Genomic DNA, 144,179 nt, shown 5'->3' on the forward strand with positions numbered 1-144,179 from the left:
CTCCAAAGTGATCGAGACGCAAGAAAGCAAAGTATGTGGCAAGGCCCTGTATGACTTGGTTTCGGAAGTCTTACACTGTCCATTCCACCCCATTCTCTCTGTTAGAAGTGAGTCACTATTTTGCAGCCCACATTTCAGGGGAGGAAATTTGTCCTTCACCATGAGAAGGGAGGAATAGCAAAGAACTTGTGGATGCATTTTTAAAAGTACCACCTTGACTATGATAAGAGGCCAGTTGAAGCAGAACTTAGGGCTTTGTTATAAGGCTGCAGGGGGAGTTCCTGGAACCCTAGGGAAGTGAAGCAGAGCATCAGCCAGAGATGAGCTCAAGGGTTGGAACGCCCTGTTCACTTCATTCCCCTTTCTCTTCAGATTGGCTTTCAGGCTTCCGTTGTCCACAAGGTAGCACGTAACATGCACTTCCCACAGACCAACTAAGTGCTCAGGCTGAGTTCCAAATTCCTGGGCCAGAGATCTGGATTGGCTTGACTTTGGTTAGATGCTCCTCTCAGGCCCAAGCAGCTGTGACAGATAGTGGGAAACTTGTAGTATAAACATGGCTGCCAGTACTCAGCTCCGTGAAAGGGGTTGAAGAAGTCTCCTGAGAGAGGGAGAGCTGGGTGGCACCCTAGAAGTGTGAAACCTCAGCCTTTCAGTCTGTCATGTCATCCCATACAGGCAGTAGATTTTCTACAGATGGTGTTTCCTTCAACTGGAGCCTTCTAAAAGTACATGAGTTTGATCACAAGAATTTTGAAAAGTATAATAGCTCTTGCTCATTAAAAAGGCCCCCCCAAAAGGACTCATGAGGCATTTTATTGGATACTTTTGGAGAATGTTAAATAAAATGGTTTAGTCATAAAACAGTTGGAGTTAATCAGTTGAATAAAAAATGTAAGAGGGCTGTTTCAGTGAGCTAGCTAGTATAAGTCTTATTAAAATTGGAAATGCAAGCCAATGCCAGCAGCCACACAGCACATGAACAAAGATCGTAATAGATGTATTAAAGTGGTTCCCAGGGCAACCTATCAGTGAAAGGCAGGAGCTTTTATTTTGGAATAGCTGCTGTGGAAAATGAGGGCACCAAAGACTCAACCTGAATGCTGTCACTGGGCTGTTTTCAGGCAGGAACTTCCATTCTTTCAGCAGGGAAGTGAGGATGGTGGGCAGTTTCATTGGCTATACCAGAGTTGCAAAAGGTAACTTGACATCAGATTTCAGAAGCTATGTGACTTCACCCTGATTGAGGTACTTTAAGATTGGGAGAGAATCTTTTATTCACTCCCTAGAAGTACATTTTACAGGACAATTATCACTAGTAAAGATAACACAGGGCCTGGCACCAGAGACGATCATAAAAGCAAGCTTTGCTCAGATGTGCACTGAATGTATAAAGGTGAGAGGAGTGGGAAGGCAGGAAAGAAAGTGAATGGGACTGAAAGCAAGCTTTGAATCCCTAACACTTCAACCCAGAGCCGGTTTTGAATGAGAAAAATGTTTTCCTGCATAAAAAAATGTCTGGGAACAAAATTAACTGTTGAGCATAGGGAACTATATTCAATATCTTATAACAACCTATCATGGGAAATAATCTAAAAAAGAATAAATATATATGTGTATGCTGGTAAGTCGTTTCAGTCGTGTCCAACTCTGTGCGACTCCATAGACGGCAGCCCAGCAGGCTCCCCCATCCCTGGTATTCTCCAGGCAAGAACACTGGAATGGGTTACCATTTCCTTCTCCAATGCATGAAAGTGAAAAGTCAAAGTGAAGTCACTCAGTCATGTCCGACTCTTCGCGACCCCATGGACTGCAGCCTACCAGGCTCCTCCACCCATGGGATTTTCCAGGCAAGAGTACTGGAGTGGGGTGCCATTGCCTTCTCCGATATATGTTACTGAGTTACTGAGTCCTTTGGTTGTACATATGAAATACTGTAAATCAGCTACATATCAACCAAAAAATAGAAAAAACATATACAATAAAAATATCTGCAAATAAACAATGGGGAAAGTCTACTACAGCCTAGTTTTAAAAAAGAGAAAACAGAGGAAAAATACTGGTTTTGGGTACTTACAAGCTGAAAATCTTTTAATGGGCTTCACCTATAGAAAGTCAGGATTTTCTGAGATGTGGGCCATAGTAATACATTCCAGTCCAGATCAGATGACTGAAAGGAAATGGTGGTAGGTGTGGGCACCGTATTCAAGGAGCTGGGAAGGGAGGATAGAGCCAGGTTTGTTTCAGGTGAGGTAAGGGGACCTGACTCATTAACTGAGTCTTGGTGGCCTATTGTGCTTTCACACGATAAACAAAATCTCAGAAATCTTCCCTTTAATTTCACTGATTGTCTAATGCCATTCACGAGTCAAGGCAATGGATCTAATTAAGTGTACTTGTAAAGGCAGGTGTTCCCATTAGAGAAATAAAGAACAATGGGAGAGTGTGTTAATTTTCACAGCCAACAATATTGGCCCACATTATTGGACTGTTATTATAGTTTGCTATCTATTTATGTGTTGGTTACTTTTTTTTTTAAATGACACCATCAAGCATAATTATCAAGTAATCTTCAGGGCATAAAAGGAGCTTCATTCAACTTCTCAGTAATAACAGTCATTACTGTACTCTTTAAAAACAATTGGCTAGTTACTTTCAGCTTCCAAAAGGCTCCCAAATCTGAAAACTGCAAATTACATCATAATGATTACTGAGGTTCCGTGGTAACTTCCGTCATAATTTCAGTGTAATTGGTAGAGCATAAATGACTATGAATTATGTCACACATACAACCTATTTACAGGGAATTCACATAGTTATTTGTGGAATGAATAAAGGAGAGATTAAACTGAACGTTAATTTTAATAAAAATCACTTTTAAACTTCATTTTCATTTGAATGGATCCATCTGTTTCAAGGTACTAGCAGGGAGCAAAGTAAAAATGAACTTCAAAACTCCAACTATTTGTTGTTTCCCACCTTCTCAAACCTCATGCTGAAAGTCCATGAATGAAACAAGACACATTGATCCAGTATCATTTTCCAGGGCAGGGGATTATCAAAGACATCAACAGATGTCCACTTAGAATATTAGGACAACAACAACAAAAAAACCCAATCACAAAACAGGCAGAAGGTCTTAAGAGACATTTCTCCAAAGCAGACACACAGATGGCCAGTAGGCACATGAAAAGATGTTCAACATCATGATTATTAGAGAAACGCAGATCAAAGCTACAGCGAGGTACCACCTCACACCGGTCAGAATGGCCACCATTAACATCTATAGATAATAAATGCTGCAGAGGGTGTGGAGAAAAGGGATCTCACCTGCACTGTTGGTGGGAATATAAATTTGGGCAGCCACGATGGAAGACAGTGTGGAGGTTCCTCAGAAAACTAAAAGCAGGATGACCATATGGTCCAGCAATCCCACTACTGGGAATACAGCTGGGCAAACTATTATAAAGAATACAAGCACCTGTACGAGAGTTCCAGAAGAAACATCTGTTTCTGCTTTATTGACTATGCCAAAGCCTCTGACTGTGTGGGTTACCACAAACTGTGGAAAATTCTGAAAGAGGTGGGAATACCAGACTACCTGACCTGCCTCTTGAGAAACCTATATGCAGGTCAGGAAGCAACAGTTAGAACTGGACATGGAACAACAGACTGGTTCCAAATAGGAAAAGGAGTACATCAAGGCTGTATATTGTCACCCTGCTTATTTAGCTTATACATGAGAAACGCCAGGCTGGATGAAGCACAAGCTGGAATCAAGATTTCTGGGAGAAATATCAATAACTTCAGATATGCAGATGACACCACCCTTATGGCAGAAAGTGAAGAGGAACTAAAAAGCCTCTTGATGAAAGTGAAAAAGGAGAGTAAAAAAGTTGGCTTAAAACTTAACATTCAGAAAACTAAGATCATGGCATCTGGTCCCATCACTTCATGGGAAATAGATAGGGAAACAGTGGCAGATTTTATTTTTTGGGGGTCCAAAATCACTGCAGATGGTGATTGCAGCCATGAAATTAAAAGACACTTGCTCCTTAGAAGAAAAGCAATGACCAGCCTAGATAGCATATTAAAAAGCAGAGATATTACTTTGCCAACAAAAGTCCATCTAGTCAAGGCTATGGTTTTCCAGTAGTTATGTATGGGTGTGAGAGTTGGACTATAAAGAAAGCTGAGCACCGAAGAATTGATGCTTTTGAACTGTGGTGTTGAAAAAGACTCTTGAGAGTCCCTTGGACTGCAACCAGTCTATCCTAAAGGAGATCAGTCCTGGGTGTTCACTGGAAGGACTGATGTTGAAGCTAAAACTCCAACTGGCCACCTGATGTGAAGAACTGACTCATTTGAAAAGACCCTGATGCTGTGAAAGATTGAAGGCGGGAGGAGAAGGGGACGACAGAGGATGAGATGGTTGGATGGCATCACTGACTCAATGGACATGAGTCTGAGTGAACTCCGGGAGTAGTGGTGATGGACAGGGAGGCCTGGGATGCTGCAGTCCATGGGGTCGCAAAGAGTCGGACACGACTGAGCAACTGAACTGAACTGAATGTTCATAGCATCACTACTCACAAAGCCAAAACATAAGAACAACCTAAATGTCCGTCAACAGATGAATGGATAATGAAGATGAGGTACGCATATACAACAGAACACTACTCAGCCATAAAGAACAAAAAAATGTCATTTGCAGCAACATGGATGCAACTAGAGATTATCATACTGATGAAATAAGTCAGAAAAACACAAATACTACACGATATCACTTCTATGTGGAACCTAAAACATTGCACAAATGAACCAACTACAGAACGAAGGGGTGGGAAAGGGAGAGTCTGGGAGTTAGGGATTAGCAGATGCAAACTGTTACATATAAGATGGATAAACAATGAGGTCCTACTGTAATTGCCTTGGGAGACTGAACAAGTCCTAATATTCTATTTTTTGAGGTATAATAGACTTACCAGTGTTGTGCCAATTTCTGCTGTATAGCAAAGTGACTCAGTTATATACATATATTCTTTTTTTAATATTTTTTTCCATTATGGTTTAAGACAGGATACTTAATACAGTCTCCTGTGCTATACAATAGGATAGTTAATTAAATATCCTGTGATAAACCACAATGGTAAAGAATATTAAAAAAGAATGTCTATATGTCTATAACTGAGTCACTCTGGTATACAACAGAGATTGGCAAATGTAAATCAAGTATACTTGAAAAAAAAAAAAGAATATTAAGACTTGTTCAGTCTCCCAAGGCAAAATAAGTAAAAACAAAAATATACAAACGGCACCTAACAAACTTACAAGGTTTTGCACAGTAAAGGAAACCATAAAACAAAACAAAAAAAAACCCAAAATGAAAGATCAGCCTATAAAATGGGGGAACATACTTGCAAACGATGTGTACAAGGGTTTAATTTCCAAAATATACAAACAGCATACACAAGTCAACAACAGAAAAACAAATAACCAAACTGAAAAATGGGCAGAAGACCTAAATAGACATTTCTCCAAAGAAGAAATACAAATGGCTAATAAGCACAAGAAAAGATGCTCAACATCACTATTATGATCCAGCAACCCCACTCCTTTTTCCTGTGAACCAGTTAGAGGAGAACTCTGAGGCTACCAGAGGGTAATTATATGGAAGGAGACTGGGATTCTGAGTTACCATGTAGAAAGCTGCCTACTACACATCAGGTAGAAAGCTGCCTACTACACATCATGTAGAATTGTAATATGAAAGAAATAATTAACAGCACTGTAAGTCAGCCACACATCAATAAATTTTTTTTAAAGAAAGAGGAATAAGTATTCTTTGTGTTAAGCAACTGAAAGTGAGTTATCTGTTACAGCAATTAGCAATACCTTGTGTATGCTTAGACACTCAGTTGTGTCTGACTCTTTGCGATCCCATGGACTGTAGCCCACCATGGACAGGCTCCTCTGTCCATACGGATTCTCCAGGCAAAAATACTGGAGTGGGTTGCCATGCCCTCTTCCAGGGGATCTTCCCAACCCAGGGACGGAGCCCAGGCCTCCCGCGTTGCAGATTCTTTACTGTCTGAGCCACCGGGGAAAGCTGTACATCAGGGTCCCCCTTCCTGACTCTGGACTGGCTGCCTGTGGGTAGACTATACCACTGTTTAGCAATATCTGGTTTCCTTCCCCAAGGAAGGATTATACTTCCCACTCCCTTGATTCCAGACTTGGCCATGTGACCTGCTTTGGCCACTGAAATGCAAATAGAACTGATAACACTTAATACGCAGATGGAAACTTTTTAAAAATCAAAGCATGATTTATCACCACAAAGGAAAAGATTACCAGCTGGCCTGAATCTATTCTCCTTTTGGGGATACCAACATGTAGCAGGGGCAATTCAAAGAAATTATTCCTTATTAGTGTGCTATACACACCTCCTGATGGCAGATAATGGAGAGTCTTCATGTATTGAATGTTATTAACAAGAGGTACTTGGTCTGTTTGGTTGCTTATCGTCAACAAATCTGGAATATATGCATTCATGGGGCATGGCCCAATGGAAAACTGTCAATCAGCTATGTCATGACTGGAGTATAAGTTGGAGATATTTCTTAGTTGAAAGGCTCCTTTTTCCCAAGTGGTGACCTTCTTAAAACCTAGATTTAGATTTTAAATCTAAACAAGAATATCCTCTAACCCAGAAAGAAAGGGAGAACTATACTGATAGTCCCAAATTCCTCCATGTTCACTTATATCTTGGAATTGCCTATATCTTTTGAACTATTAATACCTTTTAGTATCAGGATCAAGGATCCCTGTACGTGTGATCTGACAATTCAGTCCCTTGTATTATCTCAGCCATTTTTTTGTTTTTTGTTTCATTTTTTGTTTTGCAGTGACCAGCAATGCTCTGAAATAAGTGACTGCCCCTCCAGCCTCTCCTGGATGGAGGATAACATAACATGGCATGTTGTGGACAGGGAGTGTGATCAGGAAATCAGCCCATGTTCCTCCCTCTGTTCCATGTTCCTCCCTCTGTTCCATGTTCCTTTAAGCCACTAATAATGTGAGTGTTATTCCTTAAGGCAGCATAACCTAACCTATCTTGACTGTATCCTAGGATCAAGCACCTGCTCCTGGCCAAGTGCAAGGTTGGAACGACATGCTTAGATCCCCATCTTCATCAAGATAGTCTAGACAGGACTGTCCCCGAGAAGGGGATGCGGGCAGGTAGATATAGATCATGTTTACTGCCTTACTGCCACTTTATTTATGACCACAGGCCCTCTCCAGAGTCCTCTGCGATAGGACTGAGTAGATGTATTAGTTAGGATTCTTTTGACTGCAAGCACCAGAAACTCAATTCAAATGAAACTGGACTACTATCTTAGACCATACCCAAAAATTAACTCAAAATGGAATCAATACTCAAATATAAGACCAGAAACCATAAAGCTCCTGGATGGAAATATAGGTGCCAAACTCTTTGACATTGGTTTGGTGAGGATATTTGGGGTTTAACACCAAAAGCAAAGGCAACAAATGCGAAAATAAGCAAATGGGACTATATCAAACTAAAAGCTTCTGTGCAATAAAGGGAACCATCAACAAAGTGAACAAGAACCCTACTGAGTGGGAGAAACTATTTGCAAATCATACATCTGATAAGGAATTAATATCCAAAAAATATAAAGAAGGCATACAACTCAACAGCAGAAAAGCAAGCAATTCAATTAAAAAATGGACAGAAAATCTGAATAGACATTTTTCCAAAGAAGATACACAGATGATCAATAAACACATGAAAATACCCTTAACATCACTCATCATCAGGGAAATGCAAATCAAGATCACAATGAGATATTACCTCATACCTGTTAGAATGGTTTTCATCAGAGATAAGAAGTAACAAGTATTGGTGGGGAAATGACAAAAAGGGAACTCTTGTGTACCATTGGTGGGAATGTAAACAAAATGTAAATAGTGGCTGTACGCCACTATGGAAGGCAGTATGGAGGTTCCTCAAAAATTTAAAAATACAACTACCATATGATCCAGCAATTCCACTTCTGAGTATTATCTGAAGAAAATAAAACTAACTCAAAAAGATAAATACACTCCCATGTTCACTGCAGCATTACGACAGCCAAGACATGGAAGCAACTCACATGTCCATTGATGGACTAGCGGATAAAGAAAATGTGATGTATATACGTATATACATATATATATAATAGACTATTATTTAGCAATAAAACAGAAAATCTTGCCATCTGCAACAACATGGATGGACATTACGCAACATGAGGGCACTATGCTAAGTGAAGTAAGTTAGAGAAAGACAAACATCATATTATCTCACTTATATGTGGACTCTAAAAAGCAAAAACAAAAATTCCTAACCTCACAGCTGCAGAGGACAGATTGGTGGTTGCTAGAGTTGGGGGTTGGGGAGTGAGAAAAATGGGTAAATGGGGTCCAATGTACAAACTTCCAGTTCTAAAAAAGTCATGAGGATGTAATGTACAACAGGGCAACTATAGTTAATAATACTGTGCTGCCTATTTGCAAGTTGCTAAGAGAGTAGATCTTAAAAGTCCTTATCAATTTCTTTATCTATGATGATGCAAGTTAACTAACCTTAGTGCAGTGATCATTTCACAATAAATCCAAATTTGGAATCATTACATTGTACACCTGAAACTAATATGTCATATGTCAACTATAACTCGGGAAAAAGACACCTCAATTCACATTGGCTGAAACATTCCTTAAGCCCATGCTCCTACGGGCCCCAGGAGTTCTCTCCAGGTCCAGAATGCACCCGCAGTGGTATAAACTACAGAACGGGCCAGAGGAATGACGGTCCCTGGCTAGAATGAATCTCTCTACTATATTTCTGCTGGCTGGTGCCACTGCCTTGAATTACAATGACCTTCTAAATGTCGTATCTCTGTCTTGAGGACCAGTGAGTTCCAGCCTGCCTCAGCAGGCACCCCAGGTTCCGGACCCTCAGCTTCCTGCTGCCCACAGCTAGCTGCAAGCCCTGGCCAGTCTTCAACCTCTCTGGTTCCCAAGTCCTGTCTAGAGTCTGGCAGCCACCGAGGCCCCCATGTCTACCCCAGCTCTCAGGGCTCTCTGGCTCTCTTGGGCCACTTTCCGCTAGCCTGAATCATCTGCTGCCTCTACCCCCGAAGTGAGGGGCAGCTTTTGAGAGGCGAACACACCATTTACACCTCTGGATTTTGTAGGTGAAGCAAGGTAAACAGGAAATACCAAACCTGGGCTGGCCACGGTTGCCGGCTGAGTGCGAGTCTGCCAGTTGCCCACTAGGTGGCGTCTACTGAGCTTGAGGCGAGGAGAGCTTTTCTGTTAAAACAGCACAAAGGAAGTGTTCTTTTGCTTTTCTTTTTTTCCACCACCACCATCACCACCTCCAACCCTAAAAACAACATTAACACAAGGCACCTTTCTACATCTGCCTCCCGGGAGGACTCAGCTTCTCTGACTGCCCGGACTAGATTAACGCAAGAAGGCTGTTCTTTTATTAAGCCTGAAACGACTGCCCAATCTGTTTCGTTCTCTATTAGGTTGTAATTGGAGCCAGCTGAGCACCGGTACCCCTCACTCCGTTCCATTCCTTCCTTTCATCTTATTTTCTCCAAGGCTCACAACTAAGTTTAGCCACAGATGTTACTTTTTAAATCTCTTCTCTCCCTCCGCCCTCTCTCCCCGCTCCCACCCTTCCCCCTTCTTTCTTCTTGTCCCTTCTTTCCAGATATTTGTTGTTTTCCTTCCAGGAAAGGGCAGGGCAGCTTGCCTACTTTCAGGAGAAAATGCGATTCTTGGTGCTTATTCTGCCATTATTGTAAATTCGTTGTGAACATTTTTGACAATCTTAACTCTGGGGTAAAACACGAACCCGCTTTACTTGTCTTCCAATCTCTAGCCCCACACACTGAAACTTTCCATGTAGGGGGTCCTTGGCAAGAGCTTAGATTCTGTTACTTCCTTGTCATTCTAGAGTATTAAGACAATCCAGTTTTTCAAAGCTGTTCTCTGCCCACGTTGGTGGCCCATCTGGAGGCTCACCGACCTGAGTGGGAGGGGCAGAGCAGAGAACCGCTTGTTCCTCTTCCTTTTGCCCTCTCCTCGGGTTCCATCCCTGGGTCTGGAAGATCTCCTGGGGGAGGAAATGGCAACCCACTCCAGTGTTCTTGCCTGGGAACTCCCATGGACAGAGAACCCTGGCGGGTTACAGTCCATAGCGTCTCAAGAGTCAGACACGAGTGAGTGACTGGCAGCAGCAGCAGTGTGGAGGAGCTTGCATCTCCTCTGGAAGGCCTCCTCCCCGTCAACCTCCAGGCTCCTACTGCTCTGGGGTCTTGGGTCTCAGCTCACAACCCTGCATCCCTTCCTCTCTGGAAAGGTGGTGGGCTTGGATGAACATAGTCTAAGCTTTCATATGGAGCCTCTGTTCCCTCTGTTGTGTCAAGGCCAAGACTGCTTAGACTTCTCACATGTTACTTTGCTGGTAGAGTTCTTGTTGACTAGAGCTTCATCACCTCACCTGTCAGCCTGTCCTGGGTCAAGAGTCCATCCCTGTGGCCAGGAGTGTGCACTGATTGGCCACACTTAACTCAGATGACCAGCTCTGGAATCAGAGGGTGGGCTTATTTCTCCAATTACCTGGGGCAAGAATGAAGAAAGGATATTCTCTCAAAGCAAAGTTGGAGTGTTATGATCAGAAGAAGCAAGATTAGATGTCCGACAGGTAAAAAACACAGATGTCCACTATGGACACTGAGGGAATCAGGAGTTTTGAGGTGGTTTTATTGGAATATTAAAGCAAACTTTGTATTATAAGAAATTCTAACCTTCAACCCCAAATAAAGTGAGATTCCCTTTGTTAAATTGCTTTGCATCATTTGGTCAGATTAAAGGATTTTAAGATTCTTGCAGGTAAATTTGATGCATGTATCTAGTTTCTTTTATCTGTAAGAGACAACAGAATCCCCATCATGCCTAGAAGCAGGGTCCCTTGATGTGATGGGAACATTTCCTATTTAACAAAGTCTGCCTTATCTAAGAGTTACCTTTTTCAGCTTCAAGGCAGTAAATAGCTTAAATAACTGTGCTTTCAAACTAGCCTCACAAATGATGTCCAGGAACCAAAGTTAGAGAGTCTATTCTCAGAGAGGGGTTATTAATAAGGTTCAATAAAGAAAAGTTCAAACACATGCAGATCAAGGAAAAAGAAAATGACACAAATGGAAGGTCTGAGATGTAAAAAGGAATCATGCACAGGGGACTGGTAAATATGCAGGTATATCTAAGCAAAAATCAATTGAATAAAACTTTAATAATGTATAAATTATAGTTAAAAAAGAGATCTGAAATATTGGATAACAATGGCATATGTATCAGGAAGAGGGTGATCAGAGCAAAAGTATCTAAGGTTCTTCTGCAATTCATGAGAAGGGTAAAATTAACTTTTGAAATGACATGCATGCCAATATCTTTAGGGTGGACATAGGGAGTATAGTTTATGAGCAGTTATACTCTCATAAGTTAAAACTGAAAAACAACAAACAAAAACCAAACCTCAATCCAAATCTTTTACAAGAGAAAAAAGAACAGAAAAAGTGGAACAAATGGATAGCACAAAATAGGGTGGCAGAATTAAATCCAAATATATCACTGATCACAATCAATAACATCTTTCAGTTAAAAGACAAAGCTGGTCAGATGGAAAAGGTGTTGAAACCTAGCTGTTTATATCAGACACACCTAAAACATAAGGACACAGAAATATTATAGTTCAAAGAAGAGAAAATACATATTAGGCAGACTAAAGAGTGTGGTGTATCTGTATTAATATCAGACAAATAGACAAGAAGGTAAAAAAAAAGTGGGTCACTGCATAATAATAAAAGTTTTAGATCACCAGAAAAATATGCCAATCAGAAATTTGTTTATATCCAATAACAGAGAAAAAGTGAAACTACAAGGAAAAAATAAACAAATACAATATATTTAGAATTGAATGATAACACATTATTGTGTGTCAAAGCTTATAGTATATAGACAGAGAGAGGACGCTTGTGGGAAAATATATATCCTTAGAGGCTTCCATTAGAAAAGAAAAGCACAGAATTTGAGAAGTTAGAAAAACAAACAGCAGATAAACCCTAAAAAAGTAGAAGAAAGAAAATAATAAACATAGAAGCAGAAATTAATGATATAAAAAGCAGTTAAATGATTGAGAGTATTGACTAAAACAAATATTTTTCTGAACAGCTTAATGAAACTGACAAACTTCTGCTAAGATTGATCAATTGAAAAACAAAGAAGATTCAAATTACTCCTCTAGGGGAAAAATGGAGACTATAAGTACAGATGCAACAGTTTTTTAAAAAATAAAATATCATGGACAACTTTATAATAACTTGAAAACTTCAAAATATGTATAAATTTCCGGAAAAATGCAATTTGCAAAAATAGACACAAGAAGATATGGAAAACTTTAGTATTTTATGAATAATAACACGAATTGACTATTCATTTATTACAGAAACTCTTAGCAAACTAGGAATAAAAGGAAACTTCTTTAACCCAGTAAAGTGTATCTTAAACTTCTTTAACCCAATAAACAAAGCTCTCATTATCCATAGATGGTATATTCCTGTATTTGGAAAACACTGAAGAGCCAAAATTATGTTTCAATAAAGAAACATAAAACTACATGGTGTCTGCTGAAAACATTCCCTCCGACATCTGGAATAAGGCACGATGCCTGCTACCACCCCTTCATTTCCTCATTGTATGAGATATTCTGGCAGCGTAGTATACCAAAGGAAAGGAGGGAAAGGTATGAGGGTCAAAAGGATCAAAAGGTATAAGGATCAAAAAGGAATAAGCAGTCAGAAAGAGGAAGACAATATTATATATTTACACATGTGTACGGAATCTAGAAAGTTGGGTACTGATGAGCTTATTTCTGCAGGGCAACAGTGGAGACACGAACAGAGAGAACAGACTGGGGACACAGTGGGGGAAGGACAGAGTGGGAGGAATTGAGAGAATAGCGTGAAAACATGTACACTGCCATATGTAAAAGAGATAGCAAGTGGGAATTTGCTATGTGACAGGGGAAGTTCAACCCAGTGCTCTGTGACAAGCTAGAGGGGTGGGATGGAGTGGGAGATGGGAGGGAGACTCGGGAGGAAGGGGGCACGTGGACACCTGTTGCTGATTCATGTTGATATATGGCAGAGGCCGACACAACATTGTAAAGCAGTTATCCTCCAATAAATAAAAAGAGAGAAGGGGGAATAAAAGGAATAAGCAAAGCTCTCATTATCCATAGATGGTATATTTCTGTATATGGAAAACACTGAAGAACCAAAATTAATTGAGTTTTAGAAAGTTTTCTGGAAGCAAAATCATTACTGAGAAGTTAGATTTCTACACATCAGTAACAGTGAGTTTGAAAATGTAATTTTAAAAAGATGCCATTAAAATAACTATAATATAAAGCACATAGGAATAAATCTATCGAAAGCTGTGCATGTCCATTATGAAACTTCACTGAAAGACATTTAAGCTGACCTAGTTAAATGGAGATATAAACTTTGTTTAAGGTTATTATATTCAATATTGAAAATATGTTAATATTCTTAAAATTGATTCACAGATTCAATGAAACTCCAATGAAAATTCCAACAAGATATTTTGGTGGAACTTGATGAATTAATTCTAAATTTATATGGAAGAGAAAAGGGCTAATAATAGCTCTTTCATTCTTGAGGAAGAGCCAAATACAAAAATCAATTCTAGGTGGATTGAAGACTTAAATGTGAAAGGTATAAAGCCATAAAACTTAGAAGTCAATATATACATGACAATGTCTTTATGACTTTGGTATAGGGAAGAATTTCTTAGAGAAGACAGACAAAAAAACCAAAAACTGTAACGAAATATGCTGCTAAAATCCAACTACATTAAATGCGTGTTTTCAAAAAAAGACCATTAGTTAAATGAAAAGTCAAGCCCCAAATTAGGAGAAGATATTTATTAAACATACAATCAAAAGGAATTAGTGACCGGAACATATAGAGAGCTTCTAAAGACTATACGAGAAAGGCAAACATTTAAATTTAAAATCGGACAAAGAGTGTGATTTACGCATTTCAAAGAAGAGAGAACACAAATGGTTCATAAAATGTGAAAAGATACCCAACCTCATTTGTAATTAGGGAAAGACAAAACCACAATGAGATACAATTTCAACCCACTAGACTAGCAAAAAATTTAGGCAAGTGATGGTGAGGTATGGAAAATGCACACTGCTGGCGAAAGTGCAACTTGGTTTGCCCACTCTGCTTTACTCAGTTAAGTTCAACAGGTATTCTATGATCCAGCAATTTCACTTATAAGCATTAAGCCTTAGAAAAAATTTTGCACATGAACACCAGGAAACAAGTGCAAAGAATGCTCATTGTGGAAAATAGTATGGCGGGTCCTCAGAAAACTAAAAGTAGAGTTGCCATATGATCCTTCAATCTTACTCTTGGGCTATATCCAGAGAAAACTATAATTCAAAAAGATACATGCTCCTCAGTGTTCACAGCAGCACTATTCACACCAGCCAAGACATGGAAACCACCTAAACATCCATAAACAGATGGATGGATAAAAAAAATATATCAAAGTCTATATATAAATAAAGTATATACAACAAACAAAGTATATCTATATCTATATGTATATATACCATATTTTATGTATAAGTAATATATATACACGCACACTATAGAATATTACTCTCCCATAAAAAGAATGAAAAAATGCCATTTGCTAACATGGATGGACCTAGAGATAAGCATACTAAGTGAAGTCAGAAAGAAAAAGACAAATGGCATAAAATACCACTTACATGTGGAATCTAATATGACACAAAAGAACTCATGTATAAAACAGAAACAGCCTCACAGAAAACAGATTTGTGTTGCGAAGGGGAAGGAGATTGAGGGGAGTGTGGAGTGGGAGGTTGAGGTTGGCAGATACAAACTATTAGATATAAAATGGATAAATGACAAGGTCCTACTGTGTAGCATAGGGAACTATATTCAATATCCTATGATAAGCCATAATGATAAAGAATGTGCATATATATATATGTGTATATACATATATATAACTGAATCACTTTGCTGTACAGTAGAAATTAATACAACATTGTAAATCAACTATTCATCAATAATTTTTTAAAAAACTGAAGAAAAAACAAAAACAAGACTACCCGTAGCAACATTATCACTAAAGGCAAAAACTGGGAGGAAAATCATATATCTACCCTCCTAGAAGAAATAAACCAACTTAAGTATATTCATACCAATGAAATGGGATTACAACCATAAAAATGAATGGATTATAGTATCACCAAAAGTGAATCTCAAAAACACGAGGCTGCCACATAAGGCTGTGCTTGCAGGTTGTGGGAGTAGGCTCAGTAGGTGCTAGAATCTATTACGTGCGTCACATGCCAAGCTGAAAACGCTTGCACAGGGATGTCTATCCCTGAAGGAAGGGGTGCCTTTAGGCTCTTTATAGGTTAGCATTGGTCCTACAAAATCAAAATGTTGAACAGATGGCTAAGTCATAAGTGTATATATTCTGTAATATTTCATTTACATAGAGTGCAAAGCCAAGTAAAACTAAACAATAATGATTCATATATATGTATTAAAACTATATAGAAAAACAAGAGAGTGATTAACACAGAATTCAGAATAATGAATCTAGTTCTTGGGGAAAGGAGAGCATCTAGTTATGGAAGAGTTCATTATGAAGTTGGGGAGCTCTTAAGATACTGATGATGTTCTACTTCCTGGGCTGAGCAGTGGGTACTCAAGTATTCTGTGATAGTCGTTCTTTACCCTGAACGTGTATATTTTTAAAGCCCTCCTTATGTAACCCACATCATTGATTTTAAATAAAAGAGATTCCACCCAAAAGTACTATCTAGAGAAAGGGTACCAATATAAGGTCTGGACAGGGTGGATGGCCAAGGGCCCAGGGCTGAGGGGCTGAGTCCTAAGTGGTTACGGGAGGAGAGACTTTGATGCCTCATGTGCGATGAGATGGAAGGACTCAGTGGGATCTTTCAAAAGTGCCCCATAAAAAAAGCAAATTAAAACCAAAGCAAGATACCACTATTAGTGTAAAACAATACAAAACATAATGTCAGTACAAAAACTTGTACACAAATATTCATAGTGAAAGTGAAGTCACTTAGTCATGTCTGACTCTTTGTGACCCCATGGACTGTAGCCTGCCAGGCTCTTCTGTCCATGGGATTTTTCAGGCAAGAGTACTAGAGTGGGTTGCCATTTCCTTCTCCCGGGGATCTCCCCAACCCAAGGATTGAACCCGGGTCTCCCGCATTGCAGGCAGATGCTTTACCGTCTGAGACAAACGGCAAAGCCTAGTATTATTTATAATAGTCAAAAAGTGGAAACAACCCTAATGTCCATTAACTGATGAAGAGATTAAAGAAAAAAAAGTAGTGTATCTGTGTGATAGGATATTACTCAGCAATAAAAAGAATGAAGTAATGATGCATACTATATCATGGATAAACCTTGAAAACATCCGAAGTCACATTTGATCACAAAAGATTACATACTGTGTGATCTCATTTATATGTGATGTCTAGAATAGACAAAAAGCCCTGTAGTGGCTTCCAATGGCTGGAGAGGATATGTATATGGGAATGAGGAATGTCTCCTGATGGGTATGAGGTTTCTTTGCGGGATGATTAAAATGTTCTAAATTTGACTGGAGTGATAGCTTTAGAGCTGTGTGAATAGTTTACAAGCCAGGGAATTATATACTTTAAAATGAGTGAGTTACATGGCATATGAATTATATTTCAATAAAGCTATAGCAACAACAAAAGAATTGTTAAAATTTTAAAAAATCAACAACACCAGATGCCAGCAAAATATAGAGCAACTAGAAAATTTCTACAATGCTAGTGAGAATACAAAATGGTACAGCCACTTTGGAACTAGTTACCTCATAGATAAACATACTCTTGCCATAGGATTAAGCAATCCTACACCTAGTTATTTACCTAGGTTAAATGATAACCTATGTTCACACAAAAATCTGTACCCTACTGTTTATAGTGGCTTCATTTTAATTGCCCCAGGCTGCAAACAACCCAAATTTCCTTATATGAGAGAACAGATAAACTGTACCTTCATACAAATGGAATACTATGCAGTACTAAAAGGAATGAACAAATGATACGGACAGCAACATGGATGAATTCCAAATGCATGGTGTTAAGAGAAAGCAGCCAGACTCAAAAGGTTACATGTGATTCTATTTACAAAATGGGAGAAACAAAACTCTGCTGTTGCTGCTGCTAAGTCGCTTCAGTCGTGTCCCACTCTGTGCGACAACATAGACAGCAGCCCACCAGGCTCCCCCATCCCTGGGATTCTCAGGCAAGAACACTGGAGTGGGTTGCCATTTCCTTCTCCAATGCATGAAAGTGAAAAGTGAAAATGAAGCTGCTCAGCTGTGTCCGACTCTTAGCGACCCCATGGACTGCAGCCTACCAGGCTCCTCCATCCATGGGATTTTCCAGGCAAGAGCACTGGAGTGGGGTGCCATGGCCTTCTCCAAAACAAAACTCTAGACACAGACAAATCAGAGGTTGCCAAGAATTAGGGGTTGGAGAAGGTGCTACTCACAAAGGGATGAGGGACAATTTATGGGTGTGATGGAACTGTTCTAGGTATTGTGATGGTTACATTACTGAATGGGTTTGTCAAAATTCATATTATACTATAAAGAGTGAATCTTACTGTACCTTAATTATACCTTAATTTAAAAATTTTTTCTCAAAATATTATCCCATGAGAAAAAAAATCTCATAGACCAGGAGCCCGGAGGCCAACTGACAATTTAACAGTTATCTAAAACTGTGCCTTTGTTACTCTGACCCCTTCTCTCCCTAAATCTGACTGTAGATGGGAAAATATAGTAGCTGAAAAGAGTAAAAAAAAAAAAAGAAGTTGACTGTATCTCGACCATCAGCCTTGCCACCCTGGACACACACTGCCCCCCACCCCCCCAGCCCCTACAGCAATGGATTTCAGCGTGAAAGGGTACCAGCAGGGTCAAGGGTAGGGACTCTATACTGGATACAAATTTGAGGTCCTGCTTATTACACAGAGCTGGACATTCAGTTTCTAAAATGAGACTGTTCTGTGCCCGAGAGGCCAGGAAAGCTATGGGATTAGCCTGAATTCAAATAGAGGCGTGGAAACGATCAACCCCTCCTTCACAGGGGATCTGAAGGAACAGTTAGAGGGAAAAAGTGACTTTAAGATCACTTTCCTATGGAGTCTAGTTTGTTTAATACAATGGTTACTTGTGCAATTGATATGCTATTAAAAATGACTCATTTAATCCCTGCAAGTGCCAAATAGGGAATTCCTTGTATTCCAAATGAGTGAGATGGTATTATCCTGGCTTAACAGAATATTCATAGAGAATGGTCTCTATTTCATAATGACTCAGCACCAAAATATATTTCTTGAGGAGGTGAACTGGGCCCACTGTACAAGCATAAGCAGCTGGAAGGTACAATTCTATGCTCTTAGAGGTATTCAGATACTGTAGATACCAAGTGGTGGAAGATGCCTATGAGAAGCAAAATTTTTCAGCCATGCACACTCTGCTATCCTAGTTCTAGAACAGTGCCTGTAACAGAAAAACAAAAATTTGTTGAATGGATGACTGGAACTCCAAGATACAGATAGGAAAATGAAAAATAGGAATGATTTTTTTTTTCCAAGTGTGAACCGCAAATTTTATTTAATTAGAATCCCAATGATTTTTAGATATGGGGCTTGGGAATCTTAAGACTGTGGATTGAGTCCCAACCTAATAAAGGTATTGAGCATCACCTAAAGTCAGCTGGTGAGCATGAATGGGCTATGGTGATCCCAACAATCATAACTGGAAACCTCTCTTTTCTGCATGAAACACATACTGAAAGAAAATTTTGTTCAAATTCTCCACAGAGAATATTTTTATTTATTTATAGTCTTCTTGCATACTCTAAAATGCACAGTGTGAATTTCCTTTCTTCAAAAACAGTTGTGAGCCTGGTCAGTTTGAGATCTTCAGAAAGTCTTCGGAAACATTGCCTTAGGTTTGCGCTAAGGGAGTCACAGAGATTGGTCATGAACTACTACAAAATTACAGAAGACCTAGTTATTATCCAACAGTTACTAGAAAAGCATAGAGAACACCCAACATACAGCCAGACAGGGTAATAGAGCAGACGCTATGTAAGTCACGGGATTTCCATATATAGGATGTTATGTACAGTATCAGAATTCTTTTATAGATGGTAAAGTTATGCTTAAATCATTATTTTAAGGGCACTCTAATATAATATAAGTCTTACTAATTTCAGTCTTTTCTCTTTGGCTCACAAGTGCACGAAAATACCATAAACAATTTTCAGAACTTACTGCATTAATATATAAATAAGATACATTACAAATGGGAAGAAAATACAAGACACCTCTTTAACATGGTAAATCTCTGAGTATAAATAAGCAAATATTTCATTTACCTACAAACAGTCATTGAGATCATTACATATATTCTTCCCCTCCCCCTCCTAAGGACAAACAACAGAAATGTGCACAACCTACACAAATTAAACTCTAAATATACAGCAATAGGGCACCTGAAACAATGACTCTGCTACTGCTTTCCCCTAACAGGATCCTAATAGGGAAGGCGGGACTCTTGCCACCCAGTGGCACTTTTTCTCATCCATCATGACTTCAGATGGGAGAAATACTGACAGTGAGGTCAATGCCTGCCAACAGCATTTTCCTTGGTCCCCAACACACAGCATTTTGAAAAAACATCTTTTCTGGGGTGGCTGGGCAAGCTGGTTTGTGGCATGTTTGGCCCCTCAGTAACTGAGGAAGAAGGAGCGGGAGACATGCTGTGATCTAGTACCACACTCACTATACAGACGTGTATTTATAGAGAGAGGTATATATAACTGTACATATATACTGTGTTCCTAATGTGCAACTTTTGAAAAAGAACATTATTTCCAGCTAACTCTAATAAGCTTTAGGAAGGTTTTAACAGTATTCTTCAAGATATTATGTGTCCCCTCAATGAAATGGCCTATGTGTTTCAGCAACATATAGAGGTTTGTTCTAGAGTGCGGAGGGGACAGGGAAGTCCCAGAAACTGATGCACTGTGGGTGGCAGTTACAGATCCTGGCCCAGCCTCTCTATCTCCTCAATCAGGAAGTCAATATCAGATTGGGTAGCGGCTGGGTTGGAGATGACCATCCGGAAGAAGTTGGCCTTGTCCCCCTGAGGCTGGTAGCCAACCATGGTTGTGCCAGATTCCATCATCAGGGCTTTGATTTTCGGGGCCACCTTGAAAGGGAAAACAAGACAAAACTCAAGATTGATACTAACACCATGCTCTTTTTCATAATACAACCCATTTCTTAGGTGGAAAAAAAGAGCAATCTGCTTTTCATTATGTATTTACACTGACACAAAGGCAAAGAAGTATTTTATACCCAAGTTTCTTCAGTGGCTAATATCTAATGACTAATTTTTAAATTGACATAAAGTTGATTTTTAATACTGTGATAGTTTCAGGTGGACAGAAAAGTGATTCAGTTATACACACATATATGTTATTTTTCAGACTCTTTTTCATTATAGATCATTACACAATACTGAATATAGCTCCCTGTACTATACAGTAGGATCTTGTGATTATTTTATATATAGTAGTGTGTATCTGCTAATCCTAAACTCCTCATTTGTCCTTCCTGCCTACCCTCTTTCCTCTTTGGTAACCATAAGTTTGTTTTTTATGCTTGTGAGTCTGCTTCTATTTTGTAAATAATTTCATTCATAAAATTTTTTAGATTCCACATATAAGTGATATCATGGGATATTTGTCTTTCTCTGTTTCACTTTCCTCACTTATTATGATAATCTCTAGGTTCATCCATGCGGCTGCAAACGGCATTATTTCATTCTTTTTATAGCTAACTTCCATACTGTTCTCCATAGTGGCTGCACCAATTTACATTTCCACAAACAGTTTAGGAAGATTCCCTTTTGTCCGCACCCTTATTATTTGTCCAGCACTTATTATTTGTAGGTTTTTTTGATGATGGCCACTAATGACTATTTAAGTCTACCCAATCATACATTCCTATAGAAAGTATTGTGCAACTGAATTTCGAAAGTCAGACACAGGACAGTGATAATAAAGTCAAAAACAAAAATGAAAAATTCACATGGGCAACAATACAAATTAAGACTTCCATACAATCCAGCACCTGGGATACTGTCTGGCACATGAACTCTGCTCACCAAATATCTGTTGAATGATTAGATGAGTGAATATTATATAAGTTAAATAAAAACAACTATAAGTAACATATAAACTAGATATAGAAACCAGTAACTAAAATGAATCAGCATTAGAGTTGACTCAAACTTAGTAAAAGATATTTTAACAGACATGGTTTGGTACGGACGTTCCAAGGAATATGTATACTATTCAACTGTACAGCGCATGACCCCCCTGATGACAAACACCCACCTAATGCAGGAATGCATTCCCTAGAAATTCCTGCTGCATCTGAACCACAGTGGGGACAATTCAGACCCCAGGAGAAGAATATAACAGGATGTCTCTGTATCACCCCAAACCTTTAGCTTTCATTTCTTCCTGTTCAGACAGATCCCTAGAGTGAGGATGTTCTGACCAGCCAGAGAAACTGCAGAGGGTTAGAAGAGACAAGGAGAGATTCCATACCCTGTGTAGCTTTTCCCGTCGTTCAGGGCTATCCGGAACACCCCTGAGGCTTTGTGGAATATACCAGAAACAGACGTTCGTATGCTCAGGCTGCAGCGATTTTCACAAACAAGCACGCAAAGAACAAATCAGAAAATTAACAGAACTTGAGAGAAAGCTGTTCTAACTCCCCACCCCATCCCTCAAAAAGGTTTCATGTTACTTCTATACTTGGGAGAACAAAGCCTGGTTTATCCCATCATATCTGGGAAGAGAGCTATTTCCCATAACCAATTTTCTAGATGATTAAAGTTACCCACCTTTGAACACTGAAATGTTAAAAAAAAAACTACATTTGGGTCATTTCAATAAACGGTATTATCCATCTGGCCATTTGGTAGTGCCTCATATATAGAAGATGATCAAAGCATTGTTAATTTTTTTGGTACTGAATGTTTTGACTTTATTCTATCAATACTAAACCTTCTCCTGATAACTCAGGATTATCGTAATGAACATTGATACTGGTTCTAAACTTTAAGACAGGGCTTATTGAGATGTACTGAATTGTTTAGTGATCCTTCTCTAAGGACTCTCATGCTTCTTGAGTCCTTCTGTATTCTTGCAGTAGTTTTTCAGTTTCCTTCCTAGTTGCTGTCTGCCATCACTGTGCCTACCTTTCATGGGTTGGAGACATCACATTCATCTTAACCTGCTAGTGGAACACGTAAAATAGTGTAAATGATGAGCGTGAGGCACCAGAGGTGAAACGCAGGAGCACTATATGATGGATTTGAACTGCTTAGGGCTTTCTTGTTCATTTGGTGACTCTCCAGAGTGTTACTAGTAGTTTAGGTGGCTGATAAATAGACTGAGTTGAATGCAGGCAGTGTTTTATTACACTGGATTATGAGTGTAATTCCTTCTATTCAGCACTGGCTCTTATTCCAGCTTTCTTTATTCAGCTGTGAGCTCCAATAGGGGAGAGATGGTACCTGTTTTGGTCACTACTCTACCACCAAGCTCCCAGTCTGGGGCAAGACACACAGCAGGCACTCAGCCAACACCAGAATAACAAGCACCTTACTGTGCGCAGTGTGGATCTGAACTCAGGGCACAGACAATTTTATCTTGCTCTCCTCATAATGAATCTATGTAAAGTACAACTTCATTTTAGGACCAGTCTTGGGAGACAAGGGTATGGGATTGGTATACCCATCCATGAGCTTCTTGGAACTGAAGAACACTTTCTCATGGAGATACAACACCACAATAAGTTCCAAGAATGATACAGGAATGATACAGGATTCAGACCTGCCAAGGAAAGACCTCTGGTCTATGAAGGGCTGGCTGAGAACTACACCTTTCCGGAAGAGGCGAAGGGGAAAAGCTGTCCCAATGCTACTGGAAGAAACATTTGTGAACACAGAGGGAAGTTAACGAGGAATGCATAGAATGAAAATTCAGAAGCAGTTTCTGGTAATGCGGGACACTACAGCTTCAGAAGCTTCCCTCAATAAACTTCCCTCAATAGATACTCGATATATCTAGTCCAGACAGCTTACCTCACCATCAAAAACCATCTCAAATTCTTCTCTGTTTTTAATCTTGGCATAGAGGTATTCAGCCAGTTCCAAGCATTTGTTGATCTGATTTTCAAAGCCCACTGTACCCTGTTTTTTTTTATTTAAAAAAAAAAAAAAAAGAAAGAAAGAACGTCATATTTGTTGGCGAGAAGTTGCATTTCCCTGTGATGGCATTGAGAGGGTTTTGCTGTCTTTATCTATCAGAAATATACAGAAGAGTATTCTTGGAGATGGTTAGCAAGAACCATCTCATTGAACGTGTATGGCTTTCTCACAGCTCTGTATGTGATAATATGTGCCAAATCTCTTTTGAAGGCATTCTAGTCTCTGGGCAGTTATCCTCAACAGGGCTTTTAGATTCTTGCTAGTAATTCACAGCCTGAGCCTGAAGCCCATTTTTGGTTTGCTTTAGGCTACTGCCACCCAAACTGTCATCTACGGACACACACCGTAACCAGTCCATGATGAGATGAGTTGAGAAACTGAGATTAAGCAATAAGAAACTTCTATGGCCATTTGACAGAGTAATTTTATGTCTACTGAATCTCATTTTTTAAATTGATGTTTATATTTCTTATGGCTTTCTATTTCATTTTTCTAGCAATTCATCTTTATTGTATTGGTCTATGACAGATTAAAGAAAACCCCAACTGGTTCTTCAGAGAGTTGGAGAAATAGTACTTTGGAACCTACCTTCCCCAGAAGGAAGTCCTGACCAAACACATCCCCCTCACTCCCAGGCAGGCTACCCTCCACATAACATCATATTACCCCTTTGTGGTGACAGGCAGGCAGGCAGAAGGGGAAGCACTGGTCTTAGGGCATGCCCTGAGACAGCAGTAGCTCCAAGTATTGGCAAACTGACTGAGCATGAGTTTCCAAAGCCAGCATGGCTGACTAGTGACAGCAGCGCGGGGGGTGTCGAGTGGGTCGGCGTCAACAAGGAGAGCAGATGCGCAAGGCTTGCGGGTTGCTAATGCACCTGGGCCAAGTCCAACACTGGCAGAGCAGCACTCATTGCTGAGCACGTGCCTGGGCCGGTCTGCCTTCCTCTTGAGAATGAAGCCCACACCAGGATCCCACCTTGGTAACCAATTCACTGTGAGCCAAACTTCCGGCAGATGCTTTAAGGGGTTATTGTTAGGCAGAACGAAGGCACAAATTACTGAGACAGGCCATGTGGTTATTATACTTCTGAATCATAGGGCTCTTTCTTTTCCTACAATTCATGGCTATTTATATGCTTAAAATACCTGTGATTACTTTGTGGTAGAAATCAGACTATTTCTATATTAAGACAAAATGACTTAGCAAGGGAAAACACTAATAATCCATCAAATTCTTCCTACAGAAGAACATTTGACTAGATGTTTGGCTGGAAAACCTTGTTGTTTTGGTATTAGCAGACCTAATCTTGAAACTTATTAAAATTAATTTACAATAGATAAAGAAAAATGATGGTGGTGATCTAAAGCTGTGAAATCAAAATTGCCTTTACTTGACTGCATAAAAATACTTTTGAAACAAATAGTCACATAGTATTCCTTTTCCTCATCCAAAATTTGAGGGAAATTCCAAATAGCTTGCTTTTTTTCTTCTAGACATAGAAAAGCAGCTTTAAAGACTGATGAATACAGACACAGCATGCCTTGGTTTAGGATTTCTTAGAATCAAGTATGCATTTTCTAGAAGAGGGTATGAAAGAGGCCATTATTTACATAGAACTTAAAACTGATATATACATCCCATAATTCAAGACCTCATAAAAGAACTCAGGATTCTGCACAGAAAAATGCAGTAATTTTATCTTTATCTCTTTCTCGACATCTGCACTAAATAATTTCAGTATCCCTAAGAACTGCCATGGAAGCCCTTGGCAAAATTTTTAGTGCTTAAAAGAGAAAGTTAAAGACAATGTCATGCTAATTCAAATTGAGACTGAATGGAAAGAGAGAGAATTTGACATAAGGGATAAAGTTATTTCATTCACAAGCAAAGAAAATAGTTCATTATCTAGATATTGATTACACACATAATGAATTATCTGTGATACAGCTCTGCCTCTCTTTTGCCAGCCAGCCTGTGCAAATTACACTTCTGCTCTATTTCCTGAAGACCATTCTTCATACCTTTGCTTTCCACATCAGCCAGAACTTGAAGATGTCTACGTGGCGGCCGCACTGAATGGCCTTGTCCCCAGTGTCATAGGAGACATCATACTGCTTGTCCGGCTGGAAGAGGTATCCCGCACACATCTGGTTGCATCCTTGGAGGATACCCTGCCATGGAAATCAACACATGGAAATCTGTGCTCTCTGGACAGAAGTGTGGATGGCTTGGAAACAAGGCACGCTGGACTTGGGGTCACATGTAACCTTTCATCTAGTATCTCATGAGGACTTGCACTTGTCCTGATGTCCTCTAAAACCACCCTTGGAAAAACCTTTGCCCCTTCTCCTCTCTCACTCTACTTGGAAAATTATCTTTTGTCTCAGATGCCAACCATGAGGGCCCACCCTATTGTCCCTCTAAGGGGCATTTGGAAATGTGTATGACTATTTTGGGTTATTTCACAGACTGGAAAGCACTATGGCATTCAGTTGGCAAGAGTTGGGGATATAAACTTCCTATAGAGGGTGGAAGTCTCATGTGTAGAAGAATTTTCCTCCCCAAAGTGCCCCCTAAAAGGTGTTCCAGTCCATTCCCAGGTCATCTATGAAGTTGACAGGCACTCTGCTTAGGAGTGGAGTAAGGAGCACCTGCATTTGCAGCTGCCACAGGACAGACAGGCTTTTGTGCATGCTTCAGCACGCAAAGGAACAAAGCTCTCCAGGGCAGGGTTCCATGATCAGATTCTTAAAGAGAGTAGGCTGCTAACTCACAGCTTTTTGGCCAACATTCCTTGTTGCCCTGAGTTGACATTTGTAGTTGTGGTTCTGAGTAATTTGTTTCAGCTCTTGGGGCCACAGACTCATGCTCAGAACCTGAAGTATGTTCCCGCCACCTCTTTTCATCCTAAGGTGAGAGGTGGCAGCTCAGCCAGTCACTCTCGCTTTTGAGAGAAGGAATGTGGAATGAAATAATGCCCTTGTAGTTTCCTCCACTGGCAGGGCCTTGAGCACTGAACAAGGAAGAAGGAATAGCAAGAGCCTGGGAAGAGCAGAGCAAGAGCCAAGGGAAGGTGCTGGGTTAGCTGAAGTCTAACAGACACAGGAGGGAAACAATAGCTGTGGCAGGCCTAGCCAGGCTGTCAGCCTCGTGAGTTCCTCAACAAGTACTGTAAGAAGACCTCCAAGCTTTCCCCTTCTCATGCCTTCTAAAAGGTGTGCAGGCCACTAGCTCATCTCTAGGGGAAGGACAGACCTTTTCTTTTACAAGAATGGCAGAGCACTGCAGCAGCACACCCATCATCTTGTGAGGGTTCCAGGTGACAGAGTTGGCCCTGAAAGAAGCATATGATACTCTGAGGAGAAGGTGCAGGGGTCAACAAGCGGCAACTGTCCGCTTGAGGAAACCATCACCCCCCGCAACTCAAGTCAATGCACGTTTTCAATGCCTAGTCCCCTAAACTGACCTAATACTGGAGTGACCTTTCCCTCCTCCAGGAGGATCTTCCCAACCCAGCGATCAAACCCAGGTCTCCTGCATTGCAGGCAGATTCTTTACCAGCTGAGCCACAAGGGAAGCCCCCTAAACTGATCAATAAGTGGTAAATAAATACTTTGTGGGCAGTCTCAGAGTACTAAGTAGCAGATTGCCTCTTCTAAAAAACTGCTATTAATACTAGCTAACATTTATGAAGAGCATTTATTACGTTTCCTAGTATTCCAAGAGCGTTACAGGCATTTTATCAGTGTGGTGTCATGGTTATGAACTCAAGCTTTGAAGCCAAGTCTGAAACCTGGCTCTGACATTTGCTGGTTTGGGAGTTACACAACTCCTTTGTGCCTCAGTTTTCCTGACTGTCAAGTGGGGAGAATAATATCTACCTCAAGGAATTGAATAAAGTTAGTAAACTGAGTTAGTAAATATAATGCTAATAATCATGCCTGAAATACTTAATTCTTACAACAACCCTATCATATAGAGACTATTGTTACCTCTATTTTAGATGGAAAGTGAGGGACAAGAGGGTTCAATACATCACCCAAAGTCACACAGCTGGGAAGTGTTGGAGTCAAGATTCAAATTCAGGGAGTCTAACTGTCAATCTACTGTTCATAACCTCTCTACTAGACTGCCTCCCTCTAGGCAACAGACTCAGGTTCTTTCTGCCTTCCTTTTCTTATAAAAAAGGACTGGTGATGCTGACCTACTTGCTTATAAGGTAGTATGAAGACTGACACACAAAAGCAAGGATCAGTTGGGCAGTTCTAGACTTTGACTACTTAGTAGCATTGTTTAAATGCTAAATAAACATAATCTTGCCTGTTTAGTCTGCAATGGTAGTTTAACAAGCATCGTCTCCTAGCAACCGCATCACTCCGTCAGACACAATTAAATGGTTAAGGAGCGCACTAGCTAGGACATTATAGAAACAAACAAGTGTAATGTATGATGATTAAAACTTGGGTAACTCCTTCCCAATGGCCTAGCCCACAGCTGGGTTCTGTGCTTTAATACCTGTGAAGAATGTTTTCCCCAGACATAGCAATTGGCTTGGAATTATACTGCCTCTGCTCTCCCTGGAGCTAAATTCCTGCTGTGAATTTTTAACCTCTTCATCTTGCTTTGGTCCAATAGAGAGAAAACAATTTAGTGTATACTTGACTATAGAGTCTATACTGTTGTTCAAAGAGAAGAAAGGCTTGAAGTACCTTCCACCACATGAATAAAGAAAATCTTTATGAAAGAGATTCATGAAAAGTTGTAAGTTGACTCAATGTTATCTCATTAAAAAGCATCACTGTCAAGTCATATTTTACAAGGTAGTGAATTTAATCCATTTTCTCACAGTTATCATGCACTGAGCCATTAAACAATCATACACAGATCTCAACAAAATATCTGAACAATTTTTTGAATGTCCTAAAGGACTGAAGAAAATCATTCTTTGGCGCTACAAGTGGAAAGTAGCAACATATGATATAGATTCAGTTTCTTTCAGAAGACATATGCGCTTTAAAATGTTAGAAAAGAAAAAGTCTAGTGCAAAATGTTTCAAGTTTCCCCTTGACTCACAGATGGAAAATGGAAATTGCCTGAGAAATTTAAAGTACAGTTGGACTGATCCATCTACATATAAGATCTTGTCCTCCGAGTTAAGGCCCATATAACTATGCCTCAGCAAGTTATGCTTCACCCACTCACTCAGATACTGGCCTCTCCAAGCTGAAAGGCAGGGGGACAGGCACAGGAGAGGTTCAGAACACTTGGCCCCCTGGAGCGCCTCCCTGACGTCTGCTGCTGGTCCACCCTCCACCCTCATCTGCTCTTGCTGCTCTCTCACTGCTCCAGCCACAGCAGCCTCCATAGCGGTCCTTCCTCCAGCTTGCCATGAACATCCTTCTTCAGGGCCTTTGCATTTGCCCTTCCCACCACCTGGAACATTCTTCCTTGTATCTGTCTTTCTACCTCCGTTTATCCCAGCATCTGCTGAAACGCTACCACCCTAGAAAGGCCTCTGACTATCCTGTCTAAAATAGCACACCTTGGCAGATGAAACATCTCTTTGTTTATGAACATCTATCTAGTCCACGGGACAGTAAGACTCGGGAGGGGAAATCTTTTCGTTGATACCACCTTCCATATATTGCCTTATTATTATTTTTTTAATGTGCCAGGTACACATTTTTGGAAGAGTGCCTGGTGGTTGGGCTGAAGACAGGTACCTGGTTCATGTCAGGTGCTCGGTAAATAGTTGCTGAATGAATCAATGAATCTATGTGAGTTCATTTCAGATCAATATTTAGGAGTTAGGTCAAAATCATATTTGGCTTAGAACACCCACTGAATGTGAATGGTAAACAAGAAAATAAGTAAGTAAGGCATGCTGAGTGTCCTGCCCTTTCAGTTTAGTGGGAAATGTAAGCTTAGTGAGAAAGAATGAACTAAATCAGCACCCCTTCATGTGCCCTTGACGAACTCTCATTTAGCCTCCAAATGCCCACCCTGGTAAGTCTCTCTTCTCTCCTGCTCAGGCACCTTGCAACCAATCTATTGTTGAGCTTATCACAGGGTGTAGTAACTGTTTGTCTTTCTCTTTTACTAAACTGTGAGCTCATTGAGGCGAAAACTCAGTTGACTAGGAAATCTATCATCTTTCATTTCCCAGTGCCTGGCACACAGTAAGTGCTCAATCAGTGCCTGCTGAACAAAAGTGAGCTTAAATTGAATAAGATGTTGGGAATCAGTGCAGACACATCAGTGGACTCAGCATACCATGTGTTGCATGGCCTGGATGGAGGAGGCCCTGTGTTCAGCCCTTACCTCTCGATGCCACTGAGTTTATGGCGGTGCTTCTGGGACATGAGCAGCCCGCCGCCCCAGGCAGCCTGTGAGGACAGAGAAAAGAGAGGGAAAGGGACCCTGAGCAACACTGATGAGTCTGAGCCCGGTCACACCACACCTTTAGCAAAACATGACGAGAATGTAAATGGTGAAAATCATGAGCTCCTCTGACAAACAGAACCCACACAGATTGTTCCACCAAGGGCAGTTGTAATTATTCATCATTTATCACATCTTCTTCAAAAGTTCCTCTAGGTTAATGTCAGGGTCGCTGTGCAAGTAATACAGATAAATGGGGCTGAGCCTGTGGAGCTGAGACCCAGGACCTGAAGGGCTCTAGAAAGCCAGGGACACTTGAGATGACCTCCTGGGGGGGCTCTGGGAGCAGGAACACACAGGACTAGAGGTTGCCATTTGAGTCTACCCAGAGTAGAACTCTAAGGGCTTCTGAAAACCTCTGAAGGCAGCAGCCCTGGTGGGCTTGGATTTTCCGCAACTGCTCCTTCAAGAGCAGGACATTTTTGCGGGTTCCCTGGTGCATGTTGATCAAATAGCTTGGGACACCATGTGACATAAGAACAGACTTTGTAATCACTTGTCCAGTATCAGGGCAGGTAATTCCATTGTCCACGTGTGAGAAGTTAAACCCATGAGAGAAAGGAGAGAGAAAGAGAAAAAAACACACCCAATCACACATGTGAAAATGTACCTCTTATGTTCCTAGGAAATGGAACAAAATCTCTTAATTGATAATACCTTCCATCTACAGCCTTATTTTTCCTCCATGTGCCAGATATGCTTGTCTTTTCTTTTCATTCCTTCCTTCCTTTTTAAGAAAAGTGTCACAGATGGTTGGACTGAAGGCAGATACCTGGGTGTCCATATTCAGATAAATGGCCAATTTCTACACATTGTATCTTACTTTTTTTTCCCCCTTTGAAATCAGTTGTATTTTACTCTATAGCCATTTGTTCAGAAGCTTTCTGGGATAGTGATAGAGCTGAACTTGTAGGTTGAACCATAGAAGACAGCAACTGGCCAGGAAGGACTGAATAAGCCCCAGGGCACAGTCAGGCCTGGGTGTACACCTGTCACAGATTGCTGGGGACAAAAGAAATGTGGTGGGGAGAGAGGCTACGAGAGAAGCTGGAGGAAAATCATAAAGCAGAGCTGCTTCCACCCCTCGAAGCGCCCAGGCCACTCTGAGTTACAGCACTTACATCGACATGCAGCCAAAGGTTGTATTTCTCACATATATCTGCAATCTCCTGTATTGGATCAAAAGCGCCATAAACAGTGGTGCCAGCAGTTGCATTGACGTACAGAGGGACGTAACCCTATAAGAAGGACAGGCTGATTAGTCTTTCTAACCTCCCTCCTTTCCACACAACGAACCACCGTAGCATTCATCTCCAACAGAGATCAGCTAAGCTGGGGTGTATCTGATACTATATGTGGGACTACTCTCCGCTGGTGCATTCACTCATTCCTTCATTTATTCAACCAATATTTTTAGTGACATTCATGTGCCAGGCCCTGTTGAGGATGTTGGGAACACAGCAGTGAGCACAAAAGACAAAGACTTCTGTCTTCATGGAGTCTGCACTCTAATGGTGAGTGACTGACAATCAACAAATTTAAATAAGAAAAATAAATAGTATGTTTAAGAGTGACATGTTCTATGGCAAACAATAAAGCAAGAAAAAGTAATAACTGTCTGGAGTGATGGCGGGTATCTGAATGCCATCTGGACAATACTACCTTTTAGAACCTGTACTGTTCTAAGTGTACTGATGTAATAATAATATGGAAGCATTGTTTGGTTATTGAAAACAGATCTATGCACTATTTCCCTAAGGACAGAAACAGTAAAATTTTGGTGTGAACAAGAATAAATGAGAAAGCAGAGTAATAGAGCTCAGGCAGGCTTGACAAAGTCTACGAATCCTAGGAGAGCCTTCTCTCCCTTTGCTCAGTCCTCGCGACATTTCTATTTCCTCTGCTGCTGCTGCTAAGTCGCTTCAGTCGCGTCCGACTCTGTGCGACCCCATAGACGGCAGCCCAGCAGGCTCCCCCGTCCCTGGGATTCTCCAGGCAAGAACACTGGAGTGGGTTGCCATTTTCTTCTCCAATGCATGAAAGTGAAAAGTGAAAGTGAAGTTGCTCAGTCCGTCCAACTCTTTGCGACCCCATGGACTGCAGCCTACCAGGTTCCTCCCTCCATGGGATTTTCCAGGCAAGAGTACTGGAGTGGGGTGCCATCACCTTCTCTGAATGCCTCTGCTGAGACCCAGGCAAACAACCACAGTTAGGGAAACAGGTACAAGAATGTAACCAAAACAACTAAGAGTTGGTAAATGGCCTGACAGCTGCCTGGCAGTGCCTTGTGATATATCTGTTCTGTGCAATTTTTCTATTTAATAGAATTTATTGAGGCTGAATTCACCAAGTATCATGGGCCATCTGCCAGAGCATGGAAGCAATTTGCTAAATAGAATCCTAATCTTAAATAATATTTGTTAAAATGAGATTACACCTAACAAGTAGCAAGTGAAAAAAAAATCTCAATTAGGCCGTATCTTTGTGAGACTTGGATAATGGATTTATTGAAATACATCAAACTAACCATTTGCACAATGAATATAGAACCAGTGGATTAATGACTGAATTTTTCATTTTTCAAAATAAAAAATTATACTTTGTAGACACAGCTTTAAAGCCAAGTCATCACACAAGCTAAAAATAAGCAAACATCTGAGAAAAGAATTTTAGAAACACAATAAAATTATTATCTCATATCATCAATGACTTTTATTGTTGGAGGCAGACAGAAGATTATTTTAAAAAATCTGTATTCACCAGAATTTAGATACATCATAGAGTACATACCTTTTGCTTGGCTTCAAGAATTTTTGTCTCTAAATCAGCTGGAATTATCTTCCCCCTGTAATTATAATAAAAGGAGAGAAATTAAAGTGAAGAATCAATGAGATTGCACATGGAAAAAAACTTAAGCAGCAGCAAAAAGTAATTTAATCGGATATTTTCAACAGACCATTAGCAGCTTGGCACACTGTACTGAGTCAGTTCTTAAGCACAATAAAACAAATTTAACAGATGAGCACATTTAATACATCAAGAAGCTAATATTCACTCTCCCCTGCCTACCTTTCATTGCACTTTATCAAAATCACATTGTCAGTTCCAAAGCCAAGGGCAGCCCCAGCTTTCTTTATGGAATAGTGACTCTGCAACAAACAGAAGCTGGACATTAGATGTGAGAGAGTTCCTTGGAAAACACCACAGTCCATGAGCAAGTGCACCCAACTCACGTGTTCTGAGGTGAAGAGGACAAGCTTGGGAACAGCCGCCATACCCTTGGTCTTAACTTCTGGGAAGTACTTGAAGCGAGCAGCCATGATGCTGTACATGTTGGATATGGCTCCCCCTATCGTCAAGAAGACACAGTAGGAGCTGTTGGGACGCCCTCGTTACTGTTTTTAGCAACAAAGGCTGATGCGGTATCTTAAGAGAGTAGGGAGGTCAGAAAGGGGAAGGAAAATATCCTGATAGGTTTTGCTGGCTTCCCTATTGCCAGAGCTTCCCTCTGGTCCCTTTGCCTGGAAATACAAATAATCACACTCATTAACAAAGCCGTGAAGGCAATTTGGCTGGAGATGATTCACTTACTCTGGTGCCCATCCCACCTGAAACCTAGACAGCAATGTAAGAGGTGGTGGCAGCAGCGGCTGCAGAGATAGGTGAGTTACAACCTTTCTGCTCCTACATTCTGCTCAGTCTATTTACTGGACAAAGACGAATCTTTTATCTGAGCCAGAAAGACAGAGAAAGAGAGAGTAACAGAGCCTATGGAAGCAAACAGTGACACTGCCTGGTACGGTCCTGAAAGAACAGCCCAACTGAGTTATTGAGTCATTTAGGAGAACTCCAAGTGTATTAAAATAAGACCAAACTCATATTTACTTAAGTCAAGACGCAAGGAGAACTGAGGTCACCAGGTATGTCTGGACAGCGAAAATGAGTCATGTTTGCATTAGTTACCTATTGTTAAACGGCAAATTCTGTGGATGAATTGCCTGGACAATTGCAATTTTTATTTCTTTTCTTTCCCTCATAGTGGCTCAGATGGTAGAGAATCTGCCTGCAATGCAGGAGACCCAGGTTCAGTTCCTGAGTCAGGAAGATTCCCCTGGAGAAGGGAATGGCAATCCACTCCAGTATTCTTGCCTGGAAAATTCCATGGATAGAGGAGCCTGGCGGGCTACAGTCCATAGGGTCGCAAACAGTCGGACACGACTGACTGACTAAGCACAAGCACAGCATATACAATCACGCTGTCTCTGACACCACTCCAAACTCCCTCCCACTTATAAGATTATTTGTCCTTGTTTTAAAGATTCTGATTGTATCTACACTGAACTACAGATTTACAGCAAATATACTATTTTGGCCAAAATGGATCAATCCACTGATAATCTTGATTCCCTAATCCCCAGCTTAATCAAACTGCTGTCATCAGACCAGAGTTGTTTAGCATGGTTTAGACACAGCCTTTGTCAGTTTGTACAGGTTTAGAACAGTCTTTGGTTGTTTAGAACACAAAGAATGTAGCATTCTTGCTAGCCTTTGCTCTGACAAAGAAGGCAGAACTATTGAAAAATCATATTTTTCAGGTCATTGTTCTCCTACAAACTCACTTTGTGTTTAGTGTTCTCCAAGATCCTAAGGATCCGTACTGCAAACCTTGAGGAGAGTCTGGAAAAGAGAACAGAAACCTACCAGGAGAAAATATCCCATCACCATCTTTACTTGACCATCCAACTATCTCTCTCATCTTCTTAAGTGTTATTTGCTCCATGAGGACAAACACTGGTGCAATTTCATATGTAAACCTGGAAAGGCGGTGAAAAAAAAAAAAGAAAATAAAGAAGTCAAATCACTTATTTGGAGAACACAGATCACTGGTTTAGTTTTGCACTTGGGTTTGAAAAAAAAAAAAAAAGATGTTCAAAATCACTAAAACAATTCATTTCCTAGAAGGGTATTGAGTCACTAATCACAGAATATCAGAAACCAGCCTGGGTTACTGAGAGAGGTGGTGGAGATACCTGCTCTGTGATTCTTCAGCAACAAAACAGACTCTCATCTGAAAGAAATGTCTTAGGTGTGGTCCACCCAGAGAAACAGAAGGAAATAAAATGACTTTTCTGGGTTCCTTTCACTTCTAAGAGTATAGGAAGATGAAAATGCTAATTGAAAAAAAATTCTAAGTTCTATATAAAATGTTTGCAACATTTTTAAAAAAGAGACTGCCAATTTCACACTTGTAGAATCTATAAAACCCAGAACCAAAGTTTATCTTTTAAGAACAATGTAAACATCTGAAAGCTAACCATGAAGATAATTGGAAATATTGACCATATTTTAAAGATCTGAATATAATTATCTACATAGTTTTTTACTGATGATCCCTAAGGACAGTTAGGTTTCTATAACTCTCTGAAGTCAATACCTGTCAAGAATAATTATAAGTGATGATTTCTAATGACCAATTACAAAAAAACCAAGAAGAATGTCAACTGGCACACAGCTGACTGAGGGCATCAGATATACTGGTAGGTTAGCTTTGACTTCTTATTTAAAAGTAGAAAGCCATGCTCTTCTCAAAGCAATTCAAACACAAGCACGGTGTAGTGAGTAGTCATTGAAACAAGATCATGGTACCAAGGCATAGGGTTTAAAAGAAATCAAAGAAGGTCAGTCTATAGAAAATTAAGCCAGAAAACAAAAAGATATTTACTGTAAGGCTTTTTGTCTTTCTTCTTTTTGCTTGGCCTTCTTAAGCTTTGGAGTTTGTGGGCTCGGCTCAGACCATGCTCCCTGAAGAGAGATTCCTAGATTGACTCAGCCAAATGATAAGGGGAGATTTTATCCCTGGTTAGGATATTCAGGCTGAATGCCAATGCTGAGGACTAATGGGAATTTTTGCTAGCTTAATGATTTAGAAAAGCTTTTTGCAAGAATGAGATAATAATGGTTGTACAAAGACACAGGTGAAGATACTAAGTTTAAAACATGGAGAAAAATTAAACAATCCAATTAATCACATGGTGGTAAAAAGAGGACAAAAAGTCTTGCAGGATCCTCAGGGTATAATCTCTTGGTGGAAGAATTCTGTTTTCAAAAAGAATATGTCTGTTTTCCTTGGGAGGACCCTTGAAATTTAGGAGGAAGACCCTTGGAAATCATGTGTTCAGTTACCATCACCTCTGGAGGTCACAATCATGCTTTGGTTCTGCTCTGAGCCCCATCACCGTAGCAACCAACACTCCCTCATGTCTGATGGCCTGATAAAGGAAGAAGAAGAGAAGGATTCCTGGTTTAGCCTGTGCTGCTGAGTGTACCAAGGGGCAAACTCATGATGTGGTTCTATCCGTTCTTGAACAAATGCATTATAAACAGTGCCACCGATTGTTGGCAAAAATGTATGCATGGTAAAGAGGTACTGGTGGCCGGCTGTGTGCTGGAGTCTCAGAGTACCAAATGAGAAAGCTCTCTAGGGTAAGGCAAGGAATCAATGGAATCATACACCATAATATCAGAACCTTGTCAAGGACTGGATGAAAGCTGGACCAGAATCAAGTCAGTGCAGGAACCACAAGGGGAAGGGAGAAAGGATGGTGTGGAAGGCCAGAGGGTTGGTCCACTTCATGATTTGAATCAATTTAGGCCCCAGATTTGCATGAACTAGTCTTACCAGGAATATGACCATTACTCTCAGGATCAGAAGGAAGAATCTAGAGAGTCTGATCATGAGACCATCTGATCTTATCAACCTCAGGTTCCTTATTTATGCCAGGTTCATGATTCCAAAAGCCTTAGTTCTGTTCAATAAACAGTTAATGAATGACTATTCTCTGCCAAGTGGCTTTTTATATACCGAGGAGACAAAGTTGTCACAAGACACCATTCCCAGTCTTGAGGAAGAAGTTTACTAGGATGAATCCAGCATCTTGGCCTTAGCTGCATCCTATTTGACAGTCCTTGCCTGGGTCTGAAGGACTAGTTTAACCCCACAGCTAACACTGAAACTTACTCTGATTCATGACCTTAGTCCTGACATCCTCTCCTGGAAGCTGGTAGTTTGCCCCATGGTTGTTGATCCTCAGCCAGGCCTGTCACATGGGCTGACATGGCATCCCCATTCCTGACACTCCCTCTGAACTTGCTTTCTCATCCGGGCCATGTTTACAACTGGGAGTCTACTTGCACCCAAAGCCTCAGAGAAGACTGTGAAGCTCACCCTAGAGCAGTGGTTCTTAACTGAGATCATGGATATCCTTAGGACTTCCAGGAAAGCTACAGTTCCTCTCTCCAGGAAGGCAACGAGGATACGCACATCATTGTGTATACTCTTGGAAGAGACTCTTCTCTTGCAGCCAGGACTCCATGTTTGGTACTCCTTCCGTAAATGACAGATGAAAGTGGATAAAGTCAAGAGATCAAAGGTCAACTATGGATTCAGAAGAAGCTGGTCAGGTGCCAAAGGCACAGTACAGGATGATATTTCAGAATCAGAGGATAAGAAGCTAAACCTGCCAAAAGCTCTAGGTTGAAGCATAAGAACACAGGACACAGGATTCAAAGTAAGGATTTAAAAACAGTATGATTTTGACATTCAGGGAGTGACACTAAAGGAGGGTTTCTATATTCTGAGTAGGGGAGTGAGTCAGCCTATTTTAGTAGTTCAACTCACCTTCCCAGTGGGTTTAACTCTGAACCAAGGCAAACTGATTGTTAAGCTGATTTTCTCTGGTGGCAGAATCTGCCAGTTGCTAACCAATATAAAAATTTCCTTTACTTCACTCAATTTTATTTGGGGTTGCAATTCATTCAGATCAAAGACTATTTTCTATCTTCTCTAGGTGTGACCATGGGATTAAGTTCTGGCTAAAGAGATGCTATGAGAAATGTCATATGGAGCTTCTGAGAAGATTCTTGGAAGGAAAGAGTGTGCTTCCCTTTTGCCCTTCCTCCCTCTTTTCTTTCTTTCCTTCCTTTGTCCTTCCTTCCTCTGCCTGCACTCCTTTCTGAGATCTAGAACATATAAGTGATGGCTAGAACTCCACTAGCTAGCTTGCACCATGAAGATGCAGATACTGAAGAAGAGAGCCACATGCCTCAATATGGATCAGAAAGGCACAAGGACCCTGCGTCTTGGTGACTGCTAAAACAGTAACTATTTTAATGAGAGGAAGAAATAATTTTTTATGTTGACTTACTAACTTGACACTCCTCTTAGATTTTATCCTCCTTTTGGATAGAGTGGTTACCTTAAAAGATAACACACCTGAGGCGGAGCTTAGTGAACTCCTCTGATGTCCAGAGATGATGGGAGACAGGAACAAAAGAGCTGGAAGGTTGAAGGGAGGAGGGGTTGCAGATGGGGAACAGTGACCTGTGGGGTGGCTGCCTTTCCTGGGTGTGTGCATTGTACCTTGTATGCACTGGGCACTTAACCCTGGTACCCTGGTTAGTCTTCAGAACTACTCTGTAAGATGGATGTAATTCTTCATTTTTTTTTTTTCTGAAGAAGAAACTGATGTTCAGAGAAATTCAGTAAGTTGTTCCAAGATCTCATATTTAGGGTGTTTTCCAGCCTGAATTCCAAGTCCTTTACATCAGAGCTGCTTTTCTATGACAAACGAGAACTACGCACTACAGCCTCCTTTGTAACAACCTGCCTACTAGTATAAAGTGATGGATAACCCACAAAGAAAATTCCTTCTGTGTAATTTTTATGAAAATAAAGTGGTAGATACTTGAAATGATAACCTCATAACAAAGGGCTGTGATAGATCTTGCCACTGGGATTACATATTGTCATCAAGTCCTTGAAGGCACGTTGTTGTTTATACCCGGGCACTGCTCAACCCACACAGTTGTGATCAGTGGCCATGTTTTGGAAGAAAAGAGCTGTATATGCTGTGGCCAACTACACACTGGTGATGTTTTCTTTGAATCTTCAGAGTCCTTTGCTTGGAAGAATGTATCTCCAAGCTGAATGCACAGGCAGGTGTGAAAGCATAAACATGAATGTTCCTTCTATTCTAACCATCAGGTGCCTTATACTTTGTCACTTGGATGGAAACATTAGATAGTTCTTTTAAAGAGACTAGACTGAGGACTGTAGTTATTATTCTGCATTACCAGTGCCACCCAAACTCAATGAATATTACAGATCAAAAAATGAGTATATCACTAATTAAATGCTACTCAGCCAGAAAAGACCTTTTTGCCATTCTTTTCTAAACTTATTTTGAACACTGTTCCCAATTGGAGAAGGTACTGTCACAAGGGAGCAAATTTCTACATAAGCTCCTGACAGTCCTGCCACATTTTATGATCTTCCAGGGGAACTGGCTTAGAACAATTTCGAGATAATAGTTATTACTTCTTCAGACAATGCCTTGTCTTGAGAACTGACAGAAACTATTTCACAATTGTAAATAACCTTTGCGATCGATCTGTTGGAATCGGATCATATTTTATAAATATCCACTGTTCAGTACAGCTGCAATTACTATGTGCCATTTAGTTGGACTGGCCTTGACCTCAGATGGCTGGACAATATTTTAGCATTTCATGGCTGAGCTAAGGGAAGAGTAAGACTTTGATTTTATGAACACATACCAAAAACAGAGGAGAATTTGTGAGATCTCCTTGGTTAAAGGAAAGCCTTTTAGGAGAATATGTGGTCCTAAATGGTTCAACAGGGTGAATTTCTTTTATTTACCTTGAGATTGAGATATATATATATATATATATATATATATGGAGATCACAGCCAAGAGGCCTACAGAATACACATTTAAAGACATTCAGTGAATTCAGTGCCTATATATAATTAAGGGTCCTTGGGCCTTAATGTGTATATACCTTTTACTCTATTTTTCTCATTTATTTTCTAAATACTTGTTTCTTTTAAAAAGCTAAACTTTCTAATTAAAATAATTCCTTAGTGTGAGATGTTCAATTAAGCATTAGCATCTTTTTCAAGTTATAATTAATATATTATGATGTCTATGTTTGCTGATATATTTTTTTATCTCACAAACCACAAAGATTATAAAGACTGGAAGAGGAGGTTTTGTTGACGAGATCATACAGGTGATTGTATCTTTGACCCGAATTCCTCCCAGTTCTTCAGAGCCTCAGTGAGCCAACATGGACAATCCATGAAGTTAACTTTGATTTACAAGCAGGGAGCAGGAAAACCATTTTGCTTTTCAATCAATTTACTCTTTCATGCCTTTTAGCACTAATGGCCTTGGTTATCACATTTGCTTTTTAAATTTTGTCATTGTTTTAAGTTAATAAACAAAGAAGGAATCCTTAATTAATAGAAAATTTTCTGAATGTAGTTAAGTATTTTGAGTCACAGCATTAAACAGCTTTGGAACACACGCAAATCAATATAAGTTTAAAATGACCTTTCAGGCTTTGTGGCTGGTAGTAGTTTATTTAAGAAAAATAGAATACCTAGAACTTTAATAACTTACATTCTATCTTGATGTCAAATGAAATTTCTCTTTTTAAATAATACCACTCTTTAAGCTAAATTTATTTTTCAAGCCTACTTTCAGTTCAGTCGCTCAGTCGTGTCCGACTCTTTGCGACCCCATGAATCGCAGCACGCCAGGCCTCCCTGTCCATCACCAACTCCCTACTTTACCACAACAAGCCTACTTTACCACGAACTTAAAAAGTAGATAGTTATTTTCCAAATATTTCTAGTGACTAAAATCCATATAACTCTTATAAAGTCACTTAAAAATTATTGCAATAACCATATTATTTCCCTCTGGATACTTTCATAGAATGTGGTACCATTGTCTGGATATACAGAGAGTGGTAAACATTATCATAAAGTTAAAGAAAAGGCAGTACTCAGTAGGTTATGATGACTTTCCATCAACCTGCAATCTGTCCTTGTCTCCAGAGAGGGCATGTGCATGTGGAATAAACTGTGGGGTGATTACCAGAAGAGTACCCAAATATTACTTGCACACACCCTCCTCCTTCCCACCAGGATTTTAGAGTCAGTTTCAAATAAATTTACAAGAACTTAGAAACAAACAAAGACTTTGGAAGACTTTGGCTTTGCCTACTCAAATAAATATGAAAAAAATTTCACATTCAGAAAAACAATCAATTATTTTGAAAGGAACATATAATTTCTTTCAAAGCAATATATAATTCCTTTCAAATGAATACGTAATTCCTTTCAAAGGACTATCACTACATGAATTGTTTTAGAAGTTTTAGTTGAGCATAGGCTGATCAAATTGGTTTGTGGCTGGCTTTACAGTCCCCTTTAGTTTTGAAGAAAATATGACCTAAATGATAAGGAGCAATATGCTTGGGTGGAAAAATGGACCAAGATCATACCCCAAAACATGGCTTCTTTAAACATCTCATTAAGAAATGCTAAGTCTTTTAACATGAAGTTTCACACTAAACTTTAAAAGTTAGAGTTATTACTTCTTATGACCATGTTCTTATTAAACTGCACTATTCAATTAAAATATAGTTTATCAACCATCCACCATTAATTCAGAACTGTGATAAACCTAAAAGATTTTAAGAGAAAAGACGACTAAGGTAAATGTAATAAAATTTTTATAGAACCATTGGAATTGGACTTTTACCCCAATAACCCATACTCAGACAGAATGGTTGCTTATATGAAAATAATATGTGGGACTTACATATTGGTATTGGCAGTTGATGTCAGCCACTCGCCAGCTAAACCAATGATATCCAATCCTGTGGAGAGCTGGTTGAAAAATCGAGGATGACCTAAAGAGGCGAGTAACAGAGAAGTATCAAGGCATAATCAGATTTTTCAAGCTGTCTTCAATTCAAAAGTTCCACTCCACTAGGCCACAGTGATGGGACCTCCATCCCAATGGCCTAATAGGGCTGCCCAAGAATACTGAAGGAAGGGCAGGTTGACCCACCCTTTATCAACATTTAGCACTGAAGATGTCTCTCAAACTCATGTTTCTAAAGCATAATACTTTTAAATTAAAAATCCAATGTCATAAAAAGAAAAATCTGTCCAGTATCTTATTTGTTGATTTCCAGATGAGCTCTGCTGCTGTGTTTTTTTTTTTTTAAAGTACAAATCTGGATGTGGTGGTCGTATTTCTCTCCATAAATATTTCAATTTTTAATTTAACATCTCAAGCTTTTGATCCCCAAGTCAAGGTATACTCATGGAGAAGAAGAGGCTGAAGGCCTCAGAGGGGGCCTGTGCCTGTGCAGAGCTGATGCCAGCTCTGTGGCTGGTGCCTAGGCATACCATCACTCTCTGGGCCTCTGTGTCAGTCCAAAATGATGTCAAGCACTGGTGTGTTTTGCCCACATATAGTCGGGTGACTGTTAAACTACATATGTTGCTGAGGTGACCTGGCATCTGCTCTGTGAAACAGGGGCAGACACAGCCTCATTCATTCAGAGTTGTTGGTAGAATAATTTATATTATTATATAACTCAAAAGCCCTTTTCAGCCCACTGCATGCTTTATCAGGCTTTGTTCTTGGCAATGGCAAATTCAGGATTATTGCCAAATTTTGGCCAATTTGGCCAATTTGGCGTTCAAGGGAAAGCTTAACCCCACACAGCAGGTTAGGCTGTCATGCAGGAACCGTCGCGATAGATTACCTAGGGGTGTCTGACAGAGAACTGGTGTTAGAAAGATGTGCTGACTGCTGTGTTTCCAGCGGAAACTGCTGGTGCTTCTGCAATAACTGTCAGAGAGCTAATGTTGGAATGTTCCTGATCTAAGTCCTTCTCTTTGAAAGTCTGCCCTTCCCTCCATGTGACAAGGACTCATTCAGAACATCTGGACTAGGACTTCCTATAGCAGAATATACCAATCTCTGCACTCCAAGAGTCCTTGAAAAATAATACTGATCTTTAGAGAAAATAAAAGCAGCAGAAATAGTAAGCTTAGTGTAAGTTCACGGCCAGATTCCAGACATTCATGTAGATCACTCTAAATAGCTTAAACTAGCTCATTTTGTTCTACTGTGTTTGTATCTCCTACAACATAACTAATTTTGTTGAAGTCCATTTAAATAAGTGTGTATTTACCTATGTATATCTTTAATACTCACTTGAAAATAAATATTTCATTTTAATACAGGTTTGAATCATAAATAAAGGCAATCACACCAGTTGACAATATATCCAAATCATGTTGCATAGCAAAGACAAAAGATGGACATAGACTAACAAATGCCTTCAGACAAAAGTGAAACAATAGCCAGGAACAGATTAGCCATCAGACCAAGGTGAGATATAACAGGACTGACGAGCACACTTTTCTTTAAAAATCAGACGCAGACTATGATTGAGTCTTGGCCATCTTTCAGTTATTCAAGGAAGCTACCCTTATACCAGTAGTGTTGGCAGACTTCAAAAGCTGTTTGGGATTCTTTGGCAAGCCTTGTTATTTCATCATAACCCTTGTTTCTAACATCCAGTAGTCTTAGCTCTATTACCACACCCTCTCCAGTCATATCTTCAAACGACTAGGAAGAGTGAGCAAGATAATAAAGGAGAGAGAGAGAAAGAGAGAGAGACAGCACAAGACACTACCAGTCATGGCCCCGGGGGCTTCCCTGTGGTGACAACTGTGCCAAGGACTGCCAATTCCTGTCCATCTGCTTGCCCAAGAGCTCAGGAAAGCCAGGATGCAGCGGGGAAAGATGGTAGGAAGAAGAAACCACTGCTTGATCCCTAGGCTTAGAAAGAGCCAGACAGAGATCCCCAAAGTCTTTGAACTTGAGGCACTTTGGCTAGGATTACCAAGTAGAGAGAGCTCCTATAACACAGAAAGGAGGAAAGAGGGTATTACCCCTCCAGGGCTCCCCACTGGAGACAGTATTTGGTGCCTCAGAACCTCTAAACTCCACAGGATGGAACAGAATGAGAAGAGTGTATACGTGTGTGACCATGGGGCCTGGAAAATAGAAGGTACAGTGGGTTCAACCATGTCCCGTAAAAGACACGTTCAAGTGTTAACCCCTGATTCCTGTGATTTCATTTGGAAATAGGGTCTTTGTGGATGTACACAAGTTAAGATGGGGCCACACTGGATTGGGGCAGCCAATAATCCAAAGAAGAGAGAAATCTGGACACACACACGTGAAAAATGTCATCTGAAGGTGAAAGCAAAGATTGAGTGATACATCTGCAAGATAAGGGATCCCAGGGAATTTCCACAGCAACTAGATGCTGGAAGAGGTAAGGGTGATCCCACTCAAGAGTCTTCAGGGACAGCATGGCCCTGCAGACACCTGGATCCTGAACTTCTAGCCTTCGGAACTGTGAGAGAATATAAATTTCTGTTGTCTTAAGTTACCCAGTTTGTAGCAGCCATAGGAAACTAGTATAGAAAGAAAAGGAAGTGGGCCCAATTCTCCCCAGTTTCAGGGACAGGCAAGCATAGGATTCATCAGAAATGAGGCAGGGATGAAAATGGAAGAGAGAAAAGAAGTGAGGGATGGACCATTCTGCTCTCTTTAGGTTGTGAATAACCTAAAATCAGCAATGAAACTCTATATAGAACTTGACACAGCACCATGCATCTGTATCCTTTAAGTCTATTTTTACAACAATAAATAATAATAAGGCCAGGGTTGGGCCTTCCACCAACTGCCGGTGCCTCTGGAGGTTCTGTGGTCAGGGAGTACTTTGCTGCTTCCTTCACCAGGGTCTGTGTTTCTCTTTCAACATGACTTTGACATCCTGACCATTGGCAAAGGTCTGCTGAAGGGCAAAGGTGCCTCTGCAGGTCCACTTGGCCCTCAACATTACCTGTGCGGACCCCATATTTCAGGGTGTCTCTGCAGTCAACCAGGATCTGCTCCAGGGACTCGGGGTGGTCAGAGAGTTCCAAGTTGAAGCCCTCCATGCCTTCCAGCAGCTGGTGGGGGTGGTGGAAGTCCAGCACTTTGGTGGAGCGATCGAACGTCTTCCGGACATAGTTGAGGAGTATGTCCACCACCTCCAACAGGAACTGCACAGTTTGCTCCTCCCCGTTCTTAGCCGGAAGCAGATCTGAGGGGGAAAAGTCAGTGTGTGGTTATCACCTGTGTCCTATCTGGATTCCCTCAGCTTAGAAATCCCATGGTACCTTTATAGGCCTAATTTCCTCCCAGGATACATATGTGCATTATCTGTTGTCCCATCTTTGCAGAAAAATGTACATAATCATATACACGGAAGTGTTGCTTAGACTCCCTGGGAGTTCACAGACTTTCTGACAGTTAAGATGCTCATAAGTAGAAAGCTTTGAGAAGCCGCGAGCAGCCTACCACTGCTCAATGCCGCTGTTATTCATCTGGGCACCTGTCAGGCGTGTGATGTACAGGGCTTCTGTCTTGCTGCCCGAGTACCAGGCATGCCTCTGGACATCAGGCTCAGACACTGGGCTTTTGGTTTGGTGTTATTATGATGTGCCTGATCTATTGCTGGTGGAAGGTGAGGCTTCTGTGGATAGAGGCTGAGGACTCCCTGAAGACGGTGGTTCTTTATGTCCTTAGACTGAAAACTAGAATTGGAAGATGAGGCTTAGGAGGGTGGGAGAGGGAACTCCTGCCTGTCTCTTGACCTTATCCTTTGCAGCTCGGCTTTGGGGATGCCAGGACGTGACCCTGTGTTCCAACTTTTGTTAGGCAGAGTCAGACAGGCGAGGCAGCCATGGAGAAAAGCGGAAGCCGTCAGTCACAGCTCAAGAACAGGCTGGCTGTAATGATGTTCTTTGTTTATTCTTCAGATTATCCCTCTCATATTTTGTGAGTCTTGTTTACTGTTCCAGTTTGGCCTCCACGGCTTGTGGGGAGCTCATGGAAGGAGGTGGTGATGGGTTTACCTCTAAGCTCATCGGGAAAGACTGGGAAAGCACCTGCTGAGACTGTAGTAGGGGAAGCAATAGTGACTGAAAGATCTTCAAAAGAAAAATGAGCTTTAGGACAGCAATTTGGTCATGAGGCCCAGTTACACAGCTTTCCACAGGGCGATTTTGTTGTGGTGGTAGCCACCACCTTGGAGCATAAATGCTAATAAGAGAATCACTGGATTTTCTTATATGTAAGCTTGTTCTGGATTTTCAGAGTCTATGAATCTATTTTTTATCCCTGCAAGTATCTTTAGAGTTGATTATTTTACTGATTATCCTCATCCAGCTTTCAAAGGATGGTGACCTGGACAGTATGGAAGGAGGGAGAATATTCTAATCAGACGTTGGGAAAGCAGTTTCATGATGCTTCAGAGGGAATAATAACTTCTTTTGGTAAGATCAGCAACATTTCAGGAGAAAGTAAAGAAACTCCAATAAGGAGCCTACTGGCTAGCCCTGGGGCTGGGGTGGGGGTGGGGAGTACCTCGGGCGAACAGGTTGGAGAAGTCTGTCTCCGTGCGTCGGAAGCGGCCATCCTTGTCACTGTTTTCACAGGACAGCAGGTTCTTGGAGGACTGCCTCTCCTTGAAGGCGCTCACAAGCCTGCTCTTCTCTTCCAGGCTGTTGGTCCTCTGCAAGAAGCCTGTAGCACAAGAAGCTGGGTCAGAGGAGGGGCAGCAAACTCCCGGCCTCACAGGATTAGCTGCCGCCCCAGGTTGACTCTCTTCAAGTAGGATCCTCGCATCCCCTGAGAAGAAGCCGCATGTCTGTGTTTTCAGTGTAAGGGCTCTGGCACTGCTCGCCTTCAGGCGGGGAGGGGGCAGTGTCAAGTGTCATCAGTGGTACAGACCCAGTCATGCAAGAGAGAAAAATAGTAAGTGAAGCCCATTCTCCTCTCTGAACATGACAGTGAATGCAGAATTAAGTCAATTGGACAGCTTCCACTCCAGTAACCAGCCCCAGGATGGGGTTTTAAGGGAAGGGATGCAAAGAGAGAGGATGCTGCCAGTACTGGGTTTACGGGCTGTGCAGCCAGAGGGAGGAGGAGGTGCGGACCAGCACTGAGCACTGGGGAAGATGCTTTCCTTGGGTATACCAGGTAAACGCTACCAGGGTTGAATGTAAGTTTAATTTTTCGGACCCAAACCTAAAGTACAGCTTTCCCTGTTCCCCCCCCCCCCTTAAATAAAGGTATTGGAGAAAGAGACAAGAAAGTCTAAAATTTTATGTGTGGTGACGTTTAATTCTATAAATACTTATTGAGCACCTACTGTGGAAAAGGACTTAAGCTAAGCATTTAGGATAGTGGACAAATAAAGATAAATGAGAGAGATCCCCTCTTCTCCAGGAGCTTCCAGTTTGGCAGCTGGTGACCAACAATGTAATAAATTGAGAAGAACTCCATGGAGATGAACTCCGAGTCCAGGGTGGGAGTCAAAGCCCTCCCCTCTGCCCCTCAGAAGGGGTGGAAATCTCTCCTGCTTGAGGAGAGCAGTGCAAACATTACCAGCAGCAAACCTAGAAGCAGGCTGAGCTGAAAGGGCTGGAGACTCTGCCAGCCAAGAGCACTATTTCTTCCCTCAGTACCTCCACCCATCCCTGCTTCTGTTCCTTCCCTCATCTCCTCCAACTCAGTCTCAATCTTAGTCAGAAATACAACACCCTGAAAAGAGGAAGAAAGTTTTAAGTTTCTTGGTGACCCCAAAGCTGTATTTGTAGATTCCAAGATCCTCGGGAAGTCACAAATGTCACAAGGCAGGCTTGGAGTAAAGTTCCAAGGGGTTGGAAGAGAGGCAAGTTATTCTGGGAAATTCAGCTTTACTTCCCCAGGACTACAATTCACTGGTGAGGAGTGGAGGAAGGAGGGATGCAGGGGGAAGGCCGGGGTGATTAGAATCCTCCCACATGCAGGAGCAGGGTCTATTTTTGGAGGGAAGAATTGAAAGGCAGAGGCACCAGGCCTTCCACTGTTCCCAGCACTTTTTAAATGTATCACTAAAGCTCTAAAGGACCTCAGAAGGACGGGGATACCCTATAATAGAGCTCCACACTTAGATATGAAGATGGGGGTTGCATCTTCTCCCTCACCTCTTCTCCTACTTTCTGAATTCCTCCTTCGAACCCTTAGAGTCCAAAACCAGAAGCCCTCATTCATTTACCAGAGGGGTGCAGGATCACTTGGCTCCTGGGTAAGACTGCTTCCCTACGCCCAGAACTGGCAGCTGTGGAGTCTCTCAGGCTGAAAAGACCATGTCCCTGTGCCCTAATGGGGATGAGGTCCTGCCTTGCTGAACTCCCGCTCTCCAGGACTCTGACTTCTGATTGGCTCTGACTCACTCCCTGGAAAAGTCTCTGCCTTGAAACCCCTGAGCATCTCCTTTCCTCTGGGAAAGGACGAGGACCTGCATTGGGGCTTTGGGTATTATCTCCAAGAGAGTTCTGGACACAGGCATTCCAAGAGGTGTCCTAATAGGAATGGGAGATGACAATTACAACGCAACTTTAAACCTGCATCCCATTCCTGAACCACACTTCCTGGAGTGGTGGCTCAAAGTGTCTGCCTGAAATGCAGGAGACCTGGGTTCGATCCCTGGGTTGGGAAGATCTCCTGGAGCAGGAAATGGCAACCGACTCCAGTATTCTTGCCTGGAGAATCCCATTGGCGGAGGAGCCAGGTGGGCTACAGTCCACAGGGTCGCAAAGAGTCAGACACGACTGAGCGACTTCACTTCACGATACCTCTTGTAATTATCTTATGCATAGCACAACTTATACTACATTATGAAGGTGAAAGTCACTCAGTCATGTCCAGCTCTTTGCGACCCCATGGATTGTAGCCTGCCAGGCTCCTCTGTCCATGGAATGCTCCAGGCCAGAATACTGAAGTGGGTAGCCATTCCCTTCTCCAAGGGATCCTCCCAACTCATGGATTGAACCCAGGTCTGTAGCTCAGACGATAAAGCATCTGCCTACAATGCGGGACACCTGGGTTTGATCCCTGGGTCGGGAAGATCCCCTGGAGAAGGAAATGGCAAACCGCTCCAGTATTCTTGTCTGCAAAATCCCATGGACTGAGCAGCCTGGTAGGCTACAGTCCATGGGGTCACAAAGAGTTGGACACGACTGAGTGACTTCACTTCACTTTCACTCCTGCATTGCAGGCGGATTCTTTATCATCTGATCCAATACTACATTATAATCCATGATAAAAGCCATTAGTTTGCTAATGTAAACATTTAATGGATATGATTTTCAGAATAACACTTCTTTGGGAATGTATATGTTTTCTAAAATATTGGGAGCCTCAAAAAACGGTCAATAGCCCCAGCCTCTCTGGGCTCTGAGAGGTTCTAGAAGGAACTGTATGCTTCTCCAAGGACGATGAGGTGGTGGACAATGTCCTCAAGGACACTGAGGTTAGTGTTTTGACAACCTCCCTGGCTAGCAAGTGGTCTTAGAAGCAGAGGCCCCTGAGACCTGGTTTCCCTGGTGGCTCAGACTGTAGGTAAAGAATCTGCCTGCAATGCAGGAGACCTGGGTTTGATCCCTGGGTTGGGAAGATCCCTGGAGAAGGGAATACCCACTCCAGTATTGTGGCCTGGAGAATTCCATGGACTGTATAGTCCATGGGGTCACAAAGAGTCAGACACAACTGAGTGATTTTCACTCACTTTAAGCCTGTGAACAACTGGTCACTTAACAATCTCAGGAGGCAACGAGGCGCTACAACCTGATCAAAGCTGACTGCAGCTTTGGCTCTCTTCCACTTACCTCAGTGGGGCCTCTCTGGGCTCTGCTGCTGGTTCCTCACAGCTGACCCCAAACTCAAAGGCTGAATCAGCCCCATGAGTTGGGGAAAGTGTGAGGAATTAGAGAGCACTGGGTTCAAGCTGGTTGTTTCCAAGCGGGCTTTGAACTGAGCCTGACATAGGGCTCACCTGGCCAAGGAAGCAAGTGAGGCCTGCAGCCCAAGCCCATGCTGTCACCCATCAAGCTATAGTGTGGAATTGCATCTCCCTAGAGGAAGGGGCTCTTTTCCTGATTTTTCTGGGATATGAGTACCCTGCCAGATCTCTCCCCCCACTTCAAACACTTTTATTTTTGTTTCAAGAAACTGTAAGTATAGAGAATTTGAAATCTATGTTTAAAAGCTGGTAACTGACACAAAATAAGACACACATGTAAACACACTGCATGGGGCTAAATAAAACAGCTTAGGGGCTGTAACTGGGAGCCAGTTTTGGAGCTCTGCATAAAGAAGTGGTTGAGGCCAAAGGACTCACCAGTAAGTCAGCAGAGCACAGAACCGGAACTCAGGGCTCCCTGTATCTCCTTCTATTTGGGTCACACCATCATGCCTGTAAACCACCCTGCTCTCCACCTCTTGGCAAGTCCTGGGGTTTCTCCCGGCTGACTGCTCTCCCAGGTGATTCTGCCTCCAGAACTAAGGGTCCCACCGGTGAGACCAGGGGCCTTCCCAGCAGCTTTGTTTTTCTGGTTGGGGATGGGGATCTAGGAGAGGGGATAGGAGAGTGGAAGAGATTGAATCTTGGCAAGGCACTGAAACGTTTAATGGGGGTTACCCAGGGCAATGGATTTGGAAATGAGAAGATGACCATTAGTCCCCTCAACCATCTTAAGGTGAAAGGTCAAACCAACCTGGATAGGGTCAGGCCAAGAGGGCATCTTTCAAGCCCACGAAGGCCTGGGATGAAAGCGGGCTGGGTCTCTGTGTGTGGAGGAGGGGACCGGCGGTAGATTCAGGTCAAAACCAGACTGCACTTTGCCTCCGGGAACTAGACTAAAACGGAAAGCTCAAGCTGGCTCAAAGTACGGAAAAACAAATCCTCTCGGTGCTTCCTTTCGGAATCGAACGTATTGGAAAGCCTTCTAGCCTGTGGCCCCCAAAGCTTGCATACTAGCAGAAGCCAGTTTCCCGTGGGCAAACTGCCAGCCCTCTCCCGTTACAGGGGTTGTAACTTTCTTGAAATTAGTGTTGGGGAGAAGAGTAAAAACAGAAGAAAAACCGAAGGATGGTAGCCCCCAAATCCCGCCAGAGCTCCTCTTCCGGGGAAGTTAATGCAAGCCTCTACTCCCCAGTTCGCGGACCCCAGTTCCGCGACGCCTAATCCCGGATCCAGGGATGCTCCTGCCCCTCTACCCTTTCGGGGCACTTCGAGTGTGTCTCTCGAAGCGGCGTTTAGATTTTTTTTTTCTCCCAGACTCCCCTGCTACAGTCGGGGCAACAGGGGGCACCGCCCGGGACCAAGGCCAGGAAGCCAGGACCGGGATGGTCGAGGGCCGCCCTCCAGGCAAAGCTTGCACCGCCGGGAAAGCAGCCCTCGGCCCCAGCCGCCCGCACCCCGCCCTCGACCGTGGCAGGCGCCCAGGGCCCGCTCAGTTCTGCTTGCCCAGCTGCATGACAATGACGGCTGACGAAGCCAAGCGCCGCGGCCGCCGAAGGGACCTGGCGCGAAACGGGCTATTAAGTCGGGAATGGCGGCGGGGGGAGGGGGTTATTTATAGAACAAAGCTCGGCCGCCGCCTGCTGCCCCCGCGCGGGGACGCGGCCCGGGACTCGCGTGCAGGGGAGAGGGCCAAAGCCAAGGCTGGGCTTTCCCCGCAGAACGCCTAGGTCCTGGAGTTGAGCAACCCTTCCTCGCCGTAATTGCTGCTCCTCGGATCAAGGGGACGAAGCCCCAGAATCGCAGGGAGGGCGCCGCGCGGTCAGGCAGGGGAGAGTGGGTTTCTCCCAGAAACTGCTAAATAAGTCTTCTGTCTCAGGTCACCAACTGCCGCCGCCCTGGGGCCCCGGGATGCAGGGCCCCGGGAAGATCTGTCCCAGAGGCCACGGGCTCGCCGGCCTGCTCGCGGGGTTGGGTGGGCGCGCGCGCGCCCACGCCTGCGCCGCCGCTATCTCCCGAGCGCAGCAGCTGAGGGACTGCCTTTTAATAAGCCCCTCGTTAATCTTCCCCCGCCTGTCCAGCCCCTGCCCGGGGACGTCCGTATTTTCTGGGCCCGATAAGGCTAGAGATTTTAGACGGTGAAATGTATCAAGGAAAGCAAGTCCTCATTATTCAGCCGGAGCCACTCAGCTGTGTCCCTTCGAACAAATCTTTTTTCCCTTAAAAAAAAAAAAAATCACACCCCCTTGGGCGTTTTCACTTCAGATCCTCACGTCTCTGGAGAGCTGTTCTTTCCTCCCCTCCAGCTCGCAGATCTATTGTTCCTTCCTCTCTGACGAATCGTGCCCGACACCCCCTCTTTCCCTCTTGCGGCCCCACGCCCCCTTAGCCCCCTTTCCCTTCCCGCCTCTCCCTTCAAGGGCAAGCTCAGCAAAACCTCTAGCTTGCACTGTCCGCATCTCCTCCAGGCAGGCCACCTAGGGCTGCAGGCAATCCTTTCTTTTGGCCTCCAAGGCCTCAAAGAACGTAAACTGAATGCGTTTTGACATCTCGGGGCAAAACTGTCCAGCCGAGAAGCCCACTTTCAACCCGCACTGGTGGAGGGGGAAGAGGTACGACGCGTTAGCCACCGTCTCAGCCGTGTATCTCGCCTTGGGCCTGCTCTCCAGGAAAGCCAGACCTTTTACTCCACCTTCGCGACACACAGGCCGAGCGCTCCGGTCAGAACTGCCCCAGCGCGGGGCACGAAGAGCGAGGCTGAGGTTCTGGGGCGCTGTGCTCGTCCCCAGCCGGGGGAGCCCTGAACCCTGGACCCTATCGGAAAAGATCCCTTGGGAACAGGTCAGGAGAGGGCAGAGGAAGGTCAAGACCCACAGAGAAGCGTCTCCGCTCGGCGTCGGGGCTGTAGACACTTCCGAAAACATTCAGAAGCCAGGATTCCCTTCCGCTTACATCCCACTCTCCCAAACCCGCCAAACCAGCTCGCCTCGAAGCCCTTTGGAGCCCAGCGGGCCCTTTCACTCACCGCAGATCTTCAGCCCCAGTTTTCTGGTGCATCCATGGGCCACGCCGCACCAGGTGTCATACGCTAGAAAGCAAGAGACGCGCGTTCAGTGAGGCTCGGACAGTCCGGGACCCGGTCGAAGGCAAAGGTGTTCTGGGGAGGGTGGGGGCAGGTCTTTGCCAGCGCGCCTCATTGAACAGCTCTTTCCCCAACGAGCTAAGAGTCTGACCTTTGGGCTGACAGAGGGACTCGTGCCCTCAGAGAACCCACCACAGTCCCTTTGCGATTCTGGTTCAGATAGGGAACAGTGTCTCTGAGAGGCCGCGCGCCCGCGCTCTGCTGGGCCTCCAAGCGACCCCAGCCGTTCAAGTAGAGTAGCCGCCGAAGGGTCGCGGAGTGGGACAGGGCTGGCTCCTCAGTTGCCCAGCACCCACCCGCAGGCCCTGTCCCTTGGTCTCTGCCCGAAGGGCGACCACAGCAGCCAGGAAAGGGAACACAAGAGACATCTGGGACCAACGCGTCTCATAATTTCTTGGCGGGTCTCCAGCCGAGTGGCAGCTTAAAATAAACTGGCATGAAATGGGGTCGCGGAAGAGTTCAGGAATTAATTGGGTGAAAAATAGTATTTGACTAGATGATCGGGCTCGCTTCGCTGCTCTTCAGTGGGACTGGGGGAGTCAGTAAGACAATAGTGCGCCTGGGGTCTTCATCCCTGCCCCCTCTTCCTAACCTGCCCCTCATTAACCCTCCCCTCCGGCATCTTGAGAAGTAAAGGGAATCAGACACTTTTTCTCGAGGTCTAAATCGGGGACTCAGGAGCTGCCGTATTCTGACTCCACAGTGTCTATCCTGCCTTCAGGGTTCAGCTTCCATCCAGGAGTACAGGGGTGCCTGAGGAGCCCGCATGCGACCTGGTGTGCTGGGCCTAGCGAGAAATTCTCCTCAGATTCCTCATAGCAAGGCGTCTCTAGTCCCTCCCATCCCCCACCCCGTCCTGGCCGGTGCCTTCAGCCCGGCGCGAACGTTGGCTGCGATAAGGAGAGTGACATCCATTAAACCCGAGGCACAACAGAGCCTCAGCGGGGAGAGGAACTAGCCCGATGTCAGAGAGACAGCGTGTCACGGAGTTCCTGCATCAGACAGTAAATCAGTGCGAAAGCTAAACCCCAGTTACAACACCTTTAGGGTAAAGTGCTATTTCCACCTTACAGAGCTTTCACTTTAAACGTCATCCCACCTAATCCTCATAACCCTATGAAGCAAGAGGAGTGTTAATCTTAAGACTCATTTTTACAAGTAATAACAGTGAGGCTCAGAGAGGTGAGGAGAGTTTTCCAAGGTCACTCAGCTATGGCTTGGAGTTCAGACCCATTGCACTGCCTTTTAGAGTTGCGGATTACAGTGAAAGAAAGAGTGAGATGGGAAGAGGAAGTGAGAGAGCCCCTTTGATGTAGGGAAGACTGAGTGGTCTAGGGCAAAGAGGCGGGGTCGCTGCAGTAAGAGGTTGTGTAAGATTGTGTGAATTAAGCAAACCCACTTCTTAGGAGACCTTGGAGGAGCAGAGAAGTGGAGCCAGCTGGGCAGGCGAGAGTGGGTAGAGAGCCAGGTGAGTGAGTGCAGCCTGGGATGCTCACTGCAGCTGGGCTATTGGGGCAGGAAACAAGACAGGTGCTTCTCAGAACCTGTGTTTCAGGATCTTCCCTCTGCCTTGGCGAATTCCGGGCGTGACCTCCAGGCCATTGAACGAACTCAGGTCAGTGCCTCTGCTGGGTCTGGACCTGGGTTTGGGCACATGGGCTCCACTGGGGGCTGCCTCTGGGAAGTAGGGGTATGATGGGGGTGCAGGACTCGAAGGTGGATGAATACTATGGATACTCACCCTTGCCAAGGCAGCAGAAAAGGGGCAGGAAATGTGGAGAGAACTGGAAAAGAAATCCGTCTGTGCCTCAGCAACAGACAAAGGCACTAAGGCCTCCGAGCAGCTCTGGTGGCCAGTGTGCAGCTCACCAGCCGCCAAGACTGGCGGCTCTCTTGAGCCCTTCTTTATTGTGTGGGTAATTGTAGCTTCCCTGGGGGTGGGGCATCGGCGCTGCAAAGGGAACTGGAAAGCAGTCTAAAAATTTAAGAGGAGGTCTCCTGCCAAGAAGCCAAGGGCAGCACCTATGGGTAGGATAAAGGGCTTACCTGACCACTCCCTCCTCCGCCCCCTGCCAACCTTCCTTGTTAAGAACAATTGATGTTTTCTCAAGCTTATAGAAAGTGCCATAAAAGCGAAGCAATGAGCCCTCTTTCGGATCACAGTACCACCCTTAAGCCCCCTTTTTTATGCAGAAATTTTGGGGCCCTTACTCTCTGGAGCTGATAGATTTGGAGGGAGACCATTTCAATCTAAAGTGGAAAACGGAAAACAATTTTTTCATCTTCCCACCTCTACAAAGAGGTAGGAAATCAATCCGAATTATGCCTAGATTCTACAAATGGGTTGAGAAGCCACACCGAGCTAGGGATGGGGAAACATTAATCTTCCCGCCACCTTTTATCTGGTTCCCCCTTTCACCCTTTGGGAGGTGTCCACTGCTGACAGGTCTCCTGCCCCGGAAAAAAGAGAGGACTGCTCTCTCCTTCTGCCCTGGCAAACCTTCTGGGCTTCTCCGTGTTCCCCACTTCTTGCCACTCAGAATGCGGCGCACTTTTTTTTTTGTCTTTGAAATGTAATTAATTGTCTAAAATGTCGAGGCTTAATCTCAGAACGTTTTATGCTCCTTTTTCGCCACTGGCTTCTCCCTCACTCGTCAATAGCTCGAAGCAAATTTGGAGCAATTAGGGACCCCGAGTTTTCTAAAAGCTGCAATTAACGTCGAAATTTCCGCTGATTGTAGACTTCCAGGGGGAAAGACGGAGTGGGAGGGGTCAGATCTCGGCTCAACGAAATCTGGAGATAGAAAACCCTATTCCCAATGAGTCTCCCAGCTCCTCACATCACCCCGTGCACCGACCCCGGTCGTCTCACCTAGCAAAGAAACCACACACAACACAACACAACAAAAACAACACTCTCACCGCGCGTCCTTCACCCGCAGCGAAAGATCGCCGCCGCTCCGACCCTGTGTGGTTCCCACTCTTAGCGCCCTGGAATCACCTAGCATCCCTGGCAGTCTAACGACCTCTGGTTGGACCTGGGTCAGGGCCCCATTTCTTTCTAGCCTCCATCATCTCCGCGCTCCCCCTTCCCTTTACGTCAGCGCAGACTCCTCAGGTCCCAGCGCCCCCATCTTTCCTACATTTGATAGGAAACCGGAGCAGGACCTACTTGTGGGTCGCAGGTTGGTAGTATTGGGGTCCACTCCCGCGTTCGAGGAGGTTGCGGACGAAGAAGGGGTCGAAGACGCCATCAGCTCGGTCGTCCCGAGGCCTCTGCTGTCCGGGGTCCTCGGCCGGTCGGGCACTAGAAAAGGCTGCAAAGAGATTCGAGAGCTGTATGGGGAGGGCTTCCGGGGTCCAGGCGCGCGGGAGGCGATTGAGGGGTGGGGGGCACGGACGCTCCCGCTGAAGTCTGGGCTAGGGAGAGGCGAAAGGAAGGGCAGCTGGCGGGCAGGGTTGGGGGAGCGCCAGGCTGGGGACTAGGGGAGGAGACGTGCACGCGAGCTCTGGGATTCGGGCGCTCGCAACGTAGCCCCGGGCTCCTCTCCAGTCTGGCGGCGCGGTGGCGCGACCTGGAGCGCAGCGCTGAGACTAGGGGAACCCAAGGCCAGTGCAGGTCGCGCGGGTTTGGGCGGCTGGGCTAGGAGGGCGAGGGAGACTCAGTGAGCGATTTTCCAGCCCAGCCGTGACAAGCCCTATTGGGTCTCAGCAGCCGGCTGGCGGGCAGGCGGGAGGGGCGGGGTGGGGGGGGAGGTGTGAGCGGGAGGAGGGCGCACAGGGCGGGCACGTCTGGTTCGGTGTCTGGTTCCCGTTGTTGTGTCTGGCTAATTCCCTGAAAAGAAGGAGGCTAACTGCTCCGGGGAACGGGGACTTTGGTGAGACAAGGTGAGAGGAGAAAAAGGGGTTCGTGTTTTCACGGTCTCCCTCGGGTTTGGCTGGGGAAGACACACAGTCACCTTGTACTCCAGACAGCCAGAAAGCAGCGAGTCGGAACCTCGCTCGTCTCCCTCTTGCCCCACCCGCTTTAAGCCATTTCGAAGCCAAGAACCGGGCTCCGTCCTTGTTTCTGTATTTCCCCTCCATCCCGGATTTCTCGCTGTACAGACCCCGGGAGGGTGAGGGAGGCAAGGGGAACATCACCGGGGAAACCAACTTGCGCCCAGCGCGCCGGAGGCGGCAGACAGGGATAGGTGCGCGGCGTCCCTGCTCCGCGCTCAGCATTGGTGCGATGGCTTCCGAAGGCCAGGGAACAGAAAGAGTGCGGGCAAAGCTGGGTAGATACAAGAGCCTGCAGAATAGCGCCCGCAGGCCACCGCCTCCACACTCTCCATAGGACCTAGCCCGGCGCGCGCACTCGCACAGCAACGTAGGCAGCTGGGAGACAGCGGTTTCTGGGGAAGTAACAGGTTACCGCTCTGAGTCGCTCCTTCGGCTGCTGCTGGCCAGGAGCCCATTGGTGAGACCGGTGCTCGCAGCCGGGAAGCGGAGGAGAAAATCGCTCTCGCTCCACTTCTGCGTGAGCCTCAGCCTCTGTGCGTCCTCGGGGCATGAATCTCGCTGATGGGGATAGAATGATTGTGAAGGCTGAGGTCTCTGCATCGTGCAGGAACTGGGAGCCAAGACTGGGGCGGGCGGGACGCTCTCGGTTCAGGAGGGTAGGTGACAGACTCTGGGGGTGGGGGTTGGCCATGAAACCGCGGCTGAACAAGACCCAGCTGAACAGTCGCGGCTGGGCACTGGGAAGGTCCCGGCGGTTGCGCGCTTACCCACCTAGGCTGGGAGACAGCAAGCCGCGCGCTCCTGCCCCTCTTCTGCGTAGCGCCCAGCGATCTGCCCGGCTCGGCCCGGCTCTGCCTCAGGTGTAATCTGCCCGGCGTCACCTCCAGCTGCAGCCTCTGTTTTGCTAGCACCGTCCCGCACGCGAGCTCCTGGAAGAGAGGAGAGCGATCCGAAGAGACGGCTGCTTGGCTTTGGGGGAGGCGGAGGCGGAGTGGGGAGGCGGGGACCGGCTCAGCAGGGGAATCACGAGGCCGCTGCTCGCGGGGGCAGCTCGTGGGCAGAGCGGCGGGGCTCCTTGCAGGTGCCTGACCGCCTCTGGAGCTTTGTAGGGCGATTATAAACCCAGATCACGGGTTTGCACCCGGAAAAAAAGAAAAGAAAAAGCCCTATGAGTAATCCAGAACGTACTCAAAACGCTCTGTTTTTTGAGCTAGGCAGAGGGTCGGGTAAGGGGAAGGAAAAGAGAAATTCTATGAAGAATTCTGCCTCGCTTCTCCCTCCCTTTCCTCTCTCTCATTACCATAGCCTCGAGAAGACAAGAGCTGTAGCTTTGCCTCAGTTACTTGCCCCGCGGCTCCCCCAGCTCTTTGATGCCTCCTAGAGCGGAAACCACTCCCTGGGTCATGTCCTTGCTGGCTTTCTACTGAGCCAGGATTGTTGTAAAAGCAAAGGACGCAGAGATGAGGAGAGAACTCGCAGACCCGTAGAGGACTCCATCTCTTTTTCACTTCAGTTTTCTTATCCTGCTCGGAGCTTCCCCAAGTACTCCACCGGAGCACACTACCGAGTGCCTCCGTAGAGAAAAGGGTCCGATTTCCAACCCACTATACCCTCCCTCCTAGCTTCGGTTCCCTTGGTGATGGGGAAAGGAGTCCTCCTGATTGATCACATCTGAAGGTTAATAACACGCACGAGCGCCGCTCCACACACGAGGGGAACCGGAGCATAGAGGTGGCCCGGGGGTGGGCTGGGGGAAGCGGACCGGCCATCTCTGCCCAGGCCCGCACCCCTCCACTCTCCCTTCGTCTCACGCTGTTTAAGGATTCTCTTTCTGCAATATTTAGGCGGGTTGAACGAACTGCCGCGTTCCGAAAGCCCCTCGCGGTAAAAAGGCGTTCACGGAAAAATTTCCACCAGATGGCGCCAGGCGGCCAGAGAGCGAGAGGCCCTGTGCTGGCCGGGTCTTTCCTGGCACCCCAGGGTCAACACCTGGAGAGGCTGGCGTGGCTGTTACTTTCCCGCCTTTTCAAGCCAACCCTCGGGCACCCTCGTCTCTAATTTATGGTGTGCTCTTTCCTCCAACCCAGTTTCTTTTTCTTTAGGGCAAAACAGAGTTGATCATTGTGTCTGGGTGACACAGTGTAACCAGTGATTCCTTTCCTCGTTTTCACAGTGATTTTGTGGTTGCGATGCTGCAGGCAGGGGTTATTTATGGACACTTCTTCGACTTGCTAGCCCACCGGAATCCTGATTCTTCTCTCTGAATGTCTTATTGCCTTTCACCATTACACAGTGGGAATGCCGAAAATCTTACAAAGCACTGAAAATTCCGTAAGGGAGACCGAAGATTCCGCCCTTCCGCCTGAGAAGATACAGTCCGATTTAGTAAGACGGTTCTCATTGTGAGGTTTGAAATAACCCCGTTGCCCTTGATACTAAAGAAAATACTGTTGCCCGCTCTCAATCTTACAGCAAGACCTCGAGCACTTTTTAAAGACGGAAGAGCATGCAGAAGGGCGGGCGTAGGTCACTGCAACTCCGGGTCCCAGAGCTCAGGACTGGGCAGGTGGGCGTGCCCACTCCGCGCAGGAAAAAACCCTCCAAACCGCGCACCGTGCAGCTTCTCTGCCACGCTTGAAAAACGCAGTTTACTTAGAAAAAAAGGCTGGGAATTCCACCCACACCCCCTCCTCAGGTCTCCCTAGAAGAAATGGTTGCGCCAATCAAGGACCCGGGTGCTAGTGATAAATCATTCAAGATGCGCTGGGGCTAGGAGGCCAGCCGGAGGAGGCTCCTCTCAGGGTGTGCTGTACCAGGAAGACGCCTTCTGTCCCTTCCACCTTCTCCCAAGACCCGAGATTCCCCAGAATGGAAGATTTGTTTACCTTCACCTGTGGCATCAGACACTTCCAACCACTCCCTCTTCTGATTTCTGTGTCCAAAACGCTCACCTCTAACGTTTTAGCCAATAAATAATCTCGCCGGAGAAAGAAATCTACAGGACTGTGTATAGCAAATTAAAGCTGAGTCCATCCAGCGGCACAGCTATCCCTCCCTTTCTCTTTTATACAGAGGGAAGGGAAGAATGAAGGCTCCTGCTTGTCCTTAATTTTAAAATGTTTAATATGATATTAGTAAGTAATATGTTAAATGTTTATTAATCACATGCTTGGTGTCAGGCACTGTTTTCAGGGAATTTACACTGTCTTGGCAACTTATATTATCCCTGCATTCATGGACATTCCAGTTAGGAGGTGAGAGAAACAGTCTTGGGGACTTCATGGGTTTGGTTTGGTTTCCAATTATCTTCCACTCCAACCCAGGGTCTTGGGCTCAGCAGAGATGGTAAAGAACAGAGGGCCTAGAGTTTCACAGTTTCAGCACAGCGAGTTCGGACGTAGGCACGGCTCTTTCAGCACCAAGGACAGAGCCCACGATTTGGAAGCTGAAGCCTCCAGTTCGTCGGCTTAGGTCACCAGTATTTAGCAAACCCGCCTCCCTCGCACCTCCCGGCAGTAAATGCTGGGTTTGTTTTCCCCTGTTGGGGCGGGATGGTGGTGGCCGTGGTGGAGTACCTTGCCCCCTTCTTGCCTCCCCAGTAAGAATATGCAAGGAGGGTGGTTGTGGTTGTCTTTTGGCTCTTCAGAATATTTGGGATCTATATTTTTGTTTATATTTTTCCACTCTTCTTTTTATCTTTTATTACTCCCGGGGGAAGACGTTTTGGATAATGGGGGTGGTGAAAAGATATCCCCTCTAGGGACTCGAACCGGTGGTGAGGGGTGGCCGGGAAGGGAGTGGTATCCGCTCAGCTGTTTCGTTTGCGTTTGATCTAAGGTTTAGCACTTTGAAGAAATGGGAACAAGATGCCCAGAGGCAGAAAAAAGAGGCGGCGAGTGCGACCCCTCTGATCTCTCTGTTCCGGGCGTGGAGGTTTTGCTAGCCTGCAGCTCCGGCTACTCAACTGTGTCTTCAGAAGATAACTTTCCTTTAGGTCAAGGATGCCTGGGGCTTGGGAACATGACCCTCCGCCCACAGTGTCCCTTCTCTGGGAGGTTTAAAGATACTCCAAAGTGGATTTGGAGCCAAACCTTTCGGCAAAGGGAAAAAAGGAGTGGGTGAAGTAAGGAGTGGAAGGGGCACCCGAATGGGCTGCGGGGGAGATTTTTATGCGTAAAATATGGTCCACTTCAAGGTGAGTAAATATGAAACGTCAATCTTTTTTTTTTTGACGCATTTAGCATTTTTAGCCTTCAGAAAAGGTAATTTTGGAGCCACATTGTGAATTCATTTTTGCCTGCTCGTTAAGGTCTATTTTAAGCATCTAATTTATGACCAAAAAAGAGGAGGTGGGGGAAATGGCAGTGCTCACCGTCTAAACGTCTGTCTCCCGAGACGAGGGCTGTGGGAGGCATTGTTAACCGTACACTCAGCTTTTCTTAAGTGGGAGCGAATTCGGTGTGATTGTGTACTTTAAAGATAGTTCATTCTGGACTTTCCTTGGGAACCATAGCTAAATCGACACCCCTACCCACAACAGGCACCCCTGGAAGACACTCACACTCCCCCCTGAAAGACAGGAAAGGGTTAAAAATTGTGGCAAGCGAGAGAGAATTCCAGCTGGAATTGAACGCAGCCGAGAGGACTCCGAAATTACAACCTTTTCTTCTGAAGAACAGTGGTGAGTTCCTCAAATAATGGTCACATGGTCCCTTCCCTTTCGGTCACATGGTCCCTTTCTGAAGGTGAAAATATTCTAATAATAAAGAAATTAATCAAAGAGGATAGAGTAATTTGTATTTGGGGCAAATCTTGGGCACATTTTAAGACGCCCAATTGTCGCTATTTCCAACACCACGACGACGGAGGGACCGCCAGATGGCGACAGATTACGATTTCTGACGGAACAACGGGTTCCACAAGAGAGCAGCACTTGAAGGAAAACCGCTGCTGGCAGGCCCTTTCCAGTTCACACGCACACTCTGCCGTATTTCACAAAGCGGGGTCTTTTTTTCTTTTTAATGCTTAGAGAGGCTGCCGGAAGTGGCCGGAAACACTCAAGATCTCTGTCCCTTTCTTTCCCACAAAACTGCTCTTAAAAGGTAGCCTCAGGACAGAAACTCTGGTGTTAGGCAAGGTGTTTCACTGTGAAACAGGACACCAAAGAAGTAACAGTCCTCAACTGCAATTCTGACAGAGCTTCGAAAATGTATCTGTTTTCAATTCTCTTAACACAAACTTGGAGAAGGCATTGGCAACCCACTCCAGTACTCTTGCCTGGAAAATCCCATGGACAGAGGAGCCTGCTGGGCTGCCGTCTATGGGGTCGCACAGAGTCGGACACGACTGAAGTGACTTAGCAGCAGCAGCAGCAGCAAATGAATGGGATGCAAGAAAGATGATTTCCTGTATAAGATGTTTTTTAGTGAAACAGCATGTAATAGCAATACAGTTGAGGCTTGAAGGACCACAGGGGGCTGGGGTGCCGGCCCTCCTCACAGTGGAAATCCGCATGTAACAAACAGTCCCCATATACAGAATTTCTCAACATCCATGGTTCCTTTGTATCCTAGATTCTGCATTCACACTTTGAACCAACCTGGAATTGTGTAGTAATATAGTATTTATTATTGAAAAAATTCTCATCCAAGTGGACACTCACAGTTCAAATCTGCGTCATATGTCCGGGTCAACTGTATTTTTTTTTTTTTTTTCAGTGTGAAAGCTCTTGAACTATTTAGAATAACAGGTATTTAGCCCTTGTTTTCAGAATTAGGTGCCTAGGACCACTGCTTGTGAGAGGTTCTTTCTGAAAGGTTCTGACTTAGTTGTGGAGAATCTGATAACTTAAATTTCTATTCTTGATCAGATTCCTTCCCTATCTGGCCTAATCCTGAGCCAGTTACTCAGGGAAGAAAACAGAACCTTAACAGATGGAGTTCATCATTGCTGTTCTAGCTCAGTTTCTTTCTTGTTAACAAGTAAGAGTTCACACCCAAGGTTCTCAGCTGTGTCAGCTGCAAATCAATGCCTTGGGAGCTCCTTCTTTCTATCTTTCTCTTGGGTACACAGCTGATGTCTAGTTTTCTCTGCCTCTGGGTAAGTCAGGGATCCTTTAGATCTACAAGAAGGTAGAATCTCAAGAAGCCCCTAAATATGCAGATTAAATGATAATCAGTATCTTTTCACTGGGGCTATAGGCACATTGTCTCAACTACATAGCTAGGGATAAACCACATACATGCATTGGAGCATGGGAAGACTTGAACTGGTAAAATGTTTCTTCTCGAAATCTGAAATGTATACTCTTCACCCCCACTCCTTCCCGCCCATCCCCACCAACTTTGATAAGGATTTGGCCATGTAAGTTGCTTTGGACACAGGAATGGAGCTGAACTGCAGATCCATGAGTTAATGTGTGATGCATCATTTCTGTGGAAGTAACTGACAAATACAGCGTTGACCAGGGAGAACCAAGTTTGGACACAGAAAACGGCCTTGGTACTGGCTGCCTAGGCTTACTTATTGTGTGTGGGCCCTGTGCACGTGCATGTTCGGTCATGTTGAACTCTTTGAGACTCCACGGACTGTAACCCAACAGGCTTCTCTGTCCATGGAATTTTCCAGGCAAGAATACCGGAGTGGATTGCCAATTCCTATTCCAGGGCATCTCCCGGTGACCCAGGGATCGAACCCACAACTCTTACATCTCCTGCACTGGTGAATTCTTTACTACTGGAAAGCCCTGGCTGGGCCCAGTGTGGCCTACTAGTAGCGGTGGTGCTGGAAGGGGGTGGGGTCTCAGTCTGACCTACTTCTCGTGGTGGTGGTGGTGGAAGAGGGTAGGGGCATGTTAGAGACCTCTGTCTCCCTCTCAGTATCTATCTCTCACTTTAGAATCATGACTATAGAAACAGTTACAGAGGTGAAAAACCTATCTAATGGAAATTATGTGATACGTTCATTGTCTGAACTCTCATTTAATCATCACCCAAGATCCTCTACTTTGAAGATGAGGAAACGGAAGTCCAGATAAGTTTCACGGTTTCCCAGAGCACACACTTACTGAGAACCGGACTGGAAACTGTTCTTTCTTCAGACTCAGTGCCCTGCACGGCTCAGTGAGACCTTCCGGCTCTCCCACCTAACAACCATTTGACCTTGGAAAATCACTTAATCTCATTGGAGTCCCATAATTGGAGGGGTGGGGTATCAGGTGAGACCAGATAAGACTTCATTCATCTGAAATAATTCATTAGTAGTGTTTGTTTCATGATTCCTCTCACGGGGGAATTTTCTGTTGTGAATGCTATGGACCTTTTGAGCCAAGACAGTGTTACAGGAAGAAAAGCAAAAACTTTAAAGATATTCAGACTTGAATTCAAATCTGAATTCTATTTATCAGCTATTATTTAAATGCTCTCAGTCTAAATTTTCTCATCAGTAAAATGGGAGCTAATCTTAGCTTTTGGGCTGTCCTGTTTGATGTCCATAAAACCCAGGTTCACAAGTTCAGTGGTGCCCAAGTTTATGGCGTTCAGTGTATGTCAATTCCTGCTCCTATTCCTTCCCCTTAGTTCAGCAGTGATTTTGATCCATTTAAATATTTTCTCCTTGGAGGCTAAGCCTAATATGTGTTTTATTTTGTAGCCCATTTCAGTAGAGCTTCACATCCCTTAACATGGACTTGACACCTTCCTCTTTAGTAGTTTAGAGGTTTTTTAATCTACAGAGTTTTGATTCTTAGAGGAGAAAATTTTCTGATGGAACATTCAGACTCAGCAGAGAAGGGGTGAAAGGGAGCCAGTTTTGTGCTGAAGTCTTCACTCTGCCCCAGGGATGCTGGCCTTCTTGTTTCTTGAACATTTCTGGCATGTTCCCACCTCAGAGACTTTGCAATAAATATTCCTCTGCTTGGAAAGCTCTTTACCTATGTTCCATAGGATTTTTCCTTCTCATCCTGGTCTTTGCTCAAATGTTCAAAAATTTTCTTGATGCCCTTCCTTTATCCTTCTATTTTAAAATTACAGATCTCCCCTAGTCGTGGCACTCCCTATTCTTATTTTTTTCCTATAGCACTTTTTTTTTTTAAACTACTTGACATAGTGTATGTTTTACTTATGTATTGCTTCTTTCTTCTCACTAAAACAAAAGCTTTGTGAGGGCAGGAACTTCTTTTTACACCAATGTATCCCCAGCACAGAATGGTTCCTGGACACTATAACCACCCCATGCATATTTGGCTGGGTTTTATATGTTGTGCAGCTGAATAGACAATATATTCATTCCTACGATCTTCAGGTGGCCATCTGGAAGGCAGCTAGCACCTACACAATGAATATAGGCAGTTGTTTTGCATCATTTTCTTCATCTGGATTTACATAAGGAGGTGAGAAGAGAAAGTAGACAAGGATGAAAATAAGTCCCTCAAAGTCAGAACCACTTAGGAGACTTCAACCAGCCTATGAAGGAGCAGCCACTCTTTTAACAGGTGACAAAATGTGACTCAATTTAGCAAGTTTCAGTTTTGAGTCAAGTTTCTCAAAAGTATTCTTGCAAGTTCATTTAGTACATAGGATTTTTAACCTTTTTCCTCTTATTTTCTTGCACTGGTGGGATGTGAGCTAAGGGAAGGTGGCTGTAGGCTGATGATGTTGTCTGCTGATTTAAGTATTCTGCTCTACGTTTGGCTCAGTTCTTCAGTTGCCATCAGGAAGAAACTGAATTTGGTGCCTGTTATAATGGGGAAGAATCTTTCCTCCTATCACACTGTCCAGTGGTAGACAGGGAACTGTGAAATTTATCTTCTTTACAGAATGATTGTTTTCAAGTAATCCTTTTCATGGCAAGACATTCAGAATAATTTTTCTTTGAGGGGAAGATACATTTAGGGACCTAGGGGCATGAAACACCAAAAGCCTTGTTACAGAGTAGAAGGCAAGCTAAGTGTTCAAAAAAGGCAGGAAAGAGCTCAGGAAAGTTAACTATTAAAACTTTTTTTTTTTTTTGTAGTTACACAACAATACGAACTATATAATCAATTCTAAGAAAACAAGGGCTTTTTTAGGCTCAGTTCAGTTCAATCACTCAGTTGTGTCCGACTCTGTGACCCTGTGGACTGAAGTATGCCAAGCCTTCTTGTCCGTCACCAACTCCTGTAGTCTACCCAAACTCATGTCCATTGAGTCGGTGATGTCATCTCATCCTCTGTCATCCCCTTCTCCTCCTGCCCTCAATCTTTCCCAGCATCAGGGTCTTTTCAAATGAGTCAGCTCTTCACATCAGGTGGCCAAAGTATTGGAGTTTGAGCTTCAACGTCAGTCCTTCCAATGAATTTTCAGGTCTGTTTTCCTTTCGGATGGACTGATTGGATCTCCTTGCAGTCCAAGGGACTCTTGGGTCTTCTCCCATCAGTTCAGTTTAGTTCAGTCACTCAGTCGTGTCCGACTCTTTGTGACCCCATGAATCGCAGCACACCAGGCCTCCCTGTCCATCACCAGCTCCCGGAGTTCACTCAGACTCACGTCCATTGAGTCAGTGATGCCATCCAGCCACCTCATCCTCTGTTGTCCCTTTCTCCTCCTGCCCCCAATCCCTCCCAGCATCAGAGTCTTTTCCAATGAGTCAACTTTTCCCATCAGGTGGCCAAAGTACTGGTGTTTCAGCTTTAGCATCATTCCTTCCAAAGAAATCCCAGGGCTGATCTCCTTCAGAATGGACTGGTTGGATCTCCTTGCAGTCCAAGGGACTCTCAAGAGTCTTCTCCAATACCATAGTTCAAACGCATCAATTCTTCAGCTCTCAGCTTTCTTCACAGTCCAACTCTCACATCCATACATGACCACTGGAAAAACCATAGCTTTGACTAGATGGACCTTTGTTGGCAAAGTGATGTCTCTGCTTTTTAATATGCTGTCTAGGTTGGTCATAGCTTTTCTTCCAAGGAGCAAGCGTCTTTTAATTTCATGGCTGCCGTCACCATTTGCAATGATTTTGGAGCCCCCTGAAATAAAGTTTCTCACTGTGTTCCCCATCTATTTGCGATGAAGTGATGGGACTGGATGCCATGATCTTCGTTTTCTGAATGTTGAGCTTTAAGCCAACTTTTTCACTCTCCTCTTTCACTTTCATCAAGAGGCTCTTTAGTCCTTCTTTGTCTTCTACCATAAGAGTGGTGTCATCTGCATATCTGAGGTTATTGATATTTCTCCCGGCAGTCTTGAGTCTAGCTTGTGCTTCATCCAGCCCAGCGTTTCTCATGATGTACTCTGCATATAAGTTAAATAAGCGGGGTGACAATATACAGCCTTGATGTACTCCTTCTCCTATTTGGAACCAGTCTGTTGTTCCATGTCCAGTTCTAACTGTTACTTCCTGACCTGCATATAGTTTTCTCAGGAGTCAGGTCAGGTGGTCTGGTATTCCCATCTCTTGAAGAATTTTCCAGAGTTTGTTGTGGTCCACACAGTCAAAGGCTTTGGCATACTCAATAAAGCAGAAGTAGATGTTTTTCTGGAACTCTCTCACTTTTTCGATGATCCCACGGATCATTTCGATGATCTAATGGATGTTGGAGGCTCAGTTCAGTTCAGTCACTCAGTTGTGTCCGACTCCTTGCAACCCCATGAACCACAGCACGCCAGGTCTCCTTGTTCATCACCAACTCCCGGAGTCTACCCAAACTCATGTCCATCGAGTCAGTGATGCCATCCAACCATCTCATCCTCTGTCGTCCCCTTCTCCTCCTGCCCTCAATCTTTCCCAGCATCACAGTCTTTTCCAATAAGTCAGCTCTTTGCATCAGGTGGCCAAAATATTGACGTTTCAGCTTTAGCATCAGTTCTTCCAATGAACACCCAGGAGTCATCTCCTTTAGAATGAACTTGTTGGATCTCTTTGCAGTCCAAGGGACTCTCAAGAGTCTTCTCCAACACCACAGTTCAAAAGCATCAATTCTTCAGTGCTTAGGTTTCTTTATAGTCCAACTCTCACATCCATACATGACCACTGGAAAAACCATAGCCTTGAGTAGACTCTAGATCTTTGTTGGCAAAGTGATGTCTCTGCTTTTTAATATGCTGTCTAGGTTGGTAATAACTTTCCTTCCAAGGAGTAAGCGTCTTTTAATTTCATGGCTGCAGTCACAATCTGCAGTGATTTTGGAGCCCCCCAAAAATAAAGTCTGACACTGTTTCCACTGTTTCCCCATCTATTTCCCATGAAGTGATGGGACTAGATGCCATGATCTTAGTTTTCTGAATGTTGAGCTTTAAGCCAACTTTTTCATTCTCCTCTTTCACTTTCATCAAGAGGCTTAGTTCCTCTTCACTTTCTGCCATAAGGGTGTTGTCATCTGCATATCTACTGATGATTATTTGCTATGATCTCTTTAAATTATCCAACTGGGCATAAGAATAAGCCAGTGTGTGAGTGTTCTAAGTGGTTAATGTTCTATGAAGATCAGCGTTTCTGTCTCAGATGACATCTTTTCTGAACTTAATGGCTCACTTATTTACTTGTTAGTGTTGGTCCTTATTGGGCTTCCCAGATGATGCAGTGATAAAGAACCCACCTATCAGTGCAGGAGATGTGGGTTTGATCCCTGTGTCAGGGAGAGCCCCTGGAGTGGAAAATGGCAACCGGCTCCAGTATTCTTGCCTGGAAAACTCCATGGAAAGAGGAACCCGGCAGGCTACAGTCCATGGGGTCGCGTAAAGTCAGACATGACTGAACGACTGAGCACACACACACACATTGATCCTAATGGGAAGCTTCTAGCACACCAAAACGTGTACTAAGGCCTGCTAAAATGCCTCACGTACAATAGGCAACTCATGAATATTGCTTTGTTTCTTCTCTTCCTTGTGTAAACTTTTCTGTTCCTAAGGTCAGTGTAAGGCCACCCCTTTCGCCCCCGCCCCCGCCCCATCCCACCTCCTCCCCCTTCTTTCAACCTGACTTCCTTTCCTCCCTTGAAATCTTTGATGTTAGTACTTGGATCTGAAGTTCTGTGTCTCTATAGGAGGTTTTCTGAGAGACTGTATTCTTGTATTTAAGGGCTTCCCTGGTGGTGCAGAGGTTAAAGCGTCTGCCTGCAATGTGGGAGACCTGGGTTTGATCCCTGGGTCCGGAAGATCGCCTGGAGAAGGAAATGGCAACCCACTCCAGTACTCTTGCCTGGAGAATCCCGTGGACGGAGGAGCTTGGTGGGCTACAGTCCACGGGTCGCAAAGAGTCAGACACGACTGAGCAACTTCACTTTCAAGGTCAGTTTTACTTTTTCTTGGTCTTTTTTATTTGCTTGAAGTATAGCTCATTTACAATGTTTTGCTAGTCTCTGCTGTATAGCGCAGTGACTCAGTTATACATATATATTCATTCTTTTCTTAATATCTGTTCCATTGTGGTTTATCCCCAGAGATTGGATATAGTTTGGTATGCTATATAGTAGCATCTTGTCATTTATTGTAACTTCCTTTTTTAAGCTTCTTTTTAAAGAAAAGCAAAACATTGTAAATAAGCTATATTTTTTCCTTTAAAGTAATACATGCTTGTTAAAAAAAAGTATATGACTTTATAGCAGACAAAAATGAAAAAAAATCTCATCACACAAATGCAATCATGGTTAACATTTTCATTAACTTTTTTCTTCCAGGTTTTGTCCTACCTCATGTATAGGCTTAATTTAAAAGTTTTTTTTTTAACTTTTAATTTTATATTGGGGGGTGTGTGTGTGTGTGTGTATGTTAGTCGCTCAGTTGTGTCCAACTCTTTGCGACCCCATGGACTGTAGCCCACCAGGTTTCTCTGTCCATGGAATTCTCCAGGCAAGAATACTGGAGTGGATTGCCATTCCCTTCTCTAGAGGAACTTCCCAACCCAGGGATTAAACCCTGGTGTCCTGAATCACAGGCAGGTTCTTTACCAGTTGAGCTACAGGGAAGCGCTAATTTTATAATGGAGTATAGCCAATTAACAGTGTTGTGATAGTTTCAGGTGGACAGCAAAGGGACTGTATCTATACATGTATCCATTCTCCCCCAAACTCCCCTTCCATCCAGGCTGCCACATAACATTAAGCTGAGTTCCCTATGCTATACCGTAGGACCGTGTTGTTGGTTATCCATTTTAAATACAACAGTATGTAATGTAGGTCCCAAACTTCCTAGCTATCCCTTCCTCTCTTCCTTCCCCCTGGCAACCATGTTTGTTCTCTAAGTCTGCGAGTCTGTTTGTTTTACAAATAAGTCCATTTGTATAATCTTTTTAGATTTTGCACATATAAAAAACTTTTAGTATAGAATATTTACTTGTACATACACGTTCACAGCAACATTATTCACAATAGCCAAAAGGTGGAAGCAATCTAACTGTCCATCAATGGATGTGTGAATAAATGAAATGTGATATGTACACACAACGGAATATTATTTAGCCATAAGGAAGGATCAGGTATTGAAAGATGCTAGGGCATGGAAGCAGAGAAGGCAATGGCACCCCACTCCAGTACTCTTGCCTGGAAAATCCCATGGACGGAGGAGCCTGGTAGGCTGCAGTCCATGGGGTTGTGAAGAGTCGGACATGACTGAGCGACTTCACTTTCACTTTTCACTTTCATGTACTGGAGAAGGAAATGGCAACCCACTCCAGTGTTCTTGCCTGGAGAATCCCAGGGAAGGGGGAGCCTGGTGGGCTGCCATCTATGGGGTCGCACAGAGTTGGACACGACTGAAGCGACTTAGCAGCAGCAGCAGCGGGGCGTGGAAGAACCTTGAAGACATTATGCTAAGTGAGACAAGTCAGTCACAAAGGGACAAACACTGTAGGATTCCACTTACTTGTGGTACCTAGAGTAGTCAAATTAATAGAAAGTAGAATAGTGGTTGCCAGGGGCTGAGGGTAGAGGGGGATGGGGAGTTATTATCTAGTGGGTACAAAGTTTCATTCTAAGAAAAAGTAAAAGTTCTTGAGATGGATGATAGTAATGATTTCACAGTATCAAAGTACTAATGTTACTGAATTATATACTTAAAAAATGGTTAAACTGGTAAATTGTATTTTATACTTTACCAATAAAAAAGACTTCAGTTATAAGTGACATATGCCCATGAAAAAAAATTAAAATGCATGCATTGAAAAGTAAAATTCTTCTTACCTACCTCCCCTCCTCACTTACACAGCCCAGAGATAACCATTGTAGCTGATTTCGTATTTCTACTTTTTACTTACCTGCACCTGTAACTGGCATAAGGATCTACCAATTCCTCTTCCTGCTCTGGGTGGCCATGACCCACTGGGGACCTGATGGTAACCTAGAGAGTCCAGTTAGGCTTACAATCCTAGAGGATGTCATTGTTGTCATTACACTTGCTATGCGTCGCAGAGACATACAGTAGGATGCTCTTGGCTGCAAATAGAAAATAAGAAACAAACTACAGTAAGAAAATTTACTGTTTTACATAGGATATTCAGAGGTACGGAAAGGACTAAACCAGAGTTGACTGTCACTAAAAATGTCATCAAGGACCAGTTTCTTCTTTTCTCTCCTCCACTGTCCTTAGCATTGGCTTCAGCATGAAGCCTCCCATGGTTCTAAGCTGCTGCAGGTATCTGTGAGGGCTCTATGCTTTCTTGTCTCATGTTAGCTGAGACTGGCTGAGTTCTGTCCTTGTCTAGTAATAACCAGCAGTAAAGGGCTATTGGTCAAAGGGTACAAAGTTTCAATTATGCAAGATGAATAAGTTCTAGAGATCTAAAATACAGCATGGTGACAATAGTTAACGTTACTTATTATACACAGGCCTACCTTATTTTATTGTGCTTCACAGATACTGCGTTTTTTACATCCTGAAGCTTTGTGGCAACCCTGTAGCAAGTAAGTCTTTCAGGGCCATCTTTCCAACAGCATTTACTCACTTTGTGTCTCTGTGTCAGTTTGATAATTTTTGCAATATTTCAAACTCCACCAGCAAGAAAGATTATGACTTGCTGAAGGCTCAGATGATGGTTAGCATTTTTTAGCAATATTTTAAATTAACATATGCATATTACTTTTTATACATAGTGTTACTGCACACTTAATAGACTACAGTATAGTGGTAAATATAACTTTTATGTGCACTGGGAATTAAAAACTTCACATGCGTCACATTAATGCGATGTTAGCTTTATTGCAGTTGTCTGGAACTGAACTCAAAATATCTCTGAGGTACGCCCATACTCGAAATTTGCTAAGAGGATAGATCTTAAATCTTCTCAACGTACACACACACACAAAGTAACTACGTAGAGGTGTTAGATATGTTAATTCGCTTGATTGTGGTGGTCATTTCACAATGTATATCAAGTTGTACCTGTTAAATATATATAAAATATAATTTTTATGTCACATTTCAAAGCTGTTGGAAACAAACTAGTAGCAAGTGGGATGGAAGTACCGTAATTAGCTTAGATTTATCACCTAGGTTGAAAAGGATGTAGGGGGAATCAACCAGTGCCTGCTATAGGCTGCCTCCTGGTGCAAAAGTGTACATTTGAACAAGGCTACCGTTAGGGAATACGTCAAGGCTGTATATTGTCACCCTGCTTATTTAACTTATATGCAGAGTACATCATGAGAAACGATGGTCTGGAAGAAGCACAAGCTGGAATCAAGATTGCCGGGAGAAATATCAATAACCTCAGATATGCAGATGACATCACCCTTATGGCAGAAAGTGAAGAGGAACTAAAAAGCCTCTTGATGAAAGTGAAAGAGGAGAGTGAAAAAGCTGGCTTAAAGCTCAACATTCAGAAAACGAAGATCATGGTATCTGGTCTCTTCACTTCATGGGAAATAGATGGGGAAACAGTGTCAGACTTTATTTTTTTGGGCTCCAAAATCACTGCAGATGGTGATTGCAGCCATGAAATTAAAAGACGCTTACTCCTTGGAAGAAAAGTTATGACCAACCTAGACAGCATATTAAAAACCAGAGGCATTACTTTGCCAACAAAGGTCTAGAGTCTACTCAAGACTATTGTTTTTCCAGTGGTCATGTATGGATGTGAGAGTTGGACTGTGAAGAAAGCTGAGCGCCAAAGAACTGATGCTTTTGAACTGTGGTGTTGGAGAAGACTCTTGAGAGTCCCTTGGACTGCAAGGAGATCCAACCAGTCCATTCTGAAGGAGATCAGCCCTGGGATTTCTTTGGAGGGAATGATGCTGAAGCTGAAACTCCAGCACTTTGGCCACCTCATGCAAAGAGTTGAATCATTGGAAAAGACCCTGGTGCTGGGAGGGATTGGGGGCAGGAGGAGAAAGGGACAACAGAGGATGAGATGGCTGGATAGCGTGCTGCGATTGATGGGGTCGCAAAGAGTCAGACATGACTGAGCAACTGAACTGAACTGTTAGGGAATCTAAATAAATATTGTTTAGGCTTCAGAGACAAAGTAGGACAGGCCTCTGACCTTGCTTCTAAGCTGCCTGGACACTGCCCTGAGTGCCCTGACTGCCTGCTGTGAGTATAAGATTTACAGCACCATAGATAAGATAGGGGATAAATCTTGAGATTGTTGAGCCCTTGCAGGAGCTCTGGCCAACCAAGCCCCAGGCTTAACATTCCAAGTTTTATAAGACAAAACAAATGGCATTAATATGAAAAGAGCTGAAATTTGCTCACAGACTGATGATGCTATCAGTTTGCCTCCTGGAATTATAAGTGGGAACCCTGAACTGCAATCTTTGAAGTCTCACCCACAGAGTGGATGCGCTGCCTGGGACCTTTTGCCAACTGGGACTCTGGATGTGCTGTGACACGGGACTTCCCAGCGCTGTTTGGTCAAAACCCAGTTTGGTGATGTATCCTCTGCTGTTTCTAGTTCTCTTTTCTTTTAATGTTAGTATATTGAAAGTAAGCTAGATAATTCTCTAATAAATATTGGCATTATTCATTTGTATAGAAGAAGTGGCTTATTCTTTTGACAAGTCTTTTGAACCTGAGACGAAAGTGAAAACTTTCAGCACAACAGCTACCCAAGCCCATCTCATTTCCCAATGTTTCACTTCACAAGCCTCTCCAACTTTGGCACACCCAACCCACCCCAGCCCAGCATTATAACTTACATCCCATGTCAGCTGGGTAGTTCATTAGGAAACCCAACCAGAGAGACCTCTGTCCTCCTTACATTGGTCTTGGAGGCCACATCTTACCTGCCTCTTATGAGTTCTCAGTACCTCCCAATATAGGACACTTGCCCAGAACCCCAAAACATTTCAAGTGGATCCAGGGTTTCCTTCACATTTGGCATCATGAGCCCTGGTCAAATGCTCCCCACTGCCCACTCCCACCTGTCCAAGATCAATATTCCAGGCAAATAATCAAAATCACATATATCTTACATTAACCAAGGGAAAAAACACACTTCCGTTAAAGGGAATGTAGGTTATCACCTTGCATAATATATGGTTGATCCTTGAACATCATGGGGGAATAGGGTGCTGACTATGCAGTCAAAAATCCGAGCATAACTAATAATTGGCCCTCTGGATCTGTGGTTTGGCATCCACAAATTCAACCAACTGCAGATCATGTAGTACTGTAGGATTTATTACTGAAAAAGTTCACATATAGTGGACCCCACACAGTTCCAATCCATGTTGTCTGAGGGTCAGTTGTATAAGGAGATGCAGGAGAATTGAAGGCTATATGAGGAGAAGAAAGGAGAGGCCATTCTGACTCCACATTTGGATGCTGGGGCAGTTGTCCAGATGGAACCTATGGCCACACACTAATGGTATGTCATATGTATTCTCCATGGCATCAGATGGTCTTCACTTCATTAGTTATTCCCCTTTCTTCAATCTGTCCCTCTCTACTGGAATCTTAGGGAGGAAAGCACAGCAGAGGGTAGGGCATTAGAGTAAAATGATCGGGATTTGGAATACTCGACGCTCTTCCTTTCCAACCCGCTCCAGTCTGTTCTCTGTGCTTCGTATAATTCTTTTCTTTTTTTTAAAATGGAGATCCTTAGGAAGAAACACATTTCACATCAAGATCGAGGACATATACACAAAAACTCTGAATGAAAAATTTCACAAAACTGTAATTCCCATATACTCTTTTGCAATGTGTGCTATTTTGTGTATTTAAGAAACCCAGCTATTTTTTACTCACTATAGTGATTTCATAACTGACCAATGGATCATCATCTGTAGTTTGAGAACAAGTTTTTCTATCTGGCTACTAGAATGCTCTTTCCAAAATACAGTCATTATTTTCTTTAAAATCCCTCAATGGCCTCCCACTACTTTAATGATAAAATTCAAACTTTAACATGGCTTGTAAGATCCTCCATTCCCCAGCCCCTTTATTACTATAGCTTCATCTGTCTTGGCTCTAACTGGTCCATTTTCCTTCTGCAATCCAACCATGCCTCCTTGCTCTCTGGACTCAGGTGAATCTACTAATAGAACACTCTTCCCCATATCCTCTCCTTGTAGCTAATTTCTCCTCATTCTATCTTCTCAGCTTAGACTCCACATCCCTCTGAATGCTTTCTTTCCCTGGACATCTGGCCTGGTTTAGGTGCCCCTCCTGTATTCTCCCTTAGCACCCTGGCCTTCCTCAATGGCAGTGTCTGTCACCCTGCATTTCAACTATGCCAGTACTCTTTAAAAGCAGGGACCAGGTTTTGTTCTCCACAGGCTTTCAGTAGTAGGCTTTCAGTAAATATTGATTGAATAAATAAATGAAATTGTATTATTGGGTTCCCATCGTAAGTCCATTGAGTGGATATTCTCATACATTTGCAAGCTGTTGAATGTTTGGGTTCCTTCCCACCACTGTAATGTTCTGAAGAAGGCACAGGTCTGGAACTGAACTGTCGTCACAGACACTGCTTGTGCGCTGATTCACCTACAGTTTAGCTATGTGTGAAGCAACATGAAACACTGGGTTCAAGATTCACAAGATCTCTCATACTAAAACATAACCTGGCATCTCCTAGTCTTAATTTCCTCATCTGAATTCCAGTACCCCAGTTAACATTTACCCTTGGATACACCCAGCATCCCAAATTCAATTTGTATAACCAAAAGGGAAAATATAGTAACATGCTCTTAGGACTGAGAAGCCAGTAAATTAAATAATATAAAATAATACAAAAAATACTTTGCAGATTATGTTTAGCTACTATATTATTTAGCTACCACATTCAGATGTGCATGTCTATGTCAGGTTATGCCAACACCCTGAATTACACCAAGTAAGGAGTGCAAGTAGGATGAAGACTATGGATAAAGGGTCAGTCAGTCAGTTCAGTTGCTCAGTTGTGTCCGACTCTTTGTGACCCCATGAATTGCAGCACACCAGGCCTGCCTGTCCATCACCAACTCCCAGAGTTCACTCAAACTCATGTCCATCGAGTCGGTGGTGCCATCCAGCCATCTCATCCTCTGTCGTCCCCTTCTCCTCTTGCCCCCAATCCCTCCCAGCATCAGAGTCTTTTCCAATGAGTCAACTCTTCCCATCAGGTGGCCAAAGTATTGGAGTTTCAGCTTCAACATCAGTCCTTCCAATGAACGAACACTCAGGACTGATTTCCTTTAGGATGGACTGGTTGGATCTCCTTGCAGTCCAAGGGACTCTTGAGAGTCTTCTCCAACACTACAGTTCAAAAGCATCAGTTCTTTGGCGCTCAGCTTTCTTCACAGTCCAACTCTCACATCCATACGTGACCACAGGAAAAACCATAGCCTTGACTAGACAAACCTTAGTTGGCAAAGTAATGTCTCTGCTTTTCAATATGCTATCTAGGTTGGTCATAACTTTCCTTCCAAGGAGTATGTGTCTTTTAATTTCATGGCTGCAATCACCATCTGCAGTGATTTTGGAGCCCCCCAAAATAAAGTCTGACACTGTTTCCACTGTTTCCCCATCTGATGGGACCAGATGCCATGATCTTCGTTTTCTGAATGTTGAGCTTTAAGCCAACTTTTTCACTCACCTCTTTCACTTTCATCAGAGAGGCTTTTTAGTTCCTCTTTACTTTCTGCCATAAGGGTGGCCATAAATATAGATTATTCCACATGATCAAACTTCAAAAATTCTTAGATTTAGCTATAATATGACCTATGATATCATGGCTTTTTATTCAGAGAGCTTCTTCCTCAGAACCTTCCTGGCCTTTAAAAAGAAAACTAAAATTTTACCAGTGTAATTCATTTAGTCTGCAATATCAGTTTTAGGATATTTTAAAACTTCTTATGGGGAGGACTCCAAAGTCAGGTAAGTGGCATTAGATCGACATATGCTTAGTTGGTCAGTTGTGTCCGACTCTTTGCGACCCCTTGGACTGTAGCCTGTCAGGCTCCTCTGTCCATGGAATTCTCCAGGCAAGAATACTGGAGTGGGTCGCCATGCCCTCCTCCAGGGGATTCGAACCCAGGTCTCCTGCATTGCAGGCGGATTCTTTACTGTCTGAGCCGCCAGGGAAGCCCTGATCGACATATGGTGGTGGTTATAGGAGGAATAACAAACAACCTACAAATGAAAAGAACAAGCAGTTCTTGTGGTCTCTGTCAGCCAGCCCTGCAGTGTTATCCAACTCTTTATGCAACTAGACGATTATACATACCTGTCTTCTTTCAGACAGTTCTATGAAAATGGTGCAGCAGGATTTCTTCCTCTGAATGTTAGCATGCTACAAAATGCCCAAAGAATGAATTATGCTTCAAGCATTTTGGATATGACATGACATTGTGCTGATATAAGAATAAAAACTCAAACTGCCTAACCCCAAATCAGATTGGCACACTCAAGACAAATTAACTAGGAGTATTTTTCTCATTTTTACCTCAGTTACCTTATAACCTAGTTTGAAGGTGGCAGAAATTCATCAAGGAATACAGAATCAGAAAAATAATGTAACAGATACATAAAAGTTTAATAAAGTCTTATAAATGTTTTTAGAAAGAATATAAACATTGTCCTTAACTTTCAGTTCATTCATTCACTTGGTATACACATCCCGTTATTTTCCAGGCACCTGTCCAGTCGCTAGTGATATAATGGTAAAACAGACTCAAAGTCCTGCTTATGTGGAGGTTACATTTTCTGACAAGAAGGGAAAAGATAAAAAGAACAAGTTGGGGGAGGGATAAATTGGAAGTTTGGGATTGACATATATACACACTACTATATTTAAAATTGATAACCAACAAAAACCTACTGTAAAGGACAGGGAACTCCGCTCAATACTCTGCAATAACCTAAATGGGAAAAGAATTACAAAACAAATAGGTATATGAATCTGAATAACTGAATCACTTTGCTGTGATTGCAAACATTGCAAATCAAATATACTCTAGTATAAAATAAAATCTTAACAGTAAATAAGAATTTCAGGTACTGATACATGCTATAAAGAACATGAAATAAGTGATATAAATAAAAGTGCCTGGACATGGTAGGGACTAGGAATATGCTTCTGGAGCCATAATGTTCATATAAAAATCAAGGCTCTACTGTTCAACAGGAATATGATGCTGGGCAAATGACCCACCCTCTATGTGCCTCAGTTTTCTCATCTGTCAAATGGGGACAATGATAGTGTTATTCACATGGTTTTGTTGGATTCAACAAATTAACGTGTATACAACAGTACCTGGCACATTGTTATTGCTTTTAAGTGTTTTCAATGACTATTTCGCTTTCTGAGTAGCTCACGTTGAGTTGAAATCTAACTGTTAAGGTCAAGCTAATGTGGATAAATTAAAGGAACTCTATGCCAAATAAAGAACAATTAGACTGAAATGCAGCTCTCTTCTTTATATTTCCACAGTATACAGTAATGGACATACATGAAGATTAAACTACAGCAGCAACTGTCGTCACCCATCTTCACACTCATCAGAGCTTTCTTCACTTGGATCCTCAGTGCTCTCTCCTTCCCTCTCACTATTGTCTTCTTCACTCTCGTCATCATCTTCCTCAAGATTCTGTGCTTTCTCTGCCACAGAAAGGAAGAGACTTGTTTAAAATATTTCTTAATATTTCTACCCTGAAAAATCATAATCCTCCTTGTTTCCCCCTCCATCAAGAAGTACATAGTTTTAGAATGTGAGAACTGAGCTGAGGGTCAAAGCAGTGGTACAAAGAACATATTTTTTACTAGCATAGAGATGATTGTGGATTAAAAATATATTTAAAACATTGGTCTACAATTTTTTTTTTTTTTTTTTACTACTGTCAACTTCTTACTTAAACAGAATAAGAGTAAAGTGAGATTCAGGGTAATGTAGAGGGTACAGACTGGGAACGGTGGGATAATCCTTTCCGTTCCTGGGGCATTAGCAGGAACTGTTCCCTCTGGGGACTCTGTCAGTGCCCAATACTGTCTGCCCAGGGAGCCTGCTCTGCTTGGGCAGTTCCACCCCACAGAGGAAATGGAGTCATCTTGACCACCCATAGAGGAAAAGCCGGTTTCATGAAACGATCTGAGATAATCATTTCGCCTTTTCTTAACCACTTCCTGAGGAGGTAACTTTGCCAGTTTTCTGGGATAATGGATTTTTAAATAGTGATTTATCATAATTCTATGAGAAAGAAGGAATTTCAATTTTTAAATTTACCCATCAGCAGCATTTCTTCAATCAGTGCGAAAAACTCCTTGGCTTCAGGATTTTCTGGTTCATAGATTAGGACTGCAAATGGACAACAGAATGTGTGTTATTAACGTTCCAAGTGTTTCAGCAAACAGCCTCTTCAGTATGAGATTGAAACTGTCAATCAGTTAAGTGAAAATGCACAAAGCAAAAACACTAACAATTATACCGCAGGAACATCCAAGTGCAAACGGAGGAAATGCTCTACTTATCTTAGGTACTTTGCAAGGGAAATAATCCTCATTATATTTTCTACCACCTGTCCAAAAAATGCAATCTCCATCACTATGAGACATCCCTCAAAGGCTTTAGCCATGCTGTTTCTTGACTATAATCATTTCCCATACAAGGTACAAATCCTGTAATCCATGGAGACTTTGCTAATGACACCCAGTCATCACCTACTTAACAGTATTCTCACCTTTTCATCAGATCCATTGTTTTTAAGTGCTATTTATTCCTTTTTGCTGATCCTTTATGTGAATGTGTCATCTTTCCTTTGGACTAAATCAATAGAATTTTTTAGGCCTGTTGGTCTAATGTACCAATGTCCCAGAAGCCAGAAAGCTTTATACCTTTTGTTTCAGACTTTTCTAGACTAGTTAACTTATTTTTTCCAGATCCTGCTCTACAGATCTCTCTCTGCCGTCTTCTTACCTGCCTTGAGGCGTATTCATAATTCTGCATCATCCATTGAGTGCTGTGATTTCTGTGTAATATCTTGATGGCCCCCAGGGGGCACTGAAACATCAAGTGTGCTATTTGCCTGGCTAAAAGGGAGAATTGTGGGATGGTTCAACTAGGCCCCAGTGGCTCAGAGGACCTCACGCCATATGACTTTCATCCCGACACACTAAACCAATATCTTTATTTTCTAATCCACTAACATAACAATGTACCGTCAGTCTGCGTCAGCATGAGTATGTGCCTGCTCAGAATCTGCTTTTAAGGATTCTATGGGTATTTATACATCTTTTAAGGCTTTAATAAAAGTGACTTTTTACACATTTTAACTTGAACTAAAACACGCTTATCATTAGCAGTCTAAATCTTTCTCTGAGGTTAAGCCTCTTCCTAGAGCAGAGTTTCTCTAACTTGCTCCTTGAGACACTAGTTTCTTAAGATGTTAACATGTATGTGGGAAACTAGGTTAAATGAAGTTAATCAAAGCTTACAGTAAGGAGCAACTGCAGGATTTTACATAGCCATTAACATGCTCAGAACTAGTATGTATCTTACAGAGAAGAGAATATGGTTTCCCTAATTTATTATTCCCATGGAATCCTTCTTGGTGAAATATTTATTAAGCAATCTTGAACTAATATTCCCTGGAAAACAACTTAGAAAATTTCATGCTGGAGTTAGGATTATTCCATGGGAATGGAGTATAGGATCAGCTATTTTCATGGTTTAACAAAAACTGCTGGCAGCTGTCAATTTTAAGAGTGAGGGAATGTATCTGCTTTGAAACTCAGCCCTGCAATATCCATCCTAGTGGTGGTGGCTTAGTTGCTAAGTCGTGTCCAACTCTTGAGATCCCATGGACTGTAGCCTACCAGGTTCCTCTGTCCATGGGATTTTCCAGGCAAGAATACTGGAATGGATAGCCATTTCCTCCTCCAGGGGTTCTTCCTGACCAGGGATCGAACCCAGGTCTCCAGCATTGCAGGAGATTCTTTATCACTGAGCCACCAGGGATGCCCCAATATTCATCCTAGGTGATAAATAAAAAACTCTTTTACTTTTTGACAGGTCACTAGGGTTTGTAAAAAGGCAAGAGAAGCCCTTAGCCCATGCCATTGGGGTTGTTTCCCAACCAGGGCCCATAAGCAGAGGCCAGTACAGACCCTGAAGAAAGACTGTCAGATGAGAACCCTGGTTCTGCCATTGTCTAACTGGGTCATCTCGGGGAAAGTATTTAATGTCTCTGTACCTCAGTTCCCTTATCTACAGTAACACTACTGATCACATCAGGATATCTGATGAATAAAGGCGATAATACAGACAAAGTACTTAGTTTAGGCCTTGCTGCATGGTAAGTACTGAATAAATGTTGATAATTAGTTTTCCTGGAGTGACTCTCAGCCTGGAGAAAGGCTTGGTTCCTTCCTAAGTGTGCAGTGGATGCTTCCTTCTGGCTGAAGGGCTGGGGCAGGGTGCTGGGGCTGGGGGTGGGGCAAGCTCTGAGTTCCATGGGGCTCTAAGGCTCTCAGATGGCAGGCGATTTTAGGGTAGACAGAACGCTGGTCTTGTTCACTGTTACAGCTCTAAGAGAGTACTTGACAGAGCGAGAGACCTCAAAACATTTAAAAAAATAATGGAATAAATGAATATAGATGACTGGGTAGGAAGCAGTCTTTTATGCCTTGATAAAATTATACCCCAAGAAAGGGTGATTTAGTTTACTCAAAAAGAAATAGAAAACTTTATAGAAATTCTCTTCTGTATCTGAAGCTACGTCTGTTTTTGTGTTAGATGCATAATGACGAGAACCATTTTGTTTTTCAGGCCATTATTCTTAAACATTTACAATTATTATAATTGATGAAATAGGTCTTCCAGGCTTACACGTTATTTTTATAGAATCTCAGACTCCCTGTGAGCTAAAGTGCTGGCACCCTGAGATGACTTGGCTGTAAGTAAAGAGACCAAGAAATGGGAAGACTGACAGAAAATCTCACAGTCAATCATGAGTTGAACTAAGAAAAGTACCTGGTATTCCTGACTTTCAGTCTCATTTAAAAACCACTTTTCCAAGCCTTCACCAGCAAAAGTTTTAGATGCAGTGTGGGAAGCCCTGCACCCAAGTAAAGATACAGATGACCACACCATGATTGGATGGCAAGAACTGGAGGCTATTCAAGAGAGTGAATTTGTAAGACACCTCTGAAGGGACAAAGATGTATTACTTCATATAAATTACTTGCCTTAGATACAAACAAAAAAACATATTGGTCAATTTACAGGAGCCATTTCAATCTGATTGATTCATAAAAGCACTTCTTTTTCAAGTCTCTGCCTGCTTGACCAGAAATATAAGCTTATTATTCAAATGAAGAAATGGAAATATAGCAAGAAATCATAGGCTCTCAAGTCAGATGTGGGATCTAGCTTTACCACTGGGAAGCTGTGTGACTTTAGGTAAATCAATTCTCCATGCTACCTTCACTTTCCTCATTAGTAAAATAGGGTTAATCCTATCTGCCCCACATAACTGTAAGAATTAAAAATTGTATGCAAGAATGTTCCCATAGTAGGTGCTCAATACATATATATATAAAAACATAAAACGTAAACACATAATCTATGTTTACATGAGTAAATTTATAAATATATGAATATATATATATATATAGAGAGAGAAAGGTGGATTGTTTTGTGGAAAAGTTAGAAGATGGGGGAACAAAAGAGACAAAGAATATCTATGCTGTAGGGAACAGACTTGTTACCAAGGGGGAGAGGGGGTGAGGGAGGAATAGGATGCGAGTTTGGGGTTAGCAGATGCTAACTATTATATAAAATATGGATAAACAACAAGGTCCTAGTGTATAGCACAGGGGACAATATTCAACATCCTGCGATAAATTTTAGAATATAATATCTATGCTGTAAGAATTTATATATATTTTTGGGTGCATGCTAGGTGATGAAAAAATTGTTCTCTTGCTCTGAACACAGAGAGGGACTTTAGGCAGCCCTCAGCCAAGCGTTCCTACTGGCATCAAAGAAATAGCACTTGCTTTTCCCTGAGACAGTCTACAACTCTACCTTCTGCCTTCAATCTGCCTGGCTTTGCAAAGCCTGGGCTTCTCTCATTCCACACCCTTGACTGGCAGTCTGCGTCAGGGGCAGCCAGTCTTACTTTGCACTCCCTGTCCTCTACCCCCAGTCTCTGGGCCCTTTGGCCCACATTTCCCTCTTCTTCCTCTTGGGAGCAATTCTTTCTCATCTGGCTCCCTGGAAAGTGGTGCCTGTCTTAGGACCCTCCATAGCATCCTTTCCTAGAATTTAACCCTCAGTCGTAGAGGCACCACTATTTGCCGAGGGGAGAAAAGAATAAACAGTATTACTGGATGAGTCAGTCAGTAAAGGTGCAAACCACATCTGATGTCAACCCCAGAAGGGTTTAGAGCACTTTAGAAGGTGTGGTCTGATTTCCGCTTTCTCTCCAGCTCCCAGCATAATGTCTGGTACAGAGTTAGTGCTCAGTGTATATTGGCTGGAAGAAAGGAAGGGAGGGAGTTTTTAAAAGGAATATAATCCCATTAAGATAGGTCTGTTTGAACTTTTTCATCCTCATTTACCTGGCACCTAGTGCATGTGCATTGCATTTTATTAAGGCCCACAAGCATTTTATTGAGTACCTGCTGTTTACAGTGCAGGGCTAACAGCCAAGACTCACTGACAAATGTGGTGATGTCAGTGTTTATATTTTGCAAGCTTTGGCCAGAGGCTTTTCTAAAATAACTGATAGGTATAAAAACAAAAATAATATATACATTTTCCTACAATTTGACTCCACAAGAAAAACTCAGAGAATTTGGAGCTAGAGCATCACTCCTTTCTGTCCCGGCCACACAGAGAAGAAAGGCAGTTGTGGGAGGAGGAGGCTTGGGTTCCAGCTCCAGCTGTCACTTACTCCCTGAGCAGGGCTACACATGCCACTTAACCTTCTCTCTGCTTTGGTCTCATTACTTATAAAAAGGGAGGACTGGACATGATTCTCTAAGGATTCCTTCTAATTGGAAATTCTATGTTTGTGGGCCACCAAAAATAGTTTTGATCAAATTATTTTATCTGATGGTTCTAAAGGTCAAAAGTGCTTGAAAGGATTAAACAAGGCAAATTATTCTGGATATAAAATAGGTAGTGTTAATGTATTCAAGAAATCGATTTTAAAAATTAGCTTAGTACTTAGGAAGTACTGTATCCACAGTGGGGACTCTGTGAGGCAAGGAAGACTAGACCCCACGTCCCTACACCACATTGTCACTAAAAGATTTTAACCATAAAACAGGTCTACAATAGTTAATATTTCAAGACTTGTCATTAATAAAGTTTAATAGTAGAACTGCCATTTTCTCCTTTAAAATAACTAAGACTAACGAAGAGAAAAAGAAGGGTAAAATAGTTGAAAAGATTATGGATTTTGACAGAGACTTGGAGTCTTTCACAACCACTAGATGGACTTTCTAAAATTGGAAAATGAAATCCTTGAAATGAAGAATTCACCATATAGTTTTAACAGCACACTGGACACAGCAAAAGATAGGATAAATTAACTCAAAAACAGGTCAACAGAAAATATACAAACTAAAGCATAGAAATCAAAGGAAATGGAAAAACAGAGTATAAGACACATGTCGGACACCAAGGAAAAAATCTAATTTGTGTGTAACTGGAGACTCAGGAATAGAAGAGAGGGAGAGAATATGGCAGAAGTAATCTTTGAAAATTAATGGCTAAGAGGTCCTCAAAGCTGATGAAAACATCAACCCACAGAGTTAAGAAACTCAGCAAATCTCCCAAACCTCTCTTTGCTTAAATACAAAGAAAACCACCACCATTTTGAACATCGAGTCAAACTTCTAAAACCCAGATAGAAAAGTAAGATGGTTCATATCATTTGTCTACTCAAAAGTATCCGGTGGTTTCTCTGTTCACTCAGAGAGAAAGCCAAGGTCCTTAAGCTGTGGAAAGATGCTCTGCAGTCTGCACGGCCCCCGGCCCGTAAGCTCTCCGACCTCATCTCCTATCACACGTCCCCTGGCTTAATCTGCCCCGGTTCTGCTGCCTTCCTTGCTGTTCCCGGTCAGGCACGCTCATCTATCGGATATTTGCTGTTAGTCCTGCCTGGAACACACTTTCTTCAGATGACAGGACTCATTTCCACAACTTTTTCAAGGGTTTGCTCTAGTCTTCCAGTGAGCCTTGCTGGACCATCTTACTTAAAACTGCTTTGCTTCCTCCCAGTACTTTCTACTCCTTCCCTTTTCCTCCATAGAACCTATCATCTATGACATGCTAATTATATGTTTGTTGTCTGACACTAGATTAAGTGTGGGAATTATTTGCCCAGTGTCTAAACAGCGGCAGTGACACACAAGTTTTAAAATTTTTATTAAGGTTTCCCCAGTGCTCAGTGGTAAAGAATACACTGCAATTCAGAAACACAGGAGACATGGGTTCGATCCCTGGGTCAGGAAGATCCCCTGGAGGAGGAAATGGCAGCCCACTACGATATCCTTGCCTGAAAAATCCCATGGACAGAGGAGCCTGGCAGGTAGGTAACTCAAATATTTGTGGAATAACTGCACGCTAAGGAAGGCTTGTGAGGTCACTTAGTCGTGTCCGACTCTTTGCGGCCCCATGGACTGTAACCCACCAGGCTCCTCCGTCCATGGGTTACAGTCCATGGGGTCTCAGAGTTGGACATGACTGAGAGACTTCACTTCTTCTTCACTTCTAAGGAAGGCTTGTTTTACTACGTGACACTTCTTTGAAACTAAAGGCATATGTTACTAACCCATTGTCATGAAGCTAATGATTTTAACATACCTTCTAATGGCGTCCTTGTCAGTTTATCCCACTCAAAGTTACTCTAGAATTCTAATTTAAATTAGTCCTTATACCAATTTTTACTATCAAGGATTCACCAAGACACTATGAGGGAATTCACTAGGTGTATGATAATCAAACCATCTTACATATTAGGGAATGTATTTAGAAACAAAGAGATGATTGGGAAAAGAGAAGTATTTTGTACTTACTCATCTGACATAATTTTTTTGCCAAATGGTAGTCGTGGCCCATTTCTGCTCTCAGGAACTGGAAAACATTAAGAAATTCTTCAGCTATGCAGTTTTACAGAGAATTTAAATGTCAGTTATAAACTCCCTAGAAAATATTCCATTAATGATTATTTTGCTTTTAACTATTACACATGTTTTTCTAGGAGTGAGTCTGTAATCAATCAGTTAGTGAAGAATATTTAAGCACTTCTAATGGCAGGGCCACAGAGCAAGCATCTCACCTCTGTTTTACTGCAGCCACACTGTGCACACACTACCGAACAATCTGAGAATACTTAGGTTGATTCAACTGGCAAAGCCACGAACACTTTAATCACTTTAATATCCCTTAGGTTCAGATACAGTTTTTATTTGTGAACTTAGTCCATAATTGTATGACAATAGAATTATGTATTTTCAAAATTTTCCAATATTGATTGCTCTTATCCCATATATTTTTCTTTTTACTATTTTATTGCATTTTTTTATAAAGTAACGTTAAAAAAATTTTTTTTAATTGAAGGATAATTGCTTTACAGAATTTTGTGGCTTTCTGTCATACATCAACAAGAATCAGCCATAGGTACATCCATGTCCCCTCCCTCCCAGGCTTCTCTCCCATCTCCCTCCCCACCCCACCCTTCAGGCTGTCACAGAGCCCCTGTTTGAGTTTCCTGAGTCATAGAGCAAATTCCCATTGGCTATCTGTTTTACATATAGTATTGTAAATTTCTATGTTACTCTCTCAATACATCTCCCCTTCTCCCTCTTCTCCTCCCACCTTGTCCACAGGTCTGTTATGTTTCTCCACTGCTGCCCTGAAAATAAATTCATCAGTGCCATCTCTTCAGATTCCATATGTATGTGTCGGTATATGGTATTTATATTTCTCTGACTTCTTCACTCTGTATAATGGGCTCTAGTTTCGTCCACCTCATTAGAACAGATTCAAATGTGTTCTTTTTATGGCTGAGTAGTATTCCATTGTATGCATGTACCACGCTTCTTTATCCATTCATCTCTCAATGGATATCTAGGTTGCTTCCATGTTCTAGCTATTATAAATAGTGCTGCAGTGAACACTGGGGTACATGTGTCTTTTTCAGTTTTGGTTTCTTCAGGGTATATGCCTAGGAGTGGGATTGCTGGGTCATATGATGGTTTTATTCCCAGCTTTTTAAGGAGTCTCTCCATAACCGTCTTCCAGAGTGGCTGTATCAGTTTAATTCCCACCAGCAATGCAAGAGGGTTCCCTTTTCTCCACACCCTCTCCAGCATTTGTCATTTGTAGACGTTTTGATGACGGCCATTCTGTCTGCGTGAGGTGGTATCTCACTATAGTTTTGGTTTGCATTTCTCTGATGAGTGATGTTGAGCATCTTTTCATGTGCTTGTTAGCCATCTATATATCTTCTTTGGAGAAATGTCTCTTCAGGTCCCTTTCCCACTTTGGTTGTTTGCTTTTCTGGTATTGAGTTGTATAAGCTGCTTGTATATTTTGGAAATTAATTCTTTATCAATTGTTTCCCTTGCTAGCATTTTCTCCCATTCTGAGGGTTGTCTTTGCACCTTATTTGTAGTTTCCTTTGCTGTGCAAAAGCTTTTAAGTTTAATTAGCTTCCACCTGTTTATTTTTGTTTTTATTTCCATTACTCTAGAAGGTGGATCATAGAAGATTTTGCTTTATGTCATTGAGTGTTTTGCCTATGTTCTTCTCTAACAGTTTAATAGTTTCTGGTCTTACATTTAGATCTAACCCATTTTGAGTTTATCTTTCTGTATGGTGTTAGGTAGTGATGTAATTTCATTCTTTTGCACGGAGCTGTCCAGTTTTCCCAGCACCACTTATTGAAGAGGCTGTCTTTGCCCCATTGTATATTCTTGCCTCTTTTGTAAAAAATAAGGTACCCATAGGTGTGTGTATTTATCTCTGGGATCTCTATCTCGTTCCATTGGTCTGTATTTCTGTTTTTGTAACAAATATTTTTCTGTGTTATAAACTTCTTATTTATTGGGGTATAGTTGCTTTACAATGTTGTGTTAATTTCTGCTATACAACAAACTGAATCAGTTATAGGTGTACATATGTCCCCTTCCTCTTGGACCTCCCTCCACCTCTTCATCCCCTCTCTCTAGGTCACCACAGAGCACCAAGCTGAGCTCTGTGTGCTATACAGTAGGTTCCCACTAGCCATCTGTCTCATACATGGTAGTATGTACATGTCAATTCCAGCCTCCCAATTCATCCCAACCCTCTTTCCTCACCCTGTGCCCACATGTCCGTTCTCTGCGTCTGCGTCTTTATTCCTGCCCTGCAAATAGGTTCATTTGTTGTATGTAGGGAATTTACATGCTAAACAAACACATCCTGTCTCCAATTAAACAGCATCTCTGTTTTTACCATCCATTTTTTCTAGATAATTCTATTTTGGGGGGGCTGTACTGGGTCTTTGTTGCTCCATGAGCTTCTCTCTAGTTGTCGTGAGTGGAGGCTACTCTCCAGCTGCAGTGCGCGGGCTTCTCATTGCGATGGCTCCTCCTATTGGCTGGTCACAGGCTCTAGAGAGCACGGGCTTCAGCAGTTGTGGCACGTGGGCTAAGTAATTGTGGCCCATGGACTCTAGAGCACAGGTGCAATAGTTGTGGTGCTCGGCCTTAGTTGCCCTATGGCATGTGGGATCTTCCTGGACCAGGGATTGAACCTTTGTCTCCTGCAACAGCAGGAGGCTTTTTTATCACTGGGCCACCAGGGAAGCCCACAGAGATGTTTGTTTTAAACATCTCCATGTACATCATTTTAGTTTTTTTTTTTTTTCCCATAAAGGAACATATATATACTGACAAAAACTAAGATTATTCAGTAACTTAAAAAAATACACCACATATCATGATCATCTTCTCCCCACGGAATTAAACATTATTACATATTTTTTACTTACTTAGGCTCCACAATTGACTAATCTCCCATTATTATTTGGATAGCTTTTATTAAAAAAAAAGAACAGTACACTTGGGGGACTGTTCTTGCTTATGTGTGACATTCTGAACCATTTGTATATACACTAGGCTTACATGTAGGAATTCATTTGGTAAACAAATCAAGAAGGCAATCCTGGCATAGGAAACAGCATTGGCAAAACATAGGAAACAGCAAAAGCATGGAGGCCTGAAACGTCACGTGCAAAAATTGCTCACAAATGTTTACTGATAATTCCATGGAGAACAAAACAGTTTTACCTCACGTGTTGTGGTGTCAGAGTTTAACTTTTATTAATATTACACAACTTCATGTATACAGTAAGAACTTCATAACACTGCATTTTCATTTCCCCCCTTCTCATCCTTTGTATTATCCTTGTCACATGTTTTACTTGTACATAGTGGGTCCCTCGCTTTATCTGGGCTATAATTATACATATGTTAGACCACCCAACAGTCTCCCCAAAGTCTCTGATGTTCCTTTTCCCCTATGTGTTTTATTTGAGAAATTTCTAAGGCTGTGTGCTCAAGTTCATGGCTTCTTCTCTGCTGTTAAGCCCATCTCCCTCCTCCACTCCCTCTCCCTTCTTACACCCTCTGTCTGTGTGTGATACACACAGACAATGCTATTTCCCATGCCAGGAGTGCCATTTTGTTTACCAAATGCATTCCTACATGTTCCTCTTCCTTTAAGATTCTAGGATTCTGTTCTTGTCTCTTCCTCTTAATCCTTCATCTCCTTGTTTCTCCTGCTTCATTTCTCAATTAGTCCCTTTATCCTCCCTGTTCCCAGAGAATTTTATGAACATCTCTACTGGCACATATTATAAATTAGATAACATAATAAGTGTTTGTTAGTTCTCAAGGGTAAAGACATGTCTTTCTTATTTATCTCTAAATATCCCAAGTAACTAGCATGGTACCCAGTAGGTAGAAAGTTTTTCTAAGAGGTCCTTGAAGAGTTTTATGCCAAAACTTCTCTTATTCATGTTTCTGACTTTGCCAGAATAATCTGAATCACTGCCAGAATATTCTCTCATCTCTACCCTCATGAAAGTAGTAACAAAGATGAGTAATCAGGTAAGCATCTGTGTGTGGGCAAGGATATTTTAACTATTTTTTTAGTTTTCAAGGCTATATACTATTTAGATATTTTAATATTTTTAAGTTTTTTGAGTTATAGAAGCAAAACTTACTTCTGTCATTAACTCCAATGGGGCGTGAGTATCCTTATTAGGGTTGCTGTCTTCCTCCTTATCTTCATCACTGGTATCCTCGCCATCATCATCTGTTGATTCAGACAACTTATCATTGATATCCTCAGGGCAATGTTCATTATTTTTCTCCTGCTCTGCAATGACTACATTTTTGCTCATTTCACCTAAAACAATATATATAATTTAGTAAATATTGAAACGTATTCATAAATTTACAATGGTCACTCCAAAATTATAATGTAGCAAGTGCACATGTTACCATGTGTTCTCCTGTCCTGGACTTTTTTCTTTCATGACTAAACAGCACTGCAATAAACTTACCTGATTTCCATTTCCCAAAAAAAGGTAATAAAACTGCTAAATGAAAGAGGAAAAAATACAAACTGATAATATTGAGCTGATGTTAATGTTAATTGTTTGGTGCTTGAAACTGTAATAAATAGAAACAGTTTTGTTTATAAAGAATATAATTTCAAGAAAAAATTAATTCTCTTTTATCCATAGAAATATATTTCTTAAATTGTTCTTATGGGAATATAAATGTAAAATAAAGAGCTTGGGAAGTAAAAGTAAGACTAGAGAGGCTGAATAGTAATTCTTCCTTGGCAGATAGTCACTGTACGGATACTTGAGAATAAAATTGTCCCTCTCCCTGGACACACACACACACTAATCAGATATATGTGAAGTATTCTAGATATGACCAGAGGTTATGTAACATCATTAATGATTTTTCTTAATGTCAAGTCATAGATGACTGGAAAATAAAACATAAGCACTACTTTGGCTACCCAGTCAATGTGTGGCACTATACTGAGCCCCACAAACACTATAATGTACAGTCATTGATCTCAAGGTACTCACTCACACTCTAACTGGGGAGTCAGAAACATAATGGATAACTGTAAAACAATATGGCAGTCCAGTGATAAAGATGTGTATGCCAGGTACCTGAGAGAACACAGGAAGAAAGGAGAGACCCATTCTGGTCTGAATGGATCAGTTTTTCCAAGGAGAGGGGACAGCATGAACCAGTACAAAAATGTGAGCAGAGCAACACTTGATGTGCTTATTATGGGTCAAAGTTGAGGCTGAAATGGTGACAGATGTGGCCAGAGGGGTACAAGCTGGATAATGGATTCTTGTGGGCCAGTAGTCTTGGAATTAGAACTTCATCCTAAGAATGAAGGAGCTAGTCATGAAAGATTTAAGTAGAGAAACAAGTATGATCGATTTTTAATTTCTGAAGGAACTCCTGGAAAGCAGGGTAGAAATTGTATTTGAGGGCAGACCAAAAAAAAAAAGATAAAAAGAGCAGGGAGAGAGGTGGTTAGGGAAAAAATCACCTTTAAAAAGTCCAGGTAACATTCTGGAAGGGGAGTGAGATGGGGAAACCATGACATCTTTCCGTCTTTTGTCATAACCCTCAGAAAGGCTGTGACAAAATGAAACACCTTCACATTTTCTCAAGGCTTATAGGAGTCAGAGATGTTTGAAGATTCTAGGATTCTGTATGGATTCGCAGCAGTAACTTTACTGAATAAAACTGGAAGAGGAAACTTGCGGATTCCCACCTCTTACTTTGTTTCCTTATTTTGCATTCAGAGGCCCTGTGGGCTGTTAAAAAGCCAGCTCAAAATGAATTCTAATAATACGAATTTTCTAAGCAGTTTTTAGACTGCATTTACTGACAACTCACAATAGCATTTGCTGTTTGACTACAAATATGCCAAAAGATAGCAAAAACTAGAAAATATTATTCTCAGGAACAAAATCCAAAAACGGACTCAATGGTTGTGTATATAAGTGTGTATGTCTTGCTCTTCATCTAAATTGCGGAGACAATCTTACATATTGGTTAAGAAGAAAATTTGTTTCTTGGAGTTCACGAACTAATTAAATTGTCCTTATTCTTAGAAAATACATGTTGACTTAGGGTAAAGGATCATGAGATCTTTGCCCCTTAAGTCAACAGTTGCTTGTATATGAAGGGTTACTGGAGTACTTACACTATTTCTGCTCATTTTCTATCAGTTGAAATATTTTAAAAGAAAACATTTTTTAAAAAGTCCAGGTGAAAAAGATGGTTGATAATGTACTGTTAAAACAGTGATAAAGGAGGAGAGATATTAGAGAAATATTTAAGAGGTAGACATTTTGCAAATTTTAGTAATTCTTATAACACTTTATCCATTTCGCCATATGAAAGTAAGCTATACTATTTACTTAGTATCTTTTTTGAATCTACCTTTTTAACTTAGAAATTTTGCTAGATCATAAAAATTATCGGGGGAACTTCCCTGGCTGTTCAGTGGTTAAGATTCCATACTGCCAATGCAGAGGGCACAGGTTGGAACCCTGGTCTTCGAAAACTAAGATCCCACATGTCATGCAGTATGACCAAAAAATAAAAAGTAAATAAAAAATCTTAAAAATTTACCCCCAATTGACAGAGGTATTAATAAAAGACATAACAATCACAGCAAATATTATGTCAGGACTCTTCTGAATACTACATATTAAATCATATGATTCTGTCAACATCTCAATGAGGTGTGTACTGTTTTTATCCCATTTGTAGATGAAACTGAGAGACAGGAGACAGGTTAAATAACTCGCCCAACTTAACACCACCAACTAAGGTAGATCTGGGAGTCAGTTTGGCTCCAGAGTCCACATTCTTAACCACGTTCTTATTTTTTTTCTAATACACATTAAAATATACTACTATTGGAAAAAGTTTGCCCTGTGTTTCCTAAAATCATCTCTTTGGGAAACACTATTGAGCTTGCCACGTCCTTAGCTCTGCAGATGAATTTCACTTGTGCTACATCATCCCCTGCTTTTAGAATTCTGAGTGTGTGGGAAGTCTTGTGAGACGTCTTCTTTGATGGGAGTGTGGCCATGAGCTACTTTAAACATGTAGAAACACTGGTCTTAGAAGGAAGAAAATAAGGAAATCCAAGAAAGGTTGACAGAAGACAATGTTAAGAAAAATCAGGCTCTCCCCCCTCCAAAGAAAAGGTTGGGAAAACTCCTCATTCTAAGCAAAAGATAACGTCCTCCAAAGAGATACTCAGAGTGTGATGCCTGGGCTATTCAGGCCATCTACCTGTTTCCTTTACAGTCTCCGTTGACTCACGACCACTCTAACCTACAGCGCTACCCAGCCAGTTCACCGACCCAACACGCTGGTGTCATCAGAGATGGTCATAATAGGGAATTAAGAACTTCATGTGATGTCACAGGGACTCATTGAATTCACAAACACTGAGGATCATGACAGAGGCTCCCTGATCCCAGATCGAAGGTAGTCCTCCTGCTGCCATTTACGTTATAGTGCCCAGCCCGACCTGTCTTTGTCTTATTTGTTTGTATTATTATTATTTAATAGTTGGCTATCTATGTGAACCTCATAGGGGCAAGTGTCTTTCCTATTTGATAACTATTATACCCACAGCTTCTAAACAAGTGTCTGGCACTCAGTAAACAACTGTTGAATGACTGAAACTTGTTATTGCTTTCACAGGTATTTCAATCCATTCTAAACTTTAATATTCTATCATTATCATTTTATGTAATATACACCCCTGGATCACACCTGATTGCATACCAGAATCATCCCATACATGAGTTTGAAAAACTACTGATTCCTAAGACTTGCCCCAGACTTACAAGTTGTCAACATCCCAAAGGTCCTAAAGAAGGAAGGCTGAAATAGAAGCTACGGTTACTCAAATAAAATAAATGTTATTACCTGTGCTTGCTTTTAAGAAGGAAGATGACCATAGATTAGATTGTAGATTTGTTTCTATTTCTTTGTTTGAAATACTCTTTGAAGATATTCTATTTTCAGTGTTATTTGAAGAGATTTTATTTTCAATATTTTTTGAAGAGACTTCCTTCCTAGATGTTAAAGTATATAGTTAAAAAATACTTTTCTAGGTTACAGTTCTGTTAAAGGTTCTATATGGGTTTATACACAAACACACATTTAATATAAACATACAGTATATCAATAATAAATAGCCAAAATGCAATATCTTCTTTGTGGAAAAGCATTAAAAATAAGTTTTACTAATGTTTAAAATTCTGTTTCTACCAGGCATTTGTCATTGTGTAATGATTCTTAGAATCTTTTCAGAGTTAACATAGAACATATAAGCAATCCATTATATGAATGTCCCTGGCATATCATTATGATATGGTGAAATAAAACTATTTAAGGAATACTACACTTAGGGTTTTCTTCTCAAGTCAGTTCTTACCACTGTTAAATGTTTATGCTTAGAGTTCGATGCTATTAACCCAATGTTTATGCTTAGAGTCCAATATGCTTAGAGCTATTAACCCTTGCTCACAATATGAAGTAGCCTGTTTTTTAATTAAGTGGCTGAAATAAAGATTAGTTAATTTTCTCTTGAAATCTCACGTCAACAGATAATGTATTAAGACAGAGGATTTTTGTGTAGTACACTGACAGGTACCCATGCTGGTGGGAAAACAACCCCATGTTCATTGTTTGTGGTCTTAAGATCATTTGAGTATGTCTCCTTTACTGAGTTTAAAAAATTCAACTTCTAGTTTGCATGACAAGATATAAAAAGATGTAAAGTATTATTTTTTCCCCCAAAGTTATGATGGCTCTCTTTTATCCCCATTGAAATATGACTCTATAACATTAGTATTTAAGTCAGTGGTTTTCCACAGTGATTTAGCAAATAGGCTAAACAGCTTCTTACATTCCTAATACTATGGAGGGAATGGAACCTTTACTTCCCCAGTATATGCTGCTAGAGCAAAACCCCTCTCTGGTGATGAAAAATACACAGCAAAGAAGATTTACAGTTGTTCTTCTTCTGCCCTCCTTGATTTTCTAATTGTGAAAGGAGACATCAAAGAAGAAGCCCTACATGTGAAAAATTGAGAAGTCACTTAAGTATTCAGTTTCTAGCATGATAGAATCCTATTATGCCAAAGGTCACCACAAATGATTACTGGAATTCATACGCTTTAATATCTATTCCTTTTATCTATGAAAGGAGGGCTTTTATCTAGATTACATATACTGCCTTTTTATTATTACAGAATTTCATTGAATTTAAGAGTATCTATTTCTTTTTTAGAAAAGATTAAACTATAGTTGGTTTACAATACTGTTTCAGGTGTACAGCAAAGTGGTTCAGCTTAATATATGTGTGTGTATATGTATATATTCTTTTTCATATTTTTTCCATTAAAGTTTATTACTGGATATTGAATATAGTTCCTTGAGCTATACAGTAAATCCCTGCTGTTTATCTGTTTTATATATAGTAATGTTTATCTGTTAATCCCATACTCCTCCATTTACCCCTTCCCTCTTTCCCCTTTGGCAACCATAAATTTGTTTTCTATGTCTGTGAGTTTGTTTCTGTTTGGTAAATAAGTCCACTTGTATTATATTTTAGATTCCACATATAAGTGATCTCATATGATATTTGTCTTTATGTCTGATTTACTTCACTTAGTATGATAATCTCCAGGTCCAGCCAAAGATACCACCTAATAAGACATATTAATATTTAAGAAAGAAAAAGCATTGCCAGTATAAGATGTCATCAACTGTAAGAAATGTTACAAAATAAAGAAAATATGCATGCTTCAGAATCTATGAAATATTATACTTATATATTCACTAAGTTACATCCCTAAAGAGGGGAATTTAGCTAATCTAGTTCTGGATATTTGAATAGTATGAAATGCCTTTAATGATTTTAATGACAGAACATGGAGGAAGCCTGAAGATAAAAAGGATATTACTATTTGAAAGCAGTGAACATGCCATAAAAACACATATGAGAAGGGGCCAAATGACCAACGGTAAAATATGAATTCCTCTTCTGCTCAGTTTCTTATATACAGTCTTCCTTATACACAGTTTCAAAGAAGAGGCCCAAACTCCAACCTCCTCTTCAACTATAGTCTGTTGACTTCATCTGAGAAAGTGACTTATGGCAACAGTGCCTCTAACCAATTAACATAAACAGATAACCAGTATACTCTAAAAGATCTGTTTTCTTTAAATACAGTTACAGTTGAGGAAAGATTAAAATTATTACTTTTTGGAAGATGGAGAGTATTTAATTTAGTATCTACTAAGGTTAGACAGTCAAGTTAAATATCCCACTGGAACATATGTATGCTAGAGGGCAGATAATCCAGGTTTTACAGTTAATTAGTATGTTAAGTACATTAAATGTCCTCAAGTTTCTACTGGAATTAATAATTCTTTAAAGTTCATATTTTAAACTTTGTTTTAAAATTATTTATATTTATCAAATTATTTACATTTATATTTATAGTCAGAGTGCCTGAAGAACTATGGACAGAGGTTCGTGACATTGTACAGGAGGCAGTGATCAAGACCATGCCCAAGAAAAAGAAATGCAAAAAGGCAAAATGGTTGTCTGAGAACGCCTTACAAATAGCTGAGAAAAGAAGAGAAGTGAATGGCAAAGGAGAAAAGGAGAGATATACCCATTTCAATGCAGAGTTCCAAAGAACAGCAAGGAGAGATTAGAAAGCCTTCCTCAGTGATCAGTGCAAAGAAATAGAGGAAAACAACAGAATGGGAAAGACTAGAGATCTCTTCAAGAAAATCAGAGATACTAAGGGAACATTTCATGCAAAGATGGGCACAATAAAGGACAGAAATGGTATGGACCTAACAGAAGCAGAAGATATTAAGAAGAGGTGGCAACAATACACAGAAGAACTATACAAAAAAGATCTTCACGACCCAGATAATCACGATGGTGTGATCACCAACCTAGAGCCAGACGTCCTGGAATGTGAAGTCAAGTGGGCCTTAGGAAGTGTCACTATGAACAAAGATAGTTTACGTGATAGAATTCCAGTTGAGCTATTTCAAATCCTGAAAGATGATGCTGTGAAAGTGCTGCACTCAGTATGCCAGCAAATTTGGAAAACTCAGCAGTGGCCACAGGACTGCAAAAGGTCAGTTTTCATTCCAATCCCAAAGAAAGGCAATGCCAAAGAATGCTCAACCTACCGCACAATTACACTCATCTCACATGCTAGTAAAGTAATGCTCAAAATTCTCCAAGCCAGGCTTCAACAGTATGTGAACCACGAACTTCCAAATATTCAAGCTGGATTTAGAAATGGCAAAGGAACCAGAGATCAAATTACCAAAATTGAAATCAAAAAAGCAAGAGAGTTCCAGAAAAACATCTACTTCTGCTTTATTGACTATCCCAAAGCCTTTGACTGTGTGGATCACCATAAACTGTGGAAAATTCTGAAAGAGATGGGAATACCAGACCACCTGACCTGCCTCTTGAGAAATCTGTATGCAGGTCAAGAAGCAACAGTTAGAACTGGACATGGAACAACACACTGGTTGGTTCCAAATCGGGAAAGGAGTACGTCAAGGCTCTATATTGTCACCCTGCTTATTTAACTTATATGCAGAGTACATCATGAGAAATGCTGGGCTGGATGAAGCACAAGCTGGAATCAAGATTGCCGGGAGAAATATCAATAAACCTCAGATATGCAGATGACACCACCCTTATGGCAGAAAGTGAAGAAGAACTAAAGAGCCTCTTGATGAAAGTGAAAGAAGAGCGTGAAAAAGTTGGCTTAAAGCTTAACATTCAGAAAACTAAGATCATGGCATCTGGTCCTGTCACTTCATGGGAAATAAATGGGGAAACAGTGACAGACTATTTTTTTGAGCTCCAAAATCACTGCAGATGGTGACTGCAGTCTTGAAATTAAAAGACGCTTGCTCCTTGGAAGAAAAGTTATGACCAACCTAGACAGCATATTAAAAAGCATAGACATTACCTTGCCAACAAAGGTCCATCCAGTCAAAGCTATGGTTTTTCCAGTAGTCATGGATATGAGAGTTGGACTATAAAGAAAGCTGAGAGCTGAAGAATTGATGCTTTTGAACTGTGGTGTTGGAGAAGACTCTTGAGAGTCCCTTGGACTGCAAGGAGATCCAACCAGTCCATCCTAAAGGAAATCAGTCCTGAATATTTATTGGAGGGACTGATGCTGAAGCTGAAACTCCAATACTTTGGCCACCTGATGTGCAGAGCTGATTCATTTGAAAAGACCTTGATGCTTGGAAAGATTGAAGGTGGGAGGAGAAGGGGATGACAGAGGATGAGATGGTTGGATGGCATCACTGACTCAATGGACATGAATTTGAATAAGCTCCGGGAGTTGGTGATGGACAGGGAGGCCTGGTGTCTGCAGTCCACGGGGTCACAGAGAGTCAGACACGACTGAGTGACTGAAACGAACTGAACTGATATTTATCAAACATGAGCCTAAAAACAAAATTAATTTAAACTTACTTTTCTGAGACTGTCTTTGCTATATTTAGAGAGACTTGCAAAAGTCAGTGAGGTATAAATTTTGCTTGCCAATCTTGGTCTGTGTCTAAAGAGGCATTTACTTAAAGAGTAAAAATGGGGGAAAAAAAAAGAGTAAAAATGGGAATAAAAATTGTGTCATACGTTTTATAAAAGATAAAATATGATTATGGAATAGCCTATAAATACTATTTTATCAACCTCAAAGAGTTGAGTTCTGTGGGATTCCTTTAGCCATTTTCCCCACACATCTATGAACTTGAAAGCTTGACCAAATAACCCAACAGATCGAAGGTCCAACATCTATAAGACTTTATCCAGCATTAAAGATACACTTTATTTTTACTGCTGAAAGTGGTTTGTTAATTAAGTGCCATTTGTTGGGTAGACAAAATCTCTGACACACGGGATCCATGAAGAAAAAAAGGAAATGAGTTATTTGGCCTTTGTGTACAGAGAACTGTGAAACTCCTGGTTTATGAAAGTTCACACACTGCTTGTGGCTCAGATTAGAATGAAGAATCAATCAGAAGATTAAGGCAAAGAACTGATGGGGAAAGAAAACGCTTAGATTTCCATAATCCAACCTGGATAGAACCTTTCAGGAAATTCCACTTGCCAGTCAGACCGTGAAGCTGGAAGGAGGGTGGGGAGTGGAATGCAGGCTACGCTGAGAAAATCCATCAACTCTATGGGTCAGTCACACTGTCGCTCAGCAAAGGTCCCCCATGGTTTTCTGTGTTCCTACTTGATCTTTTACTTTTTTTTTTTCCCCCAGAACTGGCTCTGTTTACCTTCAACTCTCAGTGAGACTGGGCTTTCCTTGTGGCTCAGATGGTAAAGAATCTGCTTGGGTGAGGTTGCTGAGTTACAAAGTCATGCACCTGTGAAGCTTACTGGCTATCAACCTATCCCTCCTGCTGCTGCTGCTGCTAAGTCGCTTCAGTCGTGTCCAACTCTATGCGACCCCATAGACTGGACTATGCAGCCCACCAGGCTCCACCGTCCCTGGGATTCTCCAGGCAAGAACACTGGAGTGGGTTGCCATTTCCTTCTCCAATGCATGAAAGTGAAAAGTGAAAGTGAAGTCGCTCAGTCATGTCCGACTCTTAGCGACCCCATGGACTGCAGCGCACCAGGCTCCTCCGTCCACAAGATTTTCCAGGCAGGAGTACTGGAGTGGGGTGCCAATCCCTCCTTCTACCCTACTCCAAATAATAACCAAACTAAACCCAAACTCTTCTCTACAAGTGAAGTGAACAGAACATGATCATACTGCTCTTGCAAAAAGTAGTTTGATAACCAGATGCAATTAATGAGATCAAGAGAACCGGCAGCCACTTGGGCTTTCCAGGTGGCACAGCACTATAGAATCCTCCTGGCAATGCAGGGGATGTCGGTTTGATCCCTGGGGTCGGGAAGAGCCTGTTGGGTAGGAAATGGCAACCCACTCCAGAATTCTTGCCTGAAAAATTCCAGGACAGAGGAGCCTGGTGGGCTCCAGTCCATGGGGCTGCGAAGAGCCAGACACAACAGAGCACACATGCACACTGCTTTTCTATCTTGGCCCAGACTGCATCTGATTTAGCCCTGGGGCTTAATGACCTCAGGATACAGGTGACCCCTTGCTCCAGTTCCAGCACTGCTTATCACAGTCTATGAACACTGGGGTTCATAGACATGATATTTACTTTCATTAATAGCTACTAACTCTCATTATTATTAAAGTTATATCATATTTCCCCCAAAGACTACTAAAATTCTCTTAGATTTTTTATTTAAATATTTTCGACCATGTTAATAGGATACATAATATATAATTACATTTCGATTAATATAGTTAATGGGGCATTTACCTTTTCCTTGTTGTCCATAACATTTACTCTGAAATAAGCACAGATTCTGTCATTGATCTGTAATTTATTACCTTCTCTTTAATATAAAAACACGTATTTACTACACAATTTGCAAAAGTCAAAGTGAACCCAAATTTTAATTTTCAGCTTTGACAGTATATAAGTTAAAACATATGTTGTATAAGGTATATTTTTCCCAGCCAATAATATTCAGGATAATTCAAAATAATTTTGATTTGAATAGAATTCTACTAGAAGCGCACTATCAATTTGTCAATAATTGAACCTTATGAATGTGTTTTATGATCAACTTTCAAAATGCAATTTTTCATGGAATAAATAATTGATTTTTTTTCAGTAGATAGATGATTATGTCAGGAAGGACTCTGATGGTTTACCAGAATCAGTGCCTTGAACAAAGCAGGTACTTAATATTTAGCTACTAAATTGAAACTGGACTATGATTCTTTCAACATTGATCTCTTCAACTAGTTGGGGTGATTATTTTCCTTATTTAGTAGTAATTGTTCTTCTCACAGTAAATAAAAATCTGATTTTAAGGTAAATTTTCCTTTAAAATGATATTCTCAGAGAAACGAGCAAGTATCAAAGTGAAACGAGAATGAGCAATGAAAGTTATATAAGTAAAATACAGAATACTTGGTGTTTAAGCAGTTGAGAAGTAGGTTTGAATATTATCTATACCCCTACATTTTTATCAAAATTCATTTTTCATTTTAAGTGTCCTCTTATCTAAGAAACAGTTGCTTTGACTGAAGCAAAAGCTAAGTGCTAATCCATGCATTTCTGGCCTTTCAAATTTAATTGGGTGACAAATGATTGCATTATCTACTTCTAATTGCTTGAAAGGCATGATAGATCAGATGCTCAATAAGAGACATCATCTTACTCTGACATTCCTTCATTTGGTTCAATCATCACTTTTTCTGAAAGAGAAGAAAAAAAACTCAACCCAGTATTTTATCAATAGTGATGTTCTTAATAGAAATTCCTGACTGGCAAATATTTAGGCATTGTTTGAGTGACAGGCAGTATAATAAAGGACTTAATTGCTAACTCAACCACACTCAACCATTCCTACAGACTATCTTCTTAATATTTAGGACAAAAGGGTGATCAAATATATTCTTTTAAAGTAATAAATCATTTACCCTTCGGATCAAACACTAGCAATCTGCCATTCTGTCTATCTTTTGGTGCCTATGAGAGAAGCAGAAATAAAAACTAGCATTATCAGTATTATTTTAGCTTGAGGTACTTGAATAATTTATTCACAGCCTTTATATGAACATTTTTATTATCTAGGCTAAATACAGGGGGCTTCCTGATAGCTCAGTTGGTAAAGAATCCACCTGCAATGCAGGAGACCCAGGTTAGATTCCTGGGTCGGGAAGATCCATCCACTGGAGAAGGGACAGGCTACCCTCTCCAGTATTCTTGGGCTTCCCTTGTGGCTCAGCTGGTTAAGAATCTGCCTGCAATGTGGGAGACCTGGGTTTGATCCCTGGGTTGGGAAGATCTCCTGGAGAAGGGAAAGGCTACCCATTCCAGTATTCTGGCCTGGAGTATTCCACGGACTGTATAGTCCATGGGGTTGCAAAGAGTAAGACATGACTAAGTGACTTTCACTTTCAGGCTAAAATATAATTTTATACTAAAGTCAATTATTCCAAAACTATATAAATTGATGGTAAGAAAGAACTAAAGCATTCTAAAAATTAGTTTATATTCTCTTACCTTTATAGCATCTGTCCTGTCTAGATGATTCCTGGAAAAAACCAAAATATTTACTCTGTAAGTCTTTAAACATTTTTATAAACCTGGAATATAAATAAAACAGAATGCACAACTCAGTCTGTCAGCAGGGCAGTAAGCATGTATTTTGGTATTGTTTTTAGTAGCATTATTTTCATACTAAGTGAAAAACATTATTCCTCTGGATTATGAAATCTGATTTTAAAAAAGCAGAAAGAAATTAAAGCTTCCTTTTCCCATTTTACCTTGAAGTGAAGTGAAAGTTGCTCAGTCATGTCTGACTCTTTGGAACCCCATGGACTATACAATCCATGGAATTCTCCAGGCCAGATTACTGGAGTAGGTTCCTTTCTCCAGGGGATCTTCCCAACCCAGGGATTGAACCCAGGTCTCCTGCATTGTAGGCAGATTCTTTACCAGCTGAGCCACAAGGGAAGCCCAAGAATACTGGAGTGGGTAGCCTATCCCTTCTCCAGTGGATCTTTCCGACCCAGGAATCAGACCGGGGTCTTCTGCATTGCAGGCGGATTCTTTACCAACTGAGCTAGCAAGGAAGCCCTGGAGTTTATGTAAAAAAGAGCAATAGGGATAATTTTGCAAGTTAGAAAAGTGATGTGCTAAATTAGCCTCTACTTATGTTGCCTTTTGGTTTTATGTAACTCGGACTCTAGATCTGGATCCAAATATTGTTATGATACAGCAAGTTAAGGGTATCACGTTCCTACTCAGTTGACCCCAGAAACCACAAATTCAGTGTGGCATGTGTTTACAACACTGCTTTCCTTTCCCACTTTAACAAAGAAGAACAACATGTAAACCAAACTACCTGCTACACTCTAGTTCATCTCTGTTAGGAAAAACACCTTTATAGATCTATAATAGCCAGAACAAGAAGTTTTTCAATGATATTTCAAGATGCAGTATTTTTAGTAAAATATTTCAAAAAACACATTTAGAAATAAACCTTTGATTTTATCCAAAGATACAGTTTAAAATATAATTCTTACCTGATAAAAGTTCCCTTATGAGTTCATCAATACTTACAAGTTACAGTGTTTTCTCTTGGAATGTTTTATCTTTTTAAAATTAGCCTATGTAGACTGATTTTCCTATAACTTAGGTCTTTATATATCTGAATAAATTTCATTCTAATTGTAAAGAGAAAAATCAACTTTTAAGTTTTTTTAAATTCACTTGCCCTTTCCTCCCCAACAGTCCCCATATTCCAAGCCAGACTTTAAAAATTATTAGTAGTAATATCTAGGGATTTCTGGAACATAAAATTCAGGACCAAAATTGTAGACTATAAAAAGAGAAGCTTCATTATTTTGCATTAAGTTTTCCTCTTTTTAAATGTGTCTTCCTCACACTTATTTGCACTTGCAATAGTATACTTTTGCCTTAGGCACTGTTTTCTGGAGAACCTTGATCAAGCCAGACATTATATATGTTATTAATTTGATTAGTCCTCTGAGAAGCTCACAGAGAGAGCCAAAGGATCTCAGAAAAGCAAGACATCTTTTTGGGAAAACAGTTGTAGAAGACCAAGCTCTAGGATGAATGAAAGATTCTACTCTTGATTCTCTACAGCAGTGGAGCTCTGAAGCCAAAACAATGCAATAATGAACCAAGAAAGATCTTAGCAAAAGAAATCTAAGGTGACCTCTCCTGACAGGTACCTACACGCCACAGATTCCCCCATCCTGTGGGTGCCCATGTGTCTGGGTCTTCCTATTGTATTTAGAGGTTTCCTTTCCCATATTAAAAAGCAGAGACAATACTTTGTCAACAAAAGTCCGTCTAGTAAAGGCTATGGTTTTTCCAGTGGTCATGTCTGGATGTGAGAGTTGGACTATAAAGAAAGCTGAGCGCAGAAGAATTGATGCTTTTGAACTGTGGTGTTGGAGAAGACTCTTGAGAGTCCCTTGGACTGGCAAGGAGATCCAACCAGTCCATCCTAAAGGAGATCAGTCTTGGGTGTTCACTGGAAGGACTGATGTTGAAGCTGAAACTCCAATACTTTGGCCACCTGATGCGAAGAGCTGACTCATTGGAAAAGACCCTGATGCTGGGAAAGATTGAGGGCAGGAGGAGAAGGGGACAACAGAGGATGAGATGACTGGATGACATCATCGACTCAATGGACATGGGTTTGGGCGGACTCCGGGAGTTGGTGACAGACAGGGAAGTCTGGCGTGCCGCGGTTCATGGGGTCGCAAAGAGTTGGACACGACTGAACTGAACTTTCCCTTCTAGCTCTAAGGTCTTTATGGATTGCTACTTCCATCCTTTACCTGGACGAAACATCAGTGCATATAATTCACTTTCCATTTTCACCTGGAAAAGAAAGACCTAGGATGTGCAGATCCCAGCCCTTGATGGAAACCCAGTCTCTGCTAGGTCTGGCTTTATCATTACCTAGGAAATGTTCACTTAATCTGCTTTCATAAAACTGAACAAATCTTTGGGAGGCAGTAAGAAGTAATACTCAAGAGTTGGGGCTCTTTGGAAATAAACTCATACACCTATGGTCAATCAATCTACAACAAATGAGGCAAGACTACATTATGCAGAAAAGACAGTCTCTTCAGCAAGTGGTGTTGGGAAAGCACGACACACCTGCATGTAAATCAATGAAATGAACATTTCCTCATGCCAAATATGCAAAGAAACTCAAACAGGTTCAGAGATCTAAGTTTAAGACGTGACACCAAAAAACTCCTAAAAGAGAACGCAGGCAAAACATTCTCGGACATAAACCACAGCCACATTTTCTAGGATCAGTCTCACAAGGCAAAAAAAACAAAAACAAAAATAAACAAATGGGAACTAATCAAACCTAAAAGCTTTTGCACAGCAAGGGAAATCATCAGTTCAGTTCAGTTGCTCAGTCGTGTCCGACTCTTTGTGACCCCATGAATCGCAGCATGCCAGGCCTCCCTGTCCATCACCAACTCCCGGAGTTCACTCAGACTCATGTCCATCGAGTCAGTGATGCCATCCAGCCATCTCATCCTCTGTCGTCCCCTTCTCCTCCTGCCCCCAATCCCTCCCAGCATCAGAGTCTTTTCCAATGAGTCAACTTTTCGCATCAGGTGGCCAAAGTACTGTAGTTTCAGCTTTAGCACCATTCCTTCCAAAGAAACCCCAGGGTTGATCTCCTTCAGAATGGACTGGTTGGATCTCCTTGCAGTCCAAGGGACTCTCAAGAGTCTTCTCCAACACCACAGTTCAAAAGCATCAATTCTTTGGCGCTCAGCCTTCTTCACAGTCCAACTCTCACATCCATACATGACTACTGGAAAAACCGTAGCCTTGACTAGACGGACCTTAGTCGGCAAAGTAATGTCTCTGCTTTTGAATATACTATCTAGGTTGGTCATAACTTTTCTTCCAAGGAGTAAGCGTCTTTTTATTTCATGGCTGCAGTCACCATCTGCAGTGATTTTGGAGCCCCAAAAAATAAAGTCTGACACTGTTTCCACTGTTTCCCCATCTATTTCCCATGAGGCGATGGGACTGGATGCCATGATCTTCGTTTTCTGAATGTTGAGCTTTAAGCCAACTTTTTCACTCTCCTCTTTCACTTTCATCAAGAGGCTTTTTAGTTCCTCTTCACTTTCTGCCATAAGGTTGGTGTCATCTGCATATCTGAGGTTATTGATATTTCTCCCAGCAATCTTGATTCCAGATTGTGTTTCTTCCAGTCCAGCGTTTCTCATGATGTACTCTGCATAGAATTTAAATAAGGAGGGTGACAATATACAGCCTTGACGTACTCCTTTTCCTATTTGGAACCACTCTGTTGTTCCATGTCCAGTTCTAACTGTTGCTTCGTGACCTGCATACAGATTTCTCAAGAGGCAGGTCAGGTGGTCTGGTATTCCCATCTCTTGAAGAATTTTCCACAGTTTATTGTGTTCCACACAGTCAAAGGCTTTGACATAGTCAATAAAGCAGAACGGGAGAAAGTGTTTGCAAACAATGTAACTGACAAAGGGATTAATCTCCAAATATACAAACAGTGCATGCACCTCAATACCAAAAATAAAATAACCCAATCAAGAAATGGATGGAACATCTAAACAGACATTTCTCCAAAGAAGACACACAGATGGCCAAATACCACATGAAAAGATGCTCAACATCACTAATTATTAGAGAAATACAAATCAAAACTACAATGAGGATCACCTCACATGGGTCAGAATGGCTGTCATCAAAAAGTCTACAAACAATACATGCGGAGAGGGTGTGGAGAATAGGGAACCCTCCTATACTGCTGGTAGGAATGCAAATTGGCACAGCAACTATGGAGAACATTAAGGAGGTTCCTTAAAAAACTAAAAATGGAACTATCATATGACCCAGCAATTCCACTCCTAGGCGTATACCCAGAGAAAACCATAATTCCAAAAGATACATGCAGAGAAGGAAATGGCAACCCGTCCAGTATCCTTGCCTGGGAAATTCTGTGGACAGAGGAGCCTGGCAGGCTGCAGGCCACCAGGCCGCAAGGAATCGGACATGACTGAACAGGCACTATTACTCCTATTCTGTCTCTGAGAGCCTTCGAGACGTGATCCCAGCACAACAGGCAGATGTCACCCCTAGTGATTGCTAAGCCTACCTGAAGCTCCAATTTCAGTCAGGAGTGGCTACCCAGGTGTACACTGGGAGGCCCTTCAAGTTGCTAAACGGAGTCTCCTGTGCACGTCCTAGGGTCTTTGTTCATCTACAGAATGGTACAGAATCTGTGGGCAGGGGGCATTCCGTTAAACACTGGGGTGCCACTAAGATGCCGTGGGTAAAAAGGATGAAGGATGCCTGATACAAAATGGAGTCAGGAAGCCACACGGGGGGGTCCTCATGCATTCCCACTGGTCTCAATATTCACTATCAGCAGGAAGAAAGAAGATTTCACACACCTTAGCAACAGCAAACTGCCCACCACTTGGTGCCCACAAGAAACCGCCACAACTCTGAATTCCCATTCTCTTCCAGTGAGCTTTGGTTCAAAACAACCCTCCCCAGCTTCCTCCCAGAACCTAATAAAAGCCAGCTTCCAAAAAACCATACATGCACCCCAATATTCACTGTAGTACTATAGTCAGGACATGGAAGCAACTTAAATGTCCACCAACAGGGGAATGGATAAAGAAGATGCGCTACATATATACAATGGAATATTAGTCATAAAAGAGAATAAAACCATGCCACTGGTAGCAACACGGATGGACCTAGAGACTGCCATTCTGAGTGAAGTCAGTCAGGCATGGAAAGACAAATATCATATAATACCACTTATAAGTGATATCCAAAAAAAAAAAGAGGGTACAGATGAGCTTATTTATAAAACAGAAGTAGAGTCACAAATGTAGCAAACAAACTTATGGTTACCAAAAGATAATGGAGCGGAGGGATACATTGGGAGATTGGGACTGATCTATATATACTACTATATATACATAGATAACTAATAAGAATCTGCTATATAGCATATGGAATTCTCAATACTCTAACACCCCTTATGAGAAAAGAATCTAAACAAGAGTGGATACATGTATGTATATAACTAATTCACTTTGTTGTATACTTGAAAGCAACACAACATTGTAAATAAACTATACTTCAATAAAAAATTGTTTTAAATGGGCAGAAGAGCTAAATAGGCATTTCTCCAAAGAAGACATGCAGATGACCAATGGGCACATGAAAAGATGCTTAAAATCACTAATTATTAGAGAAATACAAGTCAAAACCACAATGAGGTTCTACTTCATATTGGTCAGAATGGCTCGCATGAAAAAATCTACCAATAATAAATGCTGCAGAGAGTGTGAAGAAAAAGGAACCCTCCTACACTGTGGTGGGGATGTAAACTGGTGCAGGCACTATGGAAAACAGCACGGAGGGTCCTTAAAAAAACTAAAAATAGAGTTATCATATGATCGAGCAGTCCCACTCCTGGGTATATATCAAGGAGAAACTCTAATTTAAAAAGATACATGAACTCCAATGTTCATAGAAGCACTGTTTACAAAAGCCAAGACATGGAAGCAATTGAAATGTTTATCAACAGATGAATAAAGAAGATGTGCTACATATATACAATGGAATATATTACCACTCAGTCATAAAAAATGAAATAATGTCATTTGCAGCAACATGGATGGACATAGAGATAATCATACTAAGTGAAGTCAGGCAAACAAAGATACATCAGATGGTATCACTTACATGCGGACTCTAAAAACATGATAAAAGCGAACTTATTTACAAAACAGAAAGAGACTCACAGACACAGAAAACAAACATGGCTACCAAAGGGGAAAGCAGAGGGTCGGATAAATTAGGAGTTTGGGATTAGCAGATACAAACTTCTATACATAAACAATAAAGCCCTACTCTAGCATAGGGAACTATATTCAGTATTTTATAATAAACCATAATGAAACAGAATATGAAAAAGTATACTGCATGTACGTGTATGTGTGTGTATATATATATATCTGAGTCACTTTGCTGACACCAGAAACTAACACAACATTGTAAGTTAACCATACGTCAAATAAAAAATAAAGTTGGGCTCTTGAGTAAAGACACTGGGTTCATATTCCATTCTGCCACTTCCCATGTAAGCCTGGGTGAGTTAAAACTTCTGTAGGCCTCAGTTCCTCCATCTGTAAAGCAGGGGTCACAACGGTGCCAACTTCATTGGCTCACTATAAGCATTAAGTAGGATGATCTGGGTAAGGGGTTTAGTACAGTGGCCGGCACATAGGAGAGACATTGTAGAAACAACTTGATGTTTCATCCAAAGGAAAAACTGAGATGATGTCTTAAGGGGCTGATTAATATTGCTTAGGGAAACAAAAAGCAGGCTTTGCTGTGATTGAGACAAGCAGGCTAGCTCTAAGGACTTTTAATTAATTAATCAATCACATAAGCCCTAAAGTAATGATATTTGCTTAGAAAGATCACTGACTCCAGGAAAAAAGCAGAGTAATTGAGAACACAGGTAAACTTAAAGCAAAGACTGATAATTTGTCAGAAAAAGGTACAGCCATCACATAAGTATATATTTTTCAAATGTACTTAGTATCTCTTAGCTGTATGAGCCTGAACTCCCAGTTGCAAGTTCCAGAAATCATGCTCAAGGTAGCTTAGGCACAAACGGGGAAGACCTGTCTCATAGAATCCAAGAGTTGAATACATAAGCTGTGTGGAATCAGGACACAGTGGCTACAGCTGTGGTCATGAGCGTGTGGCGCTCAAAGTAGGGACTTTCCCTTGCTCATCTCTCCTTCTCCTTTCACATGGGTCTCATTCTTCTCTCGCTCAATGTAGACAGATTTTCTATACATGATGCAAAACATAGCTCCCAGCAATTCTTAGGTTTTATCAGATATACCCCTAGCTTTTAAGGAAAAATTGTCTGTCAACAACCAAAACCCCAGTCAACAACTCGGTTAATTCAGCTAGTTTTTTGGGCTACAAAGAACAGATAAATTTAAACTATTTAGGAAAAAAAATCTCTAGCACTTAATGTACTCCATGTCACAGAAATTGGTCCTCGGTAAGTATTTTAGTTTAGTTTAGTCGCTCAGTCATGTCCAACTCTTTGAGACCCCATGAATCGCAGCACACCAGGCCTCCCTGTCCATCACCAACTCCAGGAGTTCACTCAGATTCACGTCCATCGAGTCAGTGATGCCATCTTATTAAATGAATAGAATAACAAGAAATGCAACAAGTGAAGTGAAAGTGAAAGTTGCCCAGTCATGTCCAACTCTTTGTGACCCCATGGAATATACATGGGGTCCGTGGAGTTCTCCAGGCCAAAATACTGGAGTGGGTACTTTTTCCCATCTCCAGGGGATTTTCCCATCCCAGAGGTCGAACCTAGATCTCCTGCATTGTTGATGGATTCTTTACTAGCTGAGCCACAAGGGAACCCCAAGAATACTGGATTGGGTATAGTCTATCCCTTCTCCAGGGGATCTTCCTGACCCAAGAATTGAACCAGGATCCCCTGCATTGCAGGTGGATTTTTTACCAACTGAGCTATCAGGGAAGCAACAACAGAGTAAAGGAAAAGAACATATTAAACTAGAGCTTTGCAATATGGTAGCCACTCACCATATGTGGCAACTGAGCACTTAAAACGCGATTAGTTAGATTTGAGAAATGCACCTCAGATTATAAAGACTTAGTACTGGACTTCTTTGGTGGTAAAGTGGGTAAGAATCCATCTGCTAATGCAGGAGACACAGTTTTGATCCTTGGTCTGAGAAGAGTTCACACGCCATGAAGCAACTGAGCTCATGAGCCACAACTAGACTCCACGCTCTAGAGCCTGAGGGCTGCAACTACTGAAGCCCTCGTGCGTAGAGCCTACGCTCTGTGGCAAGGGACGCCACCAGTGAGAAGCCCATGTACTGCAAGCAGAGAAAGCCTGCGGGCAGCCATGACGGTCCAGCACAGTGAAAAATAAAAAGAAAACCTTAAAAGAGTACAAAAAAAGGTAAAACATCCCATATTTTTTTGCAATAAAAAATTGAAAGATATATATATTCTTCATCCTACATGTGTAGTTATTTCATCCTTTTGTGCTATTTGTGTTTATAAATTATCTTTTATTCGAACAGGCAAAGGGAGAGCTATAGGTAGACAGCTACATGCTCAGGCCCTGAAATTGTGAGGAGGAGAGACAGCTAATTAAGCACCATCCTCGAGGATCGATGGGTTTCCTTGTGCTTTGGGCTTCCCTTGTGGTTCAGCTGGTAAAGAATCCGCCTGCAATGTGGGAGGCCTGGGCTTGATTCCTGGGTTGGGAAGATCTTCTGGAGAAGGGAAAAGCTACGCACTCCAGTATTCTGGCCTGGAGAATTCCATGGACTATACAGTCCATAGGGTTGCAAAGAGTTGGACACAACTCAGCGTCTTTCACTTCCATCCTAGAGGAGCTTAACGGGGAAAGCGGGCAGGCGAGGGTAATATTTCCCTGCCAAGTCTCAAGTGTGTTTAAAATGATTTCCGTGACCATCTTTCACTTACATTCATATTTAAAGGTGACTATCTATAAATTTTATATATTACCTTTACAGCATAATACAGCACAAGGAATTCAGACTCTGAAGTCAGATTGCCTATGTTCAAATTCCAGCAAATGGTGTGATCTTGAGCAAGTACCTTAATCCCTGTATGATTCACTCTCCTCAAGTGTAAAATGACAAAAATACTGAAAGGGACAGGGTGAGTAAATAGTTAATCCCACTAGGGGATTGTAAATAAAGAAGTATGGGAGACTCCTGTAAGTTAATGATCACTCAAGAAAGTAGGTTTGCTTAGCAACAAAACCACATAACAGAAGCATGAGACATGTCCCAAAACAATAAAACAACGGTGGAATGAGACCCACATTCTTCTGCACAGTGAGCTCAGCAAGTGAATGAGTCCTAGGACACATTCTTCTGCATGCAGAGAAAACAAAAATATAAGGAAAAGGTGACATAATAAAATGATGATTATGAGATATGCCATATGTTAGTATAGGTGGTGCTAGAGGTAAAGAACCTGCCTGCCAATGCAGGATATGTAAGTGACATGGGTTCAACCCCTGGGTTGGGAAGATCCTCTGGAGGAGGGTACGACACCCCACTCCAGTATTCTTGCCTGGAGAATCTCATGGACAGAGGAACCTGGTAGGCTACGGTCGCTAGGGTCACACAGAGCCAGACACGACTGAGGCGACTTAGCACAGCACAGCACACCACTTTTTGCTCATTTCCACTGCACCATGACAATCCCAATTTGACCACATGGGGACAAAAAAACTCCCCTGCCAGATGTGGAGGAGGAACTGATGCTGGAAGCCTGATTTCTACTCAAGAACGAGGAAGAAGGTGGTCGTCTTTCCCTCTCCACTTTTCCTTTGACTATAAAATTGTAGACTACTTAGCTCTGGCTGTGGTGCCCTCTCCAACTTGTCACCCTCAGAAGCATCCTATTCTAATAAGTCACTTCTTATCTATTACTTTGTCTCTTGCTGAATTCTTTCTGTGTTGAGATATAAAGAACTGGAGTTCCTTGAAGCCTCCAAGATGCCACCCAGCAGTTTCAATATTACCTGCTTTACAGAGTACTTTGAGGATTAGTATAAGTAGCTCACAGTAAATAACAGCAGCACCTATCTGCTCCTATAATTCTAACCACTCCAACTATTCCTCCTCTTATTGTTATTACTACCTACAGCCTAGCAAAGACAGCCCTGAAGCTGACCTCTGACTTAAGAGTTCTCAGTGCACAACTGAGCCTGGACAGGGCAATGAAGGGGGAGAAAACCGTTGCAGATTGAGCCCAAATGGTGGGGGTGTGTGTGGGTGTGTGTGGGTGTGTGTGTGTGTGTAGCTTCAAAAAAAAAATTAACATGGAGGATTTGGGTTAACATTTGTATTTAGTTTTAGGAGACTGAAACAAATCAAAAGACACTTTAAGTGTCTTTCTCTATTTTTAAAAAGCAACTTTCAGGACTCTTAGGGGTAAAAACAGATTCGTCCATTTCACTTTTGCCCTCTGGGAAGTCAAACTATTTATAATTTACTCCAGGTGTTAATTTAAAACGCTACCGGGGCACAGTGTAGTTTGAACAGGAGCTCGATTTTGGAAGTTTCAAGTCAATTTGATTATCTCACAGAAGGCAGAAGACTGGATCTTAGAAGTGAAGTGAAGTGAAGCGAAGTCGCTCAGTCGCGTCCGATTCTTTGCGTCCCCTTAGACTGGGGCCTACCAGGCTCCTCTGTCCATGGGATTTTCTAGGCAATAGTACTGGAGTGGATTGCCATTTCCTTCTCCAGGGGATCTTCCCAACCCAGGGCTCGAACCCGGGTCTCCCGCATTGTAGACGGACGCTTTACCGTCTGAGCCACCAGGGAAGTCCAGTGATCCGTTGTCCAAACCTATCATTTTGCAGAAGATGAAAATAAGGTCCGGGGAGGTTAAATGATTTGCTCAAATTCCAAAGAAATTACTTCATGGCTAAGCAAGTCGTCTAGCGAGTAATGAAGTATTAACCACAAGCCAGCTGAGTCCCTGCTCCTCCTATTTATTGGCCATTAAACTGTCCTTCCCCCATCTCCGCCTCGCCCCACAAAAGTTAGAAGAAAAAATAGAGGGGCGGGTGTGAGGACCGAGGGAAGGAGCCAGAAGCCCTGGGATGGAACGTGGATACTTTCATTGCTTTTTGGGGGTGAGCGGGGGAGGGAGTTGGCATGTGCGAATCGGCAGGTCAGAGAATGGTGGTGTAGATGCGCCTGTCAAAACCGCTTAGTTATCACACCCACAGGGACACAAATATCCCTTCCTCAGCGCCGAACTACAGCCAGAGGAAGAAGCCAAAGTACGAGGTGTACCTCCGGTCGCGCGGCCCCTACCTTCTCGCGCGCTGCCTGGGCTGTGGTGGGACGCCAGAGCCCGAACCTGGAGCGGTCAGAGAAGTTGGCGGGTTCAGGCGCCGGGCCTGAGGGAGTCCGAGGTAAGAACCGGGTCAGGTTGCTCGCAGGGATGGGGAGACGGCGACCGTGCTCGGTGTTGCGCCTCTTATCCGCCTGTGGCCCTCTCACGCGGAGCATCGGAAGGGTTGACAGAGAAAGCTAGCCCAGCTTCTGCTCCGCTCGGTGTTGGGAGCTTGCAGCAGTAGACGTCCCGTCGCCATGGAGACGAGACGGCGCTCTAGCGCGTGCGCAGTTGGAGCAGAGTAAGCTGAGAAGGGGCAAGGGGAAGGGGCGGGGCGAACCTTGGGCAGGGCTGACGGGGCGGGGCAGGGCTGAGGGGGCGGGGCAGGGCTGAGGGAGTGTGAAGAGGGCGGAGCATGATCCATGAGTCTAGGAACTTGGGCAGCCCACGTGCCAGGGGGCCCCGGGGTCGGACTCCTACCGCTCAGAGAATTGAGTGCATACACTGTCCGACGCTTCCTTCATAGCTCAGTCGGTAAAGTATTTGTCTGCAATGCAGGAGACCCGGGTCAAATTAATGGGTCTGGAAGAGCCCCGGGAGAAGGAAATGGCAACCCACGCCAGTATTCTTGCCTGGAGAATCCCATTGACAGAGGAGCCTGGAAAGCAACAGAGTCGGACACGATTTAGCGACTAAACCACCACCAGTCGGACACATTCGTTTGAAAGTCCGCACGTGCACCAGTTACCGTGAGAAGGGCAGATTGGAGGGGGACTGGCATTTCCTTGTCCACAACTGATCATGATTTTGGCGAGGAGAGGGGAAAAGGCTAGGTGGCCTTTGTGTTTTAAACCTGTGGAGTAAAAGATGAGTTGGGAGAGAGGGTTGTCCCTGGATGTGGATGAACAAATGTCCCCTGCAGGATTTCGTCCCCCAACCTAAGATCGCCCCGGGAAGATTAGGGGGTTTCCTCAAATGGCGGGGGTCGGTCTGTGGAACGCGTTTCCCAAGATCTGCTGCTGCTGCTAAGTCGCAGCATAACCCCATAGACGGCAGCCCACCAGGCTCCCCCGTCCCTGGGATTCTCCAGGCAAGAACACTGGAGTGGGTTGCCATTTCCTTCTCCAATGTTCCCAAGATCAGATTCAAGTAATTAAAACCAGGGACCCTCCTCTCCCTCTAGGGGCCAAGTCCTGGGATGTGAAATTGACATTGCCACTGGAAAGGTTTTACTGCTTAAATACTGCTTTGGTCACAGAAGCGGGTGGTAATCGCTATTAGAAAATTCTTATTGTCCCTCAAGCTTGGCTTCTAGGAAGGAATTGATTGTTTTTCTCCATTTGGGATGCAGGGAATCACCAGGATCTATTTGTTGCCAAGTCACGTGTTTTGAAGGAAGCCTGTTTGTTGGAATCAAATCTGGATTCTAATTTCACTAAGTAGCTATATGATATGAGGTCTAATCGCTATTTAACCTCTTAGGTGCTCTCAAGGACTATGTGCCTTGGTAGATGTTTGTCAGCTTCAAACAACAAAGTATATAAAGTTCTGACATGTAGACAGGCTTAAAATGGTAAATTTTATAATTATATTTATATAAAATGGAGCCAGGTGGACCATTTCAGGAACTGAGTGTATATAGAGATTCTGTTATTTTAAAATTCTCTTAATCATTTGTTCATATTCATTCTAAACCTCCTTGGAGCCCAGGATGGTAGGAAAGAAGTAAAGGAAAAAGTGGAAATGGAAGTTTCCATTGGAAGTTTTTTAAAGAGCTCAATTAAGTCATTGACAGATATACTCCTAGTTTAAAAGGAGATAGCAAACCACTATCTCCTCTATTTTAGGAACACCCTTATGTCTTAAGTTTGGTTGAAGACTTTTTGTTCAGTAAAGGCAAAGGAAAATTCATTATACTTCTTGATCAATACCTTTTAAAACATTAGTTTTGATGAATTTTTCTTACTACAGATACATGGGTAATGTCTAACTGGCTATTCCCATCGTCCTGCTCCAAGGAAATGGAAGAAACCCCCAAATCTAACTGATTAAACTTACTCTTCCTACCCCTCTTCCCTGCGACAGAAGAGTCCATTTGTTGAAAACCCTGTTTTCAGTATATATTGTCCCTGAAAGAAGGGGCAAAAATGGTTTAGTGATCTTGGAAATAAAAATATTTCCTCCGCATGAAGGAGTAAACAGACAGGACTTCTACTTTGAGCCTCAGGGTCTTCAAGTACAAAGTGAGGATGATCAAAGTACTTGCTCAGGACAGGACCCGAGAGAAAATAGGCCCCTGACACAGAGCATGGCACCTGAGAATTGATCAGTAACACTTAGCTATCATTGTTACTCCTCCTACACTATGTGTATGAATACAAGTCCCTGCATCCAGAATAGCTGTAAAAACTAAAGATTAGGTAAAGTGAGAGTCCCATGGACTGCAAGGAGATCCAACCAGTCCATTCTAAAGGAGATCAGTCCTGGGTGTTCTTTGGAGGGAATGCTGCTAAAGCTGAAACTCCAGTACTTTGGTCACCTCATGCGAAGAGCTGACTCACTGGAAAAGACCCTGATGCTGGGAGGGATTGGGGGCAGGAGGAGAAGGGGACGACAGAGGATGAGATGGCTGGATGGCATTCCTGACTCGATGGACGTGAGTCTGAGTGAACTCCGGGAGTTGGTGATGGACAGGGAGGCCTGGCGTGCTGCGATTCATGGGGTCGCAAAGAGTCGGACACGACTGAGCGACTGAACTGAACTGAACTGGGGCCCTAGAACTTTGAATACTTTGGAGCTTCAAAGCAGCCATTGTGTAAGTATCCACTTATGACCAAGCATGGACATAAGTGGTATGAAAGTGAAAATCGTTCAGTCATGTCCAACTCTTTGTGACCGCACAGACTGTAGCCCACCAGGCACAGTGGGTTGCCATTTCCTCCTCCAGGAAATAAAAGGAGGGTAAGCTTTATGGCAACCCACTCCAGTGTTCTTGCCTGGAGAATCCCAGGGACGGGGGAGCCTGGTGGGCTGCCGTCTATGGGGTCGCACAGAGTCGAACACGACTGAAGTGACTTAGCAGCAGCAGCAAGCTATAAAAGGGGCTTCCCTGATGGCTCAAGTGATAAGAAAAAAAAAAAAAATCTGCCTGCAATGCAGGAGACACAGGAGATGCGGTTGGATCCTTGGGTCCCTGGAGGAGGAAATGGCAACCCGCTGCAGTAGTCTTGCTTGGAGAATACCATGGACAGAGAAGCTCATCCCATGGGGTTGCAAAGAGTCGAACATGACTCAGTGTGTGTGTACCCTCGAGCTACAAAAAGACAGAAAGAAATGAATTAACTCACCTATCTCTCTAACTTTTGTACAGAATTTATTTTTGGCATTAAAAGTGGAGCACAGTTTAGCTCTGATGGTGCATTCAGGTCACCAAATAAATTTTAAAATTATGTATCTAGTGACGATTTATTCTAACTAAGTGAAGGGGAAAAGCTAAATACACTTATAGAAACATTGAATCTCCCAACAACTATCTTTTATTCAACTCCACAGTTTTTAATGATTAATTTTTGTATCACATGTCTAATTGTTAGCAGCGCATGATGAAAAATGTTTAACATTTAGTGTTTTTCTGATTATAAAAGTAATACATGCTCATGACAATTTGCAACACAAAGAGAAACACAAAGAAAAACCAACTTATCAATAATTTTACTTTTCCTTCTAGCCTTTTGTGTGCATGTAGATATTTACTTTATAAAACTTGTATTAGATAGTGTATACATTGTTAGCATCCCTCTTTGCTTAACACTCTCTCTAATGTCTATTTCCCCAATCTTAATAAGTCTTCAAAAACATTTTTAGTGGTCATATATTATATAATATGTATAAGCCACAATTTATTTGTAATTTACTCCTCCTTTCAAGAATAATTATTGAGTATTTATATTAGACACTATGCTAGGCATAAGATTTAAGTGATGAACAGTGACTATAAAAATAAGGTTTTGATGAACATCTTTGTAAATAGGTCTTTAATGGCATCTTTCATTCTTAGACTGAATTCCTAGGATTATGAAAACATAACTTCAAAAACCAATTTTCCAGCTTCAAAGGCAAACTTAAGGAATAAAATTCTGAACTGTAAAATATTAACTTTTTGGAAAATTACCAACAACAGAATTAATATTTATTTTGTGCAATGTGTGAACTTACCCAGAAGATGCTTTCTTGTTAGTGTCTGTGAAATATCAAGGGTATTTGAAGTGTATTGACTTTGGCTTTTCCCTCTAATTCTTTGCAGGATTTGCAGGTTTTCTCAACAGTGTGAGATTGTTTGAAGTATATGCAAATTGCCCTACTTCCTCCTCTCACAGTTAAAATGTTAACTGTTTTATTTCCAGCTTTCCTCTTGTAAACTTAAGGCTTTTCCGCATTTCTTTCTTTTGCTTTCCGGTGTGAAACATTTTGTATCTTTACACTTTCTAACCTGAAGGCAGATTTCTTTTTCCTAACCCCAAGTTATAACATAAACATTCCTATAAGACACTAGATTTAACATATTTTATAGTTAATTTTGGCCAAGAAATATCATGTAAGTTAACCAATGTATTTAGGGAATTTCATGAGAGATTATTAAAGGTAATAATCACTTCCCAAACACACACACACCCTACTATTCTTTGATGATTAAATGTTCATACATAAGGTTGAAACGTATGAAATTGCCACTTGTGGATTAAAAATGGTCAACCAACTTCATATAGTTCTATTTGTATAAATATTTCATTAACTAGTTTATTATAGTCAACTTTCTCCAAATAGTGAACTTTCTGATTATCATATTAAGGATAGCCTTTATTATTACACAATATTGTGTTTGTTTTGATTTTCATAAATGTTGGAATCCAGTCAGGAGAGTGCCATAAAATGTTTGTTTATTATTGCAGAGACAGTAGAGGGAGCCTGGAGCCAAAACACTGTTATTTTAGGTCTCATGTAAGTGATGATTATCTTCCAATTCTTCATGTGTGGATGAATTTAAATATTAGTATATATGTGAAATAACAATCTTTTCTTTTTTAAAGGCTGGTTGTACTTAATCACTTTAATAAGATGGGAAGGGGAAGACTGGCCATCAGTTCAGGCTAGACTCCATCAGAGTTCACAGTGGATCCAACCCGAATCCCACTGCGCTCTGCTCTTCTCTGAGTCACTCTGGAGATAGCACACGGCCACACTGACAAATCTGTGCTCCACAGATTTCCCTCTTTCAACCCCTAATGTGGATCATCCCATTACCATGGGCATTATATCCTGATTCTTCTTCCTTTTTTAATTTTGGCTGAGCTGCAAGACATGAAGGAAATGGCAACCCACTCCAGTGTTCTTGCCTGGAGAATCCCAGGGATGGGGGAGCCTGGTGGGCTGCCGTCTATGGGGTCGCACAGAGTCAGACATGACTGAAGTGACTTAGCAGCAGCAGCAGCAAGACATGTAGGATCTTAGTTCCTAGATCAGGGATTAAACCCTGCCCCGTGAAGTGAAAGCATGGAGTCCTAACCACTGGACCACCAGGGAAGTCTCTCCTGACTCTTCTTTAGTCCATCAGCATTTCCAAATGCGTTACCATCTCCAACTGTTTGTATTAATTTAAGGTGCTTGTTTCCTCCAGACATATACGGAGGCACTTTGATCCTGTCTTCAACTCACGTCCTTCTAGGAAGGTTTATAATAAATGGCCAATCCTTTCACAGAACAGGAAATTTCATTAGCCTTAATTAAAGACATTGTCTCTTGCTGACCTCTCCTTGACTATCTTTATCCTGAATCAAATCTTTTGTTATTTCCACCCCCTCCCCTGGTGTTACAAAAGTGTCTCCAAGGTAATTGGTGGTGACAACATTATTCTTCACTGTAGGTAGTCTACAGTGGGCTCCAAGTCCCTGGGTAAGATGAGTCTCTAAATCTAGAGGTAAGAGGAAGATCCTCTCTATTGTAAAACCTTATGGGAATCTACAGAACTTAGAACCAATTTGCTGTGGCAGGGTTTCATATGCTGGTGTTAGGCGAACTTCTTTTGAAGTGTTAATAACTTCCAGAGAAAAAAGCATTCTCCGGGTAATTAGTTTAATGGGATGGTGGGGTTTTTTTGGTTTTTATTTCGGTTTTTGCTTTTTTTTTTTGCATAAGGTAGGAAGTCTCGGATGGAGATTTTATCAGTCTAATATACTCTTGTCAGTCTCTCAGAGGGAAATTTCAAATGTATAGTCTTTTTCAAATTTGTTTAACCAGGAAATTTCACTTCTTTTCTTAGCATCACTTGAGAATTCTTAGAATATTAGATAATTCCTTTGTGATTTGGAAAATAGCTCCAAGTTAGAAAAAAATGCCTTGTCCCTCCCCAACTTAATTAAGAATCAGCTAGCCTAAAATTCTAATGGAAAAAGCAAACAAATCTGTGAATTTTAACCAACTATACATCAAGAGAAAGGGTGATGCTGTAAAAACTAAATAAATGTAGAACTTGTCATGAAAGTTGGAAAAGCAAGTTGGAAAAAATATCCCATTATAGTGTAACCCTGTCTTTTCAAACTACTTCTTTTCTCTTGTTTAATAAGCAAGCTTAACCCAAATAGCCTTAAAACAAACTAAAATGAATAAAAAGCAAAATACTTGGTCCTCGAAAGTGCCCTCTTTCCCTCTCCTCTGTGTGATTCTCTTTACCCACTGGCATCCACCTTCTAATTTTCAGCCATTGCCTAGTGTTGCTCCAACTGCTCTAGCAAATGGTGCCACATTCAACGGCGGGGGTGGGGGAGGGGGGACCTTCTGGTTCCTGCCTGACTAGAGCAGAGGCTGCACTTGATGCAGTTACTTCTCATCCCTTTTTTGAAACCCTAGTACTTTCACTCTTGTCCACTTCTTTCTCCTAGTTCTCCTAATCCATAGACGTCTTTGTATTTCTACCAGTGTGGATCCTCCAAAACCCTTGATGTGCCCCAAGATCCTGCCCCCATCCCACTCCACATCCTCTCCCTGGGGAACCTCATCCACACTAATGGTCCTACCACCTACATGCTGACTAGCCCTAAACTTCCCACTGGGCTTGAGGCTCGCATAATCTAACTATGCGCTGGGCAGATGCATCTAAATACCCTACAGGCATCTCAAAGTCTGTCTATACCTGAACTTATCAATTTTTCCTCTGTCCTAAATGTCACTGAGTGGCCATGACCTTCATGTCATTAAATCCAACAGGAATTTTCCATTTCATCTTATTTGACCTTTCAGCCATATTTGACACTATTGATATTCCCTCATTCACCAAATGCCTCTTGGTTTCTGTGGGTCTACTCCTTGTTGCTGTGACCCTATACCTTCCTGATTTTCATCCTATCTCTCCAGGTACCACTTTTTTTTTTTTTTTGCTTTTCTTTTTGACCACTTTTATTTCTGTACCTGAAATTTAAATATTAGAGTTACTCCAGACTCATTCCTGGGCTCTTGCATCAGTGAGCGGTCTATAGCTGCAGAACTTCAAAATTTAGTGATGTAAACCTAACAAATATTTTATTTGTTCATGATTCTATAGGTGAGCAAATTGGGTCTGGCTTGGCTGAGGGGTTCCGCTGTTCTTGGCTGTGGTCACTCACGCAGTGATAGTCACATGAGAGCAAACTCAGGCCTGGCTGATCTGATATGAACTTACGCACATGTGTGTTGGTTAGCGATGGCTGTTGGCTGAGCCTCCTTCTCGTCACTTATCCTCAAGAAGGCTTAATCTAGACTTCCTAACATGGCAGCCTCAAGGGCAAGAGTGGAAGCTGCAAGGCCTCTTGATATCTAGATTCTGATTCTCCCGACATTACATTTCTTGTTTCCTGTTGGTTCAAGGAAGTCACAAGGCTGGTTCAGACTTAAGAGATCTGGAGAAATAAAATCAACCTCTTAATGAGGGGCAGCATCACATAAAGTCATGCAAACCAGGATGAGAGGAATACGCACCCTTTTTTTTTAATATAACAATATACTCCAATCCCCTTCTTACTCTGTATTACAATATCTGTATTCATTTCCTAACAGAGCTCATCCATTCATTTGGCTCACTGCCCATGGATAACACCATCAACACCCTAATATGTATGTCCTTCTCAGACCTTACCTCTAAACTGGTATAGCATATGCCTCCTTGATCTCTTCACTTGATATATCAATGATACTTCAAGCTTAATAGCACTAAAAATATAGTAATAATCTTCCTCCAGAAATGTTTTCCTACTTCAGTGCTTCCTATCTTAGTGAGTATAGCCATTAACAAGGGGATTTCCTTGGTAGTCCAGTGGTTAAGAATCTGCTTGTCAGAGCAAGGGACATAAATTTGATGCCTGGTCTGGGAAAATACCCCGTGCCAAGGAGCAACTAAGCCTGTGTGCCACAACCACTGAGCCCACACTCCAGAGCCCACATGCGGCAGCTACTGGGCTTGCTTGCCATAGCTTCTGAGGCCCATGCGCCCAGAGCCCATGCTCTGCAACAAGAGAAGACCTCTCAATGCAATTAGAGAGTGGCCCATGTGCAGCAATGAAGATCTAGTACAGCCAAAAATAAATACATGATAAAAATTTCACCCATTTAAAAAAAAAAAAAAAAAACATTAGCAAGAGGCCTGGACAAATATTTCTTTTTCATTCCCCATTTCTATTCCATAACCAAGTTAAGTCACATCATTTTGAATATCTCTCCACACCATGTACTTTTCTCCAGGTCTACTTCTACCACTTTAGACCACACTTTAGACCAAGCTGCCACTACCCTTTACTTGAATCTGGTCTTATGCAGTATGACAAGGCAGGAGCTAAAATCTACATAAAAAATGTATTGCGAAAGTGAAAGAGGAGAGTGAAAAAGTTGGCTTAAAGCTCAACATTCAGAAAACGAAGATCATGGCATCTGGTCCCATCACTTCGTGGGAAATAGATGGGGAAACAGTAGAAACAGTGTCAGACTTTATTTTTTTGGGCTCCAAAATCACTGCAGATGGTGACTGCAGCCATGAAATAAAAAGACGCTCACTCCTTGGAAGAAAAGTTATGACCAACCTAGATAGTATATTCAAAAGCAGAGACATTACTTTGCCGACTAAGGTCCGTCTAGTCAAGGCTACGGTTTTTCCTGTGGTCATGTATGGATGTGAGAGTTGGACTCTGAAGAAGGCTGAGCGCCGAAGAATTGATGCTTTTGAACTATGGTGTTGGAGAAGACTCTTGAGAGTCCCTTGGACTGCAAGGAGATCAATCCTGGGATTTGTTTGGAAGGAATGATGCTAAAGCTGAAGCTCCAGTACTTTGGCCACCTCTTCTGATGCTGGGAGGGTTTGGGGGCAGGAAGAGAAGGGGACGACCCAGGATGAGATGGCTGGATGGCATCATGGACTCGATGGATGTGAGTCTGAGTGAACTCCGGGAGTTGGTGATGGACAGGGAGGCCTGGCGTGCTGCGATTCATGGGGTCGCAAAGAGTCAGACACGACTGAGCGACTGAACTGAACTGAACACAGTCTAGTAGTGCATTGTGATTACATTTCCTTTCTTGAACAGTCTAGTTTCTTTCTTTTTATTCTGTTGTTCATTATCTGCCTGTATCACATCTTTGAATTCTCAAAACTACTTGCTTGGTTAAATCCATAACCCTGGTTAAATCCAGTTCTCTACCTTCTTCCTGCCTGTATCAGCCCAGCAGACTGTGGCTAATGGAAAACACATGACTAGTTTCATTTTAAATTCATTATGGTTAACCTCAAGGGGGTCCTGAGCACTGCCCTTACCATCACGCCACAAGCCACATGTCCATCTGTTCTCCTCTCCTGCACCAGTGGTCTTCAAACTGTGGTTGCTTTCAAGAGGAAAACAGTTAAGGGAATTGACTCCTGGATCCTTAACATCTGTCTGAACTCTTTCCTAAAATGTTTCTGCTTCTCCTCTCACTTTACAAAAAAAAGGCATACCCCTTACCCATCTTAAATCTCAGAAGTGACTGCCCTGCTGTACATGCCTCCTGGACCAAGTCAAAGGGCAGTTACTGTTTGTGACGGATCAAGTCCTGAGCATGGACTGTCTGTCTTCCTCTGTTCTACGTATATTCAGTTAAAGTGAAACCAACATTAGAAATGGGGTGTTCAGCCACACTGAAATGGTTTCAGTTGTGATACATCACAGAGTTGGATGGTGTAAGTGATGACAGGTTTTGACCTAGTCTCCTCCACCCCCGGACTATTGTCAAGGTCACAGAGCATTCTTGGGGGGACTCCAGGAGAACAAAGAGGATTGGTGAAAATGGATGCTAAAAATGGCTTTTAAAATGTATTTAATATTGGCAAATCTTTTTAGCTATTCTTAGTATTCATCCTTAGGGCCATGCCATTAGCTAGAAAGAAAAGAATCTGAACAGCAAATCAGTGTAAGTTAATAATGCTGATTCTTTACAGTGTAACTGGAATGATTTCTGGGACTACTAATTTTTAATAGATGCGTTAGATAAAGGCTACAGATGAAACTTTTATGTGATTTCCTTCAGATTGGGTGAACATTATTAAATAATGTAGTTAGTATCTATTTTATTAAATCATATCATGAAATATTGATTTCAGTTACAGTTAATCCTCATCTTCTAAAATGTTAAATATTGTCTGCTGCTGCTGCTGCTAAGTTGCTTCAGTCGTGTCCGACTCTGTGTGACCCCATAGACAGCAGCCCACCAGGCTCCCCCGTCCCTGGGATTCTCCAGGCTAGAACACTGGAGTGGGTTGCAATATTGTCTACCTTCTATTAAAATAATGGTTGATGGATTCAAATTTTTTTCTAGCTGGGTATGCATTTCAATTTCATTAAGCAAATAGGAAAATGTAATTATGAAGTCCAAGGAAGTGGGGTTATTTCTAATTTTTATTTGAAATTTTTATTAAATTATTCTCAAAGGCAGAATGTTAGAGATCAATATATAAATATAAATGCTATTATTTAAATACACAATAATAAGACTAGTTACTAATGGCAATTAGAAGTGATTAATAGCAGGCTAATTAAACAAATAATATGTAGAGAAATGTAACAATATTTTAATAGTTCTTTCCTTTGATATTGCACTTTATATTTTAAAAAAACTCTATACTGGATATTTAAATTATATAGGCTATGTTATTGTATATTCTTAAGATCTATAAATATATTATAAAAGGAGAACATAAATACAAAGTACTAATTAAACAGATATATCTGTTTTTAAACAGTAACAATGACATGTTTTCTTCTGTCTCATGATGGAGTAGGTTATTTTAATCTCCCTGCTTGCTTTTCCAGTAACATTTCTCTGAACTTCCTGTGGCCTTTAAGACATCCATTTTTTCTTTTATGTAGTGGTAAAACTGGATATAGTCAAATGCAAATTCATTCTGACTCACAGCGCAGCTATTATCAAGTCCACATTATATGTATTTATAGGCTGAATAGGGCTTGCCAAGATTTACATTTGCACTCTCTGCTGAATCTAGACAGGTGAGCAAACTCTAGTGTTTATGTGGACAAGATAGCAACACTCGTTTGTTTTGTGTTTTCTACAGTTTTATTAAAATCATAGAAATCAAGAAAATGATTTGAAATTCCATTTTCAAATGCAAATACCTAAGAGTGGATACACTCTTTTTTTTAATTGCTATTATTTGACTCATTTCTGTATAGTGTAGAAAGCATGATCACAGGTAAGATTTGACAGAATGGACTCAACATGGTAAGGGGCTGATTGGGCTGATTAATGTCCCCCTGAAAGTCATGTCCACCTGGACCTGTGACTGAGATGTTATTTGATAATAGGGTCAAGTTAAAAAGAAGTCATACTGGAGGTGGTAGTCCTCAATCCAATATGACTAGTGTTCTTTTTAAAAATTTTTTAGACTTTTTAATACTGTCTACAAGAGATTATTTATTTAAAAAATTATTTTATTTCTTTTGGCTGGACTGCACAGCATGTAGAATATTGATCGAACCTGCTCCCCCTGCACAGGAAGCTCAGCATTTTAACTACTGGACCCCTAGGAAAGTCTCTGTGACTGGTGTTCTTATAAGAAGGAAATTTGCACATAGATACACAGAGAGAGAGAGATGGAAGATGGCCATGCGGGGATGCAGTCAGAAACTGGAATGATGAAGCTGCAAGCCAAGGGATGCCAAGGGTCACGAGAGCCGCCAGAAACTAGGAATGAGGCAGAAAACCGATTTGTCCCTAGAACCTCAGAGGCGGCATGGTCCTGCTGACACCTCGATTTCAGACTTTTAGTCCCCAGAACCATGAAGAATGATTTTTTGCTTGTTTGTTTTAAACCACCTGGTTTCTGGGACATTGTTATTGCGGCCCTAGCAGCATAATAGAGGCTAGCATACTTGTTCTCAAATTTCCCCACAGGACATTTTAGTTTCAACCTCTGAATCAGTAAATGGTACTCTACTCAGTTCCACAGAGCCAGAAAGGGAATGATATAATAATGCATGATGGCCGTGTGGTATGCCCAAACTAATTCTGTGCTCACTGTTTTCCACTGAGCATTGGTGTCTTTGGGAGACCACAGAACCGTTTGATTAATTCAGAGGAATTTCTCTGTCTAATCCCAGACTTGGCTTCAGTCTCCATATCTTTCCCATCTCCTCCTCTGTCCTGTCCAATCCCAGACTCCTTTCTGCATATTGTACAGCATGCTCTGCTTTGGCTATTTCCCTCCCTAGTCTAGTTGTATGTGTCTTTCCTTCTGTCATTAAAAGAACCCAGCCACTTAGCCCCTTGTTTTAGTAGTATCCGGGTCAATGCCAGTGATATCATAGTTGTTCCCATCTTTGGGATCTGAACTTTCAAAAACATTGTCACAATATTCACAACATTAAAAGTTACGGGGCAAGGAGAGGGTAGGAGAAACTGAGAAAGTAGCATTGATATGTATACACTATCATGTATAAAATAGATACCTAGCAGGAAGTGGCTGTGTGACACAGGGAGCCCAGGGTGCTCTGTGACAACCTAGAGGGGCGGGACGGGTGGGTGGGGGGCAGAGTCTCAAGAGGGACAGCATGTATATATAACTATGACTGATTTGCGTTGATGTACGGCAGAGATCACAACATTGTAAAGCAATCATCCCCCAATAAAAACAGCTTAAACTAGCACCATCTCTGCTATAAGGAATTGACTCCATTTTGATGTTTGACTACCAGCAGCTTTAGGTCTCATCCTCCCTCTACCCTTCTGCCCTACAAGCAGCTAGGAAAGCCCCAGTGCTCTCTCCTTTGGTGCTGGCAGGAGATTGAAGACACACAAGCCCCTTCCCATACAGAGAACCCTCACCCCACCCCTATCCCCTCACCAAAATAAAAACCCCACCCCTCCCCTCACCACAATAAAACCCCAGCCCCTCCCCTCACCACAATAAAACCCCACCCCCTCCCCTCACCACAATAAAACCCCACCCCTCCCCTCACCACAATAAAAACCCCAAGCCAGTATTATGTCTTCTGTACCAGCTCTCTCAAAGCATTCTAGACCTGCTTGAAAGGCCTGCCCTGCCCTGCCCTCCCCAGAGACCGCAGTGATATAAATAATCTTTTCACAGCCTCTTGCTGTGTGCATCAATATCAACAACTGACTGTACCAAATTTGGGGATGGTGATCTAGCCTGATTATTCAAGGTGGCCTCTTTAATCTTAATTCAAAGCACAACAGTTAATTCATAGGCCAAGTCAAACACAGACTGTCAGTGCCTCAGTGCCATGATCACACACACTTAAGTTTCACACTTAACTTACATCGCTCGAAATGAGGCAGCAATGCATGATCCATTATTGTGAACCACAAATTGTGGTTGCCAACATCAGCGGTGAGGGGAAAGATCAGTGACAGAGACTAAGGGCAGTTAGTTCATATTGTATCCATCTGACTCTAATAACAGCCTGGTTTTCAATCCCTATATTTTGGCCACAGATGTTCTGTTACTTTTAGCCAAATGCATTCCTAACTGGTAGGATTATTTACTCATCATTATTCTCTCCATTTTCAGACATAATTCCCTGGGATCCTCTTTATGGCTCAGACAACAAAGACAGCTATTGAACACTTGTGTTAGTTAACTAAGTAAAGAAGATTTATGCAATACTTTCTTGGGCCTAAAATTCTCCCAATTTAACTTTACTTCACTGTGATCATAGGTTTGGTAATTTTAAAACTTAAATATATTAATCTTCTTCCATTTGGGGCAAGAGAGGAAAATGAAAATAAAACTTCCTAAGGCAAAGTAAGTAACTTCAGATTTAAAATATTAAAATAGTAAAATAAACACAAGCTTTCTTTTTCCTTTTTTCATTCACTCAGTCTGTCAACCATTTATTTGAAAGTCTTTGACATGACACACACTCTATCCGAGGTTCCACTAGCCCTACTCCACGATTCTGCACTCATCACTAAAACCTAGAACTTCTTGCATCCTTGGGAAGGGCTTTCTAGGACACAAGACTTTCATTTCTAAAACTGGGACCATTTCAATAAGAGACCTTAAACAAGAACTGCTTAGTTGAACACCATCTAATTACTGGCCGGCAGAAATAATCAGACATGATAATTATTCTTCTTGTTTTAAGTCAGGAAGTTTTGGGGTGATTTGCTATGCAGTGATAGAGAACTAAAACAGCAACTCAAACTGCCTACGTTGGGTCCCTGATCTTTTCCCTCAAACCTATTCTCTCCATAGTCTTCCTGTCCTTCACTGCTTCCATCCTACTTCAAGCCGCTGTTACCTCTTGCTTAGATGATTTCAATCATCTCCTGACTAGTTTCCCTACTTCCTCCCTTGCTTCTTTCAGTCTCTTTCCAACACAATATCCAGAGTGATTCTGTTAAAATGTACGTGAGATCCTGTCACTCCATTGCTCAGAACTCTCAAGGTTTCCCATCTCTCCTATGATAAAAGCCAAAGTCCTTGCTGTGACTCACACAGCCCCACATGATGTACTCCCCGTCACTTCTTTCGTTATTTCTAAGTCTCCCTCTTGGTCAGTCTGCTCTAGCCTCAAGAGCTTCCTTGCTCTTGTGCAAACACAATAAGAACATCCATGTCTTAGGGCTATGGGACATTCTGTCCCCTTTGCCTAGAATGTTGTTCTTTTTGCCAAGATGGTCATTTGTTTGGTTCCCTTGCTCTCTGGAGGCTGCCTTCTCACTGAAAAGGGCCCCGAGGCCCTCTCTGCTCAGAGCACCTAAAATTTCAGCCTCCCAGGCTGGCTCTTCCTATTCTCCTTCCCTGCTTTATTTTCCTTAGAGTACTTTTCATTATCAGCCATACCATACATTCTACATATTTACCTTGTTTATTGTTTGTCTCCCCACTGAAACGAAAGCTCCATGAAGGCAAGGATTTCTGTCTGTTATGTTCACTGTGTTATCCTCAGAGCCTAGGGAACAGGACCTGGGACACAGCAAACTTTTAAGAAACTTATTGTTCAATGGATCGTCATCATAGTATATGCACTGTATATACCAATACTATACACAATATCGGAGAAGGCAATGGCACCCCACTCCGGTACTCTTGCCTGGAGAATCGCATGGGCGGAGGAGCCTGGTAGGCTGCAGTCCATGGGGTCTCGAAGAGTTGGACATTACTGAGCGACTTGACTTTCACTTTTCACTTTCATGCACTGGAGAAGGAAATGGCAACCCACTCCAGTGTTCTTGCCTGGAGAATCCCAGGGACGGGGGAGCCTGGTTGGCTGCCATCTACGGGGTCGCACAGAGTCGGACACGACTAAAGCGACTTAGCAGCAGCAGCAGCATACACAATATATACATGCATGGATTTTCAAATATAGAAGCAGCACTTAGGAAGAGAACAGAAGACCATCATGATTACAAAAGAGAATGCAAGTGCTATCAGCCTTAAGGATGTGAGAGTGCGACGCAGCAGTTTGGAGATGAAAGGAGGAGAAGTACAAAGAAGGGAAGGGATGCCAGTATCTTCATCCTGCAAAGTACCAGAGACAAGAGGTACTCTTTCTGGTGGTTGGAAAAAGAAGTAAAGTTATGAGCACCAAACTGAGAGTCAGAAGCAGAACTAAAATAACTAAGAACAATGAATTCTCTATAGGAACATGGGACATGTGAGTGATGATGTTAAGTCATCGTTGTGAGTCACTAGAAAATATTGGCAATATTTGTCTTGGCCTGATTTCCCTAGAACACAGAGCCTAAGGCAAAGCTTAAGGGCTAATGTTTTATTAGGAGGTACAACCCCTGCCCTGAGAGAGCTAGAAGGAAGACAGACAGGGAAGGATTGGCAGCAAGTACAATGAGTTACTGCATTGATGAATGATGAGTTACTGCATCGGCCACTGCTTCACAGAGTGCCACGAATGACCATAGCTGGTTCCTCAGCTGGTGACCACTCAGTCACAAAGAAGCTCTTTGGGCAGGCTGGTTGCTAATGTTGTGCCTGGAACAATCCATCAGAGGGAGAAGGGTAGAGAAATCGTACCTACAGTCTGCCTTTGCTTTCTCTCTTCTGCTGGTCGGAATCTGCTGCCTGGAGAGTTGACTCTCCCACGCACGCAGGCTGTGTCACTGGCCCCTGTAGGAGCCTCTGGGGAAGCAGATGTGTGCATGTGGCCTGATGGCCTCCCGGGGTGGAAACAGCTCAGACTCAGTTGGTGACCACTGGGATGGCCTGGGCGAGGTGAGCTGAGAGACTGGGAGGAAGGTAAGGCTGAAGAAATCTGAGTAAATCCATGTGATATATCTGATATAACGCCATGGACTGCAGTCCACCAGGCTCCTCCGACCATGGAGTTTCCAGGCAAGAGTACTGGAGTGGGGTGCCATTGTTTCTCTGGGCCGGTTACTATAGATAATAGGTTAGTTTCCTAGGCTGGCTGCTACAGATTGTGGGTAAGAATTTTTATGTATTATCTGGCCCTTATCTGTTTGTACATTCAGTCTCTCAAGGTCTTGAGAGGTTTGTTAGTGAAATCTGGATGAACCTTGAGAAGACTGTCAGTGAAAGCTAGAGAGATGAGGAGGAAATTGTTATTGGAAGGTGGAAAAAAGATGACCCGGCTAAGTTGTAGCAAAAGGTTTAGCAACATCCTCGCCTGTGATTAACATGAAAAATAGAAGATATAGCAAATAAACTAGTGGATCTGGCTAAGGAGATCTCCTGAAAGAATGCTGAACGTGTCAACTGGTTTCTTTTACTTACTGATGACAAAATATAGCTATGTTTAATTTTGCAGCAACATTTAGAGGAAGTATAAAGAGCTCCAGTCAGTCTTTTCAAGCAGCAAAGCATCCTCAGAGTGTAAAGGTCAGTGTAAAGGTCAAATCAAGGGTGCAATCAGGAAAACAGTGTCTCAGAACATAGAGGAAGCCAACAGTGTGACTTTAAATATTTTTTTTAAGGCCTCAGGAAGATGTAAGATGGTGCCTCATGAACCATTTCAGACCAATAGATAATAGGCCTTTAAAGGACCTTAAGACTCGAAGACTCGTCTCTGTGGTCCACAAGTCTTCAGACTGCAAGGAACTGCAGTGACGAGTCTGTGCCCACGAAAGACACTGAGGCATTTGAGGAATCGCTGTGTGGATCTCAGAACTGAAATCCTAAATCACAATGGACAGTGGCATTTTTCCCCTTAAAGATTGTATCTGAGGCAGTTTAATATTAAAATCACTAGTATTCAAAGAGAACATTTTCAATCACAAATTTAGACTGTATAGAGACTGGCATTAAATTGTAGGGTTTAACGCAGCATATGTATCTTCTCAGTAGTGGTACTTTAGATGGATACAAAGTGAAGTGAGTGAAGTCGCTCAGTCGTGTCTGACTCTTTGTGACCTAACCAGGCTCCTCCGTCCACGGGATTCTCCAGGCAAGAATACTGGAGTGAGTTGCCATTTCCTTCTCCAGGGGATCTTCCCGACCCAGGGACTGAACCCAGGTCTCCCGCATTGTAGGCAGACGCTTTACCATCTGAGCCACCAGGGAAGATCAAAGTGAGGAAGATATAAATGGGGACACAATTTACAGAGGAAAACAAACAGACCTTATAATAAACAGTACAGAAACTCTGGTTTCTAAACTCTGAGCTGGGAAGGTACCTGGGATTGTTTAAGCTCAAGTATAGAAGCTGGCCATTAGCCCTGCTCCAGTGAGGAGCTGGAAGTAAAATGAAATCGTTAAGTTTAAACGTAGGAAAACTGTTGGTTTTCAGTCTGTGTGTTTCTGTTTTTGTCTGTTTTCTAGGAAGCTTTCCCATTTCTAAGAGAAAGAGGTGGTGGTGGTTTAGTCACTAAATCGTGTCCGACTCTTACGACCCCTTGGACTGTAGCCCACCAGGCTCCTCTGTCCATGGGATTCTCCAGGCAAGAGTACTGGAGTGGGTTGCCATTCCCTTCTCCAGCGGATCTTCCCAACCCAGGAATCGAACCCACATCTCCTGCATTGCAGGCAAATTCTTTCCCGACTGAGCTTAACCCATAGATGGAAGGATCGGAGCAAAGAGGAGAACTTACATGATCAAGTCAAGGACTGGCCTATTTCAGTCACAGTCCTGTTTGTGGATTATGAATCTTTTCAGAATGTAACTAAGTTCTGTATCCACTGTCCAGGGGGAAATAAAGGTACAGAAAGAACTTGGCATACAGTGCCCATTCATGGACCCCCATGTCCATGAATCTCTCGGCCAAATATATTAGGATAAATACAAACAACAGAATTCCATAAAGCAGTTAAAATAATGAACTTCATGTTCTGTACTTTGAAATGGAAAAAGAAATATCTAAAGGGTTCAAGAAGTAGACCATAGTTGCATTTAACTAATATAATCCTGTTTATAGAAAAGCAAACATTTATATTATATATAAAACAACAGTAACAGATTTTTTATTCTAAGTTATTTAACTTATATTATCAAATTTAATCCCCCTGCCTCAACAATCCTATAGAGTTTACCAGGTGGCACTAGCGAAAAAGTATCTACCTGCCAATGCAGGAAACAGGTTCAATCCCAGGGTTGGTGAGATCCCCTGGAGAAGGAAATGGCAACCCATTCCAGTATTCTTGCCTGGAAAATTACAAGGACAAAGGAGCCTGGTGGGCTACAGGGGGTTGCAAAGAGTCAGACACGACTGAGCATGCACGCATGCCCAACAACCCTATAAATTAGGTACTATCATTATACCTTCTATCATTATACCTTCATTATACTATATACTATCATTCATTCATATATACTATCATTATACCTTCCTCATTGCAAATGAGGAAACCAAGTCTTGGGGAATTAAGTAGATTGCCTGAAATTATATAGCTAGGTGTGGGTATAGGCAGTTTCCAAACCCAAAAGGAGACACACACACACACTCGAGCTAGAAGCCACATGAGATTAGGAACCTCTGGCATATTTAGCATCAAGGTCAGGGCCAGGAACAGTGCAGGAGATCAATAAAGATGTGTTGATTGAATGAAAGAACCAAAATGTTAACAGTGGTTATCTATGAAGGGAAAGGATAAAGTGGCCCTTTTATTTTCTGCTCTGTTTTTTATTTGGATTTTTATGAGTATGTTGGTGAAACATTGTTAGTGTTTAATAGCTATGTGCATCTCTATATTTTCCATCCTTCATGCATACAGGCGTGTTCACGGGACTAACTCTCACCAAAGGGAAGCAGGTGGAAATAATGTGTCTCCTTTAGTCTGAGGCAGATATGAGACAAGGATGACTGGGGACCGTTCTACAGGTTGGAGACTGAGCGATCCAGCACTGAGGCTGCAGCTTTGTCTCCCTGTGTGATCTTTAGGGTAAATGATGAATTTCAAGTTGTTGTTTATGACTCCCTGAATTATCTTGTTGGTTTATTTGTTTACTGTATCAGTCTCCTAAGAGGAAAAGGCTTATCTATCCTGTTCACTGCTCTGTCCCTAGGCTCATGTGACTGCCACATGAGAAAAGCCCTATAAATAGTGGAATAAATGAATCGTTGAATGACTAAAGTCCTCTGGGTACCCAAGCATGGGCAAAGCTGGAAAGCAGTGATGGAGTTTTCCATAGCAACAGCCTAAGAGAATATCATTTTGGGGGTGAGAACTCATTTTGAGGACTCCAGCAGACACAGGCTAGGAGGAGCTGGTAAGGTGACACCATGTGACATTTTTCAAAACGATGTAATTCACAGCTGCCACAGGAAGATTCAGCAGGATCACTGCTAATGCCTGCCTCTGGAAGCACCATGTGATCCGTCAGGATACTGGTGATGGTTTAGTTACTATAACAGACAGCAAATAACAATGGCTTAAACAAGATGGTTTATTTCTCTCTTAGAAGTCTAGCAGGCAGGCAGCCCAGCAAAGTTGGGCTGTTCTGCTTCAAGTAATGGTCTTGGGACTCCTGTTCCTTCTGTTTTTTATTTTCCTAAGGTCTTTTAGGATGTTGCCCTTATCTACATGACTGACCTGGAAGCCCACCACCATTATATGCATTCCAGCCTCAAAAAGGGGTAAAGAGGAAGGGGAGGGCATGCAGCTTTTTTTGAGGATGTTACTGAGAGTGGTATATATCACTCAGACTCACATTCCATTGGTGGGAACTTAGTCATGTGGCTACACCTGACTATAAGGAGGCTGTGATATGTCATCTCTAGATAGAGAGTCATATGCCTCCCTAAAACCTGGGCTACTGCTATAAGGAAGAAAGGAATGATGCATGCGGGGGGATAATTAGCCATCTTTCACCAGTGAGCAGGCATCATAGCTGATGCTGAGAAACTCTTTGTCCAAACCTTAATGGTCTATATATGTGACTCCATTATTTATTATTTTTGACAAGCTGTGTCACAGATGATAGTCATCCTCTAAAATGGCCTGTAGTGATTCCCACCTCCTGGTATTCAAATCCTTATATAACCCCTTTCTCTTGATTCGTCTTCTTCAAGTGAATAGAATGTTGATAGGCTGTACTTCTATGTGGAGATTACGAAAGATGTACTTCCATCTTCCTAGCATACTTTTTTTTAAAAATTGCCTTCCCAGATTGCATGTTTTGATGAAGGAAGTGGCCATGTTGGAGGGACTCATGTATCAAGAAACCACGGGTCATCTCCAGAATATAGCCAACAAAGAACCGAGGCCCTCAGTCCAACACCCCACAGAGAGAGAACTGAGTCCTGCCAATAGTCACTTAAGTCTGGCAGTGTATCATTCACTGGGCCAGCCTTCAGAAGAGGCCCACCTTGACTGCAGTCTTACGAGAGACCTTAAGCAGAGGCTACAACTAAGCTCTGCCTAGACTCCTGGTGCCCAGAATCTGTGAGATACTGTGTGTTGTTTCAAGCCTTTCAGACTGTGGTATTTGTTATGCAACAAAAGGTAATGAATACAGAGGAATCTTTGCCAAGACTGTTGCCAAATGCTCTGGATCTAGCCTCTTAGGACTGCCATGCCTGTTCCTTCTGAGGTATGGTCCGTCTGTATTCCTGTGGTGTTGGAGAAGACTCTTGAGAGTCCCTTGGGCAGTAAGGAGATCAAACCAGTCAATCCTAAAGGAAATCAACCCTGAATATTCATTGGAAGGAATGATGCTGAAGCTCCAATACTTTGGCTGCCTGATGTGAAGACATGACTCATTGGAAAAGACCCTGATGCTGAGAAAGACTGAAGGCAGGAGGAGAAGGGGGCGACAGAGGATGAGATGGTTGGATGGCACCACTGACTCAATGGACATGAGTTTGCGCAAACTCTGGGAGTTGGTGAAGGACAGGGAATCCTGGCGTGCTGCAGTCCACGGGGTCACAAAGAGTCGGACATGATGGAACGGGTGAACAAGACAAGATACCTGTTCCTCCTGAGGTATGGTCTTTCCATATCATCAGTCCCTCAGTCCTCCACGTGACAGACATCACTATCAGCTCTTTTCCATCAGACAGGCTCTCCTTTTCTCCTCAGCTCTGGCTTCCTCTACTCCCTACCCTTCTAGTTTTTTCTTTTTATTTCCTTTGACTAGTCACTTAGCACAACCTTCTATATGAGCTTAGATTTTGATAACAATACTCAGAAAGATGCAACGGGATGACTGCTAAGGCACTGGGAAGTTGAGACTGTCTCAGAGAAGGCAGGAGACTCAGGATACTGGGAAGGGCAGAGGGAGCCAGTTAGCAGCCTCCGACAGCTACCACCCTACCTCTGCCCAAACAGCTCAGGGTAGAGAGACATCCTGGTGTCATCCCTGAGTCTTCTCCCACTCTTCATGATCCTTAACTCTGTCCCCCTTTTCTAGGCTGCTGGGTTTCCATTGCGTGTCCTTACTCATTAATGTATCATAGATAACTGTTGCTCCATTTGATCAGACATGCCCTCAGCTGTCTCCTCTGATAAATGACAAGGTCAAACTGGATGATTTTAAAGTTCTCCTCAAACTCCAATGTGTTAAATTCTCTCCCTCTAAGTACCGGTTGGGGGGATTTATCTGGTCACAGAGTACACCCTTGATTTTTCAAGGTTCTGGGGAACTCCTTGGGACCATGCCACAGTCAGCATCAACCTAGCTTTTTGCTGTCATTCACTAAGTGTTCTACAGTACCTCAAATCAATGATGGACAGTTCAGGTTTGGAGGCAGAGAAAGAGGCTCAAGAGAAACAGGCTCAGAGAAAAAACTTTGAAGCTATTCTCATTTATGTTACAAGTGTCCCTGGAACTTATAATTCATAACATCTTTCTATAATTCCAAAGATCAGAAATAAAATGAAAAACATTTCAAAGAAATGTTACAAAATCATGCTTTGGTTTGAGAAACAGACCTGAGATGAGCCAGGAAAGATTTGGTGGAAAAGGAGAAGATGGGCTGAGGAGGATAGCAGAAAAGTCAGAGGAATTGAAGGCTCTGGGTTTAGATAAATATCTACAACTTCCTAAATTTTGGCCTCCACTGAAAAGCCCTAGGGCTCTGCATTTGCTTTAAAAAGGCTTTTTTTTTTTTTTTTAAGCAAAACAAAGGCTTGAAGCAACTGTGTGTTTTAGAAATGCCATCTTTGCATTTCTGTAGCATGGAGTGTACCTGTATCTCCACTCATAGTGGTATAGTTTATACATGCCCTATGATAATTAGTTATTAATCATCCAATGACACTAGAAAACCAAACTGCTTATTTAGCTGAGTATTCCTTTGAAGGAAACAGATGTTGTTAAAAGTCATTGCCCCATGTGTAGGGAAAAATTCCACTAACATATGGAATATGATTGGTGATTCAAAAACGTAAATCTTCTGTGTGTATTCAAATACTATGATAAAAGGACAATTGTCTACATAATTGTATACCATGCACAGAAGAATCACTCTACAATTAAGACTATTGCTGTCTTTTCATCAGGAGTTAGAAGACTGTCAATTGAGTCTCTCGATTGCGTGAGGGATTTCAGCCAAGTGGCCTGTCCATTCTCTATTTCCACAGAACAGCTTGTAGGTGGTAGGCTTGAATTTGCTCATTTCCACAGATTAATCTTATGCATTATTAAAGGTACAATCTTCTAAACTAGTGGTTCTCAAAGTTTAGCATGCATTGGAATCACCTGCAGGACTTATTAAAACACATTTTGCTGGGTCCTTTCCCCAGAGTTTCTGATTTAACAGTTCCAAGTTAACTTGGAACTGGACCCAAGAATCTGCATTTTTAACAAGTTCCCAAGTGAGGCCAATGCTGCTGGTCTGCGGACCACACTGTCTTGAACTCTCAGCTCTATGTAAAAATCGAAATGATTTCCGAATGCTGGAGGTGGAGTTTGTGGACTGTTTGTGAAAGCAGAAATATTTAAGGCATAAAATAATTTAATATTGTTTTACCTGCAGTAATTTCTCTTTCCTTTGTGTTGTAATAGGAGGCTCATTAGTTGTTTTTTACTTAAGCCTTGTATCACATTCATTTGTGTACCTGCCTTATCTCCTTTATGATTGTGAGCTCTTTGAAGGATTGTGTTCATCTTTGAATCCTCAATGAACCTTAGTCATCAAATAAAAGGTGAATTGAATTTAGTTATGTATACATGTTTTGAATTTGTTTTGCCTGAGTTTTCTGCATCTAGTATTATAAATAACAAATGATGAATTAATTATGTGGCTCATATTCTTAATTATATATCAACATAACTGACTTCAAGGCAATGATGTCTTTAAATTTAGCTAGGTCAAAGCTTGTAAATCTAAATAGTTATATTAACGTAACTATTGAAAAGTTGCTTTTACTTTTCAGTTCTGTCACTGTACTATGAAATGTCTATGCATATAAACAGGACTTGGCGATGTTCATCATGATACAGCATTTATGAAGATTGACACCCCCAGAAATGTTATCTTCAAAAACCAGCCTTAAGAACATGTGAATACATTCTGATAATATTCTGCAGAGAGGCTAACTGATTTACCCCAAATTACTTTGCTCCTCTTCAATGCCTCTAACTATATATTTTCAAAACCTGGATTTCTGACAGCACTTGTCAGAATGCCAGGAATACCCATAGTACTGTTGTATCTTTAGTAGCCTTAATAAAATATATTTGGATTTTTTGGTTTACAGATTTTAGATTTGAAGCATTTCAGCTTGAGAAGAGCCTATAAAGATCCTCCAAGTTCAACTTGTTGAGGTCCTCATCTCCCTGACTGCCTGCTCATACTCAGCTTAGGTTTAAAAAGAAGAAACCATTAAAGAGAAGAACCAACCTGGGGTAAGGAAGGCACTTTCCAGGGGTCCATTCCAGCTGAGAAAGTGATCAAGCCTTTTCCTTCAGCTTCTACACAGTGACCCTATTTCCACCCCTTTAGGAATGTCCTATCTAAACAGGATCTTCCAAATGTCTGTTATACCCCATGGTCCTGTTATTCCCTCTGATCTGCTTCCCTTTCCCCCACTTCAAGATCTCCATGCTACAGAAGCAAGGGGGCAGCTGCAGCCCTGTACCCAGCTTCCAGCTCCTAGCTGCTCAGGACGGGCGGGCCTGCTATTCACAAGCCTGAATAACAGTTTTCTCCTTAGAAAACTCAGCAACCTTCTACTCCAAACCCAGACTCAGTATAAAATCTGTCACGACAATGACTTTTCTTGGCAGTTGTCTGTGGTACTATGGAGAGATGACATGAACTTCATCAAGGATCAAACAGAGGAGAATAAAGACTTTGAGAGAAAATGAAGTCTGCATTAAATATAGGAACACTAACAAGGAATAAAAACAGCTAAATGCTTATAGGTCCTTAGCTCAATAAATAAAGAGCTGTGTTTATAAATTTAGGTAATTGTCTTTTTAATGCTTTTTACTAATTAAAATTTATCCAACTGGGTATTAACTCAAACCATAATCCTCTACCATATTTTACAATTTTACTCTTAATTGTGATGGAAATACTTTTCCACCACAATTGGAAGTAAAATGATGTTCACAAATCCACAGTAAACAGCAGTCATATACTGCAAAAATAAAACATGATTTGAATCTATAAATAGAACTCTAAATTTCACTCACTCACATGTAAAATTTAGACCAAGGAATATAAATGTCAATTAAAAAGACAATAGGTTAAAAATAAATAAATAAAAATAAAAAGACAATAGGTTTTAAATAACCAGAGTTTAGAATCCTGTCACATCCTGCATAATAGAGAACAAAATAAAATAACAGGCAAATATACACCAAGAAAAGGAAGAAAGACATATGACACAAAATGAGTTTCCATGCTAGAGATGGACACAGATATATCAAAGATATGTGGCAACCACAAGCAGAGACATACAGAATATAAGAATAAAACTTGTAAAGGCAGAAATAAGAGAAATAAGCTTTCATGGTACCTTACACAGAGCTTTAGGAAATTGCTACTGAACACTTTTCAAATTAAGACACGTTTTCCCAACTGTAAGCATAAATGAGGATTTACCTTATATACTTGCCTTGTGAATTGGCTGAAATTAAGCTGAGGGCTAGATGTTTTTCACCCATGTTTTAGATTATGCTAAACACAAAATCATTAGAAAGCAACCATGCAACTGAACAGTTTAACCTTTTTTAACTTTGCATTAAAAATTTTTAATACACTTATTTTTTAACCTTGTATTAAAAAATCAGGTGACATCTAGATATAGCCTTAGACCTCAGAAAATTTTAGTATATTTTTGATGTTATTGTTTTGGCAAATAATGAAAAAAATAGTTTTGCTATAAAACAAACTTTCATGTTACAGTGGGCAGACCAAATATTCATCATATTCATCATGCTGAAACAACTTTTTGAGAACTGAAACCCTGCAGATTTTTCATATACAGACATTCCCAACTTACGATAGCTCGACACTAATATTTTGATTTTCTGATGGTGTGAAAGTGATACACATTCAGCAGACACCAAACTTCAGATTTTGATCTTTTCCTGGACTAGCACTGTGCTGTAGGATATTCCTGTGATGCTGGGCCAAGCAGTGAACCACCGTCACCAGAGAGCCAGACAGTCACCAGAGTAAACAAACAAAACGCAATCATCCTGTACCTACACAACCATTCTGCTGTTCACTTCAGTACAGGATCGAATAAACTGCCTGAGACAATCAACACCTTATTATAAAACAGCCTTTGTGCTAGATGATTTTGCCCTGTTGTAAGTACTCTGAGCATGTTTAAGGTAGCCTAAGCTAAGCTAGGTTAGGTGTATTAAACGCAATTTCAATTTATGATATTTTCAACTCATGATGAGTTTATAGGGAGGTAACCTCATTATAAGTCAAGGAAGATCTGTATCCAAATAGGAACTTGATTTATTTCCCCTGAATTGAATTTTGGCATTAGGTAGACAATCAAAATCTATTAGTTAATATGGTTTATTATGTGTTGTGCAGAAACGACTGCAGTTCACATGCATGGGTTGAATTATGAATTAAGTGTCAAATACCCTGTTGGGGATTATGCTTCAGCATAATTGCTGAAGACATGGAAGGAGAAGTATATAAAGTCTAGAAAGGGAAGTCATCAAAATGTCAGCATGAAAATGAATACTATATCAATCATCACATGCAAATCTTCAGTTGATAAAAAATTGTTAACAGTGAAACTATTTTTAAAAAGTTTAAGATTGTCCATAACTGTTTGATTACCTCTTTGCTGAACAATATCACTTATTCATTATAGAAAGGACCATTATATAAGTTATTTTACAGTGCCCATAAATTAATTTGAACAATGCAGACTCTTTAAAAACAATCGAGGAGCAATTAACACAAGGATCTTTATGCAAAAATGTGCTGAGTCTGAACACCAGAGAAAAACTTACTGTTTACACATATATTGAATTGCTACATGAATCAGGTCACCATCAGAGTGGCCCAATAATGAAACCTGTCATTTTGGTGTATTAGTCTAAATCTATGTCTCATTAGCAACATTCACCTTTCTATCAGCTGTTTTCCTTATCCGTTCCTAGTTTATTACACTATTTTGGCACATGTTTTCATTTCAGAGCTGCCCTTGGTCTCATCACACTCTTTTAAGTTCCCCATTACACATTAGTATGACTTGCTTTGAGTGGCCCTCAGTTTGGTACATTAGCAAAGCATAATTACAATTACCATAAAGCAAAGCTTAAGCCTTGAATCTGATTCCTCAATCGACGATTTTCTAGTGAGATAGTGTTAGTTTATACAACTAGTCATTATTTAACGTGGTCAGCTAACACAAATAAAAGTAGTTGGCAATTTTTGAGCTCTGAACAACTTAGTAGGTGTTAATGTAGGCAAGCGACATTGACATTCTGTGACTCTCACAGTAGACCCAAAACAAATGGGAAAGATGCTGCTTTAAACTGAATACCTACAGTCTAGAAGTATTAGAATAGAAATTGCGGTGAAAAACTGCCTTTTCTACAAATACTGTTTGACATGGGTTTCTGCCAGAAGCAATCTCATCAATATTAATTTTTCAAATAGGTATGTGTTATTAGGTTAAAGGAAAATAAAGCAACATATACAACAGTGAAAAGACTAATACAATGGTGAATAATGCAGTTGTATTTCAACATAATTTACTTTCATTACCAAAACTATTCCAAGTTAGTGGTCAGCTAAAGGTAAATTTGCACAATTATTCCTCAAGAAAAGCAGAAAACTATCGAGTTGTTAACAAGTTCAGAAACATGTCACTCCAAATTACCTAAATTAGTGATGACTCCGTTTCTCCATGTTCTCACATTTTCAGTCAAATGGTTCATTTATCAGCTGTGTTAAACTTAATCACATCACACTTATTTTAGAACTTTCTGAAATATCTTTATATTATATACATAACAGAAATGTCTTTATATTATATTTGCATGCCACTAAAACAGTTGCTTAAAAAATGTCTATTGACACTTGAAGCCATCATTAACATAGTTTCTTCAATTGGTTTTTAAAACTCAGTTGAATTGGGTTCTGGGGTCTTTAAGTAGAGCCTTGAATCCAGTTGGTGGATTCACCTGGATTCAAACTCTTCTTGGATGATGGCTAAGTTCCAAATAAAAACTAAAGTTTAGTTTACATTAACAGTAATTTGCTTCTGAACTTTTAAATTTGAATTTCATTAAAATTTCTGCTAAGTGTGCTTAATTTACATATTTTATGCATATTTATTGCATACTGATGTATTTTAAAATAATTTTTGGAAGTCCTAAGCGGTTAATACCATAGTAGGTTGCAGTTCAATAAAACAAATGAAGCATGCAGCAGCAGTTCACATTTTAACAGCTTATATAAGCTGATACATTTCTTCACTGCCCAATTTGTATTTCTGAGCATTTATCAGCATATTTTTCAGTATAAACATGAAATGCTTTCCTACACTTGGATAATAATATCACATTATTGTGACTTCCTGGCTTCTACTTGAATAATGGCATAGAATTTTTTTCTAAAGTAATTGAAATAGATTTGCACTGATAGGAAGGAACAGTCTTTCAGCCGTACCTTTGATCTAGAGCCTGTACTTTTACCAAGCTTTTAAAATTTGCAGGTTCAACTAAGTAAAAACATAAGAAAGTGATCTGTCATCAGATGACTTCATTCTACCTAAATTATAAATATTGTATTTTTATATAAATTCCATATATTTTACCTTTCTCTTCACCATCACAAAGTCATAAGAAAACTGTCTTCAACACCTTATCTGTTTAGATACTAAATTTCATACATTTTACCTTTTTTTCTTAATGACAAAGTTAAAGTTATAAAGAAACTATCTTCAACACTTCATCTGTTTGAATGCTAAACAATCATAGCTGTCAATAAGCTAGTAGATTCACTACAGTATTGTCAGTTGTATTTCTTTACCAAGGAAGGGCATTCTCTTTCACATTAAAAGAATCATTTCTTGATGTGATTCTAAAGGAAACCCTTGGTGTTTTCACTCTCTAACAAGGATTCCTCTTTTCCTACCATCTGCCAAAAAACCTTTCTGGCTCTGAAGTCAATCCCAGGGCATGGTTCAGGTGTGAGAGTTTCTGTAATTCTTCCTAGAAATGATTCTCAAGAATCTTGATGTAGATTAAGATCACACATTAGATGTATATTAGTGTTACTGTGCAGCGTCTTTATTACTATCACTTGCAAACTGTCATAGCCTTGAGAATTTAGGCAGCTCAAACTGCCCTTCCCAGGTAAAGAATTCCAGTCTGTCATTGAATAATTCCCAAATCTCTAATGAGAGTAACTGGTTCTAAGACCAATTCCCATAATGATTTTAGTAGTTATCACCTTGTTCCAAATTACAAAGTAAAAAATGCTATTTCTTATGAGTGTAAAGGTAATTTTCATCTCAATTATGTTGCTGGTTGAGTTTTACTTGATACATCAGGTCTTGGAGCACAACCCTCCTGCTTTTCAAGAACTTACCCCTAAGTTTGACTTCAAACAAAAGGCAAGGTAACACAGTGTGTTAACTGTGAAATCCTATCAATTTATATACACCTCTACCACCATGAAAAAAACTATTTAGTTCCATGGAAATTTG

General features: G+C 41.8%; 2 protein-coding genes across 3 annotated transcripts; both read right to left on the minus strand.

Annotated features, from left to right (window-relative positions):
- Positions 1-20,340: 20,340 nt before the first annotated feature.
- GAD1 (glutamate decarboxylase 1) lies at positions 20,341-56,256 on the minus strand. 2 transcript variants are annotated; one of them, XM_068967507.1, is made up of 16 exons: positions 56,151-56,256; positions 52,862-52,924; positions 46,416-46,574; positions 44,848-45,090; positions 41,730-41,820; positions 34,738-34,850; positions 33,270-33,385; positions 33,106-33,185; positions 32,827-32,881; positions 31,158-31,274; positions 29,917-29,981; positions 26,851-26,929; positions 25,617-25,766; positions 23,467-23,574; positions 21,923-22,012; positions 20,341-20,514 (listed from the first exon to the last, which is right to left on the minus strand). In XM_068967507.1, the coding sequence occupies exons 1-16, from the start codon at positions 56,230-56,232 to the stop codon at positions 20,341-20,343; spliced, it is 1,785 nt and encodes a 594-aa protein (XP_068823608.1). In that variant the 5' UTR covers positions 56,233-56,256. The 2 variants fall into 2 exon arrangements, with proteins under 2 accessions (XP_068823608.1, XP_068823609.1); XM_068967508.1 differs by lacking the exons at positions 20,341-20,514; positions 21,923-22,012; positions 23,467-23,574; ... (6 more) ...; positions 33,270-33,385; positions 34,738-34,850 and adding an exon at positions 36,269-36,305 and having other exon boundaries at positions 56,151-56,232.
- A 22,598-nt stretch (positions 56,257-78,854) lies between these two features.
- Positions 78,855-90,774, minus strand: ERICH2 (glutamate rich 2). Its single transcript, XM_068969089.1, has 4 exons — positions 90,595-90,774; positions 86,399-86,456; positions 79,596-79,667; positions 78,855-78,973 (listed from the first exon to the last, which is right to left on the minus strand). Exons 1-4 carry the CDS (start codon positions 90,772-90,774, stop codon positions 78,855-78,857), a joined length of 429 nt encoding a protein of 142 aa, XP_068825190.1.
- Positions 90,775-144,179: the final 53,405 nt, after the last annotated feature.

This window comes from Capricornis sumatraensis, chromosome 3 (genome assembly GCF_032405125.1).
Source record: "Capricornis sumatraensis isolate serow.1 chromosome 3, serow.2, whole genome shotgun sequence".
Taxonomy (NCBI): Eukaryota; Metazoa; Chordata; class Mammalia; order Artiodactyla; family Bovidae; genus Capricornis; species Capricornis sumatraensis.

Bases quoted from the DNA above. Each gene is read 5' to 3' on its own strand.
- GAD1 (XM_068967507.1), bottom strand. From the start codon at position 56,232: ATGGCGTCTTCGACCCCTTCTTCGTCCGCAACCTCCTCGAACGCGGGA. The intron at 33,186-33,269 runs GTGAGTTGGGTG...TGTTTGTTGCAG, and splicing joins TCCTCTTCACCTCAGAACAC to AGTCACTATTCCATAAAGAA. The intron at 22,013-23,466 runs GTAAGCTGTCTG...AAATCGCTGCAG, and splicing joins AGATGGTTTTTGATGGTGAG to CCTGAGCATACGAACGTCTG.
- ERICH2 (XM_068969089.1), bottom strand. From the start codon at position 90,774: ATGAGCAAAAATGTAGTCATTGCAGAGCAGGAGAAAAATAATGAACAT. The intron at 86,457-90,594 runs GTAAGTTTTGCT...AATGTTTTCCAG, and splicing joins CATTGGAGTTAATGACAGAA to TTCCTGAGAGCAGAAATGGG. The intron at 78,974-79,595 runs GTAAATTTAAAA...TTTCTGTGGCAG, and splicing joins TGAAGAAATGCTGCTGATGG to AGAAAGCACAGAATCTTGAG.